At 50.3% G+C, this 119,615-nt stretch overlaps 5 protein-coding genes and 2 long non-coding RNA genes across 11 annotated transcripts in view; 4 read left to right on the top strand and 3 right to left on the bottom strand.

Moving 5' to 3' along the window:
- Positions 1-426: 426 nt before the first annotated feature.
- On the bottom strand, positions 427-20,472 carry ISYNA1 (inositol-3-phosphate synthase 1). Of its 2 annotated transcripts, none has more exons than XM_083421652.1 (11): positions 20,361-20,472; positions 18,865-18,988; positions 16,989-17,150; positions 15,586-15,715; positions 14,534-14,727; positions 12,910-13,059; positions 10,102-10,317; positions 7,310-7,474; positions 6,280-6,393; positions 4,097-4,314; positions 427-802 (listed from the first exon to the last, which is right to left on the bottom strand). In XM_083421652.1, the coding sequence occupies exons 2-11, from the start codon at positions 18,976-18,978 to the stop codon at positions 583-585; spliced, it is 1,683 nt and encodes a 560-aa protein (XP_083277778.1). In that variant the 5' UTR covers positions 18,979-18,988; positions 20,361-20,472; the 3' UTR covers positions 427-582. The 2 variants fall into 2 exon arrangements, with proteins under 2 accessions (XP_083277778.1, XP_083277779.1); XM_083421653.1 differs by lacking the exon at positions 20,361-20,472 and adding an exon at positions 19,575-19,946.
- Positions 20,473-29,335: 8,863 nt separating this feature from the next.
- Positions 29,336-78,669, bottom strand: ELL (elongation factor for RNA polymerase II). 2 transcript variants are annotated; one of them, XM_083421571.1, is made up of 12 exons: positions 78,340-78,669; positions 54,992-55,039; positions 52,392-52,513; positions 50,504-50,667; positions 45,049-45,302; positions 43,784-43,908; positions 38,565-38,664; positions 36,217-36,688; positions 32,918-32,984; positions 32,567-32,738; positions 31,495-31,539; positions 29,336-29,777 (listed from the first exon to the last, which is right to left on the bottom strand). In XM_083421571.1, exons 1-12 carry the CDS (start codon positions 78,655-78,657, stop codon positions 29,661-29,663), a joined length of 2,004 nt encoding a protein of 667 aa, XP_083277697.1. In that variant the 5' UTR covers positions 78,658-78,669; the 3' UTR covers positions 29,336-29,660. The 2 variants fall into 2 exon arrangements, with proteins under 2 accessions (XP_083277697.1, XP_083277698.1); XM_083421572.1 differs by having other exon boundaries at positions 50,504-50,670; positions 78,340-78,517.
- On the top strand, positions 34,660-35,770 carry LOC310668695. Its single transcript, XR_014506803.1, has 2 exons — positions 34,660-35,548; positions 35,600-35,770. It is a non-coding gene; the product is annotated as an uncharacterized lncRNA (long non-coding RNA).
- LOC310668698 lies at positions 72,707-73,597 on the top strand. The gene is made up of 2 exons (XR_014506806.1): positions 72,707-72,972; positions 73,356-73,597. It is a non-coding gene; the product is annotated as an uncharacterized lncRNA (long non-coding RNA).
- Positions 78,670-80,550: 1,881 nt separating the features above from the next.
- Positions 80,551-82,272, top strand: MRPL34 (mitochondrial ribosomal protein L34). The gene is made up of 2 exons (XM_083422064.1): positions 80,551-80,663; positions 81,709-82,272. The coding sequence occupies exons 1-2, from the start codon at positions 80,641-80,643 to the stop codon at positions 82,001-82,003; spliced, it is 318 nt and encodes a 105-aa protein (XP_083278190.1). The 5' UTR covers positions 80,551-80,640; the 3' UTR covers positions 82,004-82,272.
- Positions 82,273-83,993: 1,721 nt separating this feature from the next.
- Positions 83,994-93,489, top strand: DDA1 (DET1 and DDB1 associated 1). 2 transcript variants are annotated; one of them, XM_083422008.1, is made up of 5 exons: positions 83,994-84,082; positions 86,504-86,584; positions 89,119-89,170; positions 90,438-90,499; positions 92,260-93,489. In XM_083422008.1, exons 1-5 carry the CDS (start codon positions 84,080-84,082, stop codon positions 92,368-92,370), a joined length of 309 nt encoding a protein of 102 aa, XP_083278134.1. In that variant the 5' UTR covers positions 83,994-84,079; the 3' UTR covers positions 92,371-93,489. The 2 variants fall into 2 exon arrangements, with proteins under 2 accessions (XP_083278134.1, XP_083278133.1); XM_083422007.1 differs by lacking the exon at positions 83,994-84,082 and adding an exon at positions 85,277-85,491.
- A 5,025-nt stretch (positions 93,490-98,514) lies between these two features.
- ANO8 (anoctamin 8) overlaps positions 98,515-119,615 on the bottom strand; it is a 41,515-nt gene continuing 20,414 nt past the window's right edge. Inside the window, exons 7-18 of one of the 2 annotated variants that reach the window (XM_083421405.1) lie at positions 118,077-118,204; positions 116,522-116,683; positions 115,418-115,570; positions 114,532-114,658; positions 113,757-113,812; positions 112,127-112,201; positions 110,085-110,228; positions 108,026-108,790; positions 105,538-105,729; positions 104,123-104,254; positions 102,504-102,614; positions 98,515-100,908 (exon numbers count right to left, since the gene is read on the bottom strand). In XM_083421405.1, the coding sequence (XP_083277531.1) occupies positions 100,231-100,908; positions 102,504-102,614; positions 104,123-104,254; positions 105,538-105,729; positions 108,026-108,790; positions 110,085-110,228; positions 112,127-112,201; positions 113,757-113,812; positions 114,532-114,658; positions 115,418-115,570; positions 116,522-116,683; positions 118,077-118,204 (2,723 nt within the window). In that variant the 3' untranslated portion in view covers positions 98,515-100,230. The remainder of the gene's footprint in view (positions 100,909-102,503; positions 102,615-104,122; positions 104,255-105,537; positions 105,730-108,025; positions 108,791-110,084; positions 110,229-112,126; positions 112,202-113,756; positions 113,813-114,531; positions 114,659-115,417; positions 115,571-116,521; positions 116,684-118,076; positions 118,205-119,615) is intronic. The other variant, XM_083421406.1, reaches the window with a different exon arrangement.

Genomic DNA, 119,615 nt, shown 5'->3' with positions numbered 1-119,615 from the left:
TTTTAAATCAAAGCACACATTCTACTCATGTAAAAAACACGCTGATTCCTGGACCGTCCACGGGCCGGATTGAGAAGGCGATTGGGCCGGATCCGAACCCCTGCGACTGGGTGAGCTCCTGTTGCTCAGTCCCAGCTCCTGCCAACCTAGCAGTTCAAAAGCACACCAGCACAAGTAGATAAATAGGTACCGCTCTGGCGGGAAGGTAAACGGCGTTTCCGTGCGCTGCTCTGGTTCGCCAGAAGCGGCTTAGTCCTGCTGGCCACATGACCCGGAAGCTGTACGCCGGCTCCCTCGGCCAATAAAGCGAGATGAGCGTCGCAACCCCAGAGTCGGCCACGACTGGACCTAATGGTCAGGGGTCCCCTTTACCCAAATATTGTTATTATTCCAGCAAACCCTTCACACAAAAACTACCAGAACGACTCTTAGCTAAGTCTTTATTGTTTCGAACTAAAAAACAAACAACCCGAAACACCCGCAGCTTCTGAATTTTCGTTGGAAAGAGAAGGATCGTTCCCACAGCCCCCCAGAAAAAAACTAACCAAGCCATGCGACCTGGCCACAATTCAGTGTGCCAGCCTAGTTTTGCAAACCGAGGAGGTGGCTTGCAGGAGACTGGTGCCCGTTGCTTTCTGCCGACCGCACAAATCCATTCAGGTGCGGGGCGGCTTTCTTGGGGGCGGCCTGCCAAGCTGCTGGGGGTTCAGGCGTCGGGGGGGCCTGCTTGGCGCAGGACCACGTCCTCCGGGTCTTGTGCTCCAGCTGCATGTGGTTCTGTGGGGGGAGGCCCACGCAGGCTCTGCCGGGCAAAGAAAAGCAGAGTTACGCATTTGGAGCATCTTCCGTGCAAGGAGAGATAAACGAAAGATGTATCCCCCTAATCCTGAACTCATTTACAGTGGTACCTTGGTTCTCAAACTTAATCCGATCCAAAACCAAGGCGTGCTCTCCCACAGAAAGCAATGCAAAATCCTCACAGAACTCTAGCCCAATGGTTGCCATTAATTTCATTTTGAATTTATTTTAGAATGAATTGATTTTAGAATGCTGTGCTGCTTTTATTGTTGTTAGCCTCTCTGAGCCCTGCTTTAGCTGGGGAGGACGGGATAGAAATAAAATATTATTATTATTATTATTATTATTATTATTATTATTATTATTATTATTACAGTGGTACCTTGGGTTACATACGCTTCAGGTTACAGACTCCGCTAACCCAGAAATAGTGCTTCAGGTTAAGAACTTTGCTTCAGGATGAGAACAGAAATCGTGCTCCGGCGGCGCAGCAGCAGCGGGAGGCCCCATTAGCTAAAGTGGTGCTTCAGGTTAAGAACAGTTTCAGGTTAAGAACGGACCTCCGGAACAAATTAAGTACTTAACCTGAGGTACCACTGTATAATAACAACAACAACAACAACAACAACAACAACAACAACAACAACAGATTAATCCATTCCAGACTTTTAAAAACAACCCCTAAACAGCAATTTGACATGAATTTTACTATCTAACGAGACCATTGATCCATAAAATGAAAGCAATAAATGTACTGCAGTCACACAATCTATTGGTAGCTGAACAGTTCCGCGCAGTCCCAAAACCAAAACAAAAAAGAGCCACAAAAACGCAAAATAAATAGCAGAAACAGACAGACCTCACCGTAACACTCAAATAGGAAGCGTCACACTCAAGACGGAGCACGTTCGGCTTCCGAAAAAAAGTTCGCGAACCGGAACTCTTACTTCCGGCTTTGCAGTGTTTGGGTTCAAAAGTTGTTTGAGCACCAAGGCGTTTGAGAACCAAGGTATCGCTGTATTCCTAAAAACAAGGTGAGTTTCTAGTCCTCATGGCTGATTCGGATTGGGAACACAGGGTGCTTACGCTGAGCTTACTGCCAGCACGGACTGGCAGCCGTGGCTATCCAGGGAGCCTGGGACCTTCTACACGCAAAGCGTTTAAAATAAGCCAAGATTCCAGTCCTCCTGGTTCTGAATGAAGCACTTGTTTAAATTGGACGGGGGGGAAACGAAGATCATGGCCACTGGGCCCATCACCTCCCGGTAAACAGAAGGGGGAGAAATGGAGGCAGTGAGAGATTTTACTTTCTTGGGCTCCATGATCACTGTAGATGGTGACAGCAGCCACAAAATTAAAAGATGCCTGCTTCTTGGGAGGAAAGCAATGACAAACCTAGACAGCATCTTAAAAAGCAGAGACATCACCTTGCCGACGAAGGTCCGTCTAGTTCAATCTATGGTTTTCCCAGTAGTGATGTATGGAAGTGAGAGCTGGACCCTAAAGAAGGCTGATCACCGAAGAATGGATGCTTTTGAATTCTGGGGCTGGAGGAGACTCTTGAGAGTCCAATGGACTGCAAGAAGATCCAACCTCTCCATTCTGAAGGAAATCAGCCCTGAGTGCTCACTGGAAGGACAGATCCTGAAGCTGAGGCTCCAAGACTTTGGTCACCTCATGAGAAGAGAAGACTCCCTGGAAAAGACCCTGATGTTGGGAAAGATGGAGGGCGTAAGGAGAAGGGGACGACAGAGGACGAGATGGTGGGACAGTGTTCTCGAAGCTACCAGCATGAGTTTGACCAAACTGCGGGAGGCAGTGGAAGACAGGAGGGCCTGGCATGCTCTGGTCCAGGGGGTCACGAAGAGTCAGACACGACTAAACGACTCAACAAATTGGACACCGCAGACCAGTGAGCAATACAGTTCAGTATTGCCTTACCCTGACTGGCAGCATCTCCCTTGTGCCAGGATCAGACCCTATTTTCCTGTCTCAAAAGAGGGAGGGAGAATTGTAGAGACCTCAACCCACAGGGTTACCATGGAGACCCCAATCAATGAGGGTTTCGCTAGGCCCAGGGTTGCCATGGTTACTGGTGCAACTCATCCCTTGGGGGGGGGTGAGAGTTAAAAGATACAGGGAGGAGGTTTCCATGGTTACCAGAGCATCGCCAAAACGGGCAGACCTTCTCAGGGAAGTTTTTTTAACGGTTGATGTTCTCTTGTGTTTTCAGTATTTTGTCGGCAGCCACCCAGAGTGGCTTGGCAAAACCCTGTCAGATGGGTGGTATATAAATCTAATATTTGGGAGGTTTGTTTATTTTAAAGGTCCAGATTTGGGGCTGGTTTGCACCTGGAGTAACCTGGAATAGCCTCAGACACACCCAAGGGGTTTGGGGGCTAAGCCCCCGGAAGATGTATTTGGAAGGAAGAAAAAGGAATTATGAGGCCTTTGTGATGCTGAAACTGGGTCTCTGTTCTAAAGCTCAGTATGGGCTATTCTGTCAGCACTGAAGAAGAAGAGTTTGGATTTGATACCCCGCCTTTCACTCCCCTTCAGGAGTCTCAAAGCGGCTAACATTCTCCTTTCCCTTCCTCCCCCACAACAAACACTCTGTGAGATGAGTGGGGCTGAGAGGCTTCAGAGAAGTGTGACTGGCCCAAGGTCACCCAGCAGCTGCATGTGGAGGAGCGGGGTATCGAACCCTGTTCCCCAGATTACGAGACTACCGCTCTTAACCACTACACCACACTGGCTCACACCATCACTGCCTCAGTGATGTGGACTCTTAGGCCTGGGTGGCCCTGTATATTCGTTTTCCAAGCTTTAAAAATAATAAAAATTAGTTTATTATCTATATAAAAGGCTTCACGGTGGAGGACTCAAAGGAGAGGTCAGGAACAATATGTTTAAAGCTGGAAAAGGATCTCAAAATGGCAAATTGCGTGTGTGTGCTTTGAAACACAACAAAACATTTTTGGGAGGGGGCAAATACAAACCATGGTCCACAGTATATGTGTGTGTGTGTGTGTGTTTATGTGCACAAATGCACACACTTCCATCGGCAGCTACGCAGACTGCAGCGTGACGACACGCTTACGTTCATATGTATATAGGAAGATAGCTAGCTTGCTATGGTTACTTAAAGCCACGTCCTGATACACTAGACCAAACCGCGTCCCTCTCAGAGCAAACCCCCTGACAATGAATGGATCCAGGTTAGTTACGCCTGCTCAGTTCGGTGGGTCTCCTCAGAAGGAGGACCAAGGCCAGCTACCACCCAGTTTCCGGCGATTACCTGAACAGGTTCTCGATGGCGGCCCTTTGGCGAAAGAAAGCGTTGACCACCGGCGCTCCTTCGGGAACGAGGGGAGCCTTGCAGAGGAAACCCAGAAGAGACAAGACGCTGTGAAGCGGCTCAGGCTCCGAGTCGCCCCCGACGGTCACTCGGATCCGTTCGCAGAGCTCAGCCAGGATCACCAAATCCAAGATTATAGGGCTGGCCAGTAAGGAATCCTACAGAGATGGGAGCAGCAGGAAGGATTTGCCATGTTGTTCCAAACCGTCCCCCTCGGACGCGATAATTCGCACCTGTCTCCCCAGCTTGAAAATAGCCGCTCATTATCTCTCCCGTCCCCCCCAATATTTTATTACTTTGACAAAATAAGGTAAAGGTAAAGGGACCCCTGACCATTAGGTTCAGTCCGGACCGACTCTGGGGTTGCGGCGCTCATCTCGCTTTATTGGCCGAGGGAGCCAGTGTACAGCTTCCGGGTCATGTGGCCAGCACTTCTGGCAAACCAGAGCAGCGCATGGAAACGCCGTTTACCTTCCCGCCGGAGTTGTACCTATTTATCTACTTGCACTTTGACGTGCTTTCGAACTGCTAGGTTGGCAGGAGCAGGGACTGAGCAACGGGAGCTCACCCCGTCGTAGGGATTCGAACCGCCGACCTTCTGATCGGCAAACCCTAGGCTCTGTGGTTTAACCCACAGCGCCACCCGGGTCCGTATTTTGACAAAGTAATAATCATAAATAAATACCATTCCATTGTAACTCTCCAACCTCCCAAAATTTCAACACCTCTTGCAATGGTTTGACTCCTTTCCGTTTTAACAGTACAAATTCCATAAACACCTTCCACATCTTCTCCAAATCATTTACCCTGTGTATTTCCCGCCTTGCCTGAACGCAGCCTTTGGGTCCCCAGATGTTGTTGAACTACAACTCCCATCACCCCTAGCTACCAAGGCCGTAGCTCAGGGAGGGTGGGAGTTGTAGTCCAACAACATCTGGGCACCCGCAGGTTGAGAAAGGCTGCCTTAACCGCACATGTTATCATCAATACTATATCCCACACCTCTATATATATACCAATCCTCCCTGCTATTTTGCTTGCCTCTTCAGCTTCCTAGATATAATACCGTATTTTTTGCTCTATAAGACTCACTTTTTCCCTCCTAAAAAGTAAGGGGAAATGTGTGTGCATCTTATGGAGCGAATGCAGGCTGCACAGCTATCCCAGAAGCCAGAACAACAAGAGGGATCGCTGCTTTCACTGCGCAGCGATCCCTCTTGCTGTTCTGGCTTCTGAGATTCAGAATATTTTTTTCTTGTTTTCCTCCTCCAAAAACTAGGTGCGTCTTATGGTCTGGTGCGTCTTATGGAGTGAAAAATACGGTGCTTAAAAAAAAACTTGCAAACAATAAGAAACAGGAGTTTGAGAAAACCAACCAAAACATACCGTATTTTTTGCTCTAGAAGACTCACTTTTTCCCTCCTTAAAGTAAGGGGAAATGTGTGTGTGTCTTAGGGAGCGAATGCAGGCTGCGCAGCTATCCCAGAAGCCAGAACAGCAAGAGGGATTGCTGCTTTCACTGCGCAGCGATCCCTCTTGCTGTTCTGGCTTCTGAGATTCAGAATGTTTTTTTTTTCTTGTTTTCCTCCTCCAAAAACTAGGTGCGTTTTGTGGTCTGGTGCATCTTATGAAGCGAAAAATACGGTGCTTAAAAAAAACTTGCAAACAATAAGAAACAGGAGTTTGAGAAAACCAACCAAAACATACCGTATTTTTTGCTCTAGAAGACTCACTTTTTCCCTCCTTAAAAGTAAGGGGAAATGTGTGTGCGTCTTATGGAGCGAATGCAGGCTGCGCAGCTATCCCAGAAGCCAAAACAGCAAGAGGGATTGCTGCTTTCGCTGCGCAGCGACCCCTCTTGCTGTTATGGCTTCTGAGATTCAGAATATGTTTTTTCTTGTTTTCCTCCTCCAAAAACTAGGTGCGTCTTGTGGTCTGGTGCGTCTTATAGAGCGAAAAATACGGTGATTCGTGCAGCTGTCAAGAAAATATGCGAGCAAGTCCTTCATAGCCTGTGAACCTTAGCCGCTCATTTCCTAGCTCTCTTTCTCCAGATGGGGACTTGGAGTAGGGAACAACACTCCCCACTTCCTCATCCGCTCCCGGCGCCGCTCCTCACGCACCTCGCAGACGTTGTGAATGACTATGGTGCTCGTGCCGCCCATTGCAATCTCAGAGGTGTATTCATCCAGAGCCCGCTTGCTGTCGCCAACGTAGGGGACATATTTGATCACCACCTGTCCGGGGAGAGGAGGGGAATGGGGGCTGGTGAGGAAACAGGGGGAAAAATCCTGGTCTTGAATGGGGTAACTGTGCCCCTGAAGGACCAGGTGTGCAGCCTGGGAGTCATTCTGGACTCTCAGCTGTCCATGGAGGCAAAAGTTAATTCTGTGTCCAGAGCCGCTGTCTACCAGCTCCATCTGGTACTCAGGCTAAGACCCTACCTGCCCTCAGACTGCCTCGCCAGAGTGGTGCATGATCTAGTTATCTCCCGCTTGGACTACTGCAATGCTCTCTACATGAGGCTACCTTTGAAGGTGACCCGGAAACTGCAATTAATCCAGAATGCGGCAGCTGGACTGGGGACTGGGAGTGGCCGCCGAGACCACATAACACCGGTCCTGAGAGATCTGCATTGGCTCCCAGTACGTTTCCGAGCACAATTCAAAGTGTTGGTGCTGAGCTTGAAAGCCCTAAACGGCCCAGTAGACCTGAAGGAGCGTCTCCACCCCCATTGTTCAGCCCCTGAGATCCAGCTCCGAGGGCCTTCTGGCAGTTCCCTCATTGCGAGAAATGAGGTTACAGGGAACCAGACAGAGGGCCTTCTCGGTGGTGGCACCCACCCTGTGGAACGCCCTCCCATCAGATGTGAAAGAAATAAGCAGCTATCCTATCTTTAAAAGACATCTGAAGGCAGCCCTGTTTAGGGAAGTTTTTAATATTTAATGCTGTATTGTTTTTAACACTCGATTGGGAGCCGCCCAGAGTGGCTTGGGAAACTCTGCCAGGTGGGTATAAATAATAAATTATTATTATTATTATTATTATTATTATTATTATTATTATTTTCCTCGCACCATCCAGGCAAGCCTTGCCCTAGCCTGGTGCATGAAGGCACAGGGTAAACGTTGTCCACACTCTGCCCCTACTCACACAATGGTCTGGCCTCTCGCCGGGCCCATAGAGGATGGGATTCGACTGTACCATGTCGTCCACGACGTTACTCTTTGAAATCTCCTTGGAGCGAAACTGGGCTGGGGCAGAGAGGTTCTTCCCGTCGTTGTTGCCAAGGTGGTTGTAGCTGACGATGGAGACGGGCTGGAACCGGCGGAAGAAAGAGAGGGGGGCAGCAATGAAAGGCTTGGCTTGAGGGACTCCCTGGTCCCAAACAGGGCAACTGTTCCCCTGAAGGACCAGGTGCGCAGCCTGGGGGTCATTTTGAACTCACAGCTGTCCATGGAGGCTCAGGTCAATTCCGCATCCACCAGCTCCATCGGAGACCCTCCCTGCCTGCACATGGTCTCGCCACAGCGGTCCATGCTCTGGTTATCTCCCGCGTGGACTACTGCCATGCGCTCCACGTGGGGCTCACTTTGAAGGCGACTCGGAAACGGCAGCTAATCCAGACTTGTGACTGGGAACGTATAGCACCGGTCCTAAAAGACCTTCACTGGCTCCCAGTATGGTACGCAGGATGAGACCCTCCCTGCCCGCAGACTGTCTCGCCAGAGTGGTGCATGCTCTGGTTATCTCCCGCTTGGACTACTGCAATGCGCTCTCCATGGGGCTACCTTTGAAGGTGACCTAGAAACTACAACTAATCCAGAATATGGCAGCTAGACTGGGGACTGGGAGCGGCCGCCGAGACCACATAACACCGGTCTTGAAAGACCTACACTGGCTCCCAGTACGTTTCTGAGCACAATTCAAAGTGTTGGTGCTGACCTTGAAAGCCCTAAACAGCCTTGGCCCAGTATTCCTGAAGGTGAGTCTCCACTCCCATCATTCAGCCCGGACACTGAGCTCCAGCTCCGAGGGTCTTCTGGCGGTTCCCTCACTGCGAGAAGCGAGGTTACAGGGAACCAGGCAGAGGGCCTTCTCGGTGGTGGCGCCCACCCTGTGGAACTCCCTCCCAGCAGATGTCAAGGAAATAAACAACTATCTGAATTTCGGAAGACATCTGAAGGCAGCCCTGTTTAGGGAAGTTTTTAATGTTTGACGTTTTATCACGTTTTTAATATTTTGCTGGCATCCGCCCAAAGTGACTAGGGCGGTCATAGAATCATAGAGTTGGAAGAGACCACAAGGGCCACCGAGTCCAACCCCCTGCCAAGCAGGAAACACCATCAGAGCACTCCTGACATATGGTTGTCAAGCCTCTGCTTAAAGACCTCCAAAGGAGGAGACTCCACCACACTCCTTGGCAGCAAATTCCACTGTCAAACAGCTCTTACTGTCCGATGGGCAGGATTTAAGTGATAAAATTATTACTGTTTGTATTACTAAAAACCACACAAAGGCCTCAGGGAACAGCTCGATTAAATAGCAAAGCAAAGCAGCTGTCTTATCCTGGTTCGAGAGGCGGTTAAGCACTTCATTTTGGAACCAGTTAAGCCGGTTTGGCTGCCCGAAGGGTCAAGCTAGGGGTCAGCAGACTCCTGTGGACAGATCTCTGTTTCTTTATCAAGAGTCACTTCTGGGCAACGTTTTGGGGGTGCCATGCCAGCAATAGGAGGGTCTAGAGGCAATAGCGGTTGGAGGCAAGGGATGGTTTCGACGTTTCCTTAGGACCTTTTTCTTTTTATTAAGTACAAATTAGAAAACATACATATTTACAACAAAAGAAAACACAAAGGAAAAAGAAAATACATATAACCAAGGAAAAAAATTAGAGAATACTTTGCCTCTTTTCATATTTACAGTTATTTATACCTCTATAAAATGCTGTTCATAATAAAGGAGTGAAATGAAAGAGAAGATATCGGGGGGAAATAAAAAAAGAACAAAGAAAAAATAAAGGAGTAAAAGAAAAGAATCATAGGTGAAAATTGTTTAAAGTAGATACATAGCCGTTTCCCATCTATATTTATATTCAATTGTATAATTTCATCTTGTCCTTATCTACCTTAAAAAGTGTTGTTTTTTTAAGAGACTTCCATCGTGTGCCTCACGCGTTTTTTATAATCCATTCGTTCTTCATATTTTACCTTTGGATTTCCTTAATGTCTCACTTTGTGTTTTTTATATTACGCACAAGATTATTCTAAACACAACCAGGTTTTTGTAGTCGAGCCCTGGTTTTGTAAATAATCATTTAAGAACTCCCATTGCTTCCTAACCATGGTTTTGGATTTCCTCCTTATTACAGTGGTGCCCCGCAAGACGAATGCCTCGCAAGACGGAAAACCCGCTAGACGAAAGGGTTTTCCGCTTTTCAATGCGCTTCGCAGGACGAATTTCCCTATGGGCTTGCTTTGCAAGACGAAAATGTCTTGCGAGTCTCGAGATTTTTTTCCGCTCCCCACCCCCTTTTTCTAAGCCGCTAAACCGCTAATAGCCTTTTAGCAGCTAATCCGCTAATCCCTTAAGCCTTTAATAGCCGCTAATAGCCACTAAACCGCTAATCCACTAATAGGGTTGCTTCGCAAGACGAAAAAACCGCTAGACGAAGAGACTCGCGGAACGAATTAATTTCGTCTTGCGAGGCACCACTGTATTCTGAACACAACTAGGTTTTTGTAGTCGAGCCCTGGTTTTGTAAATAATCATTTAAGAACTCCCATTGCTTCCTAACCATGGTTTTGGATTTCCTCCTTATTATATCCGTCGGTTTTGCTAGTTCCAGGTACTCGCAAAGTTCCCCCTGTCGGAAAGAAGACGGCATCCCAACAAAAAGAAACTGGTTGGGGAAGTTTCCTTAGGACGTTTTGGGTTAAGCGGCTCACCTTAATCCCAGAGCTGATGAGGAAATCCACCAGCACCGATTTTATCTTCGTCTGGCCGGACTTGAAGTCATCGCCGACGATGAAGACACGGTGCTGCACAGCCAGTTGGATGACCCCTGGCAGGAAGGTGTTCTGGGGGGAGCCATTGATGTAACTGCACCCCTCCAAGATGCTGGCGACGGCAAAGAGGGTGGAGGGCGAGACGTCCAGGCCGGACTGGACCCCCCAAAAAAGGAAGAGAAAAGGCAAGAGAGTGAAAGACTTCTGGGAAATGATATATAATGAGCTGAAGAAGATTTTGAAATATACTTTTACAAAGAAGCCAGAGGTCTTTCTGTTAGGTATTCTGGGAAAGGAGATTAAGAGAAAGGATAGTAAATTTCTCCAATATGCAGCGACTGCAGCAAGAGTGTTACTGGCACAAAAACGGAAACAACAGGAAATACCGACAATAGAAGAATGGAGGTCCAAGTTGTTAGATTATGCCGAATTGGATAAGATGACTGGAAAGATTAGATACCTAAGAGACCAAAAGTTTACAGAAAACTGGGGGAATTTTGTTAAGTATCTGGAGAGTATAAGTGAGGGTCAAATAACCCTAGAAGGTTTTAAAAGAGCACTGTGAATATATGAGAGACATTGTTAAAAGGAATGAGAGGGGAAAAATATAACTAATGACAATGGTAAAAAAAGGAAATGCGGAAATTAATAGTGACTACGAAAGATTTACGGAAAAGCTGAAGGAAGTCCAAAATCAAAGACTTGGAAATTGAAATGTGAAATGTGAAAATAATGTATGTTTTGTTTTGTTTTGTTGTAAATTAATAAAAATTATTTACAAAAAAAAAAAAAAGGAAGAGAAAAGAGGTGGTTCGATGGGCAGCAAGGCAGAAGATGTCTTGGGGGGGTACCTCTCCCACCCAGGCACGCCCCCCAACCACAGAAACTCCCTGGGGAGGGCCTCTAGATCCCAACTCTCGGCGGACAGCAAGATCCCTCACTCTCAATCTCCGGGTTGTGGGTTCGAGTCTCAGGTTGGGCAAAAAAATCCTGTGTTGCAGGGGGTTGGGCTAGATGACCCCCTCCCCCCGGAAGACCTTCCAACTACAGTGGTACCTCGGGTTAAGTACTTGATTCGTTCCGGAGGTCCGTTCTTAACCTGAAACTGTTCTTAACCTGAAGCACCGCTTTAGCTAATGGGGCCTCCTGCTGCCGCCGTAGCCCGATTTCTGTTCTTATCCGGAAGCAAAGTTCTTAACTTGAAGCACTATTTCTGGGTTAGCGGAGTCTGTCACCTGAAGCGTATGTAACCTGAGGTACCACTGTACAGCCATACCTCAAGTTGAATGCAGTGGCGTAGCGTGGGAGGTGCAGGGGGTGCCGGCCGCACCGGGCGCAACATCTGGGGGTTAGGGTTAGGGGGCGCAAATCCACGGGTTCGGGGGCGCAAATTACTTGCCTTGCCCCGGGTGCTGACAACCCACGCTACGCCACTGGTTGAATGTGCTTCGGGTTGAGCGTGTTCAAGTTGCGCTCTGCAGCAACCCAGAAGTAACGGAGCGCGTTACTTCCGGGTTGCGGCAAAACGCAACCAATGCATGCGCAGACACACCGTCGTGTCTTAGTGTTCCATTCAGGATGCGGACAGGGCTCTGGAACGGATCCGGTTTGAATCCCGAGGTACCACTGTTCGCAGTTCTAGGAGAAATCCCTGATTAATGGTGCACCGTTCCTTACTTCTGGCAAAGGATTCCAGGATAGCTGAAGCCCTTAATTTCAGGACTGTGGGTTGGAGCAAAAAAGCAAAAAATATTCCTCCACTACAGATGGTTGGGGAAGATGACTATTGGGGTCATCTTTTTTTAGATGCCTTTTCTTAGATCACGGATGAAGGAAACCCTGTTGTTGTTGTGCGGTTTGGGAGCTGCACGGTCAGGGGAAAAACAACGCTGTCCAGGGTTGTAAAGACTGCGAAGAGAATAACTGGGTGCACTCTTCCCACCCCGGATCAAATCTACGCTTCCAGGTGCCATAAGAAAGCTGCAGAGATAGCGCAGGATAGTGCGCACCCCGGAAATGATCTCTTTCAGCTTCTGCCTTCTGGAAGAAAGTAAAGGGACCCCTGACCATTAGGTCCAGTCGTGGCCGACTCTGGGGTTGCGGCGCTCATCTCACTTTACTGGCCGAGGGAGCCGGCGTACAGCTTCCGGGTCATGTGGCCAGCAGGACTAAGCCGCTTCTGGCGAACCAGAGCAGCACACGGAAACGCCGTTTACCTTCCAGCCGGAGCGGTACCTATTTATCTACTTGCACTTTGACGTGCTTTTGAACTGCTAGGTGGGCAGGAGCAGGGACCGAGCAACGGGAGCTCATCCCATCGCAGGGATTTGAACCGCCGACCTTCTGATCAGCAAGTCCTAGGCTCTGTGGTTTAACCCACAGCGCCACCCGTGTCCCTTTCTGGAAGAAGGTACAGGGTTATAAAGACTAGGACTAGCCGCCTGAGAAACAGTTTCTATCCAAATGCGGTTTTGGTTTTAAACACAGTGTAAAGTAGTCTTTGGGACGCGGGTGGCGCTGTGGGTTAAGCCACAGAGCCTAGGACTTGCCGATCAGAAGGTCGGCGGTTCGAATCCCCGCGACGGGGTGAGCTCAACAACAATTTCAAGTTTGAACTCGCTTCACAGAAAAACGATCATGCAATTCATTTAAAAACGAACAAACCAACAATTGAAGTATAAGGTTCAGGAAAAGAGGAGGTGCAGATTAAAGAGGAGGAGGATGAAGGGAGGTATTTGGGCAACTCACCTCGATGGCTTGGAGCAAGTTGTCGGCTGTGTCGTTCACACCGGGCTGGGAGTCGCAAAAGCACTCCGTGTTTGCCGTCCAGAGCACAATCACTTTGTCTACCCCGCTGGAACTCTTGAAGTCCCGGATATCTTGTCGGATCTGGGCCATCTAAGTAAAGGGGAGGAGGGGAGGAGATTGACCAGGTATTCTACAATGGCATTTCCCAACCCAAAATGGTGAACGAGTGCCTGGAATGCCTTGAGAATGCAGCTAAGTCCATCTACCTTAGTACTCCCTACACTGACTGGCAGCCACAACTTGCCGGGATTTCAGGCAAGGTGATGGAATCCAGCGGTACTTCTGAACCTGAAGAGATCACCTGCAAAGCAGGTGATCCGTTACTGCCTTATGGGACCATTCATTTTTTTAGGAATGTAAGCATTTAATGTCCCAGTCCTAATAATAATAATAATAATAATAATAATAATAATAATTTATTTGTACCCCGCCCCTCTGTCTGGGTTTCCCCAGCCACTCTGGGCGGCTTCCACAGAAACCAAAAATACAGTAAAATCACACATTAAAAACTTCCCTGAACAGGACTGCCTTAAGATGTCTTCTGAATGTCAGGTAGTTGTTTTTTGCTTTGACATCTAATGGGAGGGCATTCCACAGGGCGGGGGGCCACCACCGAGAAGGCCCTCTGCCTGGTTCCCTGTAGCTTTGCTTCTCGCAATGAGGGAACCGCCAGAAGGCCCTCAGCGCTGGACCTCAGCGACCAGGCAGAACGATGGGGGTGGAGATGCTCCTTCAAGTAAACTGGGCCAAGGCCGTTTAGGGCTTTAAAGATCAGCACCAACACTTTGAATTGTGCTCGGAAACGTACTGGGAGCCAATGTAGGTCTTTCAGGACCGGTGTTATGTGGTCTCGGCGGCTGCCCCCAGTCACCCTAATTTGCGGGTTGCCATCTGATTAGATTTCACTTTGATTCTGATTTGATTTCAGGATGTATTTTAATTGATTGCTTGATTTTATGGTAAGATGTTATATATCTGATGTTAGCCGCTCTGAGCCCAGTTTTGGCTGGGGAGGGCAGGGTATAAATATTATTATTATTATTATTATTATTATTATTATTATTATTATTATTACAAAACCTATGATCGCAGTTCTTGTGGTTTTGAATAAAAGGGGTCATTTTAAGTAGGAATATACGAAAAAATGCCTCTTACAGACAACAGGTCCACATAGGCCAGTATTGCCTACACAGACTGGCAGCAGCTACCCAGGGTTTCTGACAAGGGAGTTTCCTCCAGGAGCATTATGGGATGTTGAACAGCTGAGCTGCGGGTTCTTCCCTTAGAAACTAAGACAAGTCTTCAAGCTTCTGAATAAACGACTGGTTTAAAATCTTGCTTTAGGCCAAGTCAACCCCCCTGGGCTATCTAACCCAGTTTGGCAAACACAGACTGGCAGCGTTTCTCTCCCAGGCGACGCTGCCGGGAATCGAACCCAGGACACTGTAATAAACCCGAGCTTTGCAGAGCTTTCCTGCGCACAGAACAGCCCAGGGGGTCTGGATACAGCCCTGGGCAATGCCAGCAGCTGGGAGCCCCGTGCCCGCTGGTCCCAAGCGCCCACCTGCTCTGCTATGGTTCCAGTCAGGATGTTATCGGCTCTCTCCTCCTGGTTGTCCGCGATGAACTTGGGGATGTAGATGGAGGCCCTTGGCTTCAGGCCCTCCATGTGGGGGCGCAGCTGCTCTTGCAGTGCCCAGTCGAGGACTTGCGCCCGGTGCATGGCATCCGCTAGGTTCAAGGAAGAGATATCCCAGCCTGGCAGGAGGAAAAGGGCAAGACAGGAACGGTCACACTATGAATATACTGCCCCCCCCCCTTTGTTTCTTTAGAAAAAGAGCTATCTAAGGCAGGGGCCATGGGACGTGGGTGGCGCTGTGGGTTAAACCACAGAGCCTAGGGCTTGCCAATCAGAAGGTCGGCGGTTCGAATCCCCGTGACGGGGTGAGCTCCCGTTGCTCGGTCCCTGCTCCTGCCAACCTAGCAGTTCGAAAGCACGTCAAAGTGCAAGTAGATAAATAGGTACCACTCCGGTGGGAAGGTAAATGGTGTTTCCGTGCGCTGCTCTGGTTCGCCAGAAGCGGCTTAGACCTGCAAGAAGATCAAACCTCTCCATTCTGAAGGAAATCAGCCCTGAGTGCTCACTGGAAGGACAGATCCTGAAGCTGAGGCTCCAAGACTTTGGCCACCTCATGAGAAGAGAAGACTCCCTGGAAAAGACCCTGATGCTGGGAAAGATGGAGGGCAGAAGGAGAAGGGGATGACAGAGGACGAGATGGTGGGACAGTGGTCTCGAAGCTACCAGCATGAGTTTGACCAAACTGCGGGAGGCAGTGGAAGACAGGAGGGCCTGGCGTGCTCTGGTCCATGGGGTCACGAAGAGTCGGACACGACTAAACAACAACAACATCTTCTGCCTATCCAAATGAACTTAATTTACTCATTCATTTGTCTTCTTTAAATATATACTCTTACGTAACTTCAGGTTATAATCCGGCCAGTGTTTTTATCTGCTTGCAATTTATCTGTAAATAACTTTTAGGCAATTTCCGCCCGGACATCATTTCCGACGGCCAAATCCCGGCTATGTCCGGGAGATTCGAACCCAGCACTTACCATCAAAGACGATATCATTGGGGTGAACCATTGGAAGGAGATCGCGGAAAGGGATGTAGACTTCGCCGGTCGGACCGCTGCCCAGACAAACGGTGGATGCTTGCAAAAGAGATCCGTAATAGTTGGCATGCTAGGAGAGAGAAAGGAGGGAGACTTATTAGAAACGTTGAGATCTCGGCTCACAGCTTTAGCCCACAACCTTCCCGATTCAGGGAGGGTACCCAGCAAAGTTCCAGAAAGACATCTACTTCTGCTTCATTGACTATGCAAAAGCCTTTGACTGTGTCGACCACAGCAAACTATGGCAAGTTCTTAAAGAAATGGGAGTGCCTGATCACCTCATCTGTCTCCTGAGAAATCTCTATGTGGGACAAGAAGCTACAGTTAGAACTGGATATGGAACAACTGAAGGGTTCAAAATTGGGAAAGGAGTACGGCAAGGCTGTATATTGTCTCCCTGCTTATTTAACTTATATGCATCATGCGAAAGGCTGGGCTGGATGAATCCCTAGCCGGAATTAAGATTGCCGAAAGAAATATCAACAACCTCAGATATGCAGATGACACAACCCTGATGGCAGAAAGTGAGGAGGAATTGAAGAACCTTTTAATGAGGGTGAAAGAGGAGAGCGCAAAATATGGTTTGAAGCTCAACATCAAAAAAGCGAAGATCATGGCCACTGGGCCCATCACCTTCTGGCAAAAAGAAGAAGAAATGTAGGCAGTGAGAGATTTTACTTTCTTGAGCTCCAGGATCACTGCAGATGGTGACAGCATTCACGAAATTAAAAGACGTCTGCATCTTGGGAGAAAAGCAATGACAAACCTAGACAGCATCTTAAAAAGCAGAGACATCACCTTGCCGACAAAGGTCTGTATAGTAAAAGCTATGGTTTTCCCAGTAGTGATGTATGGAAGTGAGAGCTGGACCATAAAGAAGGCTGATCGCTGAAGAATGGATGCTTTTGAATTCTGGTGCTGGAGGAGACTCTTGAGAGTCCCATGGACTGCAAGAAGATCAAACCTCTCCATTCTGAAAGAAACCAGCCCTGAGTGCTCACTGGAAGGCCAGATCGTGAAGCTGAGGCTCCAAGACTTTGGCCACCTCATGAGAAGAGAAGACTCCCTGGAAAAGACCCTGATGCTGGGAGTGCTTCTCAGTTCAAACAAATTTCCCAGAGTGACTCGACGACAACAAAAGGAAAACAGAAGTGAAGGAAACAACAAATTGGCAGAAATAAAAACAATCATGGACACACACCCCGCAAATAAAAAAAAAGATAAAATACATTTGTTGCTACCAAAAGGCTAGTCGGACTTGGCCCGGCACAAAACTTTCCTTACTCCTGTTTTTAGCCCTCGTTCCCACATAAAGCCCGATAGCGGCCCCCAGTTTCACTCGCCTTCCGTCCCGTCTTGGTCATCCATGAGAGGCCCAGCCGATTGGCTAAGACGGCGGCCATCACCGTGGAGCCGTTGTTCCCGCCCCATCCGACCAGCATCACGCCCAGCTTGGGGACACGCCTCTCTGTGCGGAGAACGACATCGGTGGAGGATGGCTTCACCTGCGGGAGTGACAATTCAGGAGAACGTCAGGACAGATCCTGAAGCTGAGGCTCCAGGGCTTTGGCCGCCTCGTGAGAAGAGAAGACTCCCTGGAAAAGACCTTGATGTTGGGGAAGATGGAGGGCGCAAGGAGAAAGGGACGGCAGAGGACGAGATGGCGGGACAGCGTCAGGGCCATCTCAAGCATATCCGATGCCCTGGTGCAAAGATCTCTCTGCCCTCCATCCCAGCAGTTTCCCAGAGTTGTCCACTTGTTGACCTTTTCCCAAGCCTCTGCAGGCATCGCTCTACTCCCGCGAAGGCTTAGAAGAAGAAGAGGAGGAGTTTGGATTTGATATCCCGCCTTTCACTCCCTTTAAGGAGTCTCAAAGCGGCTAACATACTCCTTTTCCTTCCTCCCCCACAACAAACACTCTGTGAGGTGAGTGGGGCTGAGAGACTTCAGAGAAGTGTGACTGGCCCAAGGTCACCCAGCAGCTGCAGGTGGAGGAGCGGGGAAGCGAACCCGGTTCCCCAGATTACGAGTCTACCGCTCTTAACCACTACACCACACTGGATCTCAGTGGAAGGAAGCTGCATGCCCGCCAGCTATATACAGTGGTACCTCAGGTTACAGACGCTTCAGGTTACAGACTCCGCTAACCCAGAAATAGTACCTCGGGTTAAGAACTTTGCTTCAGGATGAGAACAGAAATCGTGCAGCAGCAGGAGACCCCATTAGCTAAAGTGGTGGTTCGCGTTAAGAACAGTTTCAGGTTAAGAACGGACCTCTGGAACGAATCAAGTACTTAACCAGAGGTACCACTGTACCTCTGTACACTGCCAGATAGTTCAAATTGGTGTGGACCAGTTTAAGGCACGTCTGATGCCCCCCCCCCACCTCTACTCCTTCAGTCATAGAATCATAGAGTTGGAAGAGACCACAAGGGCCATCGAGTCCAACCCCCTGCCAAGCAGGAAACACCATCAGAGCACTCCTGACATATGGTTGTCAAGCCTCTGCTTAAAGACCTCCAAAGAAGGAGACTCCACCACACTCCTTGGCAGCAAATTCCACTGTCAAACAGCTCTTACTGTCAGGAAGTTCTTCCTCATGTTTAGGTGGAATCTTCTTTCTTGTAGTTTGGATCCATTGCTCCATGTCCGCTTCTCTGGAGCAGCAGAAAACAGCCTTTCTCCCTCCTCTATGTGACATCCTTTTATATATTTGAACATGGCTATCATATCACCCCTTAACCTCCTCTTCTCCAGGCTAAACATGCCCAGCTCCCTTAGCCGTTCCTCATAAGGCATCGTTTCCAGGCCTTTGACCATTTTGGTTGCCCTCCTCTGGACACGTTCCAGTTTGTCAGTGTCCTTCTTGAACTGTGGTGCCCAGAACTGGACACAGTACTCCAGGTGAGGTCTGACCAGAGCAGAATACAGTGGCACTATAACTTCCCTTGATCTAGATGCTATACTCCTATTGATGCAGCCCAGAATTGCACTGGCTTTTTTAGCTGCCGCGTCACACTGTTGGCTCATGTCAAGTTTGTGGTCAACCAAGACTCCTAGATCCTTTTCACATGTACCGCTCTCAAGCTAGGTGTCACCCATCTTGTATTTGTGCCTCTCATTTTTTTTGCCCAAGTGCAATACTTTACATTTCTCCCTGTTAAATGTTAACTCACCCATCTTGAGGTTCCCCCCCCCATTCCCCATTTTATACCATACCTTGGTCACCCCGTTTTCCTGGCAGACTTGAGCTGTGGGGTAGCTGTATCTGGCCTCAATGAAGTCTGGGGTGTACTTGACATCTGGGCTCTCGACCACAAACGGGGACGTCATGTTGTTTGTTCTGGGGGAGAAAAAGAGCGAAATTAAATAGCTGGCAACCGCTTCAATCTCCCTAAGGGACACAGAGTGAGGGATGTGTCTCTCTGTGCGAGTTCCTGTTCCGGATGGATGGAGGAATGCAGGCTGGAAAAGGGCAGAGCCGTTTCTGCAGAGTCTCTGTGCCGGAAAGGGGGAGTGAAAGGGGAATGAGCCAATCCCAGTGTTCAGAAGGCGGGAGAAGCCTGAACAGAGATTCCTACAGAGGCATGGCAGGGAGAAGAGACCGGGAAGTTATGGCTTGGCTGCATTAAAATAGGAAAAATAAATCTTGGGGAGACATGGGGAGGGAAACAAGAGTGGAAAGGGGGCTGGGGCAGACCCAGGTGTCCGAGAAACATCCCTGCGCTCCCCCCCCCCCAACTCCAGACTGCCAGTTGAGGTCACTGGCCCACCCACCCTAAATGGTTTTAACTGATTGCATTTAAACATTGCTGTAAGAAATAACCACACCGCACTGTCCAATTATTAACTAAGTGGCAAAGCTGGGGGTCCTCATCCTCTCTAGAAAAATTTAGAAGAAAAAGAAAAGGTGAAGAGGTCTTTGAAACCCGGAGGAAGGCCCCCTCAATGTCTGTTCCTCTCGCCGGGGGACGCAGTGCCTCCCTTTGCAAAGCAGGAGGGAATAGGGACCCAGGCGTCCTGGGGGAGGAAGGGAGAGAGAGAGAGAGAGAGATGACGGACCTGGAGGAACAGAGGTGGAGGGAGGGAGGGAGATAAAGAGGACCCATGCGTCCTGGAAGGAGGGAAGGAGGAAGGGAGGGAGAGAGAGAGTGAGGACCCAGGCGTCCTGGAGGGAGGGGGGACCCAGGCGTCCTGGAGGAACAGAGGTGGAGAGGGGTGGGGGAGAGGAAAAGGAAGAGGACCCAGGCGTCCTGGAGGAACAGAGGTGGAGGGAGGGAGGGAGATAAAGGGGACCCAGGTGTCCGGGAAGGAGGAAGGGAGAGAGAGGGGCGGACCCAGGCGTCCTGGAGGAACAGAGGTGGGAGTGGGGGAGAAAGAAAGAAAGAAAGAAAGAAAGAAAGAAAGAAAGAGGACCCATACGTCCTGGAAGGAGGGAAGGAGGAAGGGAGGTGGGGAGAGAGAACCCAGGCGTCCTGGAGGAACAGAGGTGGGAGGGGGCGAGAGAGAGAGAGAGCGAAAGAAAGCGGACCCTGGCGTCCTGGAAAAGCTAAAGCGGGCGTCTTGGGTCCCCGGCGTCCAACCCCCCTCTTCCAAGCCCAAACCTTTCCCCCCCACCACCACCCGGGCCATCTTCGAAGGGAGGGGGTCTCCAGAAAGGACAAAGGGCTGCGGTGTTGGGGTGACGCATCTCCCAGCCCCGCGCCCGGGCGCACCTGACCGAAGCTCCTCCGTTCTGCGCAATGCGCTCAGCCTCCTGCCGCCGGCGCCTTAATTCTTTCCCGGGACCCGCCTATCCCTCTTCTCCCCAACCCACTCGCGGCTCCGCCCCCTCTGGAAAAATTTTCCATCCACTCCCTGCCGAAGACCCCCCCCCCACCTCACCCCCGCCAGCCACGTGCTCCGAGGGGGCCCCCTATTTTGGGCAGAGGAGCTGGTGCCATTGACACCCCCCCCATTTGGCATTGAGATGGAGACCCCCCCACACCCTTCTCCAGGGAGGTTCTGCAATGCGGGGGTTAGCCTCCCCCCCTTGTGGCCTTTTTTTTTGGGGTGGGGGGCGCTAGGAAATCTTGACCTCATTGTTACTGCTTTTTTTGAGGGGAGGAGCATTCCAGGTTTTCAGATTTCCTGGGGCATTTTCATGAATGAAAGTGCCCCCCCACCCCCGGAACCGTTGGGGGGGAGAATGTGCTTGCATCATCTAACCGCCATCCTTCCACTGAGGGTGGGAGCATCTCTAGATATAAAAATGTAGAGTTGGGAGGGACCCCCAGAGGTCATCCAGTCTGACCCCACCGCAAGGCAGTAATTGTTGCCTCGTTCCAGCTGCCACCATCGTCTCTAACCATTGGCCCTGCTGGCTGCTGGGACCTGGCAGTCCCATGACGCGATTCCCGCACTGCAGATGGTTGGACTAGATGACCCTTCCCTTTTTAAAATTTATTTATTTGGTTTCTCGGATTACAGTTTTACAATCACGTATCTGACATACAACAAAAAGATGAGGATTCCATAGAATCTCCTGGACTTCCCTCTTCTCCTTTGTGGGACCTGTTGTCAATCATTTTCTCCTGCATCTTTTATAAGGTAAAGGTAAAGGGACCCCTGACCATTAGGTCCAGTCGTGGCCGACTCTTATATTTTGGAAAGGTATTTTTTTTTCCTTTAAATTTTTTGGGGACCCCCAAGAGAGTGGGGCCCTAAGCTATAGCTTGTTTATCTTATACATAAATCTGGCACTGGGCACAAGGTCTCCGGGTGAGTAATGAGGGTGTACGGTTTCTCTCATTCATCCATCCATCCCCCCCCCCCATTAGCGTCAACTTTTCCCTTTTCTTGCGAGGAATCCTATTCGGAATAAGGGAATTTCCCTTAAAAAAGGGGAAACGTTGTCAGCTACGACCCCCCCCCCCCTTCTCTTTCGAAATCCTGGCCTGTTCTTGAAAAATGTAGCTATCCCTTATCAGTGACCCTCTCCTATCCCCCTATAATTTTCCCACGTAATTCTCACCAGCGAAAGCACATTTTCCCACGGGGTGGGGGCGTTCGTGGGAGGGCAGAGAAATAGTTTCCTCTCCTCTCTCCCCCCACAAGCTGGGCTCCGCCAGGCCTCCCGCGATGGCACGCTTGTTTGAATATTAGGACAAAATGATCCCTTTTCCCTGCTCTGGAATCTCCCGAGCTCAGCAAGTTTTGAGGAAACAAAAGTAGCGCTTCTTTTGTCCTCTCGGGCCCGGCGATGCCAAGTGGGTACATTTCCACTGGCTCGCGGGCGGCGCCCGCCCCACGGCAGCCTTGAGGGCTGACCGTTTGGCCCCACGCCACTCACAGAGGTGCCAACGCCAACCCCCCCCACACACACTGCGGTCAGATCTTTCTGGAATCGGGGCACCGAGCCAGCGGCTCGCCTCACCCAACCGCCCATTCCTTTTGGGTCTCGTTTTCCGGAGGGTAGGACTCGAACCCACAGCTTCAGGTTTCGAGAAAGGAGGTTGCAGCAAAATTGTCAGCCTTCTGACAGCAAGGGCTGTTTGACTCTCCTTAAAGCATAGGTTGGGTGGCAAAAATGCCAAATCTCACATTTCTTCGTTTCCGTTTTGTTTTGGAAAGCATGACTCTAGCCCTTAAGAAAAATTGGATTGGGAAAGGTATTAGGTCCAGTCATGACCGACTCTGGGGTTGTGGCGCTCATCTTGCTTTATTGGCCGAGGGAGCCGGCGTACAGCTTCCGGGTCATGTGGCCAGCAGGACTAAGCCGCTTCTGGTGAACCAGAGTTCCCGCTGGAGCGGTACCTATTTATCTACTTGCACTTTGACGTGCTTTCGAACTGCTAGGTTGGCAGGAGCAGGGACCAAGCAACGAGAGCTCATCCCGTCACGGGGATTCGAACCACCGACCTTCTGATCGGCAAGTCCTGGGCTCTGTGGTTTAACCCACAGCGCCACCTGTGTCCCTTTCAAGAAAAATAGATGGCCCTTTATCACTGGGTTTTTCTGCGCAAATTTTTTATTGATTCTATTGCACTAATGGACTTGATTGGCAACTGCCTGGTTTTCTTCGCTTTCTTTTAGGAAAGGGCTTTTAATAGTGCTGTGATGCTCATAATCTCTGCAGTCATAATCTGTAGATTTGGGTTGTTGTTGTTTTTTTAAAACAAATTTATTCTAGTAGCATTTTTTCCATTATTTGTTAGTGACTATAAGCAGAGACACCACCTTGCCCACAAAGGTCCGTATAGTTAAAGCTATGGTTTTCCCAGTAGTGATGTATGGAAGTGAGAGCTGGACCATAAAGAAGGCTGATCGCCGAAGAATGGATGCTTTTGAATTCTGGTGCTGGAGGAGACTCTTGAGAGTCCCATGGACTGCAAGAAGATCAAACCTCTCCATTCGGAAGGAAATCAGCCCTGAGTGCTCACTGGAAGGACAGATCCTGAAGCTGAGGCTCCAAGACTTTGGCCACCTCATGAGAAGAGAAGACTCCCTGGAAAAGACCCTGATGTTGGGAAAGATGGAGGGCGCAAGGAGAAGGGGACGACAGAGGACGAGATGGTGGGACAGTGTTCTCAAAGCTACCAGCATGAGTGGCCAAGTGGTCTAGTGGAAGACAGGAGTGCCTGGCATGCTCTGGTCCAGGGGGTCACGAAGAGGCGGACACGACTCAACGACTCAAGAACAAAATATTTTTTGACTTTCTCCACTTGATTTGTAATTTTATCTGAGTCCTATTATCGGGGGGGGGGGGGGGAGGTGAGATTGTAAAGGAATATGATAAAGAATAATCGCCGGGGTCTAGTTTCGTTTTTGCAAACCGCTTGGAGGGCTGGCCTAAAAAACACATCAGTTAAAACACCCCCTCGGCATGCCAAGCAGGGGTCCGTGGTTGCTCCCATACAATAGGGGGCCGAGGTGGAATCTCGCTGCCCAGATAATGAGAGTCACAAGAGCTGCTGCGTGCCAGTAGTTTTCCACTGGGAAGAGTGAAGCTCATCTTTTGCGTTCAGCAGGGAAGCGGAAGCCTCTGGGAATAAAAGCAGGGCTGATGGACTGGAGGGTGTCGGAAGCACAAGACAGACCCATTCAACTTTGTCGTTTTGGGCCATTCCCAAAATAACTCCTGAAAGCCAAAGAGCTGCTAGCTGCCTTGCTCAGAGGTCACACGGGCCTCTTAAAAAATAAAACCACCTTTGCTTTAGCATTCCGCACACGGAGAGTTCCAGAATGTTTAAATATTCAGGGGGCTGTAGCCCGTCTCTCCCCCCCCCCCAAGAGCAAGGATCCAGGAGCAACGCAGAGCAGGGACACCCAATGTCATGTGGAAATTTCCATCTCTGCCACCGTCAGGCCTGGCCGGGCAAGGAGGAGACAGAAACAGATCATAGAATCATAGAATCCTAGAGTTGGAAGAGACCACAAGGGCCATCGAGTCCAACCCCCTGCCAAGCAGGAAACACCATCAGAGCACTCCTGACATATGGTTGTCAAGCCTCTGCTTAAAGACCTCCAAAGAAGGAGACTCCACCACATTCCTTGGCAGCAAATTCCACTGTCAAACAGCTCTTACTGTCAGGAAGTTCTTCCTAATGTTGAGGTGGAATCTTCTTTCTTGTAGTTTGCATCCATTGCTCCGATTTTCCCCGACTTTAAATTAAGTTCTGTTTTCAAGATTTTGGAAAACCTGCACGTAGATTCGCTGGCGTTTCCCCCCCTGGAGATTTCTAACAATGCATACGTTCGCAAAGGAATTTCCCCTACTGTTACTTTTAGCAAATATTTGCATTCTTATTATCACCACCACCACCCGAGTGACTGATTCTACAAGGTGTGACTGGAAAGATCGATGAACGGTCACAGAAATCGGACGGCGAGAAAACATAAAATCGGCGTCGGAAACCCACAAAATGCTCACAATTGTGGACGGAAATGAAGTCGTAACTCGAAAGACAGTGTATACGAGTGGTTTGAGTGTTTCTGTAAAGGGTGGCAAACCTTCAAGGAATAGGCAAACTTCAGAATAGGAACAAAAAGCAGACCCAACCCATGCAGATTCCAGCATTGTGGGGAAGTTGGACTTTATGTCCCTTGGGAGCCCTTCCAATTTGACAAGATGGGACCAGAAAGTTCAGCGAATGGTCACAGAAATCAGACACTGAGAACATACCACCTTGTTGTTGTTGTTGTTGTTGTTTAGTCGTGTCCGCCTCTTCGTGACCCCCTGGACCAGAGCACGCCAGGCACTCCTGTCTTCCACTGCCTCCCGCAGTTTGGTCAAACTCATGCTGGTTGCTTCGAGAACACTGTCCCACCATCTCGTCCTCCGTCGTCCCCTTCTCCTTGGGCCCTCCATCTTTCCCAACATCAGGGTCTTTTCCAGGGAGTCTTCTCTTCTCATGAGGTGGCCAAAGTCTTGGAGCCTCAGCTTCAGGATCTGTCCTTCCAGTGAGCACTCAGGGCTGATTTCCTTAAGAATGGAGAGGTTTGACCTTCTTGCAGTCCATGGTCTCCTCCAGCACCAGAATTCAAAAGCATCCATTCTTCGGCCATCAGCCTTCTTTATGGTCCAGCTCTCACTTCCATACATCACTACTGGGAAAACCATAGCTTTTACTATACAGACCTTTGTTGGCAAGGTGATGTCTCTGCTTTTTAAGATGCTGTCTAGGTTTGTCATTGCTTTTCTTCCAAGAAGCAGGCGTCTTTTAATTTCGTGGCTGCTGTCACCATCTGCAGTGATCATGGAGCCTGCAACCTTACAGGCCTTCAAAGTAGGCCCCCTCTGATACAACACACCGTTGTCAACGTTCGTAGAACTGTTGGAAACTTCTGGAAAAGTCCTCTTTCCTTGCTGCTTCCAGTTCCCTCGTCGCAGCGGCTTGGACGTGTGAAATGTCAGGGAAATCCGTGCCCTTTCAGTCCAGATCTCAACTCTGGAAACAGAAAGAAATCCGGTGACGCCAGATCAGAATATGGAGGGTGGGACAACTCAGTAACCTCAGGAACGATTCCGCACAGACGATGCAATTCTTCCGCCATCATTCGGACGCACAAACGCCGAACCCACATCAATAACTCACGGGCTCTGTTGACATTTGCCGCTGTTCTGCTTGCCCACGGTCTGCCAAACTGAGGGTCATCTAAGATGGTTTTCCGCCCTTCGCAGAAATCACTCATACACCGTCTTTCGAATTATGGCTTCATCTCCGTACACAATTGTGAGCATTTCGTGGGTTTCCGATGCTGATTGTATGTTCGAATATTTCTCGAGGTCCGATTTCTGTGACCATTCACCGAACTTTCCGGTTGCACCTTGTAGAATTTTATGAATAGCACATACTCCCCCCCGATGCATTAAAAAAGGCCACAGAAGGTCCATCAGACACACGTCTGATTTAAGAAGATTTAAGCCACGCGCCTGATTTTTGCCGGGTATGTAACGTCTAGTGCCCGTTTTGAACCTTTTCGATATCCATTTTGAGGCGAGGAGACCAGAACGCTGCATGGAACAGATTTCTTCGCAAGACTGTACTTTACACAAGGCCCTCACCTGCCGAGTGTAGTAGGGAATTGGGTCTGCAAGTGGGAGATAAACTTTTGGTTATCCTGGCCCCACCTTGGACCTCAGCCCAGGCTCTGGCTGGCAGCAGCAGCCTGAGAGGTAAAGAAGAGTCGTGGAAGATGCAAAACGCTATGGAAGGTTATTATAAAGACAGAGCTCCAAAGGCAGACATGTTTTCATACAATGACTTTATTATGTGTTGCAAAAAGAAAAAGAGAGAGAGAAATATTCGGTTTTGTATTGTTTTTTTCCCCCTTCTGTGTACAAAAAAATGGAGAGATACCAGCTTTTTTTATTTTAAAAAAGGCAAGCGGAGAAAGGACTTTAAGCTGCTTTTAAATGGCGAGTTTGGCAACGTGGGGGAGAAAAACCCTTTTGTGTATGTGTTTGGGTGTATAAACGCACAAACACACATATATACTGTAAACGACTTCATGGTTCAAGGTATTTTTATCCATTGTGCTGTTATTACAAAGGAGGGGAAAAAACCCATCACGTTATGGAATAAGTTAAGATCATGTTCAAATTAGCTTAAGGGGTTCTGGCGACACCTCCCCCCCCCTTCCGCCAGGCCCAAGCCTAAAGTTTTGCCCAAATCAACCACGGAACCAGGAACAGAAAAATAAAAAAGGGCGTCTGAAAAAAGAAACTCTGCTCCCGTCAAAACACACGGTCTCGGAAAAAGAAGCAGCAAAAAGCAAAATCTCACAGTATTCCGCCTCCCCCCTTTTGGATAGTCATTAAATATCTATTTCCAAATTCTACAAAGTCCCAGAATATATATATATATTTATATATATATATATATATATACACACACACACGCAAGTTGTGTAATGTACACAATATATCTTTGTATCCAACTCTCGTTTGCAAAAATATTATCTATAGAGCAGGTTTGTCATATAAAGAACAGAGGTCCATTTTTTTTTTGTCTCTTTCTCTTGTCTACAGTCTCCCTCCTCCAAAAATAATAATAATTATAAGAATTCACCCCCCTCCCCTCTTCCCGCCGCCCTCCCCAATATTATTAGAAGTTCTGAGCGATCAATCCTCATTGCATTAACTCGGAATCCACCTGATTTCTGCGGCCTGGGCTGCTTGTCGCTAAATCAACCTCGGTCAAGAGATTTGGCAGCGGCGGTTTCGGGAATGAATTGACCCGGCGGTGAGGGGAGGGAAGATAACCCCCTAAAACGGCCCGAGATTTCCGAGTCGCAAAAAGCTGGTCGTCAGAAAGAGAGCGCGCGATCCCAGAGATCCGGTTCAGAGCAGAGGGGAAATGCTTTCTGCGTTTTGAGAAAAACACTAAACCCACTTTCCTGCTGACGATAGGAAACTCTCTGTGCGCCCAGGACTTTGGACCACCGTCCCGGATCTCTCTCCTCTCGACTCCTCTCCTAGGAAGGCCCATCGCGAGAGGCTGGTGTTGCGCCGGAGAAGATGGGGGCGCTGCCCTCCCTTTGCCCGATGAGGCCTTTTTGGCCAAAAAGGAACCCCTGACCATTAGGTCCAGTCGTGGCCGACTCTGGGGTTGCGGCGCTCATCTCGCTTTATTGGCCGAGGGAGCCAGCATACAGCTTCCGGGTCAAGTTGCCAGCAGGGCTAAGCCGCTTCTGGCGAACCAGAGCAGCGCACGGAAACACCGTTTACCTTCCCGCCGGAGCGGTACCTATTTATCTACTTGCACTTGATGTGCTTTCGAAATGCTAGGTTGGCAGGAGCAGGGACCGAGCAACGGGAGCTCACCCTCTCATTGCGGGGATTCGAACCGCCGACCTTGTGATCGGCGAGTCCTAGGCTCTGTGGTTTAACCCACAGCGCCACCTGCGTCCCTTTTCGGCCAAAGCGGGGTGCAAAAAAAAATCATACCCCAATCCGCACTGCACGTACCCGAATAATCTGCACCGAATCCTTTTTTGCAAGAGGCTGTTTTCAATTTCCAACAGACCCATAGTTCCTGAGAGGCGGAAGAGTTTGGAAAAGGAGTGGAAGACTGGGGAGAGGTTGTTCTTGAGGGAGTGGCGGGGACGGGCACCCAAATCGGAGGGCAAGTATTGTCGTTGTGCTTTTGCTCTCCTGCCTGAAACCAACCCTTCGGTTTCCCCTCTGCTTTCAAAATTATTGTTGTTCTGTGCTGTGTGCACGAGTTGAAAGGAAAGAACGGGTGGTTCCTATGGCAATTCTGCGGCCCCTTTCCAAAGCGCCCCACACCTTTTAACGCCCTGTCGTTTCTCAGGCTCCCAGAGCAGGGCTCGCGAATGCTCCCATAAATGAGAACGATAAAAGAATGTGCAAAAATTTAGACCCGTTGGGAATCGACAAAACCTGGCTGCGTTTCAAGGAAACCCTGGGAAGAGCGAAGCAAAGGCCCGTTGTCTCTTCTGCGGTGTTCACTGGGCCTTTGGGGCGTTGGGGGAAAGGGGAGGCTGTGCCAGGCCAGACTCTGCCCAAAGCGAGACCCAGCAGTGCTGGGGGTCGTCGTCCCACAAGCTCTCCCCGACAACCTCGCCCCAGAAACATTTTGGGGACCCCCCCCCCACTGATTGATCTACACCAACGATGGCCAAACTTGGCCCTCCAGCTGTTTTAGGGCTACAACTCCCATCATCCCTAGCTAACAGTGTACAGTGGTACCTCGGGTTAAGTACTTAATTCGTTCCGGAGGTCCGTACTTAACCTGAAACTGTTCTTAACCTGAAGCACCACTTTAGCTAATGGGGCCTCCTGCTGCCGCCGCGCGATTTCTGTTCTCATCCTGAAGCAAAGTTCTTAACCTGAAGCACTGTTTCTGGGTTAGCGGAGTCTGTAACCTGAAGCGTATGTAACCCGAGGTACCACTGTGTTTTTGGTCATTGTTGGAAGCCGCCCAGAGTGGCTGGGGAAACCCAGCCAGATGGGCAGGGTACAGATAATAAATTATTATTATTATTATTATTATTATTATTATTATTATTATTACAGAACCAGTGGTCAGGGATGATGGGAATTGTAGTCCCAAAACAGCCATGTGTGGCCATCGATGATCTACACAGTTCTTGGTTTCCTGTTAAGTCGTGGAAGGGCCAAAGTGAAAAACAGTCTCTCGGTTTTTTTGAGTAGATACTATCCGAAAAATAAGCAAACTTCTCCTTTCTTTCACTGTCTTCTTTAATATCCGGGAAGAGAACTGCTTATATAAAACGGGGGCCGGGCCCCTTGTACCTTCCCTCCCCCCCACCTGAAAACTCCGGGGTTTGTACAGCAAAAGCGACGGGTCGTCTCTCACGCAGGGGTGCGAATCGCGCGCCGATCCTTGTCGTGCCGCACAGAGATCTCTCAAACATTTTCCTCCTCCTGCTGCTGCCGCCGCTCCTCTTCCCTGTTCCGGAAGCCGTTCCCAGGTTTGCAATCGCCGCCAGCGGAACCGGAGGGTGGTGGGCTCTCTGCAAAAACTTTCACCGCCCCCCCACCCCTCTCAGTGCCAAGACTGCAACTGCAGCTGGTCGTATTCGGCTATCAGTTTTTTGATGTGGGCCAGTTTGTTATGCAGGTATTCGCAGCGGTTCTTCTCCTGGCTGTAGTTTGGGTTAGTCTGCAAGGAAGGATGGAGAGAGATGGAAGGGGGAAAGAAATTTATTTTTATTACAATTATAATAATACAGGCATACCTCAGGTTACAGGGGACGTGGGTGGCGCTGGGGGTTAAACCACAGAGCCTAGGGCTTGCCGATCAGAAGGTCGGCGGTTCGAATCCCCGCAATGACGGGGTGAGCTCCCGTTGCTCGGTCCCTGCTCCTGCCAACCTAGCAGTTCGAAAGCACGCCAAAGTGCAAGTAGATAAATAGGTACCGCTCCGGCGGGAAGGTAAACGGCGTTTCCGTGCGCTGCTCTGGTTTGCCAGAAGCGGCTTAGTCCTGCTGGTCACATGACCCGGAAGCTGTACGCCGGCTCCCTCAGCCAGTAAAGCGAGATGAGCGCCACAACCCCAGTCGGTCACGACTGGACCTAACAGTCAGGGGTCCCTTTACCTTTACCCCTGAACATAAGGGACGCAGGTGGCGCTGTGGGTTAAACCACAGAGCCTAGGGCTTGCCTATCAGAAGGTCGGTGGTGCGAATCCCCGTGACGGGGTGAGCTCCCGTTGCTTGGTCCCTGCTCCTGCCAACCTAGCAGTTCGAAAGCACGTCAAAGTGCAAGTAGATAAATAGGTACCACTCCAGTGGGAAAGCAAACGGCGTTTCCGTGCGCTGCTCTGGTTCGCCAGAAGCAGCTTAGTCCTGCTGGCCACATGACCTGGAAGCTGTACGCCGGCTCCCTCGGCCAATAAAGCGAGATAAGCGCCGCAACCCCAGAGTCGGTCAAGACTGGACCTAATGGTCAGGGGTCTCTTTAGCTTCAGCATAGTCCAACCCCCCTCACTGCAATGCAGGAATCTCCACCATCTTTTAATTTTTTGCTCTCTGGCAACTGACATTCTAAGGTAGACTGCTGCTGAACAGAAAGCTTTACCTATTAGCCACCGTTCCTTCGCCCCACCCTGATGACTGCCTGACGTTTCTGTCCTACAACTGGAAGCTGCTGTTTCAAACATCGGGGAGCAACCAAGGATGGAAAGAAAGGCTGTTTTGACATCCTCCTTTCTCCAGGAGCCTGCCATGAACCCCAGTTTATTTCCTCAGTTGCTTCTCACACACACAGCGAGGGGAAACTTGCTTTGCTGTGACAAGGGCGGGGTACGAACTGGGGCCACCCGATTTTCCTTCTTTCCTCTTCCCTCCTCCTCCCTTTTTCCTTGTGTGTCATTTCTAAGGTGGGTGGGGGCGCAAGGACTGTCTCATTTAAAAACTGACTGCATGTGGCCCTAAGGAAGTTAAGATTGGCTTCAACCAAAGCCAGGGCCTTTTCAGCTCTGGCCCCGGCCTGGTGGAACGCTCTGCCTCATGAGACCAGGGCCCTGCAGGATCTGATTTCTTTCCGCAGGGCCTGTAAGTCAGAGTTGTTCTGCCTGGCCTTTGGCTTGGAGCCAATTTCATTCCCTCCCTCTCTTTCTTTTTTCTTTTCCTTCTCCTCCTGCGATGAGGCTACATTTTAATATTTTAATGTTTCAATGTTGTATTTTAATTTTGTTTTTAAGTTGTAATCATTCAACTTGTTTTTATTATTGCTTGTAAGCCGCTCTGAGCCTGGCCTTGGCTGGGGAGGGCGGGGTATAAATAAAAACTATTATTATTATTATTATTATTATTATTATGTAAGCCTCTCTCTTTTTTGGCGCAACCGCTTTATAGAAATAAGCAAGCAAGACTCACTTTTTTGATTTTCCGGTATTCTTGCAGAATCTGATCGTGGATAGACTGCAAAAGAATGGACATACCATGTGTTAAACAACAACAGCAACAAATGGCAAAGCAAGGCCAATAAAGGTTTGAAAATCAAGCTGGCAGCTATCCCTGAAGCCTTTGGAGCGCAGCGGGAACTTGCGCTGCGCTCCGAAGCTTCGGGTTCCTTTTGCTGAAGCCGGGAGAGCAAGCCTCTCCTGGCTTCAGCAGAGAGGGAGAGCTGCGCAGCGCCCCTTCAGCCAAGCGGGAGGAGAAATGGAAGGGGCTCCGTTTCTCCTGCCGCTTCGCTGAAGGGGCGCTGAGCAGAGAGGGGGAGAATTTATTTTTTTTCCTTGTTCTCCCCCTGTAAAACAAGGTGTGTCCTATAGAGCGAAAAATACGGTAATACAATGACAGAAAGCAGTGAAAGAGGGAAAGGATTTGCTGATATAGTTAATAACTGGAATACAAAAAAGGGAGGTGTGAGGGGGTCGAGGAAATAAGTTAATGAAAGATAAGGATAAATATTGGATGTGTTTTTAATTGTTTTTGGTTTTTTTGTGTATTGTGTTTTTTGTTCTCTTTTTATGTATTTTTTACTTCCCCCCTTTTTTTTCTTGTGCTTTTTTTTCTGTAACTTTTAAACTTCTAATAAATATTATTTTTTTAAAAAAGATGGAATACAAAAAAGGGAGGTGTGAGGAGGTCGAGGAAATAAGTTAATGAAAGATAAGGATAAATATTGGATGTGTTTTTAATTGTTTTTGGGTTTTTTGTGTTTTGATGTATTGTGTTTTTTTTTCTTTTTATGTATTTTTTACTCCCCCCCTTTTTTTCTTGTGCTTTTTTTCCCTGTAACTTTTAAACTTCTAATAAATATTATTTAAAAAAAAAAAGAAAAAAGAGAAAAATACGGTAATACCTTTAGAGGCCCTAAACCAGGCATAGGCAAACTCCGCCCCTCCCTCCAGATGTTTGGGACTACAATTCCCATCATCCCTGACCACTGGTCCTGTTAGCTAGGGATGATGGGAATTGTAGTCCGAGGCTGCCGCCAGCCCACCTTGTACTCCTCAGATCCCTGCAGGAGCTGCCTCAGCTGCGAGTCCAACTGCATGAACCGCCGCGTCACCCTCTCGATCCTGGCGTGAAGGTCGCGGTACTCGCTGTACTCCGCGTTGAAGTCGTTCTTGTAGCTCTGCCGCTGCTCAGACGAGGAGATGGGGCCGTATTTGCTGCGAGAAAATTAAGGAGGGAAATGAAGGACAAAAAAAAACCAACCACAACAACCCCAGGCTTGCATTGCCCCTTGGCGACCAGAAAAATAGTAATAATAAAACTGTATTTATACCCCGCCCTTCCCAGTTCAAAAACCAGGCTCAGGGCAGCTAATGAGGGGTCCGCCAACACTTACATAAAATAGTCTTGAGTTTCGGACGTTGACGTGGGATCGCTGGCGCTGTTGCAAGTCCCATTTAAACCTGGAGAACGGGGAAGGGAGAAGGAGACGAGAAAATCAGTCCTAAGAAGAGCTCTTGGTTCCATATCGTGAAAGATGCCTCTTCTAAGAGAGGCGTTCTGCTTTAAAGACAGATCTGGACTGCTTTCACACACTAATAATAATAATAATAATAATAATAATAATAATAATAATAGTAAATTTTATTTATATCCCGCCCTCCGAAGCCGGGCTCAGGGTGGCTAACAACAATAAAACAGTACAAAAGTACAGCACAAACAACACTCTAAAATCATTCATTATAAAATTAATTAATTCAAGCCACTGGCAACCATTGGGCCAGAGCTCCGCGAAGATTGCCGAGGGAGGGAGTCAGGCTGCGCCCTGGCCAAAGGCCTGGTGGAACAGTTCCGTCTTGCAGGCCCTGCGGAAAGATGTCAAGTCCCGCAGGGCCCTGGTCTCTTGTGACAGAGCGTTCCACCAGATTGGAGCCACGGCCGAAAAAGCCCTGGCTCTAGTTGAGGCCAGCCTAACTTCTCTGTGGCCTGGGACCTTCAAGATGTTTTTATTTGAAGACCGTAAGTTTCTCTGTGGGGCATACCAGGAGAGGAGGTCCCATAGGTACGAGGGTCCTAGGCCGTAGAGGGCTTTAAAGGTTAAAACCAGCACCTTAAACCTGATCCTGTACTCCACCGGGAGCCAGTGCAGCTGGTATAGCACCGGGTGAATGTGATCTCGCAGCGAAGACCCCGTAAGGAGTCTCACTGCGGCATTCTGCACCCGCTGGAGTTTCTGGGTACAGTCACACCTCTGGTTTAAGTTGCTTCCGATTGAGCACTATCGGGTTGTGCTCCACGGCGACCCGGAAGTAACGGAATGCGTTACTTCTGGGTTTCGCCGCTCACACATGCGCAGACGGTCAAAATGACGTCACGTGCATGTGCGGAAGCGGTGAATCGTGAGCTGCGGGTTGTGTTCGCTTCAGGATGCGAACGGGGCTCCGGAACAGATCCCGTTTGTATCCAGAGGTACCACTGTATTCCTGTTGAGCTTGACCACCACCTAGTGGCCACACCAAAGGAAAAGCACCTAGCCACAGGGACAGCCAAAGAACAAAAATTTGGGGCTTTCCGGGTTTAGAGCACTGGTTCTCAAGAAGGGTGCGGCTAGTTTCACGGGAAGGAGAATCGGAGAAACATTTGGACGTTTCAGTTGTGGTGGAACATTGCGATGGTATCAAAATACGGATCTACATTTTGCAGAATGTGCATAGATCTCTTCCACAGTTCTCGGTGACGTTTATCATTTTCTGGATGTCCTGTGATCCTGTTACAGAGCAGTTGCGTCCTAGGTTATAAATCAAGCACTGCTAGGAGCTATTTCTTTCCGTTTTCCAATTTAAAAAAATTGGTGCTGGGCAATTACAAGAAAGAAGATTCCACCTAAACATTAGGAAGAACTTCCTGACAGTAAGAGCTGTTTGACAGTGGAATTTACTGCCAAGGAGTGTGGTGGAGTCTCCTTCTTTGGAGATCTTTAAGCAGAGGCTTGACAACCATATGTCAGGAGTGCTCTGATGGTGTTTCCTGCTTGGCAGGGGGTTGGACTCGATGCCCTTGTGGTCTCTTCCAACTCTATGATTCTATGATTCTATAAAGCCATTTTTTATCCCGAAACTGTGGCTTGGAGAATTTTTTTTTGAGAACTGCTGATCTAAGGGAACTTTGCATTTCTCTGCCCTGCCGTACATATTTTTTTTTATTTCCATACAATTTAACAAATTCACTTTCCATGCAATATTCCCGCAGCATTTTGACTTCCCATCTGCCATGTTTTTCTGTCCTAATCCTTTACCTACTGCCTTAAATGTAATACAGCGGTGCCTTGGTTTTTGAACGTATTCCGTTCCATAAGACCGTTCGATTTCCAAAACGTTAGAAAACCAAAGCATTTACTTCTGGAAGACTCAATACGGAAGCCGCGTGGTACGTTCGACCTCCGAAAAGCGTTCAAAACCCGAAGCAGTTGCTTCTGGAAGCATCTACTTATGGAAAACTCAATACAGAAACCGTGAGGCACTTTCGACTTCCGAAAGTGTTCAAAAACCGAAGCAGTTGCTTCCGGGTTTTCGGCGTTCGAAAGCTGAAATGTTTAACTTCCAAGACGTTCAAAAACTGAAGGGCCACTGCACTGATTTCAGTAACAGATGTGATAGGAATTTTATGGTCTTAGATATATGGTAATGTTCATAGGTGTACCAACCAAGCACGTACATAGATCAGCACAGGAAGGCCAACCTGGAACCATTTTGATTCCTAAACTGAGTAAATGTTTTCTCTGCAATGTCAAAGTAGGAAACCTCCCCATTGTCTCTTTCCTCACAAATCCTGTCTTAAGGGCACATTTAAGATATGAATAGGGTGTGAGCCTGTGACCTGGCCCAGGAACTAAGTATTTATCACTACAAAAGACTGGCCAGGCTCCCCAGAGTGTGCAATCAAGTAACCTGCCAGACAGGAGATAAACAAGGACAGGAGAAAAACAACATTCAAATTTCTGTTTTAGACCGCCTTTTCTGTGATGTAGGTGTGATGTATCTGAGGGGTGGTCTGAGGTTACACCCCTTCTGTGATGTAGGTATGATGTTTCTGGGGGTGGGCTTGATCTACAGGGTGGCAATTTCAAAAGTCTTTATAAGGCCTTGCATGCCATTTTTCTGAGTTCCTCCTCTCTCCTGCGGGTGAGGGGAGCACCCTGTTGCAACAGTTCAATAAAGATCAAGCCTACTAGCTGCTTTGCTTCTCAATATTCCCTGGTTGGCCTCTATTATTCTCTCCTACCAATAGGGAACCTATGTAAGGACTCTCTATATGGGCTCTTGGATACCCCATAAGGGAAAAGGGCAATTTTTGTTTACAACAGAGATACCCTACATTACATTCCGTTTCTCATTCTCACGCCTTTGCTTAATTTTCCAGCCCTGCCTGCGATTTCAGTCGACTATAACATTCCCCCAGACAGCCTGAAAAGCATCTCCACCCTCCTGCAAACCTGCCACCTTTTCGGTCTCGTATTTCATAGAATCATAGAGTTGGAAGAGACCACAAGGGTCATCGAGTCCAACCCCCAGTTTTGCCACCCGTTTCGCCATCTCCATATGGGGAACGTTCCGGCATTTTGGCTGTCATTATAATAACCCGCGCGCGACCCAGAGGAACCCGCAAACCCCCAAATCCCAGTGCCGCCGAACCCACCTGCCGTCTCCTGCGACGAAGGCGCCGTGGTCTTTGAGCTGCGTTTCCTGAGGCTGCAGTTCGGCTTCTCCCGGGGCTCCGACTGCTGCTCGGCCCCTCTCCTCTCCCTCTCCTTCTTTAGCCTCTTCTTGCTCCTTTTGCTGACCTGGACAGAGTCCGTCACCGGCTGGAGGGGGACCTCCGCCGTTGCCGCCGCCAGCCTCTCGGCGGGATCCGGAGCCTCAAAGTTGGGGCCGCCGTGACCCAGGTCGTTGCTAACGTCGGCAAGGGGGTTGTGGGGCCTGGGGAGCTCCAGAGCCGGCAAGAGGTTACTGGAGGCGACCGCCTCCGGGGGTGGCGCTAGAGGGGCTTCCCTGCCGTTGGCCGAGCGCAGTTTTCCGTTGAGGGTGGGCTGAGTCCTTTGGGCAAAGTGGGAGATGCGGGGCTTTTTGTTGGACAGAGGGTCGGTGAAATCTGTGGGCTGGGGTCGTTTCTAGGGTGGAGGGAAGAAGAACGGAAAGTGTTAAGGCAGGCTTTCCCCAAATGTGGGCCGTTTTTGGACTACATTTCCCATCATCCCTTGCCCTGCCAGCTCAAGTGGTGTAGTGGTTAAGAGTAGTGGACTTGTAATCTGGTGAACCGGGTTCGCGTCTCCGCTCCTCCACATGCAGCTACTGGGTGACCTTGGGCTAGACACACTTCCTTGAAGTCTCTCAGCCCCACTCACCTCACAGAGTGTTTGTTGTGGGGGAGGAAGGGAAAGGAGAATGTTAGCTGCTTTGAGACTCCTTCGAGTAGTCATAAAGCGGGATATCAAATCCAAACTCTTCTTCTTCTCTTCAAGATGATGGGATTTGTAGCCCGAAGAGACCAAGGTTTGGGAAACTATGGGTTAGAGCAGTGGTTCCCAACCTTTTTAAATTGTCTTGGCCATGGTCAGGGAACCCTGACCATTAGGTCCAGTCGTGACCGACTCTGGGGTTGCAGTGCTCATCTTGCTTTACTGGCCGGGAGACGGCGTACAGCTTCCAGGTCATGTGGCCAGCAGGACTAAGCCGCTTCTGGCGAACCAGAGGAGCGCACGGAAACGCCGTTTACCTTCCCGCCGGAGCAGTACCTATTTATCTACTTGCACTTTGACGTGCTTTTGAACTGCTAGGTTGGCAGGAGCTGAGACCGAGCAACGGGAGGTCACCCTGTTGCGGGGATTCGAACCGCTGACCTTCTGATCGGCAAGTCCTAGGCTTTGTGGTTTAACCCACAATGCCACTAGCATCCCTATGCCCCACCTAAGCATCTCTAAAATCCTGAAGGGAAAATGTGCGTCCTATGGAGCTAAAACGCCATAGCCCCGCGACCCTCTCCCGGCTGGAGAGGTGAGGCGCAGCTATGGGCATGAGCCTCTTCACTGCGCCTTTCCGCTGCTCCCTGACCTGCTCTTTGGGGCTGGTGGTGGGCTTCCCCCCGCCAGCCCCAAAGGGCAGGTCGAAAGGAACCTGAAGCCTGGAGAGCGAGAGGGGTCAGTGCACACCGACCCCTCTCGCTCTCCAGGCTTCCAAGGTAGCCGCCTGAACGCACCTTAAACGGCACCTTGTTTTAGAGCGGGAAAACAAGAAGGGGAAAGTTCTCCCCCTCTCTGTGCAGCGCCTCCTGCCGCTTCGCTGAAGGGGCGCTGGGCAGAGAGGGGGAGAATTTTTTTTCTTGTTCTCCCCCCTCTAAAACAAAGTGCGTCCTATTGTCCGGTGCGCCCTATGGTGCGAAAAATACGGTACGTCTAATTCGCAGGTCTGAAAGAGCCACAAAAGGTAGACCTCCAAAGAGATTGGCTGATGAATTTGCTAAAGCAGCAAAAGCTGCAACTGCTGTTAATAGCTCCAAGAAGGTATTTGAACCTTCAAGTTTCCAAGAGATGCCGGCTTTGGATTCGGAGGATGCTGAGCCCTGGTTAACTGCTAAAGGTAAAGGTAAAGGTACCCCTGCCCGTACAGGCCAGTCTTGCCAGACTCTAGGGTTGTGCGCTCATCTCACTCTAAAGGCCGGGGGCCAGCGCTGTCCGCAGACACTTCCGGGTCACGTGGCCAGCGTGACGAAGCTGCTCTGGCGAGCCAGCGCAGCACACGGAAACGCCGTTTACCTTCCCGCTAGTAAGCGGTCCCTATTTATCTACTTGCACCCGGGAGTGCTTTCGAACTGCTAGGTTGGCAGGCGCTGGGACCGAACAGCGGGAGCGCACCCCGCCGCGGGGATTCGAACCGCCGACCTTTCAATCGGCAAGCCCTAGGCTCTGAGGCTTTAACCCACAGCGCCACCCGCGTCCCTTTTTGGTTAACTGCTATGTATACCCAATTTAGGTAGTACTCATAACCTACCTGGGGCGGAGAACAGGAAGAGATGTTTCCGTTGTCTTTTGGTGATGCGGGAGCTGGTGCCTCCGGGGGGCAGCTGGTGTTCTGCGGCTGGCAGAGTTTCCTGGGGGCAGGGAGGGGGGAGCGTAGAACAACAACAAAAAACGGAAAGGTGTTTGTTTTGTTAAACCACGCCAAGTCTTCTTCTTCTTCTTTTTTGCGTAAAAGGACCCAACGGGTGTAATCAAGGATGGTAAAGGTGAAGGGACCCTTGACCATTAGGTCCAGTTGTGGCCGACTCTGGGGTTGCGGCGCTCATCTCGCTTTACTGGCCGAGGGAGCCGGCGTACAGCTTCCGGGTCATGTGGCCAGCAGGACTAAGCTGCTTCTGGCGAACCAGAGCAGCGCATGGAAACGCCGTTTACCTTCCCGTCGGAGCTGTACCTATTTATCTACTTGCACTTTGACGTGCTTTCGAACTGCTAGGTTGGCAGGAGCAGGGACTGAGCAACGGGGGCTCACCCAATTGTGGGGATTCGAACTGCCGACCTTCTGATCAGCAAGTCCTAGGCTCTGCGGTTTAACCCACAGCACCACCCACGTCCCCTAAGAATGAGAGGCAAGCAAATGTTATTTAAAACACGCCCAGGGAAGGCTTCTCAACCGAATAACCTGGACTGCTGGCATTCCAAGGCTTGGCATGTTGCCCTTCCTAACCAAGGGTGCCAACTTAAATATTTTTTTGGGGGGGGGGTGTGGGTATTGGTGCATCAAATATCGGGCTTCAAAATATCAACCAAGGCCAGAAGCAGCAGCAGCAAGTGTCTCGGGCGTACAAAAAAAAATGGGAATAGAAGTCGTCAGGATCCAAGCATTAATCCAATTATTTTTTTTAAAAAATAACCCTCTTTTCAATATAGTCGTATCTTCGACGTCGAACAGAATCTGTTCCGGAAGTCCGTTCGGCTTCCAAAACGTTCGGAAACCAAAGCGTGGCTTCCGATTGGCTGCAGGAAGCTCCTGCAGCCAACCGGAAGCCGCATCTGACGTTCGGGTTCCAAAGAACGTTCGACTCGCAAGGCGTTCGGGATCCAAGGTACGACTGTATGAGAAATTAGTTTGAAATTATGCCACAGAGACCACACATGTATTGCCTCCTGATTATCGCTCAGCAGTATCCTGTATACCCGGGACGCGGGGGGCGCTGTGGGTAAAACCTCAGCGCCTAGGACTTGCCGATCGCATGGTCGGCGGTTCGAATCCCCACGGCGGGGTGCGCTCCTGTCGTTCGGTCCCAGCGCCTGCCAACCTAGCAGTTCGAAAGCACCTCTGGGAGCAAGTAGATAAATAGGGAGCGCTTACCAGCGGGAAGGTAAACGGCGTTCCGTGTGCTGCGCTGGCTCGCCAGATGCAGCTTGCCACGGCGGCCACGTGACCCGGAAGTGTGTGCGGACAGCGCTGGCTCCCGGCCTCTAGAGTGAGATGAGCGCACAACCCTAGAGTCTGGCAAGATTAGCCTGTACGGGCAGGAGTACCTTTACGTTTACCTTTAGTATCCTGTATGCCTTTTAACGGCCATTGTGGCAACTAATCCTATTATTATTATTATTATTATTATTATTATTATTATTTTAAAACAACCTTATTTGTCTTTATTTCTCTTTCCTGAAACCAGCTTGTTAGCAACACCCAATAAAATAATTGAGTCTCCAAAGGCGTCACTGGGCTTGGACCTTTTCTGTTATAATGCAAAAGGAGGGGGGTCAACAGCTTATTTCTATTGCAGTTATTCCCCACGCCGACCCAGCTAAGGTAAAAAAAAAAAAGCACTCCCCCTCTCTCCTCCCCCCTGTGCACCCTCCACACCCTCTGTTTTGAACAGTTTCCATGGTCCGTAAATCCAGTTGGCTCGCGGAGGAGACGAGGTTAGTTTAATGAGAGTCTGAAAAATGGCGAAAGTTTTCTTTGGCGAGGGACAAGGCCCCCGGGGGCTGTGTGTGTGTGTAGGCACTGGGAAGGCCCAGCCGCCAAATTTTAATTGAAACGGAAAATTACAAGTTTGCAAACGGGCCTAAACATACACACAGACACGCAATCGTGCCGCGGAGGTGTGTGCCGTATTTTTCGCTCTATAAGACCACAAGACGCACCTAGTTTTTGGAGGAGGAAAACAAGAAAAAATATATTCTGAATCTCAGAAGCCAGAACAGCAAGAGGGTATCGCTGCGCAGTGAAAGCAGCAATCCCTCTTGCTGTTCTGGCTTCTGGGATAGCTGCGCAGCCTGCATTCGCTCCGTAAGACGCACACACATTTCCCCTTACTTTGTAGGAGGGGAAAAGTGAGTCTTGTAGAGCAAAAAATACGGTACCTGTGCCATTGTGTCCCAAGGAGGATAAAGCAGTTACATCTCTCGCCAACCCCTTTCACCACCCCCCCCCCGGGCACGTCTATCCTGGATGAGCAACAGCCTAAAAATAGCACTGGCACGGATCCAGCCGCCTGAGCAGAGAAAACTGAGCCCACCAGGTTAGAAGCGAGGGCTGGCTTCCCGTTCCTTAAAAAATCTGCACCCAGGAGGACCATATCCTTGCGCCTGCAACAGCTGGGCAGGGGAGCTGTCTTTTCTTATCCAAACTGGCACGATTCCTCCTATTTTTCATTGGCATCCCCACGGGAGCAATTCCCCCATGGAGAAAGGCAGGGGAAGCGTGTGGGACCTTCTAGCTTAGAGAGAAGGCGAGGAAGAGGCGGCGCGGTCTGCAAAAGTTCGCGTGGCACGGAGAAAGGGCACGCAGGAAAAGCATTCCCCCCTCTCTCCTAACCCTGGAATTTGCAGGCACTCGATGGAGCGGATGGATGGGAGATTCAGGGAAGACAAAAGCATGTCCTTCATGAAGTTGGGGGGGGGGAGAGAGAGCTGGGGGGAAAGGAGGAGTCTGTATGTATTTTTCTCTGCGATGCAAGCTCCTGCCAACCTAGCAGTTCGAAAGCACGTCAAAGTGCAAGTAGATAAATAGGTACCACTCTGGCGGGAAGGTAAACGGCGTTTCCGCGCGCTGCTCTGGTTCGCCACAAGCGGCTTAGTCCTGCTGGCCACATGACCCGGAAGCTGTACGCCGGCTCCCTCGGCCAATAAAGCGAGATGAGCCCCGCAACCCCAGAGTCAGCCACGGCTGGACCTAACAGTCAGGGGTCCCTTTACCTTTACCTTTATTCCACATGCTCCCAACAATTCTCTGATGCAAATAAAGACGTACTAAGGAAAAGCGGGACATTCTGAGATAAAATCAGAAACCGTGGCAGCAGCTAGACTGGGGACTGGGAGTGGCCGCCGAGACCATATAACACCGGTCCTGAAATACCTACATTGGCTCCCAGTACGTTTCCGAGCACAATTCAAAGTGTTGGTGCTGACCTTGAAAGCCCTTAACGGCCTCGGCCCAGTATACCTGAAGGAGCGTCTCAACTGAACACAACTTTGTAACCAAATTACCGTTTTAAGCCTGCCTGAACAAAACTGCCTGTTGTGTGTTACTCTTCCAACAAGTACTCCGAGTAACTTGTTATTTTCACGGTTTGTGTGGTGACATGGTCCATGCTCTGGTTATCTCCAGCTTGGGCTACTGCAATGCGCTCTCCATGGGGCTGCCTTTGAAGGTGAACCGGAAACTGCAACTAATCCAAAATGCGGCAGCCAGACTGGGAGCAGCCACTGAGACTACATAACACTGGACTTGAAAGATCTTGGCTCCCAGTACGTTTCTGAGCACGATCCAAAGTGCTGGTGCTGATCTTCAAAGCCCTAAACAGGAGGGTCCAGTATACATGAAGGAGGGTCCAGCTCCGAGGGCCTTCTGGCAGATCCCTCACTGCAAGAAGTGAAGTTAAAGGGAAACAGGCAGAGGGCCCTCCCTGTGGAATGCCCTCCCATCAGATGTCAAGGAAATAAACAACTATCTGACTTTTAGAAGACATCGAAGGCAGCCCTGTTTAGGGAAGCATTTAATGTTTGATGTTTTATCACTTATTATTATTATTAGGAAACAGGAAGCGGCAGGGATTGAACCTGGAAACTTATGCATGTGGGACAGAAGCTTTGTATCACGCGGCTGACCCCCCACAACATTTAGGAAGGACCCAGACATTCCCTGCCCCTGTTCTGTGATACTAAAGTTAAAGGGTCCCTGGACAGTTAAGTCCAGTCAAAGGTGGCTCTGGGGTTGCGGCGCTCATCTCGCTTTCAGGCCGAGGGAGCCGGCATTTGTCCTCAGACAGCTTTCCGGGTCATGTGGCCGGCAGGACTAAACCGCTTCTGGTGCAACAGGACACCGTGACAGAAACCAGAGCGCACAGAAACACCGTTTACCTTCCCGCCGGAGCAGTACCTATTTATCTACTTGCGCTGGTGTGCGATCATCTCGCTTTATTGGCCGAGGGAGCCGGCGTACAGCTTCCGGGTCATGTGGCCAGCAGGACTAAGCTGCCTCTGGCGAACCAGAGCAGCGCACGGAAACGCCGTTTACCTTCCCGCCGGAGCGGTACCTATTTATCTACTAGCGCTTCGAACTGCTAGGTTGGCAGGAGCAGGGACTGAGCAACGGGAGCTCACCCCGTCATTGCGGGGATTCGAACTGCCGACCTTCTGATCAGCAAGTCCTAGGCTCTGCGGTTTAACCCACAGCACCACCCACGTCCCCTACGAATGAGAGGCAAGCAAATGTTATTTAAAACACGCCCAGGGAAGGCTTCTCAACCCAATAACCTGGACTGCGGGCATTCCAAGGCTTGGCATGTTGCCCTTCCTAACCAAGGGTGCCAACTTAAATATTTTTTGTGTGGGGAGGGGCTATTTGTGCATCAAATATCGGGCTTCAAAATATCAACCAAGGGCAGAAGCAGCAGCAGCAGCAGCAGCAGCAAGTGTCTCGGGCGTACAAAAACTTATGGGAATAGAAGTTGTCAGGATCCACGCACAGAAACACCGTTTCACGCACAGAAACACCGTTTACCTTCCCGCCGGAGCAGTACCTATTTATCTACTTGCGCTGGTGTGCTTTCGAACTGCTAGGTTGGCAGGAGCAGGGACCGAGCAACGGGAGCTCACCCCGTCATTGCGGGGATTCGAACCGCCGACCTTCCGATCGGCAAGCCCTAGGCTCAGTGGTTTAGACCACAGCGCCACCCGCATCCTTCTGTGATACTAACACCTAGGGACGCTTAACCCAAAGGGAAATGTCCTTACCGGAACAGGATCCTCTTCAGCAACTGCTGGTCTCCTTCCAAGTATCCTGGCCAGTCCCTCTGCACCTCTTTGTAAAGGTAATCCTTCAGGGTGAAGGTGCTGTCTTTGGCGTTCATGTTTGCAACCTGGAAGAGGGAGGGAGAGGACAGGGAAGGGTTTATTTGTCACTCCCTGAACACAGAATCCGAGAGTTGGGAGGGACCACGAGAGTCTAGGGCGGACTGGCAGGTGAAATTACTGGACTAAAGGTAAAGGTACCCCTGCCCGTACGGGCCAGTCTTGCCAGACTCTAGGGTTGTGCGCTCACCTCACTCTAAAGGCCGGGAGCCAGCGCTGTCCGCAGACACTTCCCGGTCACGTGGCCAGCGTGACAAGCTGCATCTGGTGAGCCAGCGCAGCACATGGAACGCCGTTTACCTTCCCGCTAGTAAGCGGTCCCTATTTATCTACTTGCCCCCGGGGGTGCTTTCGAACTGCTAGGTTGGCAGGCGCTGGGACCGAGCGACGGGAGCGCACCCCGCCGTGGGGATTCGAACCGCCGACCTTCCGATCGGCAAGTCCTAGGCGATGAAGCTTTTACCCACAGCGCCACCTGCGTCCCTAATTATTGGACTACGCAGAGACTAACCGGGGAAATCAGAAACCAGGAGGATCTAAACCTCAATAAAAGACAAATTTGCATTCTATTTTAAAGAGCACTGCAAACACTTGAGCAGGTTTTAAATAACTCCTGCAAGGACTTTGGATACAACGGAAGATTGTAAATTAGGTGGACTTATAATATGCAGTTTTTTTAGAAAGCTGCTTAAAGATCCCCTGGAGGAGGGAGGTCTTGAGATTCGGAAGAATCTTGTGTAATTTTTATCGTTTGTGATTGTGAGGGTGAACGAATTTGTAAACTCAAATAAAAACAATTTCCAAAAAAAAAGGAGGAGGAGGAGGAATACCGTATTTTTTGCTCTATAAGACTCACTTTTCCCCTCCTAAAAAGTAAGGGGAAATGTGTGTGCGTCTTATGGAGCGAATGCAGGCTGTGCAGCTATCCCAGAAGCCAGAACAGCTAGAGGGATTGCTGCTTTCACTGCGCAGCGATCCCTCTTGCTGTTCTGGCTTCAGAGATTCAGAATATTTTTTTTCCTTGTTTTCCTCCTCCAAAAACTAGGTGCGTCTTGTGGTCTGGTGCATCTTACAGAGTGAAAAATACGGTAATTAAAATGCATGGTCCCACACCCACGACTTCTATGGAGAATCAGGGACTGGCTCACCTGCTGCAGCAGCCCGTCTAGAGAGTCCTTCTCTTGCGCCGTGAGGCCGTCCTTCTGCAGCCGCAAGAACAACTCCGGCTTCTTGTAGGGCTTGAGGGCCAGAAGATGCAGGACGCGGTCTCTGAAGGGCCGCTGGGAGACGGCGCTGTTGCCTTTCTTGATGGCGCTGGCCAGGTTGACGGGCGTTGGGCGGATCCGCGAGGGGACGGCGTCCGAAGCCACCGGGGCCGGCTTTCGCACCTTGACCGTCTTGCCTAAGTGAGAGGAAACGGAAAAGGTTGGGGTCCGTGCTGTTTTTGGGGGGGAGAAAGGGTGGGGATATGGGAAAATAGATATACAGCGGTACCTTGGTTCTCAAACTTAATCCGTTCCGGAAGTCTGTTCCAAAACCAAGGCGTGCTTTCCCATAGAAAGTAATAATAATAATAAAAAAATTTATTTATACCCCGCCCTCCCCAGCTAAGGCCGGGCTCAGGGCGGCTAACAAGCAATAATAAAAACAAGTTGAATGAATACAACTTAAAAACAAGATTAAAATACAACATTAAAACATTAAAGTGCAGCCTCATCACAGGAGGAGAAAGGAAAAAAGAATGCAGCCTCATCTCCTCCTGTGATGAGGCTGCATTTTAATGTTTTAATGTTGTATTTTAAGCTGCTAATCCCCATGTTAAAAAAGTAAAGGTACCCCTGCCCGTACGGGCCAGTCTTGACAGACTCTAGGGTTGTGGCTCATCTCACTCAAGAGGCCGGGGGCCAGCGCTGTCCGCAGACACTTCCGGGTCACATGGCCAGCATGACGAAGCTGCATCTGGCGAGCCAGCGCAGCACACGGAACGCCGTTTACCTTCCTGCTGGAAAGCAGTCCCTATTTATCTACTTGCACTTTGTGCTTTCGAACTGCTAGGTTGGCAGGAGCTGGGACCGAGTGACGGGAGCGCACCCCGCCGCGGGGATTCAAACCGCCGACCTTTCGATCGGCAAGTCCTAGGCGCTGAGGCTTTTACCCACAGTGCCACCCGCATCCCAATCCCCATGTTACACCCCCCCCCCAAACTACATCACTCATACATCAGGGTTACCTCATGAAAGGGGAGGTTTGGTGGCAGTAATCTGAGCATCCTGGACCCTGCCCCATGGTTCCCCTTGCCCTCCACTAAACACCCATCAAGTGAAACAAAAGAGATATTTACATTTCACTGTTTCCCAGCCAAGTTCATCACACCCTTTTGTCTTCATCTGGGTTTGTTATTTCTGGAATGGCTACCTGTCTGACACTCAGGTATCAGGATGCCAGGGATTATCACTCAGGCAGAGGGGCTGCTGAGGAGCTGAGCTCACATGTCTATATGAATTTCTGAAGTTTTCCCAGTGAGCCAGTACAGAGATACATTGATCAGTGAATTCTTACATTTGGTATCGTGCAGCAGAGGCCCTTTGAATAGATAGGAAGAAACTGTGATGAAGTGTTTTGTGGGGACAAATCACAAAAGTCACAAAAGCGATTGTGCTGGTTTTGGTAGTGGGCTGCATGTGCGTGATATCTGCTGGAGGGGCAACCCCCCCCCAACCTATACATAAATTCCTGCAACAGCTTTATACAACAGAACGTAATATTCTGAGTTTATTGGACAACACTTCTATCATTTGGACTGTGATAGGAATTTTATGGTCTTAGATGGTAATGTTCATAAGTGTACCAACCAAGCACATACATAGATCAGCACAGGAAGACCGACCTGGAACCATTTTGATTCCTAAACTGAGCCAATGTTTTCTCTGCAAGGTCAAAGTGGGAAACCTCCCCATTGTCTCTTTCCTCACAAATCCTGTCTTAAGGGCACATTTAAGATATGAATAGGGTGTGAGCCTGTGACCTGGCCCAGGAACTAAGTATTTATCACTACAAAAGACTGGCCAGGCTCCCCAGGCAATCCAATCAAGTAACCTGCCAGACAGGAGATAAACAAGGACAGGAGAAAAACAACATTCAAATTTCTGTTTTAGACCGCCTTTTCTGTGATGTAGGTGTGATGTATCTGAGGGGTGGTCTTAGGTTACACCCCTTCTGTGATGTAGGTATGATGTTTCTGGGGGTGGTCTTGATCTACAGGGTGGCAATTTCAAAAGTCTTTATAAGGCCTTGCGTGCCATTTTTCTGGGTCCCTCCTCTCTCCTGCAGGTGAGGGGAGCACCCTGTTGCAACAGATCAATGAAGAACAAGCTTACTAGCTGCTTTGGTTCTCAATATTCTCTGGTTGGCCTCTGTTCTTTTCTCCTACCAATAGGGAACCTATGTAAGGACTCTATATGGGCTCTTGGATACCCCATAAGGGAAAAGGGCAATTTTTGTTTACAACAGGACAGAAAACGATGCTGGCCTGTGGTAGCCTCGAAAGGCACCCCCTAACCCAAGTCACTAAAGGCTGCCAGTTTGGGCAGGGGCCACTGAGCCAGACAGGCCACAGGATCTGACGCGGCAGAATGCCGCTTCCTTTTTTCTTAGGAACCTAAATCAGATAGGAGGCTAGAACGGGGCTGATCGCGTTCGGAGATGAAGGGGCTTCCTGTTCTTGGCTCGCCTCGATTTCCTATTCTAAAAACAAATGCACACCGAAAACCCTCGTCTTCCTAGAATACAGGCAAAGCTTGCAAGGCCAAAGCTGCTCTCTGTTTTTATTTTAAGTACAGAGGCTGGGCGTTTGAGGAGCTGTGCCCAAACAACAGCAGCGCCCCAATGTTTTAGGAAAGAAAGTTCAATATGTGGTGGGGATCATGGAATTGTATCCCTGTGATAGGAATTTTGAGGTCTTAGATACAGTGGTGCCCCGCAAGACGAATGCCTCGCAAGACGGAAAACCCGCTAGATGAAAGGGTTTTCCGTTTTGGAGGTGCTTCGCAAAACGAATTTCCTATGGGCTTGCTTCGCAAGACGAAAATGTCTTGCGAGTTCCTGCGATTTTTTTCCGCTCCCCACCCCCTTTTTCTAAGGCACTAAGCTGCTAATCTTCTCACTGGAAAAGACCCTGATGTTGGGAAAGATGGAGGGCACAAGGAGAAGGGGACGACAGAGGACGAGATGGTTAGACAGTGTTCTCGAAGCTACAATCATGAATCTGACCAAACTGCGGGTGGCAGTGGAAGACAGGAGTGCCTGGAGTGCTCTGGTCCAGGGGGTCACGAAGAGTCGGACACGACTGAACGACTAAACAACAACAAGCTGCTAATAGCCTTTTAGCAGCTAATCCGCTAATCCCTTAAGCCTTTAATAGCCGCCAAACCGCTAATAGCACTAATCCGCTAATGGGCTTGCTTCGCAAGACGAAAAAACCGCTAGACGAAGAGACTCGCGGAACGGATTCTTTTCGTCTTGCGAGGCACCACTGTATATGTTAAATGTTCACAAGTGTACCAATCAAGCACGTACATAGATCAGCACAGGAAGACAGACCTGGAACCATTTTTGATTCCCAAACTAACCAAATGTTTTCCATGCAAGGTCAAAGGAAAATGGAAAAGCCTCCCCATTTTCTCTTTCCTTCACAAATCCTGTCTTAAGGGCACGTTTAAGATATGAATAGGGTGTGAGATTGTGACCTGGCTCAGGAACTAAGTATTTATCATTACAAAAGACTGGCCAGGCTCCCCGGGGTATCCAATCAAGTGACCATTGACTGGTAACCTGCCAGACAGGAGGTAAACAAAGCACTCAGATTTCTGCTGTAGACCGCCCTTTCTGTGATGTAGGTATGATGTATCTGGGGGTGGTCTTGGACTCCAGGGAGGGAATTTAAAATGTCTATATAAGGGCAGGCACACTTTTGCTCTGGGTTCCTCCTCCCTCCTGTGTGTGGTGACTGAGGACCCTGTTGCAACAGACCCTGATGCTGAGAAAGATGGAGGGCACAAAGGAGAAGGGGACAACAGAGGCCGAGATGGTGGGACAGTGTTCTCGAAGCTACCAGGATGAGTTTGACCAAACTGCGGGAGGCAGTGGAAGACAGGAGGGCCTGGCGTGCTCTGGTCCAGGGGGTCACGAAGAGGCGGACACGACTAAACGACTAAACAACAACATTCTAACCCCTGTGCAACAGGACTCAAGTCTACAGTACATGCCTGGTTTTATAGCCTTGTCTTAAAAAAATAGTTCATTGTTCGTCACAGCTGTTCTCTCCCTGACGCAGAGAACCTTTGCCACATAAGGCTGCATTTAGGAGGAGATTCACACGTGGCCGACACCCGCCCAACAACCTAATTTGCGCTGGAGGAAAATTTCCCAGAGGAAATGAAACTTTGCCCCCGAGAAAAGTTCCGAAGCTTTTCGTTTTGGCAGGAAGGCAGCTGCGGAGAGGCCTGTCTCCTTTTACCGCTTGCCGATAAGCCTTCCCGCCCCCTCCCGACGGGGGGGGAAAAACCCCTTGCGTTGTTCTTCCCAGCACACAGGAAAACACACATTTCCTGCCATTGCTTGCTCCTGCAAGAGTTTGGCTGGCAACGCACACCAAAATGATGAGTCAGGGATAACTCAGCAAACTGCAATCTGCTCCTGTTTACAGACACGGACTCCCTGGAGGAAGGGCGAGAGAGGCAGGCCAAGCACTGACGGCTCAGAGAGTCTGAAAAGGGCTCCCTCCTGATTAATAATAATAATAATAATAATAATTTATTTATGCCCTGCCCATCTGGCTGGGTTTCCCCAGCCACTCTGGGCGGCTCACAACAGACTATTAAAACCAAGATAAAACACCAAACATTAAAAACTTCCCTAGGTAAAGGTAAAGGGACCCCTGACCATTAGGTCCAGTCGTGGCCGACTCTGGGGTTGCGGCGCTCATCTCGCTTTACTGTCCGAGGGAGCCGGCGTACAGCTTCCGGGTCATGTGGGTCATGACTAAGCATGGCGAACCAGAGCAGCGCATGGAAGTGCTGTTTACCTTCCCGCCGGAGCGGTACCTATTTATCTACTTGCACTTTGACACGCTTTCGAACTGCTAGGTGGGCAGGAGCTGGGACTGAGCAACGGGAGCTCACACCGTCATGGGGATTCAAACCGCGACCTTCCGATCGGCAAGTCCTAGGCTCTGTGGTTTAACCCACAATATACTGCCAGGATAAAAATTATGAAACCGGACTCACGATACAGACTTCAAACTGGGTTTGAATGATGCATCGGCCGGCCCTACCCCTGACACACATCGCGATTCGCAATATATTGACGGGTCAAAAATGTTCAGATCAATACAGTCGCACCTTGGAAGTCGAACGGAATCCGTACCGGCAGTCCGTTCAACTTCCAAAATGTTCAGAAACCAAAGCGCGGCTCTGCTCCCCTGGAAGGCTGCTTGCAAGAGATTGCGGGTTTCGAAAAGACTCCCTGGATCTGCTCCCGGCCAGAGACGCTCGCAACTCTCCCCTGCTGCAAAGATTGACCGTACGCAACGCTGTCGCTGCTCACCAACATAGCGGCCTCCGGGCTTGATGACGATGGCCCCCCGGCTCCGGGTCTCCTCCTCCACCAGCGCCATGCTCTGCTTCGCCTTCTGGTAGGAGTCGTCGGTGGCACAAACGGTGATTTTGTCCTGGATGGTGCCAAGACAGTCCAGCTGGATGTTCCCATTGCTGCTGGAGGGTAAGCAGAGGCAGAAATGAAAAACAAAAAGGAACCGGAGTCTTTCGGGAAGAAGAAGCCGCCTGGCCATCGCACCTAAAGCGCAGGTCACCACCCCACCTCAGAGACAGTGTGGCATAGTGGTTAGAGTGCCTGGGGGAGACCCAGGTTAAAATCTCTGCCCGCCTCAGTTTCTTTGCCTTCCTCTAAAAGTCTCCTGGTTTGCTGGCTTTCTAGGCTATGTGGCCCTTGGGACCTCCCTGTGTGGCTCTTGGTGCTGTCTCCAGGATAATAATAATAATAATAATAATAATAATTTATTATTTATATCCTGCCCATCTGGCTGGGTTTCCCCAGCCACTCTTGGTGGCTCCCAATCGGAGAGTAAAAACACAATACAGCGGCTCGCAACAGAATATTAAAAACACGATAAAATATCAGCCATTAAAAACTTCCCTAAACAGGACTGCTTTTAATGTTTGATGTATTACAGTATTTTAATATTTTTTGGAAGCCGCCCAGAGTGGCTGAGGAAGCCCAGCCAGATGGGCGGGGGTATAAATAAATTATTATTATTATTATTATTATTATTATTATTATTATTATTATTATTCAGATGTCTTCTATAAGTCAGACAGTTATTTATTTGCTTGACATCTGATGGGAGGACGTTCCACAGGGCGGGTGCCACTACCGAGAAGGCCCTCTGCCTGGTTCCCTGTAACCTCACTTCTCACAGGGAGGGAACCGCCAGAAGGCCCTCGGAGCTGGACCTCAGTGTCTGGGCTGAATGATGGGGGTGGAGACGCTCCTTCAGGTATACAGAACCGAGGCCGTTTGGGGCTTTCAAGGTCAGCACCAACACTTTGAATTGTGCTTGGAAACGTACTGGGAGCCAGTGTAGGTCTAGCAGACTGGTGTTATGTGGTCTCAGCAGCCACTCCCAGTCCCCAGTCTAGCTTCCGCATTCTGGATTAGTTGTAGTTTCCGGGTCACCTTCAAAGGCAGCCCCACGTAGAGTGCATTGCAGTAGTCCAAGCGGGAGATAACTAGAGCATGCACCACTCTGGCAAGACAGTCCACAGGCAGGTAGGGTCTCAGCCTGCGTACCAGGTGGAGCTGGTAGACAGCTGCCCTGGACACAGAATTAACCTGCGCCTCCATGGACAGCTGTGAGTTCAAAATGACTCCCAGGCTGCGCACCTGGTCCTTCAGGGGCACAGTTACCCCATTCAGGACCAGGGAGTCCTCCACACCTGCCGCCCCCTGTCCCCCCAAAACAGTACTTCTGTCTTGTCAGGATTCAACCTCACTCTGTTAGCCGCCATCCATCCTCCAACTGCCTCCAGACACTCACACAGAACCTTCACCGCCTTCACTGGTTCTGATTTAAAAGAGTGGTAAAGGAAAGGATGCCGTCGGCGACAAGCGGGAGATAACCAGAGCAGGCGAGACACTCTGCTTGTGTGGATCGGGGGACAAAGAGGGGTTCCTGAGCATGTGCAGAAACGAACCTACTGTGCAAGGGTAGTATTTGCACCCAGCGCCCTGCCCACACACCCCTCTGGCCGAAGGGGGAAGGTTCCCACCCCTGAGTCGAAGAAACAGGTCGCAAATTGCCCTATCTCATAAGGAAGTTTTCTGGGGTGTTCTGCTCCCATTTCAAAACCTGCGGAAAACCCACATCGCCGGCCGCGGGAGCTGCAGGGATTGGGGCCTGGACGGGGCAACTCACCTGGAGACATACTGCTGGACGCAGTCAAAACTCCCCTGGGGACTATCTTTCCCGATGTTGGAGAGGTAAAACGAGAACGTCTGGGCCCCCGCTGCTCCGTCCGGCCGAGGTATCGAGATGTGCTGTGTTGTTGTTTTAAAAGAGAAAATAAGATTAGAAAGATGTACACGTGAAGCCTTAGCCAGCAAGTTACAGAATAAGGGGATAGGAGAGTTGGAAGGGGCACCCAGAGCTCATCCAACCCAACCCACTGCAAAGCAGGGATCCCGCCCGAAGATGCCCCATCAGATCTGGCGGTCCCAACCTCTGTTCAAAAACCTCCAATCTATTATTATTGTTGTGTATTCAATTTGTACACCACCAGCCTTCATCTGAAGATCACAGTGTAAAAAAGCCAAATAAAAAAGAGAATAATGACAAGAACACACACAAATGCTACTAAAAGTAGAGGAGCTATTGCTGCTGCTGCTGCTGTTATTGACAGAATCCCAGAACCATGGAGTTCGAAGGGGCACCCAGCGGTCATCCAGTCCAACCCCCTGCAAGGCACGGATCGCTCCTAAAGAACCGCAGTCAGATGGCTGCCCTATCTCTGCTCAAAAACCTCTAATGAAGCAAGGCAGATGGGGAAGGGGTAGGAGTGGGGAACATTGTGGGGTAAGGAAGCCCAGCAATCCCCATAGAAACTAACCAGGACCTTGCATTCCTCATGTGCCTCCTCCTCGAGAGGTCCGGAGGGTGGCAACACGAGAACGGGGCCTTTTCTGCGGTGGCACCCTGCTTGTGGGTTGCTTTCCCCAGGAAGGCTTACCTAACACCTTCATTAAACAACTTTAGGCACCAGGCAAAGACGTTCTTCTTCAACCAGGTCTTTTAAATGTGTTTGTGGGAAGGGGGAGGGCTAGCAGTTTGTAATAATAATAATAATAATAATAATAATAATAATAATAATAATAATAATAATAATAAATTATTTATACCCCGCCCATCTGGCTTGGTTTCCCCAGCCACTCTGTGCTGCTTCCAATAAAACACTAAAATACAATAACCTATTCAACATTAAAAGATTCCCTAAACATGGCTGCCTTCAGATGTCTTCTAAAAGTCTGGTAGTTGTTTTTCTGCTTGACATCTGGTGGGAGGGTGTTCCATAGGGTGGGTGCCACCACCGAGAAGGCCCTCTGCCTGGTTCCCTGTAACTTGGCTTCTCGCAAGGAGGGAACCGCCAGAAGGCCCTCAGCGCTGGACCTCAGTGTCCGGGTAGAACGATGGGAGTGGAGACGCTCCTTCAGGCGTACTGGGCCGTTTAGGGCTTTAAAGGTCAGCACCAGCACTTTGAATTGTGCTCGGAAACGTACTGGGAGCCAATGCAGATCTCTCAGGACCCTTCAGATGTGAAGGAAATAAGAAGCTATCTTCTCTTTAAAAGACATCTGAAGGCAGCCCTGTTTAGGGAAGTTTTTAATATTTAACGCTGTATTGTTTTTAACACTTGATTGGAAGCCGCCCAGAGTGGCTGGGGAAACTCAGCCACATGGGCCGGGCATAAATAATAAATTATTATTATTAAAAAATATCCGTTGCAGAATTTCTTTTTGAGAGCCACGCCGAAGCCCCGGGGGAGGAAGCCAGCGAAGCCATTGCATGAGGGAGGAGAGAGGGGCCCTTTTCAATCCTCTGCCCCAGTTCCCAGCCTAAGGGCAGAAGCGGACCTTGCAGAGGGGGCTAAGGAACCGTTCTGCGTGACAGGGAGATGTCAGCTGCCACCAGCAGCTCTCACAAAGCGAAACAGGGAAAGAGAAAAGGCTCAGTTTCCAACAAACCAGCCCCAAGAATAGAATAACGGCCGTTTCCAGTTTCTTACTGAAAACTCATATCTGAACTACCTTTTTTTTTTTTAAGGGGGCTCCTACGAGATTTGGCCCAGTTTCTGAACCTCCTAACCGAAATCCCATTGTCCCGTCTCAGCGCTGGAGAGGCCATTATGATTATTATATATTTTTTTTGAGAGTTAACCTGTGGAACTCACTCCCACAGGATATTTATTTATTTATTTATTTATACCCCCGCCCATCTGGCTGGGCTTCCCAAGCCACTCTGGGCGGCTCCAAACAAAATATTAAAATACAGTAATGCATCAAACATTAAAAGCTTCCCTAAACAGGGCTGCTTTCAGATGTCTTCTAAAAGTCTGGTAGTTGTTGTTCTCTTTGACATCTGGTGGGAGGGCGTTCCACAGGGAGGGAGCCACTACCAAGATAAAACCTACACATGGCAACAGTGTTTTGTGTTGTGTAGGCTCCTGTGATGTAAGTCATGGGCCCCGCCTGCTCCCCAAAATATCACTGGTTTGCTCCTTTCTATATATAGGGTGCCTACATTCTGCATGTACTGATTGCATGGCAACATGTGCAAATGGCTTTAGGTACCTATTAGGTCCATAAATTACAGTATAGCATATATTCAACACAAAAAACAGCGACAATTTGTTGCTGACAAAGGACAGCTGGACATAGAAAGGGCCCATTATGATTATTTTTAAAGAAAGAGAGAGCACAAAGCAGATTTTTTTTACATTCAGTCACAGGCCTTCGACTTACCCCTTGGCTTCCTTCGAACTGAATCGACGGCTTCAGCGCCACCGAGTCCTGGAAAGAGAGAGGCAGAGAGAGGAGAGAAATTAATGTGGGGACATTACGGAGACTCTTGCAACAGATCCGAAGGGCAGCTAGATGCCCCACTGGATAGGGTTACCAGACATCCCCATTTCTCGGGGACAGTCCCCGGATTTGCAGATTTGTCCCCGGACAAATTCCATCCCCGGATTTCATCTAATGTCCCCGGGAACTGTGGCAGTCTCAGCAGCCCAGAGCCAGTTGGCTCTGGCTAGCTTCAGGAGTTGCCTGCTAACTCTGGAAAGTTAGCCTTGACGTTTTCACCCCCCAAAAAGCTTTTGATTTGAGATTCTATTGAAAAGAGGCTGTATTTTAATATTTTAATGTTGTATTTTAATCTTGTTTTTAAGTTGTATTTCAATCAATTTGTTTTTATATCGGGTGTTAGCCGCCCTGAGCTGGGGAGGGCAGGGTATAAATAAAATTTATTACGGTGGTACCTCGGGTTACGTATGCTTCAGGTTACATACACTTCAGCTTACAGACTCCGTTAACCCAGAAATAGTACCTTGGGTTAAGAACTTTTCTTCAGGATGAGAACAGAAATCGGGCTCTGGCGGCGCAGCGGCAGGCCCCATTAGCTAAAGTGGGGCTTCAGGTTAAGAACAATTTCAGGTTAAGAACGGACATCTGGAACAAATTAAGTACTTAACCTGAGGTACCACTGGCGGGAGCCAGTGTTGAAAAGGTCCTGGCTCTGGTTGAAGCCAATCTAACTTCCTTAGGGCCCGGGACCACTAGGGTGTTGCTATTTATGGACGTTAAGGTCCTCCGAGGGGCATACCGGGAGAGGCGGTCCCGTAGGTACGAGGGTCCTAGGCCGTGAAGGGCTTTAAAGGTCAAAAGCAGCACCTTAAATCTGACCCTGTACTCCACCAGGGTTATTTTGCCCTATATCTGCCCTGCCGGTGCAGAAGATTGCCATCCTGCCAGGGTGCTGTGCAGGTGCGCGGGCGCAGGAAGTGGGCAGTCTTGTTCAGTACCGAGAGTTCATCTGAATCTCTTGTTTTCACTTAAGAATAGCGTCGCCGTTTCTAGTTTCACTTAAGAATAGCGGCGCCTGTGAAACCTCAGAATCAGTGTGCGGCTCCTGGCCGGCCCAGGCCAGTTTCCCACCCTGTCCAACGTCCCAACCAGCCAGATGCAGAAGCGATGGCAAGAGAGGAAGTCCAGCCCTTGCCAAGCAGCTGGCATTTGGAGATAAGACTCCCTCCGTGGGTGGGGGGTCCGCTGTGGCCTCCGTGAACTCATCCCGCGATGAGCAGAAGTGGATGAAGTTCATTTAAAAAATACAGTGGTGCCCTGCAAGACGAATGCCTCGCAAGACGGAAAACCCGCTAGACGAAAGGGTTTTCCGTTTTGGAGGTGCTTCGCAGCACAAATTTCCTATGGGCTTGCTTCGTAAGACGAAAATGTCTTGCGATTCCTTGGGTGTTTTTTTCCGATCCCCACCCCCTTTTTCTAAGGCACTAAGCTGCTAATAGCCTTTTAGCAGCTAATCTGCTAATCCCTTAAGCCTTTAATAGCCGCTAAACCGCTAATAGCGCTAATCCGCTAATGGGCTTGCTTCGAAAGACGAAAAAACCGCTAGACGAAGAGACTCACGGAACGGATTCTTTTCGTCTTGCGAGGCACCACTGTAATAAAAAGCAGACACTTTGAGAGCTACCGTATTTTTCGCCCCATAGGATGCACCGGCCCATAAAGCGCACCTAGTTTTTTGGGGGGGAAATAAAGGGGGGGGATTATTTCCCCCCCAGGCACAGGGCTGGGGCGGGGGAAGCCCGAGTTTCCCCAGCCCCCAGAACAGACAGCTCTCCGCAAGCCGTGGGAGCCCAGCGCCGGGCTCCCACCGCTTGTGGAGAGCTGCACGAAGTTTGAAGCCTGGGCGCGCTGAGCTCAGGGTGCCCAGGCTTCGGCATGCAGGCAACTCTCCGCAAGCCGTGGGAGACCCCCAGATAGTCCCTCTCTCTCTATCCGCACTGCACGCCGGGCACCCTCCCCTCCACAGTGGGCGACAACCCGGCGGCTCGGATCGGATTCGCACAGACAGCACTGCAGTGAGAGAGAGTGAGTGAGCCAGGTAGGGGCAGAGAGCTGCGAGTGCGAGCGCGCGCCCCCCCAGATGTTGTGCCCGGTGCGGCCGGCCCCCCTGCACCCCCCACGCTACGCCACTGGCGAGAGGGGTCAGTGCGCACCGACCCCTCTCGCTTTCCAGGCTCCAGCGAAAGCTTGCATTCGCCCCATAGGACGCACATACATTTTCCCTTCATTTTTGGAGGGGGAAAAGTGCGTCCTATAGGGCGAAAAATACGGTATGTCTTGCGTCGCCAGCCTCCTGGTCTGAACAAGGAAGGTTCTCTTGCTTATCTAGTATCTCTCTCTTTGCCAACTTCCCCTTTTGCAAAGGAAAAAAGTCCCTGGCTTCCAACCAGGAGAGATTTTTTAAAATTAAAAAAAAAATCCCCCCATTATATTCTTAGTCTGACTTTTGGTTTCCAACAAGCAGAAGCTTCCGGGGTCCCTGTATTCAGACTTATTCTTTTTTTTAAAAAAGACGCCTTTTTTCAGCAAAGGTTTCGAAACAGAAAGTTGGCAGGAAGGAGGAAGGCAGATGAGAAGCGAGAAGCTAAGCTATGGGGGATCTGAAACACAGATTGGGAACTTTCCTTATGACAGGGTTGGTTGTGGCAAGTGGAGACATGATGCCTCCAGGCATTCGGGCAGGACAGTTTTTGTAGATAACGAAGTTTGGTTTCTCCCTCTGAAACATCCCACACAGAACCCATTCCCGCAAATGAAGCGATTTTCTCTTCTGAACCAATAACTGCTGACTTCTTCTTTTTAAATCCTTGATATATTTTTTATGAGAGTGCAACTTACAGATACGCAAACAGACACATAAATAAGGGGCACGCATAAGAACACAGAAAGCTGCCTTTTACAGAGACAGACCCAGGGGTAGGCAAGCTAAGCCCGCTTCTGGCGAACCAGAGCAGTGCACAGAAACACTGTTTACCTTCCCGTTGGAGCCGTACCTATTTATCTACTTGCACTGGTGTGCTTTCGAACTGCTAGGTGGGCAGGAGCAGGGACTGAGGAACGGGAGCGTACTGGGAGCCAGTGTAGTTCTTGTTTACCTGGTTCCCTGTAACTTGGCTTCCCGCAAGGAGGGAACCGCCAGAAGGCCCTCGGCGCTGGACCTCAGTGTCCGGTCAAAACAATGGAGGCCATCCCTACAATGACCTTGCGAGGTAGATGAACCGATAGGCTGTCTCTCTCTGTCTCTGCCATACCTGAAGAACGCCCCTGCAGACTGAATCTGGGACCTTTTGCATGCAAAACAGCTGCTCTACCACATACCCACCCAAGGCAGGCTCATAAACCGTTTTGTCTTGTGGACTAGCCACTTATTTCCGATTGCCAGGTCTGCAGGACACCATGCCGGCTGGGGCACCCGACTGCTGCAGCCCCATCCAATGTCCCGACGGCTCTGCCAGCTCTAAAGGGACTTGGGGGGGTTCTCTCTGCTTGGATCCCCCCCCCCCCGCCACATGAGACACTCTGGCAAACCTGGGAACAGACTGGAGCCTGTTCCCCCATGACATCAGCGTACGGTTTTATCTCTCCGCCTAAGGCGGAACTTTTAAAAGGGTGTCCCTGCAGGGAGGTCGGTTTCCTATGGTTTCCACAACGCTCACCTGCTCCCCCAGGAGAGATGCACTGCGGCAGACGCAGAAAAGCTGGAGAGGCGAGCGGGGGGGGTGGGGCGAGAAGCAAGGCACCCTTTTCTGCCCCTCCTTGCAAAACGATTGCTCGCTCCCCAGAGGTTCTACGCCCCTGCGCCGAATTTGCACCCATGAGGACCTAGCGGCTTCTTCAAAAGCTAAGGAGCCTGCAGAAAGAACCTCTTTCTGTGCCTCCCCCTGCCCCCGCCACAGCAAAACCAGCTGATGAGCTCCGGCATCTCAGCGCCAGGTTGGGAGTTGTAGTACAAAACTTATGTAGGGCGTCAGGTTGCCAGAAACGGCTACAGTGGTGCCTCGCAAGACGAAATTAATTCGTTCCGCGAGTTTTTTCGTTATGCGAGTTTTTTCGTCTTGCGAAGCACCACTGCATTGAAACACTGACAACGGCGGGGAGGGGCGGGGAGAAGCAGGACAGCTGCCGCAGCCGGTACCTCGGACTCACCCGCGCGTTGTGGCCACCGTGCGACGCGGCTGCTGGAGGGCGGCGGGGCTCAGGAGCGCGACTCCAGGGAGAGGCGCTGGCGGCAACGGCTCTCTGAGGGGAGCGCGCGAGGGGGGTGGGCAGCGGGGCCAGGCACTAACCGTCAGCCGGAAGGTGGGAGGGAGCCGGAGGAGCGGGGAAGCGAGCGTGCGTGCGTGCAGTGACCGTCGCCATGACACGAGAGGCAGGGCCGTTTCGTCTAGCGAAGCAAGCCCTTAGAAAAATCCGTCTTGTGAAGCACCTCAGAAAACGAAAAACCCTTTCGTCTAGCGAGTTTTTCGTCTTCCGAGGCATTCGTCTTGCGGGGTACCACTGTATATGTTAGGATACGGGCAGCATCCTATGCACTGGGCCCGGGATCTTAAGAACGTGGAAACAGACCCCACCGCCCCACCCTTACAGGACCTGGCCAGTGTTAGAAACTCAGATATATAAACTTGGCGCCAAATGGCCCATTGGATCAGGGTTACAGGCGCCAAACAGAATGCCCAGCTGCCATTTTGGGGCACGTCTCGTTTTCCAAATGATGGACTGGCTGTGGTTGATTCTCAGTTAAACGTCTGGCTAGTTCAGAGAATGGAAGTGAGAGCTGGACCATAAAGAAGGCTGATGGCCGAAGAATGGGTGCTTTTGAATTCTGGTGCTGGAGGAGACTCTTGAGAGTCCCATGGACTGCGAGAAGATCAAACCTCTCCATTCTGAAGGAAATCAGCCCTGAGTGCTCACTGGAAGGACAGATCCTGAAGCTGAGGCTCCAAGACTTTGGCCACCTCAGGAGAAGAGAAGACTCCCTGGAAAAGACCCTGATGTTGGGGAAGGTGGGGGGCGCAAGGAGAAGGGGACGACAGAGGACGAGATGGTGGGACAGCGTTCTCGAAGCGACCAGCATGAGTTTGACCAAACTGCGGGAGGCAGTGGAAGACAGGAGTGCCTGGCATGCTCTGGTCCAGGGGGTCACGAAGAGGCGGACACGACTAAACGACAAACAGTTCAGGGGACAACCTTGAGCTAGGTCAAGAGCTTTGAGAGTGACAGTCTGGTTTTCCTTGTGGACTAGTAACTTGCGTGCTAGGGTTGCAAGGCACAACAGGCCCTCTTCCCCCTCCCTGTGTGCTTCTGAGGTGCTGCTGATGCCACAAGGCGGAGAAGGAAGGAAGGAAGGAAGGAAGGAAGGAAGGAAGGAAGGAAGGAAAAGAGACAGTATCAGGAAGGAAAAAACGAGTCCTTACGAAGCTGGGACAAGGCGCAGGTCTCTCCCCGCCTCCCGCCAGCTCTAATGAGAGAAAGAGAGATTCGAAAACTCCAAGCGGCTTTGCGGGGTGTGCCAAAGGAAGAACCCAAAGGAAGGCAAGCTTGGCTGAGGTCAGATGGCAAGCCCAGAGCTCACAGCTAATAGGCGCCGGGGCGGTAATTAGCTGGGGGGGGTGGTACCTCTCCATGCAGACACTGCTGGAAAAATAAGACCCATGGAAACTGCTCTGAGATCCCTTTGCCCACGCCCAACCTGAAGATCCTGCCAGAATTATATACCGTATTTTTCGCTCTATAAGACGCACCAGACCATAAGATGCACCTAGTTTTTGGAGGAGGAAAACAAGAAAAAAAAAATTCTGAATCTCAGAAGCCAGAACAACAAGAGGGATCACTGCGCAGTGAAAGCAGCGACCCCTCTTGCTGTTCTGGCTTCTGGGATAGCTGCGCAGCCTGCATTCGCTCCATAAGACGCACACAGATTTCCCCTTACTTTTTAGGATGGAAAAAGTGAGTCTTATAGAGCAAAAAATACGGTATATAGTTATATTAATTTCCAATACCTAGCAATTGCAACAGAGAGAAAAATACAAAAGCAAAACCCCCAACACACCCCGGCGGATCAATCCAGTTAAGTTTGCCAAATGGACTATGCCGAAATGTCCGAAACTTGCAGGAAGAACTAGAAACCAGGAAATATCAACTTTTAATAAAGAAAAGGGGAAGTATACTACGTATTCGATAAAGCCCTGCAAACGACTAAATTCATTAGCAGCAGGACTGATTTGGAACTCGCAGCCAAAATTTACGTCAAGCGAAATTAAGAGATTTATTCATAACTGGAATTAGAAAGGAGATGTAGCGTGAAAATTGGAACGCAAGGAAGCACAGAAAAGGGGGAGGGAAGTCAAAGGCGCTTTTTGCGTTTTTTGAAAACTGGATGTTTGCAAAAGTGACAATTTTGGCAGCTTGCCAGTAAAGTTAGCAGGAAAGTATTTTCACAAAAGGATAGCCCATTTCAACAAAACAGTCTACGCATTGTTCGTATTATGCAATGGATATGATCTCTTTGATAATTTTTCTGATAACAGCGGGAGACCGTACATTCTGTTTCCAGCGAGAGATACACAGAGGTCCCTTTCCGATTCGGAGCTGCTACTAAAATAAAATTAATTAGTTTTTTATAACTAAAGTCAGATTGCTCTTCTTAAAAAATAGTTAACAATCCCAAACTTTGGAACGTTGCACATGTTGACCCGTAATAAAGGTTATTCCGGTGAGCACCCTCTGCCAGAAGGGCTTTATATGTTCACGTTTTATTGATTGATTGATTGATTAAATTTATATACCACCCTATACCCACAAGGTTTCAGGGCAGTTCCACCACATGTGAAATGTTGTACCTATAACTATTGCAGCCTCTGCAGAACAATGGTGGGATAGTTTTATCAACACAGCTACACCGTAATGGTGTCAAATGCCATAGCGTAGTAACTTAAATATATTTTCCCGTATCCGAGTTGATACCAAACCACCCAAGGCTCTGCGTGCAAAAGATGGCAATTCTTGAAACCACCCTGGCACCCGCCCGGTTGCCAGAGACAGTTTAAACAAGGAACAGCCCTGCCCGAACAAAAGCTTTTTAGACAGCTGGTTCTTAGAAGCAAGAGTGAAAGCAGAATTCAAAACTCAACAGGCGCTTTTTGCACCCAGTGTCTCTGAAATCTGGAGGTGCATGCCTGGAGATCTTTGGATCTGCTTTCACATTCTGAAACCCCATCCTGTAAGAATTCCACCCGTTCTATTTTCTCAGCAGCATCAGAAAGAATTTCAGGAACCAAAAAGTCGTACTGGAAAATACGCCTTTCAAGCAATCTGGCCCAAGAATGGCAACTAAGCCATTCTGTTTTGGCGACTCTTAACCCTGGTGAGACATGGGTGGTGCTGTGGGTTAAACCACAGAGCCTAGAACTTGCCGATCAGGTCAGCGGTTCAAATCCCCGCAATGACGGGGTGAGCTCCCGTTGCTCGGTCCCTGCTCCTGCCCACCTAGTAGTTCAAAAGCACGTCAAAGTGCAAGTAGATAAATAGGTACCACTCCGGCGGGAAGATAAACGGCGTTTCCGTGCACTGCTCTGGTTCGCCAGAAGCGGCTTAGTCATGCTGGCCACATGATCTGGAAGCTGTACGCCGGCTCCCTCAGCCAATAAAGCGAGATGAGTGCTGCAACCCCTGAGTCGGCCACGACTGGACCTAATGGTCAGGGGTCCCTTTACCTTTTTAACCCTGGTTTAAGAAGCCATTTGGCACCTAGCTTTTATACCTGAGTTTCCAACACTGGGCGAAAGCGAATACTCTATTCGAGATTTTGTTGGCCTACAACTCCCATCTTCCCTGACCACTGGTCCTGTGAGCTAGGGATCATGGGAGTTGTAGGCCAAAAACATCTGGGGACCCAAGGTTGAGAACCACTACTCTATGGTATAGAAAACAAAGTTGGCCACCCATGGCAAAAGAAAGGTTAAACATTATTAGTATATAAAGGCCTTAACAGCTTGGGATCAGTTCGCTTGCAAATATCGCCTTACCATAAACACCCTCTCAACTGCTCTGAGGTTCCACATAATGTTCACTCTACAATGGTAATAAATACAGTGTGCATTTTAGCTCTTTTCAACCTGCCAAAAAGCATTTCTGTTTAAGCAAGCCTGCCCGGACATGCAGAATTCAGGTGTTGGGTTTAATCTGCTTTTACGCTTATGGCTTATTTTATCTTTCGAGAGTCTTTAAAGAGTTGTTTCTGCCGATCACTTCATTGTTTCGTTCTCTCTGTGAACTGCCCTGAGATTTTCTTCCCCCGTTCTCCCTTTACAACCAAGTGGTGCATACATTTTCATAAAATACGGGCATACGTACAGAGTAAACCGTGCGTCTGAATACAGAACGCATGCTGTCCGGCTACAGGACTGGGCCGCGGAGAGGGTTTTATACTGACTCTCTCTGCATGGCACCTTAAACCTAGGCTGCGGTCACCACAATGGAATGTCTGTTTGCCAGGGGGTTGGAATAGATGACCCCTGGGGTCCCTTTAAAACGCTACGATCCTGCGATCTCATCGCTTGACTGCAGCTCGCTCTTGCAGCAATTCACTCTTCCGGGTATGCAAGAAGGGAAAAACACACAGTGGAAATGGAAACAGATCAGAAGGTCGGCGGTTCGAATCCCCGCGATGACAGGGTGAGCTCCCGTTGCTCAGTCCCTGCTCCTGCCAACCTAGCAGTTCGAAAGCACGTCAAAGTGCAAGTAGATAAATAGGTACCTCTCCGGCAGGAAGGTAAACGGCGTTTCCATGCGCTGCTCTGGTTCGCCAGAAGCGGCTTAGTCCTGCTGGCCACATGACCCGGAAGCTGTACGCCGGCTCCCTCGGCCAATAAAGCGAGATGAGCGCCGCAACCCCAGAGTCGGCCACGACTGGACCTAATGGTCAGGGGTCCCTTTACCTTATATACCTGAGTTTCTAACACTGTACCCAAGGAAGTTTGCCCGTTTACGGCATTTATAGTCTTGTCGTTTACTGCGTTTATTTGCCACCTTCCCTGGCCATGGGCAGCTCAAGGGGACGTACAAAGTTCCCGCCTTGCCCATTTTATCCTCGCAACAACCCTGCGAGGGAGACTAGGCCGAGCGTTTTGCAAGTGTCCCAAGTTCACCTGGTGAGCTTCACGGCCAGCGAGTGGCAATTCGAACCCAGGTCCCAGTCCGAGACTCTAAACCACTGCGTCACATGATGTCCTGAGCAAAATATGAGAACAGCTGGATCCCATCCAACTCCCGCTCTTGGGTTCTGTTCCTTTGCCCCGGGGCACATCCCATAATGGCGCTGGGTTCGTGATACGCCAATGCAGGAAGCCCCCCCCCCCCCCGCACCGGCAATAACGCGACGGGCCTGCAATACGCACTGCCGGCTTCCCCGCTTAGAAAAGTCTCCGGGAAGGCTTGGAAACCAGAAACCCACTTCCTTGCTCAACTTTCTCCACCCCCCCCCCACCTCTCCCTGTTTGTTATTACAAGGCTCAGCTGTGAAAGCCAGGTTGTTATTGCAGGATTTGCACAGACAGAGTTGCAGCCCAGCGCTTGAGGCTAATTCCGAGAAAGAGACTGCGAAAGAACGGAAGCGGGGGACGCACACACACACAAGCATGCATACACAAGACACAAACCTACACACGGCAAGAGCCCCCAAACTCAACAACTGCCTAGTCAGGGTGGATATAAATAAATGATTAAAAAAATAAAAATCAAGATTTTTAAAAATTTTAATAGGATTTTTTATTTTATTTTAATCGGATTTTTAAAATACAGTGGTACCTCGGGTTACATACGCTTCAGGTTACAGGCTCCGCTAACCCAGAAATAGTGCTTCAGGTTAAGAACTTTGCTTCGGGATAAGAACAGAAATTGTGCTCTGGTGGCACGGCAGCAGCAGGAGGCCCCATTAGCTAAAGTGGCGCTTCTGGTTCAGAACAGTTTCAGGTTAAGTACAGACCTCTGGAACGAATTAAGTACTTAACCCGAGGTACCACTGTAAAATGCTTTTGGAGGGGAAATCTTTCTAAAGATAGTTTTCTATTTAAGTTACATTATAGTCCAGGCTTCCTTAACCTCGGCCCTCCAGATGTTTTGAGACTACAATTCCCAGCATGCCTGACTGCTGGTCCTGCTAGCTAGGGATTGTGGGAGTTGTAGGCCAAAAACATCTGGAGGGCCGAGGTTGAGGAAGCCTCTTATAGCCCAAAGCATGGGTAGGAAAACTAAGGCCCAGGGGCCGGATCCGGCCCAATCGCCTTCTAAATCCAGCCCGCAGGCGGTCCGGGAATCAGTGTGTTTTTACATGAGTAGAATGTGTCCTTTTATTTAAAATGCATCTCTGGGTTATTTGTGGAGCATAGGAATTTGTTCACCCCCCCCCAAAAAAAATAGTCCGGCCCCCCCCCCAAGGTCTAAGGGACAGTGGACTGGCCCCCTGCTGAAAAAGTTTGCTGACCCCTCATCCAAAGGCTATCATCAGGAAATAAGGATTTGTTTTAAGTTTTTCATGTGTGCTAAAACTCAGTCTAAGTTTGGTGTTTTTTTTTAATCGTTTAACCACATCAGTTAGCAAACATGGTATACATATATGCTATAATGTTACCGTTTTAGTTGCTCAAATTGTTACTAAGGTAATGGTTATTTTTCTCCTGCCAATAAAGCACAGCAGAAAAGTTGTCCAAATATAAACAGTTGACTTGTTAAACCTCACAATAATTTCGTAATTTTCTGTCTATGTATTTCTAAGGGTATAAACAAATCAGTAATTGTTGATATAACTGTAAAAAAATGCTCTGGAAATTTGCTATTCCGAAAATGAAACCTCCATCTGGTTGTAAATATTAAGATTATACCAGCAAGAATAAGTCTTTCTTGGAAAAAAAAGAGATTTAAATCGAGTCTTACTGAGTAGTGATTTAAATCAATTTTATTTAAATCAAATCCACCCTGTGACCAATGCAAAAAAACAGAAAGGGAAGGAAAAAGGAGGGAGATCTGGACAGGCTATATATATCCCTTATAAAAAGCATGGAGGGCTTAATTACAGGTGAAACTCGAAAAATTAGAGTATCGTGAGAAAGTTCCTTGATTTCAGTAATTCAACTTAAAAGGTGAAACTAATATATGAGATCGACTCGTGACATGCAAAGCGAGATATGTCAAGCCTTGATTTGTGATAATTGTGATAATCATGGCGTACAGCTGGTGAAAACCCCAAATTAACCATCTCAGAAAATTAGAATATTCAAGGAAATCAGCAAAACAAGGATTGCAAAGCGAGCAAAATTGGACCTCTGAGAAGTAGAAGCACATCTCACTTTGCATGTCACAAGTCGATCTCAAATATTAGTTTCACCATTCAAGTTGAATTCCTGAAATCAATGAACTTTTCCACGATATTCTAATTTTTCGAGTTTCACCTGTATGACCAAGCAACATATTTTTTTTGTGTTGCATGCGATTCCATAGCAGCGAGCTTTTTTGGTTTTCCTATGAGGCAGGTTGATCGCCGAAGAATTGGATGCTTTTGAATTATGGTGCTGGAGGAGACTCTTGAGAGTCCCATGGACTGCAAGAAGATCAAACCTCTCCATTCGGAAGGAAATCAGCCCTGAGTGCTCACTGGAAGGACAGATCATGAAGCTGAGGCTCCAGTACTTTGGCCACCTCCTGAGAAGAGAAGACTCCCTGGAAAAGACCCTGATGTTGGGAAAGATGGAGGGCACAAGGAGAAGGGGACGACAGAGGACGAGATGGTGGGACAGTGTTCTCGAAGCTACGAACATGAGTCTGACCAAACTGCGGGAGGCAGTGGAAGACAGGAGGGCCTGGCGTGCTCTGGTCCAGGGGGTCATGAAGAGGCGGACACGACTGAACGACTAAACAACAACAACAACATGAGGCAGGTGCCTAGTCCAACAATAAAAGGTTCCCGAGAGATGCTTCCCAGGACAGGCTGAAACTTTACCTGGGCATTTTAAGCCGCTCCATTGGTCCTGCTGAGGTGTGCTGCATGCAGGCAAGGCAGTGAGGGGCAATGGTTAGAGTGCTGGACTCCAGGAGAGGTCAGGGTGTGACCTAAGTGGGGATTCGGCCCCTGACTGCATGCACACAGTACACAAAGTGCGCCTAGCTAATTTCAAACACGGGCAAAGTCACCCATGTCAGGGGCCATCGCCGCAACATCAACTCCCCTAGTGCAACAGGGCGTCAGAAGTGGATTAAGACTTTTGCTAAAAGGTAAAGGGACCCCTGACGGTTAGGTCCAGTCGTGGCCGACTCTGGGGTTGCGGCGCTCATCTCGCTTTACTAGCCGAGGGAGCCGGCGTACAGCTTCCGGGTCATGTGGCCAGCAGGACTGAGCCGCTTCTGGCGAACCAGAGCAGCGCACAGAAACGCCGTTTACCTTCCTGCCGGAGCGGTACCTATTTATCTACTTGGACTGGTGTGCTTTCGAACTGCTAGGTTGGCAGGAGCAGGGACCGAGCAACGGGAGCTCACCCCGTCATTGCGGGGATTCGAACCGCCGACCTTCTGATGGGCAAGTCCTAGGCTCTGTGGTTTAACCCACAGCGCCACCCGCTTCCCTTCAAGGGTTTTGCTACAGGGCTGCAAGACACAAGCGGCGGGACAAACGTAGCTGACAGAACCACTTTCCAGGAGACCCTTACCAGTCAAGCCTTCTCACTGCTCCCCAAAATAAAATTTAAGTAGCTTACAACCCGACCTACCCAAAAGATCTGCATCTTTCACTTACCTCTCTTCCAACCGCCACCTGCAATGTGTGCTCGGGGAGAGGAAGGGAGAGATAACACAACAGCCTTCTGATTTGCTACTGAATCCCATAGCAACTGTATTCATTTCAGAGGTAAATTTCACAAGCAATAATTCCAAAGAGCTTCGGGGAGAAATGCTCAGGTTCCGACTGGATTGGAGGGGCTCTTTTGCGGCTAGGGAGGGAGGCTCAGCGTTCCTGGAACGCTGGATTCAACCTTCCCTTCTAGTAATAAAGGTAAAGGTACCCCTGCCCGTACGGGCCAGTCTTGACAGACTCTAGGGTTGTGCGCCCATCTCACTCAAAGAGGCCAAGGGCGAGCGCTGTCTGAAGACACTTCCGGGTCATGTGGTCCAGCGTGACATCGCTGCTCTGGCGAGCCAGCGCAGCACACGGAAACGCCGTTTACCTTCCCGCTAGTAAGCGGTCCCTATTTATCTACTTGCACCTGAGAGTGCTTTCGAACTGCTAGGTTGGCAGGCACTGGGACCGAACAGCGGGAGCGCACCCCGCCGTGGGGATTCAAACCGCCGACCTTTCGATCGGCAAGCCCTAGGCGCTGAGGCTTTAACCCACAGCGCCACCCACGACTTTTTGGTCACCTTTTTATTATTTCTTTGTTTGACCCCTCAGAATTACTCCTCCTCATAGAAATAAACATTAAATTAACAAGTTACCTTTGTGTGTGTGTGTGTTCTTCACTCCCCTTCAAAACAGTGACCAGCGTACATGCCCCTTACAATGTAGCAGGCGGGCGGGAAGGTGACGTCGGGACGGTGCGTGACTAACGCACGCACCGTCCCCATGCGACGTCACAGCCAGTACAGCGCCCGCCACAGTGGGGAGTGCCGGGGCGCACAATGCGCCTCCTCCCCTCGCTAGTATCCGCCCCGGAGCCGCGGCAAAGGTGGAAAAGAGCCACATGCGGCTCCGGAGCCGCGGGTTGCAGACCCCTGTCCTAGTCTCACAGTGGCCAGCCAGATCTCCCAATGGGAAACCCGTGAGCAGGATTCGAACGCAAGGTCCGTCTCCCCTCCCGCGGCTTCCGGCAACTGGTATTCTGAAGCACTGCTGCCAGAGTTTGAAACTCCAAGATATATCATCATCAGTCTTTATTCCGGTCCAGAGACCCAACAAATCGTTACAAAGCAATACACAGTTCATGCAGCCTACCTCCAGGTTAAACAAGCATTTTGTTCAGAATATAGGGATCATTGGTTCTTGCAACCACCGATAAAAACTTTGCCACTGCTAATGTTCTAGCGTTTGTCCGGTCTTCCAATAGACACCTGACATAGCGAGCCTCTGATTTTCCCGGGAAAGGTACCAGCAAGGGTAGTATCAGTTCAGCCCTGGCTTGCTCATATTTTGCACAGTGCAACAAAATATGTTTTATGGAATCGATGTCTTGAGAACGCGAGCAAAGTCTGTCCTGGTAGGGAACTCCTCTCAACCTGCCATCCAACACTGCAGAAGGACAGACGTTTAGTCTGGCTTTGGTGAAAAGCCTTTGATAGTTTGGTACTGTCAGGTTTTTAATGTAAGATGTTAACTTAAAGACATACCCAAAGATATATAAGCTAGGCGCCCAATGGCTCCTGAGAGCCAGGTTTCCGTCGCCAAAGCAAAATATCGTTTTTGGGGCAAGACAGCTGTAAAGCATTTTTTTTTTCAAATGACAGACTGACCATGACTGATTATCAGTTAAATATCGGGTTAATTTTATAGGTCAACACCAGCACTTTGAATCGGGCCCAGAAATGAACCGGCAGCCCAGGGTCGGTGCAATGTGCTCAAACCGTCTTGCTTCAGTGAGCAACCTGGCTGCTGAATTCTGCACCGTCAAAGTGTAAGTAGATAAATAGGTACCACTCTGGCGGGAAGGTAAACAGCATTTCCATGCGCTGCTCTGGTTCGCCAGAAGCGGCTTAGTCCTGCTGGCCACATGACCCGGAAGCTGTACGCCGGCTCCCTCGGCCAATAAAGCAAGATGAGCGCTGCAACCCCAGAGTCGTCCGCAACTGGACCTAATGGTCAGGGGTCCCTTTACCTTTACCTAGTAACTTAAGAGGAGCAAATTTGCAAAGCAGGACAAGAGATATGTGTTTTTGCTTGTTTGTTTTAAAAAAATACAGGGCGGACCACCTGTTTCGCACGCAGCGACCGCCTGGTTCAATCCTGGCAATGCCCATGGAAAAATACGAGACGGCAATTTGCACCTGAGAGAGCCGTCACAGGAGCCAACAGGGGCCTGACCTCATATTCCTGCACTGGAAGAACTAAATGACCCTCGCGGTCAATTCCAACACAACAATTCCATGACTCCGGCAAGGAAAACGCTCCAGAGAAATTCACGGGATGTCCTCGAGTTCTAGCGATACGACGGAGGGAGGGAAATAATCTCGACTCATTTTCTTTATGCCGTTCCTTATTTTACATGCTCCCATCAACAACAACAACCCACAAATGCTGTAGCTTGTAAGTCTGCTCCATCCCCCTAGTGAGTTGTTATTATTTAGTGAATCTATATCCTGCCCTATACCTGCAGGTCTCAGGGACATTCACAGGGTCACCCAGCTCAGAGCCAGGAGCTTCTGCACACAGAAAGGCTGCTGAGCTGTGGCTTAGGGCCCTCGTATCTACGAGACCGCCTCTCCTGGTCTGCCCCGCAGAGGACCCTAAGGTCCATGAATAACCATAGTTTAGAGTGCCCGGGCCCTAAGGAAGTCAGACTATCCTCCGCCAGAGCCAGGGCCTACTCAGTGATGGCTCCGACCTGGTGGAATGCTCTGTCCCATGAGACCAGGGCCCTGTAGGATTTAACCTCCTTCCGTCGGGCCTGTAAGACAGAGCTATTCCGCCTGGCCTTTAATTTGAATCCAGCCTGATATTTTATTTCCCTTCCCCTCCCCTTTTATGAAGATCACCCGCTCTGAGACCCCACAGCTAATTCTCCCCCGGCCTCCTCGCTGGCCCAAGTAGGACCAATTCAGCCAGCTAGCCCTGGGGGTCATCTAATGCTTATTTCCCCAAATTGATTTTTATTGTTATTCAGGTTTTTATATTGTATTTTATAGTGCTTTTATAATTGTTTTAAATTCGTTGTTAGCCGCGCTGAGCCCGGTTTTTGAACCGGGAAGGGCAGGGGTATAAATAAAAGTTTATTTTTATTATTATTATGAGCTGTGCTGTTTCTTTCTCTCTCTCTCTCATAGAATCATAGAGTTGGAAGAGACCACAAGGGCCATCGAGTCCAACCCCCTGCCAAGCAGGAAACACCATCAGAGCACTCCTGACATCTGGTTGTCAAGCCTCTGCTTAAAGACCTCCAAAGAAGGAGACTCCACCACACTCCTTGGCAGCAAATTCCACTGTCGAACAGCTCTTACTGTCAGGAAGTTCTTCCTAATGTTTAGGTGGAATCTTCTTTCTTGTAGTTTGGATCCATTGCTCCGTGTCCGCTTCTCTGGAGCAGCAGAAAACAACCTTTCTCCCTCCTCTCACAAAGCAAAATCAGGTGCCGGGATTTCCTAACCTGATCTCATCTCCGCCCAGCCGCTAGTCATCCTGGGATGGCCGTCCCCAGGAAAAGAGGCCCAGCTGGGTGTATGTGGGCCAACTCACGTTGGAGTGTCACAACCAACCCAGATTCTATGGCATTGACAGCGGGCCTTGGGTTGCGACAGGGTTTTTGGCGCGACTGGTTGATAGACTATATGGAAATGGCGGAAATGACTGGCAGAATCCGAGACCAGGGAGAAGAGTCGATGGAAGAAGACTGGAAAAAAATTAAAGTATATTTACAGAAATATTGCAAAATTAATGAATGTTAGAAGAATACTGGAATGAAGTTACATGGTTTTAGCAAAAGTGTTATTAAGAATTATATGAATATTAATTGTTAATGTGCTAAAGTGGAAAATTTAAAGTTAAATTGTGTTAGGATAAATTATAGAACAAAAAATGAGAAAGAGGAAAAGGATTTGTTGAACTAGTTAATTTGAACTAGAATACAAAAAAGGGAGGTGCGAGGAAGTCGAGGAAACAAGCATATGAAAGATAATGAAATGAAAATTGGATGTGTTTTTAAATGTTTCAATTTTTTTCTTGTTGTTTTGTGCTATTGTTTTTTCTTTGTATTTTCAATGTATTGTTTGTTAAACTTTCATTGTTTCTTTTTCTTTTTGCAACTATTTTGTGACTATTTTTCTTTTTCTTTTTGTAACCATTAAACATTTAATAAATATCATTAAAAAAAAAAAAGAGTGTGGCCGACTGGCGAGGGTGCTGCGCTCGGGACCAATGGGAGACCAGGGTTCGAGTCCCCGCACTCGGACACGGGAGTTCTCTGGCCACTTGCTCTCAGCCTGCCCTGCCTCGCAGGCTTGTGGTTAGCCAGGGACCAGGCACACTTTTGCAACGGGCACAGGTCCGATTGAGACCACATGTTCATATAAGAGCTCAGCTGCTGGATCCGACCCAAAGGAGGCCTATCTAAGCCCAGCCTCCTGTCCTCAAGTAGGAGGTGACAGCAGTAGCTTTCTCCCGGTGTTAGAAATTAGCCGGGCGCCAAGGCGCGTTTTGCAACTGGCGCCGGTCTCTGGGTGCCAAGGCTGGCGGCTGACATCTCCATCAAGCTGGCCCCTCCAGCTTTCTTAAGCAGGTCAGCAGGAGAGCTTGTTTGCTGCCCTGATCTCCCACCATTTTCTCCGTGGTTCAGCCCCCTCCTCATTCATCCCTCCAACGACCCTGCGAGGCAGATCAAGAGCTTGTGACTGACTCCAAGGCCACCCAGTGAGCTTCACGGTGGGAGTATGGATTTCCAACAAAGCCTCCATGGATAGAGCCACTCTACCTTGGTGGCAAACAAGAGCAGGAGAAGGCTGCTCTTGAATCCTGCCAGTGGGCTTCCCATTGCGGGCATCGCAGTGGGCCACTGCGAAGACAGAAAGGGTGCTGGGCTGGACGGGCCTGATTCCTCAAACCGCAGGAGCAAGGGTGTGGATTCGAGACCCTGCAAAATCTGTGTGATACTGGGCCAGTGGGGCCAGAGATTTGAGAGGTTATAAAGTCCCTTCCAGGGACGCGGGTGGCGCTGTGGGTTAAAGCCTCAGCGCCTAGGGCTTGCCGATCGAAAGGTCGGCGGTTCGAATCCCCGCGGCGGGGTGCGCTCCCGCTGTTCGGTCCCAGCGCCTGCCAACTTAGCAGTTCGAAAGCACTCCCGGGTGCAAGTAGATAAATAGGGACCGCTTACTAGCGGGAAGGTAAACGGTGTTTCCGCGTGCGGCTCTGGCTCGCCAGAGCAGCGATGTCACGCTGGCCACGTGACCCGGAAGTGTCTTCGGACAGCGCTGGCCCCCGGCCTCTTTGAGTGAGATGGGCGCACAACCCTAGAGTCTGTCAAGACTGGCCCGTACGGGCAGGGGTACCTTTACCTTTTTAAAGTCCCTTCCAGGATTAGAAACTCAGAAAAAATCTAGGTTACGGTCGCTACCACAGAACGTCTGTTTACCAGGGGGTTGGAATAAAATAATAAATGCCGTTTTTGAGCTATTTTAGCCGATTTTCGCCCAGACGCTACTTCCGGCTGCAGTATTTCGGGTATGTTCGGGGAATTTCGGACGTACGGCAACCCTCTTTTGAAACAATTCGCTAGCAAGAAGGAGAAACACACACAGTGGAAATGGCATAAACTATGGACTAAGGCAGAGGTTTCTAAACTGTGCTCGCCACGCGGTCGCAAACGGAACCCTCGCCAGTAGCAAAGCGCGCCTGGCTCCTAGCTAATTTCTAACACTGGACAATGCTGATGCCCAAGCAACAATCTGGCTCCCCCAGCCACCCAGAGGGACTCAAAACAGGCTGAGAACAGCAGAACGACCCCATTTCCTTGGTTATGCACCCACTCGTTCAATACACACCTGCGATTTCATTTTAAGGCTTGTGTGCCGGAGTGGGTGGGATCCCACACTTGTCCCCATTACGAAAACGGGCCTGTTTGTTCCACCGACCCCACCGAAAAATAAACCGCATGGGCAAGCAAGTCACGTTCCGGGGTTGCAGAGGAAAGCAGCCTTCTGCAACCTCGCTCTGCCTCCTCTCGCAGCTGATAAACACTCATTAGCAAGCAATTGCTGTAACGAAGAAGAAGAAGAAGAAGCCATGCCATCCAGTGTGTAATTAGCACAAACCCTCCTCCTGCCCTCGGCTGAGGCCCTTGCCGTGTAACCAACACCCTACGTTAAAAATAGAGTCCGGGACGCAGTCCCAATTTGCCCTCACTGGAGGCTGAGGTTGCCAACGATAAACAGGTTTGCCTCTCCTGGTCCCGGCCCGTCTCGGAGGGAGGGAAGGCAGGCAGCCTCGGATAGGGCAGGGGGAAATGTGCCCTTAAAAAGGAAAAAAAACCCCAGAATATTAGATTTTTCAGGAGTCCCTGCTGAGCGGAAACTTTTTATTTCTCGCTGAAAAAACTTGAGTCCGCCTTAAGAGGCCAGGGAGTCTTTCAAAACATTTGCACAGTCGCCGAGCCGCCACAAGAGCACATCCGGAGGGTTGTTTGGCAACCCTCCAGGAAACCCAGGCTTGGGATCTCCGTCACCAGGAGGTCGCCCAACAAGCCAGACTCGCCCCATCCTTCGCCCCACGACGCAAGCAAGAGACAAGCCCTCCCTCCTGCGCCTTTGAAGTCAATTCAGGGGTGGCGCCCTAGAATGAGCACAAACATTCAGACTCAAGCAGCTGGGTGCCAAGGGTTTTCGCCAGGGGGGTGGGAAGGGGAGTGGCTGCCCCCGCCACCCTGAGAAAGCCTCGAAAGCAAGCCCCGAACAGGCCTCAACCTGTCGCACATCTTGGGGATAGGGGCTGGGGGTCAAAAAGGCAGGATGCAAGCTTCTGGGCTACACAGGACTCTCAGGCTGGAGGTGGGAAGGAGAGATTAGGTGGGCGGTGAGCTGGTTCTGTAACTGAGGCGAGTATCAACTTCCTCTCTCTCCAAAACTCCAGAATTTGGGGGTGGGGGGGGGAGAGGGGAAATAGGGGGCAAGAACCTGCTGGCTGTGTTCCGCTATCCAGCCTAAGAGTCTTGTGTGATACAGACGCCTGCAATACAACATAGCTAACGACACAAAGCTCTAAGCTTCCCCCTAAGCATGGGGCACCCCACACAGAGCACCCGCCCATTCCCCAAGCCCCTCATTTCCCAAGCCTAGCCCCACGTGTCAAAGAAAGCGCCCCCCCCCACTTAGCAGGAAGACTGAGGGGTCCAGCGAGCACGCACCCCGATTTTCCTGCCACCGAGAAACGGGCCTCTTCGCGCGGGTTACTCAAATGGATGCCGCAATTGGTGGCGAACGATGGATTAAAAGTAAACAGCTCTGGGGTTGGGGAAAAAGCACTTATTTCTTAAAAGCTGTTGGAGGGGTCAGTCGTTACAAAACACCTCCGAAAGACTCTCTCCTTTCCAAATTGACCCACTCTTTGATTGACATGGCATTCTGGGGTGGGGGGCGGGGGTTTGAGCACTGGGTTTTTTTGGGAGGGGGGGCATTAAAACTCCTTTAAACTCCCCTCCCCACATATAAGGGATTCTCCATAAATTTGAGGGGCCTGTCTTTAGTCCGAACCCCACTCAGCTGTGCCTTATTATTATTATTATTATTGGGGGGGTATTGATTTAAAACCTCCACCTTAAGTCTTTCCAGTACAATACTTACTAGTGGGCTTCTCTCATTCAGAAGGCAGATTTTTTTGGGGGGGGGGCGGGAAGAAGGAGGAGGCACAAATAGACACTCAAAACTTGCCAATGCTAGACGACCTGTTTTCCTGGAGGAAGAGCCATAGAACTCTGTGGGGGTTACTCTGGAGTAGGCAGGCCTAGGATTGTACTATAAACCGGGGGGGGGGTGCCCTGTCCATCTTCCCCCATCCCAATATCTGTCTGGGACAGGCTCACTGGTCTTTTTCGGGCGAGAACAGAGAGCTCCTTTTTATCCTGAGACATTGCAAAGTCCGGCCCATAACTCACCACCCAAACTGGTATATTTAAAGGGGGGGGGGGAGAGGTATACCCAGTCTATGGGCTCACCCTCCCAATTTTCCGCTGGGACATGTGTGGGGGGGGATGTTGTAAATCTGCCTTTCCACACCATGCTCTGACATTACACAGCTCCCCTATGAAAATGGGGAGGGGATTCCCTTCTTTTTCCAGGTCCCCAATTTTGGTACTGGGGGGGGGGGAATCTTTAGAGACAGGTGCTTAGTGGGGGGGGGGGCAGTTCTGTCTCTGTTTCCTTAGTCCTGTAACAGTCACATCTCTCCCCCCCCCAAAAAAAAACACCAAGTCACCTCCATTCATAATTATAAAAACATGGATCTGTTTGTATCCAGGCCTCTTTCATTGTGTTTTTTTTTGGGGGGGGGGGCGCTTCTCACAATAGTAGCCTTTTTTTTTTTTTAAGGAGGGGGAGTTCTGTCTTTCCTCATTTCATCACACCCTAAGGACACACCTCCTCCTCCCCCCTCCCCAAACTCTCCTCCATCAACTTCCTCCTTTTCCAGGTTACTTTTTTCCGGAGTGGGTGGGGGAGAAAAAGAAGAAATCACACTACAAAATGCCCTGTTGGGGAAGGGGAGAAAAAGGGACCCCCCCAATTCATCCAACACCCCCCCAATGCAATTATGAAAGGGGGAGTGTTTCACGTTTATTCAGACTAATTTTGGAAGAGCCGACAGAGGGAGGGGGACAAAATCCACGTCTCAGACTCACCTTTTTTTGGGGGGGGGAAGGATCGGTCTCCCCAACCCCGTAGCCACCCCCTCTAACCCATAATATATTTGAAGGGGGGGTCCATCTCATTCAGTGTAGGGGATCTTGTGCCTACATGGTTTGGGGGGGATCCACTTCTCATCTTCCTCCCCCCCATATTTATGAAATAATGGAGGGCTCCCACCTCTGACGACCCCATTTAAAAAGGGGGGGTTCACTGTCCCCTCCCTATCTAAACAATGAGGGGGACCCCCTTTCTTTTCCTTATTATACTTCTCTTTTCCACCCCCTTATTACAAGAAAAGGAGCATTTATTGATTGGGGGGGGGTCCCTCTTCCGCCCTTTCCCCATACTATTAAGGGTGTGAGTCCTCTCTTGCCTGTTCATAAGGGGGGGGCTGTCCCCTTCCTCCATTATAAGAGGGGGGTCTGCATAGGTGATAAGAGACAGTCCTCCCTCCGTAAATATATAGGGGTGTCTGTCCCCAGGCCCTTCTCTAATGAGGGGAGGGTTCTCCTTCCCTCCTCCCCCCCATTACAACGCCCCCCACTCTACTGATAAGCGGGTGTTCCTGTCCTCTCCCCTACATCAAGGAGTGATGAATTGAGGGGGTACACTCCTCCCTAGCTTAATGGGGGTTCCCCACTACAGATGAAGCGGGGGTCGTCCTTTCCTATTAATGAGGAGTGTGCGTGCAGGGGGGGTCCCCTTTTCATTGAGGGGGAAGGCTACTCTCTAGTGACAAAGTGGGGTTCCCCCTTCCCTCTCCCCCAATTATGATGAGGAAGGGAACTCTATTAAAAAGGGGGGTCCAGTGTTTTTTTTTTAAGGAGATGCGCCTCTCTAGTGACAAAGTGGGGGGTCCCCCTTTCCTTCCCTACCTTAACAGGGGTCCCCCACTATACATGAAGTAGGGGTCCTCCTCTCCTGTTAATGAGGAGTGTGTGTGGAGGGGGGGGGGTCCCCGCTTCCTCCTCCCCCAAATTATAATGAGAAAGGGGACTCTGTCTATTAAATAGGGGGATCCTTTTTTGTAAAAAAAGGGGGTGATCCTCTCTAGTGACGGAGTGGGGGTCCCCCACAACACCCGAGGTAGGAGTCCTCCTCTCCTAGTAACGAGGTGTGTGTGTGTTTGTGGAGGGCGGGTCCCGCTTCCCTCTCCCCCGGTTATGATGAGAAAGGGGGTGCTCCCCATATTAATGAACACCTCTTTTTTAAACAGGGGGTCTCCCCATATTAATGAACACCTCTCTTTTAAACAGGGGGTGCTCCCCATATTAATGAACACCTCTTTTTAAAAAAGGGGGTGCTCCCCATATTATCGAACACCTCTTTTTTTAAAAAGGGGGTGCTCCCCATATTAATGAGGAGGGGGTGGCCTTTTCCTCCCCCGCCCATTATAATGACACGAGGTGAGGGAGAGTGTGTGGTGGTGGGGGGCTCTATTTAAAAAGGGGGGTCCTCTTTTTAAAAAGGGGGTGCTCCCCATATTAATGAGGGGGGGTGGCCTTTTCCTCCCCCGTCCATTATATTGACACGAGGAGAGGGGAGACTGTGTGGTGGGGGGGGGGTCCCCCTCCAAGGCATATATATGGGGGAGTCGTGCCTCCCCTCCCTCCCCCCCCACAGAAGCCCCGCCCCCTCCCCCCGCGACCACCCACCTTGCGCCCCTGGTAGGCCTCGAAGGCGCGCAGGGCCGAGTCGGTGAGCTTGACGTGGAAGACGGAGACGCGGGTGCCGCGGCCGAGCCGCCCGCACGACAGCGCGTAGCCCCCCTCCGCCAGCGCCGCCATCTTGGGAACCTCCGCCGAGGGAGGAGGAGGAGGAGGCGGCAGCGGCGGCAGCGGCGGAGGCACAGGCGCCCGGCCACGCCCCCTCATGCCTAGATTATGCGGCGCCGCGTTCCACGCCTTCCACGCCCTCCGCCTGACCCTCGCGCCGAGAACCTCCGACGCTCGCTCCGCCCCCCGTGGCGTCATCGCGCAGTCGCGAAGCACGCCGGGAAACGTAGTTCTCCCCCCTCTCTATCCCACACTGGATTAAACTAAGGGAGGGGAGGGTACGCTGTCTTCTACAACAACGACAACGACCATGATAAATAATAATAATCAATCAATAATGATTATAATAAATAACTGCATTTATACCGCACCTTTTGCTCTCTGAGGACCTCAAAGGGGTCAACAAATACTGTAATCAATATGTAATGAATATATACATCATAGCTGTCAACTTACAGATTTGAAAATAAGGGGCCGGCAGCCTCGAAAATAAGGGATCAGCAGCCAAAATAAGGGATCAACTGTGATAAAATACGTATTTTGTTGTTTGCGAATGGTTTTAGATACCTATTAGGTCCATAAATTACCATATAGCATATATTCAACACAAAACAGCAACAATTTGTTGTTGACAAAGGACAGGTGGACATAGAAAGGGCCCCATTACCTTCAGTAGTTTATTTAAGGGACATCATCAATAAGGGACAGCAGCGGGACATGGCGCTGGGATAAGGGACTGTCCCGCCAAATAAGGGACGCTTGACAGCTATGATATACATATATCATACAGTAGATATGTGTGTGCATGCACACACATACTGTAATGTTTATAATATATAAAGGAAAACATATACATAATAATATGCAATGTATATATAAAGGAGGATAAACAGACACACACACACAAGGTATATTTGTTGTTGTTGCTTAGTCGTGTCTGACTCTTCTAAACATTAATAAGAAGTCGAATCCATTCATTCCAAAGGGCCTTTTTTTTCTATGACTAACGTTGGATGCAGATAATAAATAAATCAGATTTGATTAACAAGTTAATTTGGCATAAACAGCTATATAAATTATGGGACGTACATTTTGCATCATGTTGTGTAATTTATCAGTCTCTGTGTGTGTGTACGTATATAATATGTGTGTGTATATGTCAACGCAGTCCTTTTTATTGTTTTTTTATTTTTAAAATACGGACTTATATTTCTAAATCATGGGGTTTTTTTCTAGTTAAGCTATATACAAAGAGTAAGCATGGTGAAATTAATGGACTTATGTTAGCCGTGCCCAGTGATTTTCAAGGGGTCTACTCTGGTTATGTACTTAGATGCAACAACCGCCCCCAATTTATATATTTCATGTGGTTATAAACTCTATTTGCATGTTGTGCAATTATTTTATTTAATAATTTTTTATATTATTTATTTATTTATTATTTATTATATTTCAGTCTATATTGATGAATCACACGGTTGTACTTATGCGTTGAGTGGCATTTATATGCCTTAACAAAGTTTTACAGTATATAGAAAGCTAATTTCTCAGGAAGAGATGGAGAAAGACTACATGTACGGCAACTCGAGAGGGCCAAAAACCCTCTTTTCGGTTCGCTTTGGCGCGCAGTGCGCAAGCGCCTTGCCGCAAAGCACGCTGGGGAGTGTTGTTTTCGCTCTGGATAACCGCGTCGCTATCACTTTTTTCCAAATAATTACATAAATAATGTTTTCCATAGCAGCCTGCTATGTGTATCTCTCGAAATAAAGAATAATAAAAAAAAAATTAAAAAATAAATAAGGCGCGCAAAGCATGCTGGGTAATTCTCTCTCCCCGCCTCTTTGTTGCTAGGCGCGTCACAGGCCAAACTCATAATACTGTAACTGAGGGGGCGGAGCAATTCAAATGACGCCTACGTGTTGCGTCACGAGGGGCGGGGCCAAGGTGTTTTCCTTCTTCCCGACCTCTCCGACGTCAGCGAGACGCCGCCCTCTATTGGTCGAAGCCGAGAAGCGCGCCTCCGCCGGAAAAAAAACAAACCTACGCTACTCGGGATGCAAAGCGGCGGACGCGCACCGCCTCTTCCGGTCGAGTCCTTCGATTTTGATTGGTGCGACGTCACGGGCCCAAGGAGCGCTTCCGTTTCTGGAGCGAGAGGACGGGGCGAGGGACGAGGGGAACATGGTCAGCTTGGCAGGAGGCAGGTAAGGGCTCGGCCGGAGCAGCAGCAGAGAGAGGGGGAGGCCTGAATTGTGCTGGGAGCCTCTGAGCATGCACAGAGTGATTGAAGCTTCTGAGCATGCGCAGAACTGCCCCTGGGGGTTGAAGCCACTGAGCATGCACAGAGTGCACCTTATCTATTAAAGCCATGTGGCAAGACGTGGTGTTCCTTGTGCAGGGCCTTTTCCTTCCACTTCCAGAGTGTGAATATGCACCAGAGCATACACAGAATATCTGTGAACATAATAATAATAATAATTTATTTATACCCCACCCTCCCCAGCCAAGACCGGGCTCAGGGCGGCTAACAACCAATAATAAAATCAAGTGGATTAATATACAATTTGAAAGATTAAGATACAACATTAAAACATTAGGATGCAGCCTCTTCACAGGAGGAGAAAGGAAAAAGAAAGATGGGGAGGGAAATATTAAAATATTGAAACATTAATATATTAAAATGTAGCCTCATCGCAGAAGGAGAAGGAAAGGAAAAAAGAAAGAGGGGGAGGGAATCAAACTGATTCTAAGCCAAAGGCCAGGTGGAACAACTCTGTCTGAGAGGCAAGTGTTTCCTTCCCCCTGCAGACAGTGTACTTTCTGAGCATGTACAGAGCGCATTTGTTGCCTGGAGAGGAGAGGTCTACTGAGACCTGAACGTCCTCACCAAAATTTACACAGTGGTACCTCTGGTTGCGAACGGGATCCGTTCCGGAGCCCTGTTCGCAACATGAGCAGAACGCAACCCGTGTATGCGCAGGTCGCGATTCGGCGCTTCTGCGCATGACGTCATTTTGAGCGCATGTGCGAACGGCGAAACCTGGAAGTAACCCTTTCCGGTACTTCCTGGTCGCCGCGGGACGCAACCTGAAAAGATTTAACCTGAAGCAAACGTAACAAGAGGTATGACTGTACGCTTATAAAAATATAAAACTCAACACACACAAAAACAGAAATGTCTGTCGTGATGAAACCTCAACAAACGAAGCAAAAAGGTCTCTTTTCTTTCTCCCCCCACTCCACCCCCAGTTCCCTCCTCCTCATGCAACGGATTTCGGCTGCTGTGATTTACCGGCGTGGGATCAGTTCCCTTTTCTCCATGCCGCTGTCTCCAGAGCCAGCAGCTGCCTGCCGGAGTTTCCCTCAGCCGGTGACGCTATGGGGCTGCCAACAGATCCGGACCAAAGCCCGCGGCAATGAGTACCAACCCTCAAACCTCAAGAGGAAACACAAGCACGGCTGGATCAAGCGCATCCGCACTCGCAGCGGCATCGAGGTGATCCTGCGGCGGATGTTGAAAGGAAGGAAGTCTCTGACCCATTGAAAAAACACCCCCCGCGTCAACAGCTTCAAACCGGTTCATTTTGCTATAAAGCGCTAAAGAGTCTTGTGCGCCACAAACTGGAACAGAAGGTCTTCCATTTCTGCAATGTCTTTGCTTGGGTCCTTGCTTGGACTGGAAGCCAAGGATTTTTCTATGGGGATTTGTCAGCTGAATCGAAACCGATAACTTTCGTATGTGTCATTGGCGTTCAGGAATCGAGATTTATTTCCCGCCTTTCTGCAAAGCAAATAAATTGTTGTTGTTGTTTAGTTGTGTCTGACTCTTTGTGACCCCCTGGACCAGAGCACGCCAGGCACGACTGTCTTCCACTGCCTCCCGCAGTTTGGTCAAACTCATGCTGGTAGCTTCAAGAACACTGTCCCACCATCTCGTCCTCTGTCGTCCCCTTCTCCTTGCGCCCTCCATCTTTCCCAACATCAGGGTCTTTTCCAGGGAGTCTTCTCTTCTCATGAGGTGGCCACAGTCTTGGAGCCTCCGCTTCAGGATCTGTCCTTCCAGTGAGCACACAGGGCTGGTTTCCTTCAGAATGGAGAGGTTTGATCTTCTTGCAGTCCATAGGACTCTCAAGAGTCTCCTCCAGCACCAAAATGCAAAAGCATCAATTCTTTGGCGGTCAGCCTTCTTAAGCTCTCACTTCCACACATCACTACAGTGGTACCTCGGGTTAAGAACTTAATTCGTTCTGGAGGTCCGTTCTTAACCTGAAACTGTTCTTAACCTGAAGCACCACTTTAGCTAATGGGGGCCTCCTGCTGCTGCCGGAGCACGATTTCTGTTCTCATCCTGAAGCAAAGTTCTTAACCTGAAGCACTATTTCTGGGTTAGCGGAGTCTGTAACTTGAAGCGTATGTAACCTGAAGTGTATGTAACCCGAGGTACTACTGTACTGGGAAAAACGGCAAGCCACTCCAGTATCACTGCCAAGAAAACTCCATGGACAAAGACAACAGGCATATAGGAACATAGGAAGGTGATTTATGCAGAAAACCTCCAGCCCCACACCATTGCGCCTCCATGCCTGGATAAAATCCCCAGCACCTTCCAGATTCTTGCCTAAGCAGCCACTTCTGCAGGCAGGAACCCGTCAGGTGCAGCTGCCTCCTCCAGCCCCGCCCAGATCCTTGCTTAGGCAGCCGCTTCTGCAGGCAGGAACCCGTCAGGTGCAGCTGCCCCTCCAGCCCCGCCCAGATCCCTGCTTAGGCAGCCGCTTCTGCAGGCAGAAACCCATCAGGTGCAGCTGCCTCCTCCAGCCCCGCCCAGATCCCTGCTTAGGCAGCCGCTTCTGCAGGCAGGAACCCGTCAGGTGCAGCTGCCTCCTCCAGCCCCGCCCAGATCCCTGCTTAGGCAGCCGCTTCTGCAGGCAGGAACCCTTCAGGTGCAGCCCTGCCCAGATTCCTACTTAGGCAGCTGCTTCTGCAGGCAGAAACCCATCAGGTGCAGCTGCCTCCTCCAGCCCTGCCCAGATCCCTACTTAGGCAGCCGCTTCTGCAGGCAGGAGCCCGTCAGGTGCAGCTGCCTCCTCCACCCCCGCCCAGATCCCTGCTTAGGCAGCCGCGTCTGCAGGCAGGAACCCGTCAGGTGCAGCTGCCTCCTCCAGCCCCGCCCAGATCCCTGCTTAGGCAGCCGCTTCTGCAGGCAGGAACCCGTCAGGTGCAGCTGCCTCCTCCAGCCCCTCCCGCCCTTTGCTCTTGCAGCCGGAGCCCCTTTAAAAACCCAGGCCTCTTGTTGAAACTCCATTTCCCGGCATGCCCTGCCGGAAGCCCCGCCCACCGACATCCGGCCTTCCCTCCCTCTGACTCGCCTTCCCTTTTCCGCGGCGGCGGCGGCGGCAGAGCGAAAGGGCGGCGCGCGCGCGCGAGGGAGGGAGGGAGGGCGGAGGAGTTGCGTGGCCCTCGGAGCGGCAGCCGCGCGGGCCAATGGCGACGCCGCTTCCGCCTCGGGACAGCCAATGGGCGCCGGCTGAGGGCGTGGCCTCGCTGTGAGAGGGGGGCCGGGGAGGCGGCGGCGGCCGGAGGGGGGGCGAGAAGTTGCTGAGGAGGCGCCTGGAGGGGGAAGATGGTAGGTGGGCGGCCGCCCGCCCCGCGCAGGCCCCTCCCCCGGGGGAAGGAGCCCCACCAACGGGTGGGGGGCCTCCTTGGGGGGCGGGGCGGAGGGTGGGGGGCTCATGGAGGGGGGGGAGGGGAGCCTCCATTGGGTGGGGGGGTCCCATTGGGGGAGGTGGGGCAAGGGGCCTGGGGGAGCATGGTGATTATTATTTGGGGGGGTTGTGCATAGGCTTCAAAGGGGGGGAGGCCCGGGTCTCTGTTTTTTTTTGGGGGGGGGGGAGAATGTGCTTTTAGGGTGCAGCACTGAGGCTGGGGGGTGTCCAGTGAGGCTGGGGGGGTCCTGTGCAAAGGCTTGCAAGGGGGGGGGAGGCCTGGGTCTCTGGTTTTTTTGGGGGGGAGGATGTGCTTTTAGGGGGCAGTTTTTAGGGGGGTCCAGTGGGGTTGGGGTGCTGTGCATTACGAACTGGTGGCAACGTGGGGCTAAGCGGGGGGGGGTCTCATCTGTGGGGTGGGGAGGGGTTGGGGTGCTGTGCATTACGAACTGGTGGCAACGTGGGGCTAAGCGGGGGGGTCTCATCTGTGGGGTGGGGAGGGGTTGGGGTGCTGTGCATTACGAACTGGTGGCAACGTGGGGCTAAGCGGGGGGGGGTCATCTGTGGGGCGGGGAGGCCGACTGGGGTCTGGGGTGCTTTCAGGTCGGCGGTGGAGGGGGGAGCCTCATGAGGAAAAGAGGAGGCCATCGGTGTGGTCCTTGTTTCTGCCTCTAACCCCCCCCCCCAGTGAATGGGGGGAGCTGTTTGGGAGCTTTATGGGGCTTCTCCCCCCCTCCCATCCCCCTTCCATCAGGGTTTTCTTACGACTGGCGGGGAGAAGCCCCCCTTTTGGGTTGCTGTGTTAACAAAGCCCAGGTGGGGGCTAGGGGGTGTCTTAATGAGCTTATAGGGCAGGAGGTGCAAATTTTGGGGGACAGTCGGCGAGACTGGGGTGACTTGGGAAGACCCCAGACCTGCGTGTGTGGGGTGTCTGGAAAATGTTGCTTTTAGTGTTTGCTCTCAGAAAGGTCCGGGCTTTGCTGTCGGCATGGGGGGGACACGGGCGTTCGGGGCGACCGTTGAGTAGGTTTCCTGCTGGGGGTGTTGGCTTTGCTCAGAGAGCAAGCTTTGTTGTCAGGGGGTTTATGCATTTCTCCCTACTTCCGCCTCACAACAGCCCTGAAACGTAGGCTAATTTAAGAGAGTCAGCCGCTGGCTGCAAAGTTGCCGCAGTGAGCTTTGTGTTGCTGAGTTGGGATTCGAACTCAGGCCTCTGCCAGGCTGTAGCCTGACACCCCAACTGTTGTGCCACGCTTTTTGTTGTTGGTCTGGATGGTTTCTGTGCAGCAAGAATATGCCTCCGAGAGAGGTTAGCGGATTCTGCGTTGGGGTGAGTCGGCTGCCTGTTTCAGGGGTGCTTATAGGTTGCGGTGAGGCCTGCCTAGATCATAGAAGAAATCACGGGATTGTAGAGTTGGGACCCTGGCAACCATCTAGTCCAACCCCCTTGCAATGTAAGAATTTGCAGCTGTCCCTGACAGGAATCGAACCTTGGCGTTATCAGCACTGCACTCTAACCAACTAAGCCGCCCTGAGCCCGGTCTTGGCTGGGGAGGGCGGGGTATAAAAAAATTATTATTATTATTATTATTATTATTATTATTATTAAGCTACCCAGTGGATTGCAGATGTGACAATTTGAGTCTAGGGCTTTATATAGGGCATCTTCCTATTTTGAATTGACTATATTTGGAACCACAAAGACTAGTAACTTACTTTTTAGGGGCAACATATATATATTTAACAAGAGGGACGCAGGTGGTGCTGTGGGTTAAACCACAGAGCCTAGGACTTGCTGATCAGAAGGTCGGCGGTTCGAATCCCCGTGACGGGGTGAGCTCCCGTTGCTCCGTCCCTGCTCCTGCCAACCTAGCAGTTCGAAAGCACGTTGAAGTGCAAGTAGATAAATAGGTACAGCTCCGGCGGGAAGGTAAACGGCGTTTCCGTGCGCTGCTCTGGTTTGCCAGAAGCGGCTTAGTCCTGCTGGCCACATGACCCGGAAGCTGTACGCCGGCTCCCTCGGCCAGTAAAGCGAGATGAGCGCTGCAACCCCAGAGACAGCCACGACTGGACCTAATGGTCAGGGGTCCCTTTACCTTTACCTATATATATAATGATAATAAAAATACGTTGCTAAAATTAAGGGTTTTTTGCAGGAGGGGAGGGATCAAGTTTCTAGTCCTTAAGGGCTGCGAAGGGTCAGGCAGCTTTCTGAATTTGTGGCACGCTGAATGGAGCTGATGAGAGCAAGAGAAAAGCAAAGGGGGAGCGTCCGCCCCAAAAGACGCTCTTTAAAAGTCTGTCTGTGGTTTCACTTTCCTTTCTGTTTTGCTTCATTCCAGGCTGATTTTCTGAAAGGGTTGCCTGTCTACAATAAAAGCAATTTCAGCCGTTTCCACGCAGATTCTGTATGTAAAGCATCGGTGAGTACCAACTCTTGGCTTGAGATCCAACAAAGAGTCGCACTTGAGGTCCTTTCAGAGAGTCTTTTCGAGGGTTGAGGGTCCTGGTTATTTCAGGGTTTTTTGGGGGGGTGAACCCAGAATTGATCTCCCACCAAGACACTCCATTTGTGCACAATTTCATAGAATCGTAGTATTGTCAAGTTCCAGTAATGATGTATGGAAGTGAGAGCTGGACCATCAAGAAGGCTGATCGCCGAAGAATGGATGCTTTTGAATTCTGGTGCTGGAGGAGACTCTTGAGAGTCCCATGGACTGCAAGAAGATCAAACCTCTCCATTTGGAAGGAAATCAGCCCTGAGTGCTCACTGGAAGGACAGATCCTGAAGCTGAGGCTCCAAGACTTTGGCCACCTCAGGAGAAGAGAAGACTCCCTGGAAAAGACCCTGATGCTGGGAAAGATGGAGGGCACAAGGAGAAGGGGACGGCAGAGGACGAGATGGTGGGACAGTGTTCTCGAAGCTACCAGCATGAGTTTGACCAAACTGTGGGAGGCAGTGGAAGACAGGAGTGCCTGGCATGCTCTGGTCCATGGGGACATGAAGAGTCGGACACGACTAAACGACTAAACAACAACAACATTGTCAAGTTGGAAGGGATCCTGTGGATCTTCTAGTCCCACCCCTTGCATGCAGGAATCTCAACTAAATCGTGCATGGCAATTAATAATAATAATAATTTATTATTTATACCCCGCCCATCTGGCTGGGCTTCCCCAGCCACTCTGGGCGGCTTCCAACAAAATATTAAAATACAGGAATGCATCAAACATTAAAAGCTTCCCTAAACAGGACTGCCTTCAGATGTCTTCTAAAAGTCTGGTAGTTGTTGTTCTCTTTGACATCTGGCGGGAGGGCGTTCCACAGGGCGGGCGCCACCACCGAGAAGGCCCTCTGCCTGGTTCCCTGTTTCTGGCTTCTCGCAGTGAGGGAACCGCCAGAAGGCCCTCGGCACTGGACTTCAGTCTCCGGGCAGAACGATAGGGGTGGAGACCATCCAACCTTTGTTTAGAAACCTGCAAGGAATTATAGAGTCCCCCATCTCCTGAGGGAGTGAGTTCCACCTGTGAACAGCTCTTACCCTCAGAAATTTCTTCCTGGTGTTTAGTCGGAATCTCCTTCCTTTCAACGTGAATCTATTGGTTTGGGTCCTCCCCTCCGGCGCGGCAGAAAACAATCTTGCTCTGTCGTTTGTGTGGTAGTACTTTAGATATTCTGGAGACTCTTGAGAGCCCCATGGACTGCAAGAAGATCAAACCTCTCCATTCTTAAGGAAATCAGCCCTGAGTGCTCACTGGAAGGACAGATCCTGAAGCTGAGGCTCCAAGACTTTGGCCACCTCATGAGAAGAGAAGACTCCCTGGAAAAGACCCTGATGCTGGGAAAGATGGAGGGCACAAGGAGAAGGGGACGACAGAGGACGAGATGGTGGGACAGTGTTCTCGAAGCTACCAGCATGAGTTTGACCAAACTGCGGGAGGCCGTGGAAGACAGGAGTGCCTGGCGTGCTCTGGTCCAGGGGGTCACAAAGAGGCAGACACGACTAAATGACTAAACAACAATGCTACGTCTTAGTAATCATAGCATCCTTTTCTAAGCGCTCGCAGACCGGCTGTTGAATTACAGTAATCCCAGTATTAAATGTCAAGCTGACAAGTCAGTAGTTATCTGGGTTTTTGAAGAGGGACAACATTTCTCTCCAGGAACCTCCCCTGTTGTCCAAGAATTCGCAAAGTTTATAGACAGAGGCTCTGAGATTGCACTCGCAAGATCCTCGAAATCATTTAAAGTCGCTCCTTACATCATTTATTCTGTTATCAGGTTAGGCACTGCTTTCCTTTGGGTTGAAGGCAGAGGCCAAACAATGGATTATAAATTAATGGATTGTGCTATCTGTCTGTAGGAATTGGGCAGCGGAGGGGAACGAACAAAAATGGAATATCCGTATTATAAGCAGGTCCTTTTTTTTTTAAAAGCAGCAACACACAAATGGCTTTCAAATCTGCAACCATGTTCTCAGAAATTACGGGCAAAGTCTGACCTCACAGTTCGTCTGTGCCTTCATGTTTATGTGTGTAAAAACTGAGTGTGCATCGGCTTAATATTTTTAAAATGCAGAAACTTGGGTCCTGTTCTATTTTCCTGTTGGAATCAGCCCTTTATTCAGAACCATGAGGGCTAGCATCTTAAAGTCTTGGCGAGATCGTCTCTCTCCCAGAGCGCAGACCCACAGCTGTGAGTCCAAAACGACTCCCAGGCTGCGCACCTGGTCCTTCAGGGGCACAGTGACCCCAAGGACCTTTTATTTTTTAACCTGTAAGCTCTTTGCAGGCAGAGGTTTGTTTGTAGTTTTGTTTTTGCCCTTGTGGGCAAGTATCTTCAAGAAGAACCAAGTTACCGGGACAATGTGGGTAATCAGCAAGGTGATGGTTGAGCTTCAAAGATCTCTCTCTCACGCAAAAAAATCTCATTCTCTCCTTCTTTTTCAATTTACAGAACAGAAGGCCATCAGTATATCTCCCTACGAGGGAATATCCGTCAGAACAAAGTAAGCACTGGCTTTTTCGCTCCTCCTCTTTTCTTGAGCTTTGCACTTGGGAAATATCTGTGGCCCTCCGGATCTTGCTGGGCATCCCCTTCCACCGTCGCCCTTGACCATTGGTCATGCTGGCCATCGTGGTTGCTGGGAGACGGGGTCCAGGAACGTCGACAGGGACACAGGCACCTGAGATCACCTGCAGGAACACCACCGGTCGTTCCCCGAGCCGGTGAGGTTCATTTGGCTATAATAAACTGAGCCTATGGAACTCTCTGCCACAAGGTCCTGCGGGCAGCTTCTCAGCTAGTGCCTGCTGTAAACTTTCCATTTCTGTAAGCCTTATGCAGGCAGCAAAGTATATCTTTCCGCAATAGTTACCTGATCTTAACTTTCTGCATGGCTTTTATTATGTGGTTTATTGTCACAAGCCAGTTGTGAACAATAGAGGCATATATAAATGTCTTTATAAATAGATTTTAAAAACTGCACATCCTTCCCCATATATTCTTCTTTGGCGATCCCTCGTAGCCGAGTAAGATTGTCTTCCATGAACATGCTTTTAACAGTGAGTCCGTAAGTGACTGTGGAGGCCAATTCTGGATCCACACATCCTTCCACGGTGGGGACATAGGTTTCGGGGTGGGAGTTCATCACAGTGAGGGTTTGCCAAGCGTGCCTTCCTCTTTGCACATTTCTCCCTTGCGTCCTGAGTTTGAGTGTCTTCAAAGCCCATGACACCTTTGGTAAAGGCTGTTCTCCAACTGGAGCGCTCGCAGGCCAGTGATTCCCAGTTGTCGGTGTTTATACTACATTTTAAAAGATTTGCCTTGAGAGAGTCTTTAAGCCTATTTCGTCGTCCACCATCATTACGCTTACCATTTTCAAGTTCGGAATAGAGGCGTTGCTTTGGAAGACGATCATCAGGCATCCACACAACATGACCAGTTCAACGAAGTCAGTGGCGTAGCGGGGGGGGGGGTGCGGGGGGGGCCCCGGCCGCACCGGGCGCAACATCTGGGGGTTAGGGTTAGGGGGCGCAAATCCACGGGTTAGGGGGCGCAAATTACTTGCCTTGCCCCGGGTGCTGACAACCCACGCTACGCCACTGAACGAAGTTGATGTTGAAGAATCATTGCTTCAACGCCGGTGATCTTTGCTTCTTCCAGTACACTGGCATTAGTTCGCCTGTCTTCCCAAGGGATGTGTAAAACTATACGGCCATTTAAAACAAAGAAATTTATTGTGATAATGTCCTTTATGTTCTCTCTTCCAACAGTTATAGTAACAGAAAAGACGAACATACTTTTGCGTTACCTACATCAGCAGTGGGACAAAAAGGTACGGAACGTGCTCTGCTAGCAATTTGCGCAGTCTTGTCTAATTTCAAAAGGAAAAGGAAAGGCGAGGGAGGGAGGCCTTCAAAGTTTCGTTCAGGTCCCCTGCAAGGTGGGTGGTAGGAAACGGCTACAGAGCCTCTTTTCATACGCCGCCACCTGCCGACCCTGGCCTTACGCTCCTGGACCACATCTGTCCTGTTTGGGGCTCTTGCTAAAGCTGCCATAAACCTTATGAGAACTTTATTCCTGTTGGTTCTGAATTGATTTCTGTATGTGGGCTGTCGTTTTCTCTGCTCTATTTATATTACAATTCTTTTGTACATACCGTTGTTTTAAAAGCGATTGATTATATATATATATATACAGTGGTACAGCGATTGAATATATATATACAGTGGTACCTCGCAAGACAAATGCCTCGGAAGACGAAAAACTCGCAAGACGAAAGAGTTTTTCGTTTTCTGAGTTGCTTCGCAAGACGGATTTCCCTATGGGCTTGCTTCGCAAGACAAAACGTCTTGCGCCTTTTTCTTAAAACTGTCAATGCATTCCTATGGGAAACCGTCAATACACAGCGGTGCTCCGCAAGACGAAAAAACTCGGAGAACGAAAAAACTCGCAGAACGAATTAATTTCGTCTTGCGGGGCAGCGATTGAATATATACACATACACACACACACACACACATACAGTGGTACCTCGGAAGTCGAACGGAATCCGTTCCGGAAAGCCGTCCGACTTCCGAAAACGTTCGCAAACCAAGGCACGGCTTCCGATTGGCTTTAGGAAGCTCCTGCAGCCAATCAGAAGCCGCGCCGGACGTTTGGGTTCCAAAGAACGTTCGCAAACTGGAACACTCACTTCCAGCTTTGCGGCGTTCAGGAGCCAAAACGTTTGACTCGTAAGGCGTTCAGGATCCAAGGTACGACTGTATATAAACAGTTGAATTGTTACATCGCAAAGTGCTCTGGGAAGCTCTCAGTAAACAAAATCGATGATAATAATAATGAATTATGCACGTAAGCCCCAAAACATGCACACAACCCTTTGAAATTGTATCCAGCTGTGTTACACCCCGAGTAAAGGTAAAGGGACCCCTGACCATTAGGTCCAGTCGTGGCCGACTCTGGGGTTGCGGCGCTCATCTCGCTTTATTGGCCGAGGGAGCCGGCGTACAGCTTCCGGGTCATGTGGCCAGCAGGACTAAGCCGCTTCTGGCAAACCAGAGCAGCGCACGGAAACGCCGTTTACCTTCCCGCCGGAGTGGTACCTATTTATCTATTTGCACTCTAACGTGCTTTCGAACTGCTAGGTTGGCAGGAGCAGGGACCGAGCAACGGGAGCTCACCTCGTTATGGGGATTCGAACCACCAACCTTCTGATCAGCAAGCCCTAGGCTCTGTGGTTTAACCCACAGCGCCACCCGCGTCCCTGTTACACCCAGAGTAGACCCACTGAAACCAACAGACCCGAGTCTCTTGTGTCCATTCATTTTGGTGGGTCTGCCTGGAGTGTAACATTCGCCTCCCGTCAAAGCAAACAGACCCCTCCCGGTTCATTTCTTTGGGTCGACCCCTAAGGATGTTGGGGGCGTACTTTGCCAATTTAACTTGCCTCTTTGCCGTTTTTGTTTGTGGGCGAACCGCCTCGTTTCTTCACTTCGGGGGCGAAAACCTGTGTACGAATCGCTCTGAACCCGATCAGCGATCAATCTCTTAACCTACCCTCCATCTCTCTCGCTCTCTGCTTGCTCCCGTCAGAACGCAGCGAAGAAACGAGACCCCGAACAAGTGGAAATAGAAGGGGAGAATTCAGCCCCACCCCGGAAAATCGCCCGGACGGACAGCCAGGATATGAATGAGGACACTTAAAAACTAAAACAAACTTTTTTCTTTTTTTTGCTTGTCTTCTGTGTTAAAATTTACAGGGGCTTCCTGTGTGGTATTTTTTTTGTGGTGGGGGGGGGAGTGTCTGTTGACCATGTACGCACACCAACACACACACATTTCCACAATCGGCTCGCCTTTCTTCCTCTCCTGGTCCACCCTTCACTATGCAGCCACTTCAGATCTGTAGCAGCCAATGTATTTATTTCTGTTTATTTGTGTGTGTGTGTTGGCGAAAGCGGGGGTGAAAGAGGCATGGCCTGGGGAGTATTTCGTGGGGCAGAAGAGAGAGAGAGGGGGGTTTCTTCTTCCATTTTTTCTCTCCATTATTATTTATGTGCTCTCTCGCTCTCTCTGTTGCAACAAGTTGGGAGTACAAAATGATGTTTAAACTGTGATCCATTCCCTTTCTGATTGGGGGGAAAGGCAAAAAAAAAGACACACACCCCACACACACTTTTGCGGCTAATCTCTCCCCCCCCCCCAAAAAAAAGAAAAATATCTTTGTACTAACGTGAACTGTATCCAAGCTCATACTGAAACACCCCCCTGACTTTTTTGTGGAATCAAAGCTCCCATCTGTACAATTACTGGCGTGTGTAAAAGAGGGGGTGTGGTTTTCAAATTTTTCCTTTGCACCTCCTAATCTAAGTGTGATCTGAGGCAGGGAGGCTGTATCCTGACCTCCCTCTCCCCTTTCATTTCGATCTTTTCGTTTTCTGGAAAAGCTTCTCTTTTTTAATTAAAAGAAATATGGTCGACGGTCCTTCTTCGATGGATCCTCTTCGCCAGACGTGTCGTGTCCTCTTTAGCTGATAACTGCTGTATTGTTTTTATTTTTATTATTAAAAAAAAAAACACACCCATCTTTAGCTTTCTGTTCTGGGGAGTTTTGTTAGCATGTCAGCCGTAGGTTGCGAAGAGGAAAGGAAAACATTTCTGCTTGTCACCGACCCCTTTCTCCCTCCATCCCCTGACCCACCCCCCGCAAATCTCTTTCTCTCTCTCTCTCTCTCTCTCTCTCTCTCTCTCTCAGATCACTCTATGAATGGACCAGTTCTGTGCAACTTTTGCAGTAGAATAAAGAAGGATCTTTCTCACCAATTTGGCTGGGTTTATTTCGGGGTTCTGCGCCGTGAGCTGTGCCGGGTTGGCCCCGTTGAGAGCCAGCGTGGTGTAGCGGTTAGGAGTGGTAGACTCGTAATCTGGTGAACCGGGTTCACGTCTCCACTCCTCCACACACAGCTGCTGGGTGACTTTGGGCTAGTCACACTTCTTTGAAGTCTCTCAGGCCCACTCACCTCACAGAGTGTTTATTGTGGGGAGGAAGGGAAAGGAGAATGTTAGCCGCTTTGAGACTCCTTAGGGTAGTGATAAAGTGGGATATCAAATCCAAACACCTCCTCTTCTTCTTCTGAACTGAACAGACCTGAGTTAAGTAAAAGCCGTCCTTTTCGACGGCCGCTGTATCGTACAGAGTTGCGATGGACTCACCAAGGGCCTTGCAGTCCAACCATAAAAAGGTAAAGCGACCCCTGACCGTTAGGTCCAGTTGTGGCCGACTCTGGGGTTGCGGCGCTCATCTCGCTCTATAGGCCGAGGGAACTGGCGTACAGCTTCCGGGTCATGTGGCCAGCAGGACTAAGCCGCTTCTGGCGAACCAGAGCAGTGCACGGAAACGCCGTTTACCTTCCCGCCGGAGTGGTACCTATTTATCTACTTGCACTTTGACATGCTTTCGAACTGCTAGGTTGGCAGGAGCAGGGACCGAGCAACAGGAGCTCACCCCGTCATTGCGGGGATTTGAACCGCCGACCTTCTGATCGGCAAGTCCTAGGCTCTGTGGTTTAACCCACAGCGCCACCCGCATCCCAAGTCCAACCATACCTGTCAATTATTTCCCTTTTGTTGCAAGGAATCCTATTTGGAATAAGGGAATTTCCCTGTAAAAAAGGGAAATGTTGACAGCTATGAGTCCAACCCTCCTAGAGCGCAGGAACCACAACCAAGGAATCTAACCCTACAGTTCCGCTAGACTTTTAGCCATGCAATGGGACTATTCCTCCCAGGCACCCCATAAATCTGCTCCAGGTTGGGGGACCGCCCCCCCGGACTTCAATTTAGAGGTCATGCGGGAAAGGAGACCGTGAGGAGTAGGGCTGGGCAATGCCCAGTTTTCGACATCATGATACATCGCTAGCTAAACATCGCAATATACTGATATATCCCAATGTCTGGTACGGTGGTACCTTGGTTCTCAAACGCCTTGGTTCCCAAACACCGAAAACCCGGAAGTAAGCGTTCCGGTTATTGAACATTTTTCGGAAGCCGGACGTCCGATGTGGCTGTCGGCTATTGTTTCCAGTGTGCCTGCACCAATCAGAACTGCGCCTTGCTTTTTGAACAAACAGACTTCTGGAATGCATTAAGTTTGGCGCTTTTGTTTTTCCTATTTGTTTTGCGGTTTTGTTTTTGAGGCTTTTTCAGTTCATTTGTTTTTGTGACTGTGGAACCCAGTTCAGCTACTGATTGATTGATTGTGCGATTGCGGAAATGGATAAAAGCCCCTCATCTAAACAATGACTATCATCAGTGCAAGTAAGATTTAAAAAAAAATAATAATAATAATCATCTACTATACTGTCTTATTTACTTTATAGTACAGTACAGTGGTAAAGAGGTAAAGGTAAAGGTACCCCTGCCCGTACGGGCCAGTCTTGCCAGACTCTAGGGTTGTGCGCTCATCTCACTCTAAAGGCCAAGAGCCAGCGCTGTCCGCAGACACTTCCGGGTCACGTGGCCAGCGTGACAAAGCCGCATCTGGCGAGCCAGCGCAACACACGGAAACACCGTTTACCTTCCCGCTAGTAAGCGGTCCCTATTTATCTACTTGCACCTGGAGGTGCTTTCGAACTGCTAGGTTGGCAGGCGCTGGGACCGAACAGCGGGAGCTCACCCCGCCGCGGGGATTCGAACCGCCGACCTTTCGATCGGCAAGTCCTAGGCCCTGAGGTTTTACCCACAGCGCCACCCGCGTCCCTACAGTACAGTGGTACTTTGGGTTAAGTAATTAATTCGTTCCGGAGGGCCGTTCTTAACCTGAAACTGTTCTTAACCTGAAGCACCACTTTAGCTAATGGGGCCTCCTGCTGCTGCTGCTGTGCCGCCGAAGCACGATTTCTGTTCTCATCCCGAAGCAAAGTTCTTAACCTGAAGCACTATTTCTGGGTTAGCAGAGTCTGTAGCCTGAAGCGTATGTAACCTGAAGCTGAGGTATGTAACCTGAGGTACCACTGTACGTTGATTATTGCTTTCATTTTAATTTCAATGGCCTCTTTAGATAGTAAAATTCATGTTAAATTGCCATTTTAGGGGTTGTTTTTAAGAGTCTGGAACGGATTAATCCACTTTGCATTACTTTCTATGGGAAAGCATGCCTTGGTTTTGGAACGCTTTGGTTTTGGAACAGACTGCCGGAACGGATTAAGTTTGAGAACCAAGGTACCACTGCAAAAGGATGGAGCTATGTTGAGGCGCTGACTGGCTTCACGGTTCCCCCCGCCATTGTGATTTTTGCATACTCCCATTTGATTCTTAAAACTTCTTTCAAATCCAAGAGTTTGGGAGAAGGGACCCTGTGTATCTTCTAGCAATGGAGAAGAGATCGTTTGTGAGGTGTGTGCAATAATTCTTCCCCGGGGGTCTCGCTCCCCTCTTGTTGAAATATATCTTTTTTTTTTATTGCATTTCTGCTGATATTACAAAAATATGACAAAAAAATAACTTAAAAGAAATCGAAAACCCGCCCCAACGCTTTGTTTCCTTCCTTTGTCCGAGACGCCAAAAATAAATTAAAACGCAGCAAGTTAATAAATAATAATAGTACTGCTCCCCTTTTTTTCTTGTCCCGCTCCGACGACAACCACAAACCCCCTCCCCACAATTCTTTCGGACAGTTCATTGTAAGACATTGACACAGGGGCTTGTATAATTTTGCTCGCAGGAATCTGTGTTCGGGCTTTGCCATGGGTGGGTGGGGGGTGCTGGGGTTTTTTGGGGGGTCTACGAACTCTGCATTCTCACCACCACCTCCCTATCACCTTCAAGGATCCCTGTTGCATCAGAGAGGCGTTCCCCCAAATTCCATCCCCCCCCCCACCGGGTTTGAAGCTTTGGTAGGCTGACATCATGAAGGGCGATGAATTAGTGGGCCACCGTCGATGCACCTTCTACAATAAAGGCAATGCGAAGACAGCGTCTATAACCTGTTGGTCGCTTTTACTACAGTGGGTTAAGCGCTCGCCCACTTTGGCTAAATTGTGTCCTGTTCTTGGGGGCAAATGGACCCTTCCTCAAACTGGACCCTCGTCCCATCACCTTGTGAGGTGACAAGAACCCGGCAAGCCTTTTCTGGCATTAATGCATACCGTATTTTTCGCTCTATAAGACACACCAGACCACAAGATTTCACCCCACTTTCCCACTAAAAACCACACAGGCCTGTTTCTCCAGGGAACGGGAGCTTGCAGACAGCTTGAAAGCTGTGCCGTATCTTTCGCTCTATAAGACGCACCAGACCACAAGGCGCACCGAGTTTTTGGAGGAGGAAAACAAGAAAAGAAATATTCTGAATCTCAGAAGCCGGAACAGCAAGAGGGATGGCCGCGCAGCGAAAGCAGCAATCCCTCTTGCTGTTCTGGCTTCTGGGATAGCTGCGCAGCCTGCATTCGCTCCGTAAGACGCGCACACATTTCCCCTTGTTTTTTAGGAGGGGAAAAGTGAGTCTTATAGAGCAAAAAATATGGTCGTCTGCAAGAAATCCGTAAGGGTCGTCGGCCCCCATCCCCACCTGCTATCGTCGCGTTATTGCTGTTACTGAAAAGAAAGGGAAAAAAGCTTGTTGCCCGTTGCAAAATAATAATAATAACGTAAGCTCATCCGCTGTGGAAGAACGATATAAGCAAATGCAGTCCATTCTTTCGTCCGCCACAGCTGATGTTTTTCAGAGAGCGGCTTGCAGATGTAGACATGTGGGTGCTGCTCTTCCTTGCCTCGCCAGCCCAAAGGGTCGGCGACAGAAGCGGCCGTCGTGTCTTTAAGTTCCTCGCAGCACATGGCTGCTTTCAATGGCTTTTTTAGTGGGGGGGGGGATTGCGCTATTGGCCAACGATGCGTCGAATCCAGCAAAGTCGTGGGAAACACAGCTAGAGATCTGGAGAGCGGGGCGATTTCTTTGTTTCTTTCTTTCTGCAAAGCGGCCCTCCCCGTAAGTCAGATGGCGAATGGGGGGGGAAAGACAAAAGTTGACGTTTCCTCGGGAACTGACCTGAGATTCTGTGTCTCGGCTTGCGGCGTGATCCATTTGGGGGGGCCGCGACGGACGGAGGGGGAAGGTGGCCCTAACCGCATCCCTTCTACGGTGAGCGAAGCACTAACCGCAGCGTTTTGCAAGCTGGGATTCGGTGCGTGTGATGGTGATGCGATTCCGAAACAGCTGGAGCAGGGAGACCTGTGTACTCTTTAAGTAGCTGTGGTTGGGCGCAAAGGGCTGGGGGTTTTCCCCTCCGTAGGACATAGAGTTTCACGACTGTGGGAAAAGAAGGGGGGCAGATACCAACCCCACACAAAGCCTTGCCATTTCCGCCCTGCCCATTTCCCCAAATGGCTAAACGTTTTACCTGTGACTACCTCTCTAAGCTACGGTGACCAACTTTCCGGCTTGCACCAAATTAAAAATGGCAGAATACCTGTAATTCATTGTGAATTTCCCTCCCCCCCCCCAAAAAAAAAACATGGCCTAAACTCTCCCTGCTTCTATCCTATTCACACAGCAAATTAAGAAAAGGCGGCAGGTTGGCATTTAAATTCCATCCTTGGCACTGCTACTGCAAGCTGAAGTCCTTATTGCAAGAATTTTGTCCTTTTTTGAGAGAAAAAAGCACACACCGGTCTCTTTCACATGTTGCAAAGGCGAGGCGCTGTCTCCCCGGCCTTCGTTTTCCCTGCCACTGGAAATTATAAAAAAAATTAAAAATCATGGATTTTCCAGAACCATCCCTTCTCGCCCCCACCCCCCCGTCTGCTTTTTTACGAGCACCGTCAGGAAAAGCAAAAACAAAAAAAATCCCCTTGTTTTCATTTTCTTTAGTGCAAGATATATTGACCATGCATGGACGTTGCTTCAAAACAGTGTCTCGTCTGCTCCCAACCGCTTCCTGGTACTTCAAATTCCACCTCTGTTCTTCAAGCAGAAAAAGGGAAGGGGGCTTGTTCTGTTTTACTGGGCTGATTTTACCGGCGGGGAGAGGTGAGAGGCAAATAGGAGATTAAAAAAGGTAAAGGGACCCCTGGCCGTTAGATCCAGTCGTGGCCGGCTCTGGGGTTGCGGCGCTCATCTCGCTTTATTGGCCGAGGGAGCCGGCGTACAGCTTCCGGGTATGTGGCTAGCAGGACTAAGCCGCTTCTGGCGAACCAGAGCAGTGCACGGAAACGCCGTTTACCTTCCCGCCGGAGTGGTACCTATTTATCTACTTGCACTTTGACGTGCTTTCGAACTGCTAGGTTGGCAGGAGCAGGGACCGAGCAACGGGAGCTCACCCTGTCACCGGGAATCGAACCGCCAACCTTCTGATCGGCAAGTCCTAGGCTCTGTGGTTTAACCCACAGCGCCACCCGCGTCCCTCAAATAGGAGATTATTTGTCTCTAATTCAAGAGCCCGCAAGCGTTTACGATGAGGACTAACCACATGGCTGGTTTTGCACACAGCCTGTTCGGAAATCACTGGAATAAAATTTGGCTAATGCAACATGAGGCAAAGCTGGGGCTATGAATTCGCTGTGAAGGCTGCCTCTTTCTAGATTTTCAAACGCAGCCTTTGAGGGGAGGTACTTAGAGCAACCTCTCTGTTTTAAGGCAGTGATTTACTTTGCCAAATACAATATACTTTTTGCTGTTAGAGCGAGGTGGGGGAAGGAAACACAGACCCGAGATTTAACATTACCCATCATTCCTCATGTTGAGCGGAGGGATTTGAGGAGCAAATTTGAGCCGAGGTTTTCCATCCTCTCCCAATTTGCTTCAGGACGGATGTACAGTAGATGCAAGACAAAGAAGCGGGGGCTCAACAACCCCTCAAAACACAAAGGGGGGTGGGTTACCTGGAAGGAGGGGACACAATCCGACAGGACTCTTGAGAGTCGAGACAGACCTTGTTCCCCCCATAGAATTCCCCCCAAACTCACTGTTTGTGGACTCTCCTCCCTAGCCTAAAAGAGGGGGTTGGTTGAGACCCCACCCTTTTGCCCACTGGGTGGGGGGGTGGAAGGGGGTCCTCTCCTCCGAAATGCAACAAAAAGCCCTTCAGAAAGACTGCAAGAACAGCTCTGATAAGGGAACTGATGGGGTTGGGAGGAAGCCATGTGGCGCCAGTCAATGGCCGCACCCCAAAAACCTGTGGACATCGCACCCCAAAAATCTGCAGACACCTCCTCCATTTTGAGGTTCTGGCATTCCTGAGCTGGACTGTGCCTCAAACATGTCGGCCGCCAGCAGTAGCCCAAACCAGGTACCAAACTTGACCCATCCGGAACGTCAGAGATATTTGGGGAAGCGGAAACCTTTCACCTCTCCTTTTCAGGTTGCGACCTCAGCAAGCTGCCAAATCGAATCTCCCCCGACTCCCCCAAGTGCCACCACCATGGAGAAATGGTGGACCCGCTGGAAGCCCCTCGCCTGCCCCAAATCTGCTTGAAGAACCGACCGGCGACCCAATTCCTCCTTTCTCTCCCTCCCTGTCCTCTCTCTCTCTCTCTCTCCCCAGCCCTCGCCCGGAGGTAGGGGGACGGTTAGAGTTTGTGCCCCGGACCCTCGTCCTCCGCCGCCGTTCGGATCTCCGGTTCCTCCTCAGCCTCATCGTCCACCAGCCCGTTGAGGTGCGATCTCTGAGCCGCGGGTTTCTCGTCCGCCGAAGTCCCGGGCCGCGGCTGCTGTTGCGGAAGAGGGGCTGCGCCGTTACCCCCTTCCGACTTGCTGAAGTTGAACAGTTTGCTCGGGTTGAAAGGCTTGGTGGGCGACTGGACCTTCTCGGTGGTGGCCTCCCGCTTGGTCTCCGGGGATTTGAGGAACTTGAAGCTGAGGAAGCCGGGCAGTTTGTTGTCGGTGCCGGTGGGGGATTGCGGGGAGCGGGCCCCCGACGTGCCGCCGCCGCCGCCCCCCGTGCCACCGGACAAGAATTTCCCCTGCAATGGGATGATTTGCTTCAGTTTCATGACATTGTTGGTGGCCAACAGAGAGCTCGGCCTTTTGGGCTTCTCCGAGCCGTGGCCCGAGCCCCCGGGCCCCTTCCCTTTGGGCTGGCTCTTCTCGTGGCCGGTCTCGGGGCCCCCTCCGTCCGACTTGCCCTCCTCCCGGCCGCTCTCCCGCTCTTTGCGGGCGTGGTATTCGGCATGGCGTTGGCGTTCCTCCTCCTCTCGCTTGCGGCGCTGCTGCTGCTGGAAGTGGTGCTGGGCCTGGCGCTCATGTTTCTGCGGAAGGAACAACACAGGGTCATGTTTCGTGTTTTTAATTCACATAATATACATTCAGGGACGCGGGTGGCGCTGTGGGTTAAACCACAGAGCCTAGGACTTGCCGATCGGAAGGTTGGCGGTTCGAATCCCCGCAATGACGGGGTGAGCTCCCGTTGCTCTGTCCCAGCTCCTGCCCACCTAGCAATTTGAAAGCACGTCAAAGTGCAAGTAGATAAATAGGTACCGCTCCAGCGGGAAGGTGTGTGCAAAACCAGGCATGTCGCTAGTCCTCATCATAAACTCTTGCGGGCTCTTGAATTAGAGATGAATGATCTCTTATTTGAGGGACGCGGGTGGCGCTGTGGGTTAGACCACAGAGCCTAGGACTTGCCGATCGGAAGGTCGGCGGTTCGAATCCCCGCGATGGGGTGAGCTGCCATTGCTCGGTCCCTGCACCTGCCAACCTAGCAGTTCGAAAGCACGGCAAAGTGCAAGTAGATAAATAGGTACCGCTCCAGCGGGAAGGTAAATGGTGTTTCCGTGCGCTGTTCTGGTTCGCCAGAAGCGGCTTAGTCCTGCTGGCCCGGGAGCTGTACGCCGGCTCCCTCGGCCAGTAAAGCGAGATGAGCGCCGCAACCCCAGAATCGGCCACGACTGGACCTAATGGTCGGGGTACCCTTACCTGTACCTAATATACGTTCTTTACAACAAACAACTGCAAAATAAGCAGACAACTCCAAAATAAAATCATATGTAACAAAACCGTAAGTCTCATGTTTTCATTTACACTCGTCTCCTCTCTGATACCTTTACTTAATATTTCTTGCCTCTTTCTGCTTTACTTATAGAATCTTTATAGAAATTTTAATCTCTTAAATACTAAACCGATCTTTAACAATTTCAATTAATCCCTCCCCCGCAACCCCGCAGTTCCCTCTAACCGCATGAGATACTAGAATGATTAGAATGCAGAACCAAATTTCTTGAATTCGCAGCGATGGGAAAATTAACAGCATCAATTAGAGGAACGCCCTCCCATCAGATGTCAAGGGAATAAACAACTATCTGACTTTTAGAAGACATCTGAAGGCAGCCCTGTTTAGGGAAGTTTTTAGTGTTTGATGTTTTATTGTGTTTTTAATATTCTGTTGGGAGCCACCAGAGTGGCTGGGGAAACCCAGCCAGATGGGTGGGGTATAAATAGTAAAATATTGTTGTTGTTGTTGTTGTTTCTCTTTTTCGGAAGGGAGGTGTTTAACCTAAATGCAGAGCATGTGCCACTCTGGCCAGACAGTCTGCGGGCAGGGAGGGTCTCATCCTGCGTACCAGATGGAGCTGGTAGACAGGCACCCTGGACACAGAACTGACCTGCGCCTCCATGGACGGCGGTGAGTCCAAAATGACTTCCAGGCTGCACACCTGGTCCTTCAGGGGCACAGTTACCCCATTCAGGACCAGGGAGTCCTCCACACCCGCCCACCCCCTGCCCCCCAAAAACAGTACTTCTGTTTGTCAGGATTCTGAGTTTACCCTTGCAGCACGTTCAAAGCCATCCCCGGGGTCAACAGAGCTTGTTCCTGAGTAACCGCGTGTGACTGGGCCAGACTCACCTTAAAAGCCTCTCGCCGCTGGTACTCCAGTTTTGCCATTTCCTCCGCCACCCAGCCGGGGATGTCCGGGATAGCCACTTGGATGACGTACTTGAGCAGGAGGGCAAAATGCTATGGGGAGAAAACAGTGGGGTGAGAAGGGCTGAGGTCTACAGCTCCCTGGGCATAAGACATCACCATTGCTGCTATTGTCTTGCTTTCCAACACCTCCCCATGCGAAACCATGGTTTGCCGGAGACTTGCGTACCATGGCTTTTTAGAACCATGGTTTGCTGCATAGCTGTCAACTTACAGATTTGAAAATAAGGGGCCAGCAGCCTCGAAAATAAGGGATCAGCAGCCAAAATAAGGGATTTTCAGAACACAGGGATGTTCAGCTTCTGAGCCCCTCCGAGCCAAAGGCAGAAAGCCCAGCCAGCAGCCAAACGAAGCCTCAAGCGGTGGTTCCCACAGCGCAGCAACCCAGTAAAGGGGATGCAGCGAGGAAAACCACCGTCACCTCTCCGCTGGGAAGCGCTGAGCAAAGGCGAGTCCCCAGGCAACGCAGCTGATTTGATTGGCACAAGGCATGCAAGCTCCACCCCCCAGTCGTTCTTAGACTCCTTATTGGGTGAGCAACGCAGCCAAGCAACACAACTGGAGCCTCCCTCCTCCCTGGCCGGCAGGGAGGGAGGGAGAGGAGCTGCTTCCTTTGAAACCCGGGAAATTTAAGGGACATCATCAATAAGGGGCAGCAGCGGGACACGGCGCTGGGATAAGGGACTTTCCCGCCAAATAAGGGACGGTTGACAGGTATGGTTTGCTGCCATGTTAGAACCCAGCGGCTTCGCTGAACGGTCGTTTGTTCGGCAACCCTACCCATGATGCTCGCTGAGCTGGGGTGCAAAGGCAAGAGCCACACAAGGGGCAAACCGTTGGTTTCTTTGCTCGACCTGTGGTTTGCTCAGCAAACCATGGTTAGCACCAAACCACGACTAGCTCAAATGGAGCCCAAGCAGAAAGGCAGATCTTAGTGGGCGGACCTGGGACTTCCCAGTTACGGAACTGGGGTATTTCAGCTTGGGATCGCGGTCCGAAGGGGGAGACCCGAGTTGGGTCGCACCACAGCCTCAGCAAGAATTGGGTGGCCCCCCGGACTTGGCTACCAGTTCCCAGCGGTCTGGCAGAGTTTCCAAGCGCCCAACTTATTTAAAGGACTATGTTGTTGGACATGTATCACTGTTGGTCTAAGTATGGGGAATGTAACCGATATGCTTTTGTGCCTAATTGAACCATTACGTGTAGTGCTGTATATAAGGAAACCATTACGATTGTAACTAACGCCTTATCTCGGTGGGGAGGGGTGTTATGTACTGATGTTCTCACCCTGGGCCAACAGGGGGATACTGTAGATAGTTTTCACTCAGGTCCACGTCAGTTATTCTAGGCGGGAAACCCTGGGTTGTTGTTGCTACAATGTTGACAGCCGGCTGCCTATAAAAGCAGGCCGGCTGAGCTGTTTGCTGTTCAGTTCTGTCCAGCTTACAATAAAGAGCTGCTCTGGAGAAATCACTGTGTCGTCTGATATGTTCGCCCACAACTTAACAGGTATGTGTGTGTACGGCAGAAAAGAGTGTTACCTCCAGCACCACCACGGATATGATGGCCCCCTCTGGGCTGAGCCAGGGGAAGAGACGTTGAAGTTGCCCACACTGACCGATCAAGTAGCAGTTCACCACGATGGCTAGGACACCCATGGCTTCCATTACCTTCTGCAGAAGGGAAAAGAAGGACATTTTTTTCTAAAAGAGACTAGCAATTTTTGGCAGAACCCCTGCTGCTTACCAGAACAGCTACGTAGCTAAGAACTTGCTGCTGAGATTGCTTATTTCCTCCTCCCAACCAACCCGTTTTCCTTTTGTGTCGTGGCTTCGTAAGAGTTATAAACCTGAAGTCAGGGACTGTTTCGTTTGTGGGGATTTTTATTGTTATTATTTTAATTTATACCCCGCCCATCTGGCTGGGCCTCCCCAGTCACTCTGGGCGGCTCCCAACAGGATATTAAAATCACAATAAAACATATGACATTAAAAACTTCCCTAAACAGGGCTGCCTTCAGATGTCTTCTAAAAGTCAGGTAGCTGTTTGTTTCCTTGGCATCTGGTGGGAGGGCGTTCCACAGGGAGGGTGCCACCACCGAGAAGGCCCTCTGCCTGGTTCCCTGTAACTTGGCTTCTCGCAATGAGGGAACCGCCAGAAGGCGCTCAGAGCTGGACCTCTGTGTCCGGGCTGGACGATGGGGGTGGAGACGCTCCTTCAGGTCTAGGGGGCCAAGGCCCGTGAACAGTATCGGAAGGAAGTTAAAGCATGAATTCTAAGCAATTCACCTTTTTTAGAAAAATGGTTTTATAAAACATTGGCCGGTGTGGAAGAAGGGGACAGAGAGAGAGAGAGGGAGGGAGGGAGGGAGAGAGAGATTACCAATAATACTGGAAGTCAGGGTCATCCGTTGTAACGGACTTGCCTGGAGATTTGGGACAGACAGAACGAACAACTTGCTTCATGGAAGAAGAATAAATTTACAGAAACTGCTGCCTCAGGACACAGCCTTTGGTTCGGCAGGTGAATGCGAAGTCACAGCGAGTGAGGTGAGGCCCTAATGGATGGCTATGACAGTTAAATGGAGCCTCCAGGTATAGAGGCCATCTGGCGCTGTGGGTTAAACCACAGAGCCTAGGACTTGCCGATCAGAAGGTCGGCGGTTCGAATCCCCGCGGCGGGGTGAGCTCCCGTTGCTCGGTCCCTGCTCCTGCCAACCTAGCAGTTCAAAAGCATGTCAAAGTGCAAGTAGATAAATAGGTACCACTCTGGTGGGAAGGTAAACAGCATTTCCGTGCGCTGCTCTGGTTCGCCAGAAGCGGCTTAGTCATGCTGGCCACATGACCCGGAAGCTGTACGCTGCCTCCCCTGGCCAGTAAAGCGAGATGAGCGCCGCAACCCCAGAGTCGGCCACGACTGGACCTAACGGTCAGGGGTCCCTTTACCTTTACCTTACCTGCCACTCCCCGATGCTTTCCACCCGCTGGCCAAAGGGACGTTGGAGGCCCGTGCAGAGCTTGAAGGCATCGCTCCGTATCTCAATGATGTTGTTGATCAGGGCGCATGTGGCGGCCAGAGGGAAGGCGGATGAGAAGAGGACCACGTAGCCAAACTGGATGAACATCTCCTGGTAGTCTTGGAAAGTGTCCTGGATCGGAGGGGAGGGGGGGGGAGAAAGAGAAATAGGGGGTGTGTGTATGAGAGAGAGAGGGGGGGGGATTTGTTTGCAAGAGAGAATAACAATAATGGTATTACCGTATTTTTCGCTCTATAGGCCGCACCTCGTTTTAGAGGGAGAGAACAAGGGGAAAAAATTCTCCCCCTCTCTGCTCAGCGCCCCTTCAGCGAAGCGGCAGGAGAAACGGAGCCCCTTCCATTTCTCCTCCCGCTTGGCTGAAGGGGCGCTGCGCAGCTCTCCCTCTCTGCTGAAGCCGGGAGAGTCTTGCTCTCCTGGCTTCCGCAAAAGGAACCCGAAGCCTCAGGAGTGCAGCGGCTATCCCTGAAGCCTTTGAAGCACAGCGGGAGTTCCCGCTGTGCTCTGGAGGCTTCAAGTTCCTTTCGCTGAAGCCAGGAGAGTCTTGCTCTCCCGCTGCGCTCCAAAGGCTTCAGGCGGCTATCCCTGAAGCCTGAAGAGCAAGAGGGGTCAGTGCGCACCTACCCCTCTCGATCTCCAGGCTTCAGCGAAAGCAACGTGAAGCCTCTGGAGCGCGGGGGGAGCGCTCCCTCTGCGCTTCGGAGGCTTCTCGTTGCTATCGCTGAAGCCAAGGAGCCTGCATTCGCTCCATAGGACGCACACACATTTCCCCTTCATTTTTGGAGGGGAAAAAGTGCGTCCTATAGAGCGAAAAATACGGTACTCCTTCGTTTCAACCGGCCTCGTCCAAGGAGGACGCAGCTGGATATATTATAATACAGTCATACCTCGGGTTACAGCCGCTTCAGGTTGCGTTTTTTCTGGTTACAGATCGCCGAAACCCAAAAGTACTGGAACGGGTTACTTCTGGGTTTTGGCGGTTGCGCATGCGCAGAGGCGCTAAATCGCACTTTGTGCATAAGCGCCAAATCGTGACCCGCCGTGCGCAGACGGTCCCCTGCTGAAGAAGTTTGCTGACCCCTGTTCTTGCCTCTGAGACTATTGGTTTATTATCTCTCATTCATTCCTGAGGTCCCCAACCACTTTTCTGTCCCATAGCTGTCAACTTACAGATTTGAAAATAAGGGACCAGCAGCCTCGAAAATAAGGGACCAGCAGCCAAAATAAGGGATTTTAGCCAACCAGCTGAAATACGAAGTTAAAAGGGACCAGATAATTTGGGAGAGCAGTTTTTAGCCCTTCGTTTCCAGAGGTTGCTGCTCAAGACACCAGCTGATGAAACACTGCAATTAAATAACTACAAGCAGCAACCACTTTTTGCGCAAAACTAAGTCCGAGCTATGAAGATGCTGTTGCAGTTCTGTATCTTTTCTCTCGTGCTCCATCTGCAGCTCTCAGTTCCATCAGGCGGGGTGGGAGGAAGAGAGGGGGGGAAATAGCACCCGAAGTAAACCCGCAGATCAGACCATCTATGCTAATTTACCACTACAAATCTACGGGAGAAGCGCTTGCGGTCCTTCCTCCGCTTTCCCCCTCTATGGTTAGCCCTTGGAACACCTGCCTGCACCTCCTCCACCTCCTCCTCTCTCTGAACTGCTTTCTCTATGGTTGCCCTTGCTCTCCTCTCAAGGCTCCTCAGTCCCGACGGGAAGGGGCTCCCGAGGGCCGAGGCTGGTGAGAGGAGGCCGGAGGGGGGCAGGCCGGGCAGCCAAGCAACACAGTTGGAACCTCCCTCCTCCCTGGCCGGCAGGGAGGGAGGGAGAGGAGCTGCTTCCTTTGAAACCCGGGAAATTTAAGGGACATCATCAATAAGGGATCAGCAGCCAAAATAAGGGATTTTCAGGACATAGCTATGTTCAGCTTCGGAGCCCCTCCAAGCTAAAGGCAGAAAGCCCAGCCAGCAGCCAAACGAAGCCTCAAGCGGTGGTTCCCACAGCGCAGCAACCCAGCAAAGGGGATGCAGCAAGGAAAACCACCGGCACCTCTTCGCTGGGAAGCACTGAGCAAAGGCGAGTCCCCAGGCAACGCGGCCGATTTGATCGGCACAAGGAATGCAAGCTCCACCCCCCAGTCGTCCTTAGACTCCTTATTGGGTGAGCAACGCAGCCAAGCAACCCAGTTGGAGCCTCCCTCCTCCCTGGCCGGCAGGGAGAGAGGGAGAGGAGCTGCTTCCTTTGAAACCCGGGAAACTTAAGGGACATCATCAATAAGGGACAGCAGCGGGACACGGCGCTGGGATAAGGGAGTTTCCCGCCAAATAAGGGACGGTTGACAGCTATGCCCTGTCCACCCTGATGTGCCTTCCTTTCCTCTTCCTCCTCTGTGCTGCCCCGAATGCCGGCTTACTCACCTCGTATTTCTTCATACAGCTCTCCACCTCGGCCTGGGCCAGCTGGGCGGCGAAGACCTCCTCCGGGGGGTCGATCCAGGAGCTCCTGCTAGGCTTCCGCCCTTCCTCTCCCTCCTCGCCTTCCTCGCCCTCTTCCAGGGGGTTCCTGGCGCCCCGTGGCCTCCGGGCCCTCATGGTCACCGCCGGCTCCTTGGCTTCCGGCGCTCCCCGCAAGGGACTCCCAGAGGCCCCGTCGCTCTCATCGTCGTCCTCGCACAGCTCAAAGACGGAGGCCGGATCCATGCCTTTCTCCACCATGGTGGGGCTGCCTTCCTCCAGGAAACTGGCCCCTTCCTCCAGACCCGGGTCGCCGGCCTTGCGGTCGGCCTTCTCGATGAAGCTCACCTTCTTCAACTTCAGCCCGCAGTCGATGATGCTCTCATCCTCCGAGTCGGAGTCCTTCCTCTCCTCGTCCTCTTCCTCAGGGACGCCGCAGCCGCCGTTGAGGCATTTCTTCTCCCCGCGGGGAGCCCCCTCCGGACCCTCGGCCGCCTCCGGGCCGTGGCCGGCTGGGGGGTCTCCGCCGTGCCGGGGGCCCCGGTGGTGGGCTCCGCGGGGCCTGGCCGGGGCACACTTCTGGGCCAGCAGGCGAAGGATAGTCTGGGCCACCTCTCGGAGGTTTTGCGCGCTCAGATCCCCGCGCTTGAATTTGCTGTAGAGGTGTGGCTGAGAGACCTCCTTCACGTTCTGCAGAAACTGGCGCGTGATGAGTAGAGTCGCCAGCATCTGTCAGGAGGAACGTGAGAAGAAGGAGTCTGGTCAGGGAAAGGACAACCTGGAGAACGTCTTTCCTTGGGTGGCCACCTGACCCCGATGCTTGAGCTGAGATGTGTGGATTTGGCGACCCCCAGGGGGTCCTTTCCAACGCTACGATTCTGACTTAAGAGGATCCCTGTAGCGGGAGCTGGGCCAAGCCCAAGTAGGCCCACCAAGCCTAGATTCCTGTCTTCATAAGCGGCCAAGCAGATCCCCCCTCCCAAAAGGGAAGTCCCTAGAAAGCTACAGCGTTCTCCCACTTTTGTTCTAAGGTAGACTGGCCATGTCCATGGAGGCTCTATTTAGGAATAATGAGAAGAGCCCCGAGGCAGCTGAGCTGGGCCAGAGGGGGCCCAATACGTCCAGCCTCCTGGTGAACCAGGATATGAGCGCTACAGCCTTCTCCCACTCCTGTTCTAAGGTAGACTGGCTATGTCCATGGAGGCTCTATTTAGGAACCGCAAGAAGAGCCCCTAGGCAGCTGAGTTGGGCCTACCTAAATCCAACCAAATGAACCAACCCCATCTTCCCAATGGGAACCCTAAAATCAAGAAGGGAACGCACAAACATCCTCTCTCTCCTCGCTTGTGATACCTTGCGACTATTTGGAGATATTGACTCCCTCCAAGAAGGGATGCGGGTGGCGCTGTGGGTTAAACCACGGAGCCTAGGACTTGCTGATCAGAAGGTCGGCGGTTCGAATCCCCGCAATGACGGGGTGAGCTCCCGTTGCTCGGTCCCTGCTCCTGCCAACCTAGCAGTTCGAAAGCACGTCAAAGCGCAAGTAGATAAATAGGTACCACTCCGGCGGGAAGGTAAACGGCGTTTCCGTGCGCTGCTCTGGTTCGCCAGAAGCGGCTTAGTCCTGCTGGCCACATGACCCGGAAGCTGTACGCTGGCTCCCTCGGCCAGTAAAGCAAGATGAGCGCCGCAACCCCAGAGTCGGCCACAACGGGACCTAATGGCCCGGGGTCCCTTTACCTTTACTCCCTCCAAACCGTCCAGGTTTGGGAGCATTGCTGCCGCCTTTGGGAGCGAGCTGTAAGCTGCCTCCTAGATATGGGAATGGGTGCCCATGTTTCCCTCGTGCGAGACGTTGTCGGGGTCTCGAACGGCACGAACCTTGACCCTTGGCCCTAGGCACGTTCCCGTAACAGCACAGGCCAACCAATATGAGATTAAAAACCAGGTCTTTCTCCCAGGCTCCCCATTCCATCCCTCTTCCTTTTCCGCTCCCCCCAAGACCCCAGCCCAGCGCTCCTACTTTGGAGACAGCCAGCTGCCAACAGAAGCTCAACAGGCCCTTAAAGGAGATGAGGCAGAGGTGGAATTGGAGAATGACGGTGGGAAGGAGGGCGTCTTTGAGCTGACGCACGAGGCTTTGGAAGAGGGAAAAGATGAGCAGGAGCTGAGGAAGGCGGAGGGCCGACAGACGGACAGAGGGAGAGAGACACACACAGAGAGAGAGAAAATGCAAAATCAAAACCGAACCGAAAAACAATGCAACGGAACGAGAAGACGAAGGGTTCGAAGTGGCGGGCGACCCATCTTGGATACGTCGGCTGGGTTCTTTAAGACGCTGATGGACGCCCGTCGGGTTCACATACCAGAGGGAGGATTGCGCCAGGCAGCGGTAGACTTCCCCGGCCCATGGAGGCTCCATTTAGGAACCAAAAATGAAGGAATGGATTTCTGTGCAGTCAGTTTGAAACCCCATTTTCCTCCTCCAAGGGAGCATTTCTAAAATGCATTAACTTGTGCTTTTCAAGCTCAGGAAGCTTGAGCTTGAATCGATGTATAAACAGAAAACCAAGCTGTGTAAACAAGTGCTCAAAGCCCTCTCCCTTATCGGTCCGTGACGGCAATGAATGGCCTTGGCTGTTCCAGTGGAGCAGGGATTGCCCGTCTGGCTCTTATCTTACATCCGACCACACTCTGACTCACAGACGTAGTCCGGGAACAGCGCCAGGAGAGTTGGTGACCTTCTTACCCCAAGATAAGAGTGCCGGAACAGGAATACCCTTATATGGTCAAGAGTACAGGAAGAGGAACACACTTTTATGGTTAAGAGGACCAAAGCAGGAACATGACCCGGAAGCTGTACGCCGGCTCCCTTGGCCAATAAAGCGAGATGAGCGCCACAACCCCAGAGTCGTCCGCGACTGGACCTAATGGTCAGGGGTCCCTTTACCTTTACCTTAAGGGGATGGGAAGAAATTTGGTTCCATTTGCACAACCCACCCGGGTTCCCTCTTCTAGAAACAAGGCGGGGACCGAAATGCTGCAATTGTTCAAAATTGTCACTTTTCTGAATTTTGCAATTTGGTTCTCCAATGGGGGTGTGGAGTCAGGGGGGAGTGTTCATGAAAAATGCATGTATTGGTCAAATCACACACACTAATCTGCTCTGTTAGGCAAGCGGGCTTGCGGGTGCTTGGGCCAAATCGTGGAATATGGGAATGCAAGTATTAGGGTTAGCTTTCGTGAGGACTTTAAAAAATACCGTATTTTTTGCTCTATAAGACTGACTTTTTCCCTCCAAAAAAGTAAGGGGAAATGTGTGCGCGTCTTATGGAGCGAATGCAGGCTGCGCAGCTATCCCAGAAGCCAGAACAGCAAGAGGGATTGCTGCTTTCACTGCGCAGCAATCCCTCTTGCTGTTCTGGCTTCTGAGATTCAGAATATATTTTTTTCTTGTTTTCCTCCTCCAAAAACTAGGTGTGTCTTGTGGTCTGGTGCGTCTTACAGAGTGAAAAATGCGGTACTTGATTCACAGACTGAAATGGGAAGGTGGAAGATGGAATCATCCAGGAGGGGGGAAGTGAGGAAAGCCAGAGAAACTGAAATGGAGGGTTCCCACCCTCAGCCCCGGTTTTCACAGCTTCGGGCACTGTGACATCATCATCATCATCATCATCATCATAATACAGTGGTGCCCCGCAAGACGAATGCCTCGCAAGACGGAAAACCCGCTAGACGAAAGGGTTTTCCGTTTTTCAATGTGCTTCGCAGGACGAATTTCCCTATGGGCTTGCTTCACAAGACGAAAATGTATTGCGATTCTTGCGATTTTTTTCCGCTCCCCACCCCCTTTTTCTAAGGCACTAAGCTGCTAATAGCCTTTTAGCAGCTAATCCGCTAATCCCTTAAACCTTTAATAGCCGCTAATCTGCTAATCTGCTAATAGGGTTGCTTCGCAAGACGAAAAAACCGCTAGACGAAGAGACTCGCGGAACGGGTTCTTTTCGTCTTGCGAGGCACCACTGTAATAATAATTTTATTATTTATACCCCGCGAATCCCATACCTCCTTGAGGCGGTCCATGTCTTTGAGGTAGAATCCGATGTAGAAAAGACTTAGGTATGAATTTACAAACTGAAACTAGAGAAAAAGAGAGAGGGGAGATGTTATATATATATATTTATTTACTGCGCTGCGCTCCCCAACTCCTGGGGCCTGACCCCGGTTAACCTAACTTGGGAAGGCTACATTAAGTGTGGGATATTTATTTTATTTTTTTTAAATAATTTTTATTGAATGGTTTTATGTTACAAAAAACAATACAGCCATACTACCACTAAATATAATTAAGAAATAAAAATTACATACATCGATATTTAGTTTGTTATTTGTTATTTACCGTCTTATTTCCTCCCAAACATTGCATACAACAACACACATATGTGCAGACACCCACACACCCACACAAAATGATAATAATGAAAGTAAATATTTTTTTCCTTTTTATCTTCCAAAATCTTTTCTTCAACTTTGACTCCCTGTCAAGTCCCTTTGCATATATTTTATCTTACATTTGAATGTACACAAAACAATAAACCTTTCTATATAATACATTCTCAAAACATAATAAATCCTTAATTGTTGTCCGCCTCCTTTTAGTTCCTTTATCACTCGAACGCCAGCACCGAGTCAAAACTATTATTGCATTTTTGAACATATCTTCTATAACCATCCCACTTTTCCGCAAATTTTTGCTTTGAGTTTCCTCTGAGTTTACTAGTCAATTGAGCCGAATAAGTGTGGGATATTTAAAAGGCAGTCAAAAACAACCATTCATGTTTTTCCTAGATAGACACATTTCCTGTAAACTTGCTAGAGAGGAGTCTCTGAGAGACACTCCTGTTATGCCCTGACAGGCGTAACTATAGTTTCTCCAAACTTCCCTAAACAGGGCAGCCTTCAGATGTCTTCTAAAAGTCAGAAAGTTGCTTATTTCCTTGACATCTGATGGGAGGGGGCGCCACCACCGACAAGGCCCTCTACCTGGTTCCCTGTAACCTCGCTTCTCGCAGGGAGGGAACCACCAGAAGGCCCTCGGAGCTGCACCTCAGTGTCCGGGCTGAATGATGGGGGTGGAGACGCTCCTTCAGGGATACTGGGCCGAGGCCATTTAAGGCTTTCAAGGTCAGCACCAACACTTGTGCTCAGAAATGTACTGTTGCCTCCTCCTTTCTCCCTTGCTCTCTCTCTCCCCCAGGCTGCTGTCCAACAGGTGAAGTAGGACAATGCAGCCCATTTCTAGCTGCCCCCCCCACCCGCGAGGAAGCCAGCCAGGTTACAGCTGGTTAGCAAAGGCGACTTTTGCTGTCTCGACAAACTGTCAAGCCCACTAGGCTGTTGGGGCTCCTCAGGCTGCTGTCCAACAGGTGAAGTAGCGTGACGCAGCCCACTTCTAGCTGTACACACCACCAGTGGGGAAGCCAGCAGGTTATCGAAGGCTCTTGTTCCTGTCTTGACATCGTCAAGCCCACTAGTTTGACGCACCGGACTTGGACCATCGGGTCCGCTGAGGCCAGTAATGTCAACACTGGGTGGCAGCAGCAGCCCTCCAGGTTCCCGAGGACCTGGTACGTTCTGCATGCAAATCAGGGGCTCCCTCCACCGTCCCCACAAACATGTGGCAGCCCAAACTCACCAAGACCATTTTGATGATGAGGTGTTTTTCGTAGGCACTCTGCAAGCGGTAGTTTTCTGCAAGGAGAGGGAAACGTCACGTTTAGGATGTCTATCTCAAAGAAGGAAGGAAGAGGTGGAAAGAAAGGGAGGGAGGGAGGGAAGAAGGAAAAAAGGAAGGAAAAAAGAAGGAAGGAAGGAAGGAAGGAAAAAAAGAAGTAAAGAAGGAGGGAGGGAAGGAAGGAAGGAAGGAAGGAGGGAAGAGGGGAAAAATGAAGGAAAAAAAGAAGGAAGGAAGGAAGGAAGGAAGGAAGGAAGGAAGGAGGGAGGGAGGGAAGGAAGGAAGGAAGGAAGAAAGGAAGGAAGGAAGGAAAGGAGGGAGGGAAGAAAGAAAGAAAGAAAGAAAGAAAGAAAGAAAGAAAGAAAGAAAGAGGAAGGAAGGAAGGAAGGAAGGAAGGAAGGAAGGAAGGAAGGAGGGAGGGAGGGAGGGAAGGAAGGAGGGAGGGAAGGAAGGAAGGAAGGAAGGAAGGAAGGAAGGAAGGGGAGAAAAGAAAGGGAGGGAGGGAGGGAGGGAGGGAGGGAGGGAGGGAGGGAAGGAAGGAAGGAAGGAAGGAAGGGAAGAGAAAGAAGGAAAGAAGGAAAGAAAGGAAGGAAGGAAGGAAGGAAGGAAGGAAGGAGGGAGGGAGGGAGGGAGGGAGGGAGGGAGGGAAGGAAGGAAGGAAGGAAGGAAGGAAGGAAGGAAGGAAGGAAGGAAGGCAGGCAGGCAGGCAGGCAGGCAGATCCTGCAAAGAATTCACCCATGTCGTTCAGCCAGTAGGCGATCTTCTTGTAGACTTCGTCGCAGGCGGTGACGATGACGGCCAGCACAATTTTTGGCAGGAAACGCACGATGCGCGGCAGCTCCTTAATGCTCAGCACAAATTCCTGGCGAGGGAAGAGAGAAAGGGGGGGTTCGCGCAGGGAGGGCAACGAGGAGGGTTCCTCCCCCCCAAAAAAACTCGCTGCTTGGCAATGCCAATCAAAACCAATACCGTGCGCAGAAGCGGCGCCTCTAGATACAAACTTTCTGGGGTACTTACGAACCCCCAGAACGAGTTACGTTCGTACCCGGAGGGTCCACTGTGTACGGCAAATAAATAAGCTGAGAGATTTGTCCAGAGAAACCGAAACGGATTCAGTTAAGGTAAAGGGACCCCTGACCATTAGGTCCAGTCGTGGCCGACTCTGGGGTTGTGGCGCTCATCTTGCTTTATTGGACAAGGGAGCCAGCGTACAGCTTCTGGGTCATGTGGCCAGCAGGACTAAGCCGCTTCTGGCGAACCAGAGCAGCGCATGGAAACGCCGTTCACCTTCCCGCCGGAGCGGTACCTATTTATCTACTTGCACTGGTGTGCTTTCGAACTGCTAGGTTGGCAGGAGCAGGGACCGAGCAACGGGAGCTCACCCCGTCATTGCGGGGATTCGAACCGCCGACCTTCTGATCGGCAAGTCCGAGGCTCTGTGGTTTAACCCACAGCGCCACCCGCGTCCCTTCAAACGGATTCAGTTACTTCTTATAAAAATAAGAAGAAAGCAACAGATGGGTTGAATTAATGAGGATGATAATGACAATGACAAGCCCATAATCTGTCTCTCCCTCCTGCGAGAACTTCCTCCGAAAACGCCCGGCTTGTCCCTGCTCACCTGTAGCTCGAAGCAGCCCAGCATGGCGAGGAAGACGAAGGAGAGGCAGAAGAGGCAGACCGGCAGGCTGACCAGGCACTGGAAGAGGAGCCGCTTCCAGGGCGGGTAGTAGAACTCTTCCGAGTTGGTGACGGGGCTCACGCGCTTCACCCCCTGCGGGTGGGGAGACGGGTCAGCAAGGTGGCGGCCGCAGAGAGCTGCCCGCCCGGAGGAGCTAGGGAAGATTGTGGGCCCGCTTGCAGCAGGGAGAGCTCAGGCCCCGGGGGGGTGGATGCGGCCCCCGGAGCCTTTCTGTCTTTAGGAACCTCGAGAGCATATGGGTGAATGTGGCCCCCGAAACCTTTCTATCTGGCCCTGAAGGGCCCCTTAGCAGACTCAGGAGCAGAGGGGAGATTGCGGCCCCTGGAGCCTTCCTAACTGGCCCTTGAGGGTCTGCTTAGAAACCTCAGGAGCAGGGGGGTAGATGTGGCCCCCAAAACCTTTTTATTTGGCCCTTGAGGGTCTCCTTAGAAACCTCAAGAGCATATGGGTGAATGTGGCCCCCGAAACCTTTCTATCTGGCCCTTGAGGGCCTCTTTAGAAACCTCAGGAGCAGGGGGGTAGATGTGGCCCCCAAAACCTTTTTATCTGACCCTTGAGGGTCTCCTTAGGAACCTCAAGAGCATATGGGTGAATGCGGCCCCCGAAACCTTTCTATCTGGCCCTGGAGGGTCTCCTTAGGAACCTCAGGAGCAGAGGGGTGAATGTGGCCCCTGAAGCCTTTCTATCTGGCCCTGGAGGGCCCCCTTAGCAGACTCAGGAGCAGAGGGGTGATTGCGGCCCCTGGAGCCTTCCTAACTGGCCCTTGAGGGTCTCCCTAGGAACCTCAGGAGCAGAGGGGTGATTGCGGCCCCCGGAGCCTTTCTATCTGGCCCCTGAGGGTCTCCTTAGGAACCTCAGCAGCCGAGGGTTGCTTGCGGCCCCCAGAGCCTTTCCACCTGGCCCTCAGCGGACTCCTTAGGCCACACCCTCTCTCTTAAGGGAGGGAGGGGATGGTCTGTGCTTCCCTAAAATGTTCTCTCCCCTGCCCCTGTTCCCAGGGCCGGATCCGGCGCCGCCACTGACCCGGAACTGCGGCCGCGGCTCCTCGATGGACTCCGCCGGCGTGTCCAGGGTGCCCCACTTGTAGGCAAACTCGGCCCCCCGCCGCTTCCACTCCTCCAGGAACAGGGTGGCCCAGATGACGTTGAAGATGGCAAAGATCACACAGCAGACGTCCCGGCTAGTCTGGTGGGGGATAAAGGTAAAGGGACCCCTGACCATTAGGTCTAGTCGTGGACGACTCTGGGGTTGCGGCGCTCATCTCCCTTTACTGGCCACGGGAGCCGGCGTACAGCTTCCGGGTCATGTGGCCAGCAGGACTAAGCCGCTTCTGGCGAACCAGAGCAGTGCACGGAAACATGGTTTACCTTCCCGCCGGAGTGGTACCTATTTATCTACTTGCACTTTGACATGCTTTCGAACTGCTAGGTTGGCAGGAGCAGGGACCGAGCAACAGGAGCTCACCCCGTCGCGGGGATTCGAACCGCCGACCTCCTGATCGGCAAGTCCTAGGCTCTGTGGTTTAACCCACAGCGCCATTCACATCCCTAATGATTAGTAGTTTGCATCAAATATTTACACCTATTATTATTTCATGTTGTAGCAAGATTCTAGAGACTAGATTATGAGTCTTTGTAAATTGTGTTTCTAAAGGGACTTTTGTTACTGCCAAACGCCAATGTGTTTGCATCATTAAATTTGCTATGAATACAAAAATCGTTTTAAGTTAGAGCATAATAATTATTCCACTATTCATATACTTCTTCATTGTATTCCACTATTCATATATACTTCCTCTTCATTGTATTTCAGTCCAACAATTACTTTGATAAAATACATATTTTGCTATGTGCAAATGGCTTTAGAAACCTATTAGGTCCATAAATTACCATATAGCAGGCCTAGGCAAACTTGGCCCTCCAGATGTTTTGGGACTACAAATCCCATCATCCCTAGCTCACAGGACCAGTGGTCAGGGATGATGGGAACTGTAGTCTCAAAACATCTGGAGGGCCGAGTTTGCCTAGGCCTGCCATATAGCATACATTCAACACAAAAACACAGCGGCAATTTGTTGTTGACAAAGGACAGCTGGACATATAAAGGGCCCCATTACAGTGGTGCCCCGCAAGACGAATGCCTCGCAAGACGGAAAACCCGCTAGACGAAAGGGTTTTCCGTTTTTCGATGCGCTTCGCAGGACGAATTTCCCTATGGGCTTGCTTCGCAAGACGAAAATGTCTTGCGAGTCTTGAGATTTTTTTCCGCTCCCCACCCCCTTTTTCTAAGGTGCTAAGCTGCTAATAGCCTTTTAGCAGCTAATCCGCTAATCCCTTAAGCCTTTAATAGACGCTAATAGCCGCTAAACCGCTAATAGCGCTAATCCGCTAATAGGGTTGCTTCGCAAGACGAAAAAACCGCTAGACGAAGAGACTCACGGAACGAATTAATTTCGTCTTGCGAGGCACCGCTGTACCTTCAGTAGCTGAGGGCCGCATCAAACCGAAATCCGGCCCTGACTCCCTTGTTATTTTACTCTCTCTTCCCTTCCCCTGTTCTATAGGTAACCCGTCCTCACCTGATCATTCTCCGTGAAGGTGTAGAGCAGGGAGCCGAAGACAGCCGGGTAAACCATGGCCGATGTGTAGAAGCCCAGCCAGGCAAAATACATGGCGATTTTCACACCAAAGTAGTCACAGATATCATCTGGGGGTGGCAAGGGGGAAGGAAATCAGAACATGGCTGGACCAAAGTTAATTCAGCACCCTGTTCTCTTATTCAGGAGATGAATGAATTTTATTATTTCAGTCACAGTCCAGTTCCAGCCCACATACAATATCAAGGAAGTCATAAAACACAATTAGGGATACAGAGGTGCCTCGCAAGACGAAATTACCGTATTTTTCGCTCTATAGGACGCACCAGACCACAAGACGCACCTAGTTTTTGGAGGAGGAAAACAAGAAAAAAAAAAATCTGAATCTCAGAAGCCAGAACAGCAAGAGGGATCACTGCGCAGTGAAAGCAGCAATCCCTCTTGCTGTTCTGGCTTCTGGGATGGCTGCGCAGCCTGCATTCGCCCCATAAGACGCACACACATTTCCCCTTAGTTTTTAGGAGAGAAAAAGTGAGTCTAATAGAGCAAAAAATACGGTAATTCGTTCTGCGAGTTTTTTCGTTCTACGAGTTTTTTCGTCTTGCGAAGCACCGCTGTGTATTGACGGTTTCCCATAGGAATGCATTGGCGGTTTTAAAAAAAAGGCGCAAGATGTTTCGTCTTGCGAAGCAAGCCCATAGGGAAATCCGCCTTGCGAAGCAGTTCAGAAAACGAAAAACTCTTTCGTCTTGCGAGTTTTTCGTCTTCCGAGGCATTCGTCTTGCGGGGCACCACTGTACATTTGAATTTGCAATTAGGTATAACAGGGACAATACAGATATAGCAACAGTTTAAAAATTATATAAATTTAAACCTAGATTTAGAAGATGCAATCCTGCATGAGGAATGGGAAAGCCTGCACCCTCCAGATATTATTATTTCTATTATTATTATTATTATTATTATTATTCTGCCCATCCTGTTCTTTTTTTTTTGAAGATGCCTTCTTGCCTGAGAAAATGCAACACCCCTCTTTTTGCTCAGGAATGGGGAAGGCTGTATCCTCCAGACAACAACAACAACATAATAACAATAATTTATTATTTATACCCCGCCCATCTGACTGGGTTTCCCCAGCCACTCTGGGCGGCTTCCAACAAAACACTAAAATGCAATAACCTATTAAACATTAAAAGCTTCCCTAAACAGGGCTGCCTTCAGATGTCTTCTAAAAGTCAGGTAGTTGTTTATTTCCTTCACATCTGAAGGGAGGGCATTCCACAGGGCGGGTGCCACCACCGAGAAGGCCCTCTGCCTGGTTCCCTGTAGCTTTGCTTCTCGCAATGAGGGAACCGCCAGAAGGCCCTTGGCGCTGGACCTCAGTGTCCGGGCAGAATGATGGAGGTGGAGACGCCCCTTCAGGTATAACAATTGTTGTTGTTGTTAATATACTGCCCATATATATATATATATATATATATATATATATATATATATGTATACTGCCCATCCTGTTCTCAT

The sequence above is a fragment of the Podarcis tiliguerta genome (assembly GCF_965153285.1).
Source record: "Podarcis tiliguerta genome assembly, chromosome: 18".
NCBI classification, from domain to species: Eukaryota; Metazoa; Chordata; class Lepidosauria; order Squamata; family Lacertidae; genus Podarcis; species Podarcis tiliguerta.
Note: the sequence above shows the minus strand (reverse complement) of the source record. Positions and strands in the feature narration are given on the sequence as shown.

Bases quoted from the DNA above. Each gene is read 5' to 3' on its own strand.
- ELL (XM_083421571.1), bottom strand. From the start codon at position 78,657: ATGACGCCACGGGGGGCGGAGCGAGCGTCGGAGGTTCTCGGCGCGAGG. The intron at 32,985-36,216 runs GTGGGTTCGGCG...CCCGTTCTCCAG, and splicing joins TTCGTCGCAGGAGACGGCAG to GTTTAAATGGGACTTGCAAC. The intron at 31,540-32,566 runs GTGGGCTGGCGG...ATTCTTTTGCAG, and splicing joins AGGGATCTGAGGAGTACAAG to TCTATCCACGATCAGATTCT.
- MRPL34 (XM_083422064.1), top strand. From the start codon at position 80,641: ATGGTCAGCTTGGCAGGAGGCAG. The intron at 80,664-81,708 runs GTAAGGGCTCGG...CTCCACCCCCAG, and splicing joins GTCAGCTTGGCAGGAGGCAG to TTCCCTCCTCCTCATGCAAC.
- ISYNA1 (XM_083421652.1), bottom strand. From the start codon at position 18,978: ATGACGTCCCCGTTTGTGGTCGAGAGCCCAGATGTCAAGTACACCCCA. The intron at 10,318-12,909 runs GTGAGTTGCCCA...TGGGGGGTCCAG, and splicing joins ACTTGCTCCAAGCCATCGAG to TCCGGCCTGGACGTCTCGCC. The intron at 4,315-6,279 runs GTGCGTGAGGAG...CCATCTCTGTAG, and splicing joins TCATTCACAACGTCTGCGAG to GATTCCTTACTGGCCAGCCC.
- DDA1 (XM_083422007.1), top strand. From the start codon at position 85,456: ATGCCTCCGAGAGAGGTTAGCGGATTCTGCGTTGGG. The intron at 85,492-86,503 runs GTGAGTCGGCTG...GCTTCATTCCAG, and splicing joins TTAGCGGATTCTGCGTTGGG to GCTGATTTTCTGAAAGGGTT. The intron at 89,171-90,437 runs GTAAGCACTGGC...CTCTTCCAACAG, and splicing joins GGAATATCCGTCAGAACAAA to TTATAGTAACAGAAAAGACG.